General features: G+C 42.1%; 3 protein-coding genes and 2 pseudogenes across 11 annotated transcripts; 3 read left to right on the top strand and 2 right to left on the bottom strand.

The window, feature by feature from the left end:
• Positions 1-4,961: 4,961 nt before the first annotated feature.
• Positions 4,962-6,930, top strand: LOC147340602 (uncharacterized protein CXorf49 homolog pseudogene; annotated as a pseudogene).
• A 44,398-nt stretch (positions 6,931-51,328) lies between these two features.
• On the top strand, positions 51,329-54,131 carry CXCR3 (C-X-C motif chemokine receptor 3). Of its 2 annotated transcripts, none has more exons than XM_086390052.1 (2): positions 51,329-51,457; positions 52,642-54,131. In XM_086390052.1, the coding sequence occupies exons 1-2, from the start codon at positions 51,446-51,448 to the stop codon at positions 53,728-53,730; spliced, it is 1,101 nt and encodes a 366-aa protein (XP_086246178.1). In that variant the 5' UTR covers positions 51,329-51,445; the 3' UTR covers positions 53,731-54,131. The 2 variants fall into 2 exon arrangements, with proteins under 2 accessions (XP_086246178.1, XP_086246177.1); XM_086390051.1 differs by lacking the exon at positions 51,329-51,457 and adding an exon at positions 51,698-51,830.
• A 2,099-nt stretch (positions 54,132-56,230) lies between these two features.
• Positions 56,231-82,090, bottom strand: GCNA (germ cell nuclear acidic peptidase). Of its 4 annotated transcripts, XM_086390047.1 has the most exons (12): positions 81,697-82,090; positions 81,532-81,606; positions 79,962-80,016; positions 71,952-71,998; positions 71,506-71,542; positions 68,996-69,078; positions 66,225-66,575; positions 63,170-63,245; positions 59,818-59,962; positions 58,527-58,665; positions 57,344-57,548; positions 56,231-57,047 (listed from the first exon to the last, which is right to left on the bottom strand). In XM_086390047.1, the coding sequence occupies exons 3-12, from the start codon at positions 80,006-80,008 to the stop codon at positions 56,798-56,800; spliced, it is 1,380 nt and encodes a 459-aa protein (XP_086246173.1). In that variant the 5' UTR covers positions 80,009-80,016; positions 81,532-81,606; positions 81,697-82,090; the 3' UTR covers positions 56,231-56,797. The 4 variants fall into 4 exon arrangements, with proteins under 4 accessions (XP_086246173.1, XP_086246172.1, XP_086246175.1 ...); XM_086390046.1 differs by lacking the exon at positions 81,697-82,090 and having other exon boundaries at positions 81,532-81,657; XM_086390049.1 differs by lacking the exon at positions 81,697-82,090 and having other exon boundaries at positions 68,996-70,795; positions 81,532-81,577.
• A 1,547-nt stretch (positions 82,091-83,637) lies between these two features.
• OGT (O-linked N-acetylglucosamine (GlcNAc) transferase) lies at positions 83,638-126,022 on the bottom strand. Of its 5 annotated transcripts, none has more exons than XM_086390044.1 (23): positions 125,793-126,022; positions 122,227-122,407; positions 121,114-121,357; positions 120,460-120,538; positions 111,219-111,287; positions 107,828-107,944; positions 104,949-105,028; positions 104,280-104,475; positions 103,851-103,991; positions 103,188-103,288; positions 102,877-103,030; positions 102,672-102,773; positions 102,295-102,474; positions 101,279-101,437; positions 101,073-101,162; positions 99,036-99,161; positions 98,469-98,639; positions 98,240-98,356; positions 97,978-98,148; positions 96,453-96,605; positions 93,602-93,854; positions 93,234-93,357; positions 83,638-85,952 (listed from the first exon to the last, which is right to left on the bottom strand). In XM_086390044.1, exons 10-23 carry the CDS (start codon positions 103,208-103,210, stop codon positions 85,778-85,780), a joined length of 1,998 nt encoding a protein of 665 aa, XP_086246170.1. In that variant the 5' UTR covers positions 103,211-103,288; positions 103,851-103,991; positions 104,280-104,475; positions 104,949-105,028; positions 107,828-107,944; positions 111,219-111,287; positions 120,460-120,538; positions 121,114-121,357; positions 122,227-122,407; positions 125,793-126,022; the 3' UTR covers positions 83,638-85,777. The 5 variants fall into 5 exon arrangements, with proteins under 5 accessions (XP_086246170.1, XP_086246171.1, XP_086246169.1 ...); XM_086390045.1 differs by lacking the exon at positions 120,460-120,538 and adding an exon at positions 115,529-115,674; XM_086390043.1 differs by lacking the exon at positions 120,460-120,538 and having other exon boundaries at positions 107,828-109,521.
• LOC147340598 (suppressor of cytokine signaling 6-like) lies at positions 126,021-129,681 on the top strand (annotated as a pseudogene).
• The last annotated feature ends 14,498 nt before the right edge of the window (positions 129,682-144,179 follow it).

Genomic DNA, 144,179 nt, shown 5'->3' with positions numbered 1-144,179 from the left:
ATAGGTATTGACTCTTCCCTTAATGCCTGATAGAATTTGCCTGTGAAGACATCTGGCCCTGGACTTTTGTTTGCTTGCATGTTGTTGTTCAGTCACTCAGTCGTGTCTGACTCTTTGCAACCCCATGGACTGCAGCATCCCAGGCTTTCTTTTCCTTCACCAACTCCCAGAGCTTGGTCAAACTCATGTCCATCGAGTCGGTGATGCAATCCAACAACCTCATCCCCTGTCATTCCCTTCTCCTCCCACATTCAATCTTTCCCAGCGTCAGGGTCTTTTCTAATGAGTCGGCTCTTCACAATAGGTGACCAAGTATTGGAGCTTCAGCTTCAGCTTCCAATGAATATTCAGGACTGATTTTCTTTAGGATTGACTGGCTGGATCTCCTTGCAGTCCAAGGGAACCTCAAGAGGCTTCACCACAGTTCAAAAGCATCAATTCTTCGGCGATCAGCCTTCTTTATGGTCCAACTCTCACATCCATACGTGACTATTGAAAAAACCATAGCTTTGACTAGATGGACCTTTGTTGGCAAAGTAGTGTCTCCACTTTTTAATGTGCTGTCTAGGTGTCTCATAGCTTTTCTTCAAGGAGCAAGTGTCTTTTAATTTCATGGTTGCAGTCACCATCTGCAGTGATTTTTGGAGCCCAAGAAAATAAAGTCTGTCACTGTTTCCATTGTTTCCCCATCTATTTTTGACATGAAGTGATGGGGCTGGATGCCATGATCTTAGCTTTTTAATGTTGAGTTTTAACCCAGCTTTTTCACTCTCCTCTTTCCCCTTCATCAGGAGGCTCTTTAGTTACTCTTCACTTTCTGACATAAGTGTGGTATCATCTGCATATCTGAGGTTATTAATAAATATCCTGGCAATATTTATTCCAGGTTGTGCTTAATCCAGCCTGGCATTTCACATAATGTACTCTACATTTAAATTAAATAAGCAGGGTGACAATATACAGCCTTGATGTACTCCTTTCCCAATTTGATAACAGTCCATTGTTCCATGTCCAGTTCTAACTGTTGTTTCTTCATCTAAATTCACATTTCTCAGGAGGCAGGTAAGGTGGTAAGGTATTACCATCTCTTTGAGAATTTTCCAATTAAACAGAAGTAGGTGCTTTTCTGGAATTCTCTTGCTTTTTCTATGATCCAATGAACGTTGGCAATTTGATTTCTGGTTCCTCTGCCTTTTCTAAATTCAACTTGAACACCTGGAAGTTCTCATTTGTGTACCATTGGAGGCTCGCTCAACATTCAGAAAACTAAGATCACGGCATCCGGTCCCATCACTTCATGGGAAATAGATGGGGAAACAGTGGAAACAGTGTCAGACTTTATCTTTTTGGGCTCCAAAATCACTGCAGATGGTGACTGCAGCCATGGAATTAAAAGACACTTACTCCTTGGAAAGAAAGTTATGACCAACCTAGATAGCATATTCAAAAGGAGAGACATTACTTTGCCAACTAAGGTCCGTCTAGTCAAGGCTATGGTTTTTCCTGTGGTCACGTATGGATGTGAGAGTTGGATCGTGAAGAAGGCTGAGCGCCGAAGAACTGATGCTTTGAACTGTGGTATTGGAGAAGACTCTTGAGAGTCCCTTGGACTACAAGAAGATCCAACCAGTCCATTCTGAAGGAGATCAGCCCTGGAATTTCTTTGGAAGGAATGATGCTAAAGCTGAAACTCCAATACTTTGGCCACCTCATGTGAAGAGTTGACTCATTGGAAAAGACTCTGATGCTGGGAGGGATTGGGGGCAGGAGGAGAAGGGGACGACAGAGGATGAGATGGCTGGATGGCATCACTGACTCGATGGACGTGAGTCTGAGTGAACTCTGGGATGGTGATGGACAGGGAGGCCTGGTATGCTGCAATTCATGGGGTCGCAAAGAGCTGGACACGACTGAGTGACTGAACATGAACATGAAGCCTTGCTTTGATTATTTTGAGCATTTTGCTAATGTGTGAAATGAGTGCAATTGTGCAGTAGCTTAATCATTCTTTGGCATTGCCTTTCTTTGGGACTGGAATGAAAAGAAAACATACTTGTACATAGATTATATGATTCTCAAACATTTAGTGGGGCTGACTGGTGTGTGTGTGTGTGTACTTTAATTAATTTTATTTCATCAATTCTCCTTTTGATCATTAATCTTTCAATAGAAAGCATTAGGTGATCAAGTATTTCATCACTCAATTGGTTCTTCACTTGCCCTGGGTCCACTATGTCCCTCCCTGTTGGGTCCTAGACCCAGCTCTCTGTTTCCTTTTAGAGGGTGGTAATAGTAAAATGTCTGGCAAGGAATAAAAGTCAACTCCAAGTTGTCCAATAGGACTATCCCAATTTTAACATGCATGTGCATAATAAACGTGCACCACTTTAAAGAGAACTATAGAAATTAGTCATAAAAAATAAAAATAAAAAAATAAAGAGAACTATAGATGTGATCAGTAGTTTCAGGTTCTATAGATATCATTATTTTACTAGGAACAGGTGATACATGGTGCAAAATTCAAGACACTATCACTTTATAAGATACACAAACTATAATCAAAGTTGCCAATAAATAGGAGGATATCATTAGTAAAGATTTAAACCAGTACCCTCTTGAAACAAACCATTTTCCTAGCATTTCCCTTAAACTGAGAAGAGGATCATTCAGAGTGGAAATTTGACTTTTCATATACATCATAAAGGGGGTTGCATTAGAAGACTCATCAGGTGTAAAAATACAGCATTCACTATGTATTATAGTATAAGCTCCCCCTTGGGAAGCTGTTAGAATATTGAGGGCCATGCATTCTGCAGGACTGCTTTTCTCACCACGGCAATTCCTGAATTGAGCAAACTAATGGCTTGGTTACTATCATTAAAGGCTTCCTGGGTGAATTTTATTAAAGCTCCTATATGGAATATCTTCTATCCCAGCTGAAGGAATGAGTATTGTGGCCAATAATCATACCATTGGAGAACTGATTGAATCCAGCATGCCCTCATTGAAGGCAGACTGACAGCGGCTGCTTTCAGGGTACCTGTAGGCAACATTGAGCCTAAAAGAAACCTACTGTACACCTTCTTAACCAACCCGGGGAGATCCAAGGCCAAAACTTTGTTCCATACACCTACTGGATCCAGTTAGGAGCTATCCAATATATTTCCCAGCTGGTGAAAAACACACTTCAGAACCTGAAACATACGTACACCCAAAGACTATGAAACATTAGATAGGATTCATCAGGGGTTTTAATAAATTTACAAACGTGTATCCAACAGCATCATCCTGCAACTTGCAGTATGAAGTCAGGAGGATGCTTTTGAAATCGATGATAATGGCCTGATCCATTCTTTTGGACTGCCACACTTGTATCTACTGGATGCTACACCATGTTGCATTGATCCCTTTGCTTACTGATGAGAATTGGGAGTGTTCTCAGTTTTTCCCATCACCAATGCCACTGTGCATGTGTTTTTGTACACCACAAGTACCAGGGTGTCTCCGGAAGATGTACCTGGCAGCAGACTTCCTGGAACAGAGGAAAAATCGCTTTATCATTTTTTTTCAAGATTTGAGACCTTTGGCTCAAAGCAAGGACTCTGGAGTCATATTGCTTGGTTTCAATTCTGCCAGTGATCTGCACGGGCCAAATGCCCTTGGGCTAGTGGCTGAACCTCTCAGAACCTGTTTCCTCACCTGTAAGAGGCTTTTACTCATTGGTACTATAGTCCTAGGAGTGTCACAAGGAAGCATTACTATTTATGTACAGCACTTAGAAGAGTGCCAGGCCCAGGGTCCCTGCTGTATAAGTTGCTTTTCATAGATTTTGCCAAATTACCCCCCAAATAGATCTCTGTGCAAGACAGTGGTGCACAGTCACAGGGGTTTGCTTCTAACCTCTCCCACTCTCAGAATGGTTAAGCTCTTGGAAGCTTGCAGTCCTAGAGTGTGAAACCCGATTCATGGTTTTAGTTTACATCTGCAGGATCAGCGGTGGTGAGCATCTTTGTGGGTGTAACTGGACACTGAGACTCTCTATTCTTTGAATTGCCTCAGAGTGGGGAAAGAGCTGAGGGAGTGAGGTCAACCCCAGTTTGTCCCCCAAATCTGCCTGCCAAGAATGTTTGATGGAAGCAGATGAGGCAGATTGCTTGCAGAACAAAAATAGGATCCCTTTGCCCTCTGGCCACATATGGAGAAGTATGCCGACCACTGATCACTGACTGTGGGATTCCTCTGCCCATTCTCTCATTGGGCCGTAAGGCTTGTGGTGGAAGGGAGGCTGGCAAATGTTTCAGCACGTTCTAAGTGCTCAGCGTCTCCATTCTGACGTTTCATCCTCATCTCCCAGGAGACTAGGGCCCTCAGGATCCTCCTGCTTCCCGCTCCACCCACTTTGTACAGAGTCAGGGCTCAGAGCTGTAACTCTAATCAGAAAGGGAAGGCAGGACAGGAGAAGGTGGGACGAGAGGCTTGACAGAGGTGCTCATACCACCATCACCTTCACCCGCCAACTCATCAACTGCCCTGATGACCCTTGGGCTTGGCAGCAAACAGGAGGTTACTCTTTGAGGGGGCAGGCAAACAAGGCGCGCGCTGGTTGGTGGGAACCAGACCAATAAGGAGGCCATGGCGCCGGCGTCCCAGGCTTGCTGAAAGCCTGGCGCCGTTGGCCACAATCTTGTGCGTGCGGTGCTTGTGGTGCTTGACCGCTCGCTCCAGACACTGCTGGCCTCACCTTCCGTGACGGCCTCCACCACTGCCACCGCAACTCGGTTGATAAATCACCTCCAGCCCAGGTCCGGGGGCCACCCATATCGCTACCCGAGCTCCCCAGATGATGAGCTGTCAGTTTGGGGAGCGGGTTTCGGCCCAGAGGACAGGGAGTGGACCTGCGTCCCTCAGGCCGGCTCCACAGCCCCGCAGGGACCTGGACTGGGCTCCGAGGTGAGGACACCATGAGAGTGGAGATGGGTACCCAAACTCAGGGATTCAACTCAGAGCGGGAGGTGCTGGAAGCGGGGTGGGGGGGGGGGGGAGGGCAGTGCTGTGGGGCTGCGAAGACCAGCTTGGCTCCCTGGCCAACGACAAAGGGGATGCCCTGCAGCTGGCTGACGAGTCAGTGGAGGCCATCCTGCGGCAACTGAGCGACCTGGACGTACTGGGCTTCAGCAGATACCTGTCCCTGGAAAGCTATGCGATCACTGATGAGACCTCCTTGTGGGTCAACCTCAAGGCGGGTCCCAGCGGTTGAGGCATGGTCCCCTAGAGTTGTGGGGCAGCGGTGCTGGCTGTGGCTGGCCCTCTCCAGGTCGGTGGGGCCGAGGCGGGCCGGGCCTGGGGGAACCCTAAGAGAGGCACTAAGAGTACGTTGAACGTGGCTGCGGATCACCAGCGGCCGCCCTCGGAAGGCCCGTTTGGGCTGCTGTCTGACTCCAAGTCCTCTGATGAGTTCATTGAGAGAGAGCTGATGAGGGTGAGCATTTATCCCAAAGAAGGAGGCCAGGCCAAGCTCAACAGCCTCAAGGGTCCCAGGAACACGCCCAAACACTCGACTGTCTGAGGCAGGGAGAATCTCCTTCACTTGCCAGGGCCGTTCCTGTCCTCCGCTCTGCGAGGATTCACTTCGGTTGTGAAAAGGCAGGACAGGCAGGGCAATGCAGAGCTAAATGAACATCTCTCCACCTAAGAAAATGCAGAGCGAGCTCTGGGGGAAGGATGGCCGCCGGCACAGCTACCAGGGAGTACCAGTAGCGGCAGCTACTGCAGCTGCCACTACAGACAGCCTGCCGCGGGTCGCTCCTAGGAGGAAGGGAGACCGGGAGAAGAAATCCCTCTGAGGCGTCTCCAAACCTGCCCTGGGGAGAACCTTCCCTTCCTGGGAGCAGCGAATCGTGGCCACTTCCCTGGAACCGGCCACCTTGCCCCCAGTCTCTGGCATTCCGCTGCTTGGGAGGTCCAAGAGGCATACCTTGGTCCCTTTGGGAACCAAAGAGTCCAAGCACACGGGCACTGGGGCGAAAGCTGTGGCCAAGAGGGCATGGGAGGCCGTGTCAGTGGTGGCGGTGGTGGGAGAAAACAACGACCCAAATAGAGACCCAGTAACAAAGGGCCAAGTGAGTAGGCCAGGCCCCTCCTCTCTCCCCACTCTTCCCCCTCTCACCCTCCCCAGGACATAATTCTTCACCCGTGCTCCCTCTGTCCATCCCTCAGGGGTCGTCATTGGGTGCCCTTGGTCAGTGGGTCATTAGGATGCCATATTGGGATCCTTTTACTAGGGGCAAACGTTAAAGTAGCACTTGGGGTGTGCTGGGCTGGGTTCTCCACCCTCGGCCTGTTTCCAGTCTCTGTGAGTCTGGGACTAGAGAGGAAGGGAGGGCTGGTAGCTTAATTGTGTAAAGGGGACCCCTTAAAAGCTTCATAGAGCTTCAGTGTTTAGATGAATCACTTTCCTGAATCCTACTTCCTAGCTGTTCCCCAAACCTCCTTTCAGGGGCCCGGGCTTTCTCAGTGCTGCACTGTTGTCCCCAGCTCAGCTCTGCCTGCTGGCCTGGGGCTGACTGATGGAGAAAGTGCTAAAGAGATCAGCCTTTCAATTCTCTTCCCATTCCCCCGCCTCAGCCCAGTCCCAAATCACACCTGCTCACACATACACAGATATAGACATATAAATGCACTGGTACACACATACATACATATATATACACACACACATCATTAGTCCAGATTGGTGAAAAATCTTTCTTTTAGCTGCCCACTCACTGGGCATGGCCATCTTCTCCGTGGGCACATCATGGAGAACCCAGCAGTGATGACCTGCACATCAGAGACCCCCAGGACCCAGGAAACTCAGAGCCCTTGGCCCTGAACCTGGGAGAAGTCATGCCCAGAGGACCTGAACCCTCAGATGAGTGTCCTGGGTTTTGATATGGGTGGAGGGGACCAGGGGTGAGGGCAGAAACCTCTCTCTCTCTCTCTCTCTCTCTCTCTCTCTCTCCTGAGGGCTCAGCCTTGCTCCTAGGCAGCTTCTTCCATGGGAAACAGGATGTCAACAGGGCTGGCCCCATCATCCTCTGAGCCCCATCATCCTCTGTGTGGGATTTGTTTGGCAGAGGTGATCAGTGGCAGTGCCCCAACAGCTCCTCTGGCTGTAAACTTGCAGGCTAATAGCCTTTTCTGTGAAGTGCTGTTTACCCACATTGCTCTCCCAGGTGCTGGCTGTGGCTGCCGCTCTGAGAGGCTCGAACCCAGAACCACAGTCTTTGGGGACCACAGTGGTGAAAATGCTGCCCTTGGGGAACAGGGGAGGCAGGCCCATAGAGAAGGTTTGGGCTGCCAGGCAGAGCAGAGGAGGCCTGTTGCCAGCAGAGGGGGGTGCTGCCTCACCTTGCATTAGAGCCTGGTTGGCCCTTTCCACCTCACTGGGAGCCTGGGAAGCTGGATTGGGTGCCCTTTCCCTCTCAGGTGACCAGGAACCAACTGACCATTCCCCAAGACTGGAAAGGCAGCAGCAGCCACTGGGAATGTTGGACTGTCTTTGGGTAATGCTTCCTCTGGCTCCTGAAATGCACACCCAATCCTCATGGTGGAATCTGGATCCAAGTTCAACTGAAATGTGTGGGCCTCCCCGCCTTGTCCCCATCCCACACCGGTCAGAAGGAGCCCACCTCCTTTCCACTGATGAAAGTCTTTCCCTTGCCATTCTAGACATCTGGCTTTGGAATGCATGGCTCTGGGGAGAGGAGAAAAAGGAGGCGACAGGAGGGCAGTGTATACTAACCTTTTCTCTTCCTCCCATGTCTACTGGCCTAGTGTCTGGTGCTACAGAGAGAAATAGACGACCTTAAGGAGCAATACGGTATCAGGAACCAGGGACAGAGAGCAGCGGGTTCTTAGTGCAGAAGCGGGGTGGGCCCTTGGGGTGGGATGGGCTGCAGGTGCAGGGGACCTCGTAGGGATCAGCATTCCTGTGGGGAGGAGAACCTAGCAAGCGTGTCCCTGGAGTGTGCTGTGCATGATCAGCTGGGCGTGTGGACAAGGAGCAAAGTACTGTGTGGACTGCACGCACACTCTGCCAGCCATTCGAGTCCTAGAGAGCTCCTCCTGATAGGACTTGTAGAGATGCCATGTTGATTTTTCCCTTTAACTGCTGCTTGGTGTGGCCTCTAAGGTTCTTGTTAGATTGTTTGTTTGCGAGACAATTTTTGAACTTGAGAGCTGCTGGCACATTTTGGTTCATTTTAGGAAATAGCTCCACATTTAACTCAGGTGGTGGGTGGTGATCAGGCCCAGAGCTCTTTGCACTGGGGCTAGTGGGGTGGGTTTCAGGTTGTAGGGCTAGGTGGTTCCCCACAGGGACAAGGAGACAGGCTTCTATATCATTTTGTCTGTAGCACCTTCTTATGCCTCTCCCTGTTGCAGCCGCCATGCAGCACCTGGCTGACAAGTTCCAGGTCCTTTGAAGTGAGTGTTACACACACCATACTCCTTCCCACAGTCCTGGCTGTTGAGCAGGGCTGTGGGCTGGCCCTGGCTTGAGGCTCTTCCCTGACTCTGCTGTTTCACAGGTTGAGCCCAACATCTTTCTGCAAGAGGAGCAGATTTTACCTCCGGGGCTGGTAAGCTGTGGCCAAGCTTGTTGCCTCCTGTTCTGCCTCCACCAGGGCATCCTCTGCCCCTTGTTTTGCCCCCTCTCTGCCCCAGTCTCACAGCAGTTTTTGATTAAAGGACTTCTCATATTCTGTGTTCTGTCCTCTCTCTGGGGGGTAGGGGTTGGGGGATTGGGGCAAGGCCTGGTGGGGAGCCACTCCATATCAGAGCCTGTTCCAGCACAGTACCTCTGGCATCCTGTGGTGGGGACTCTGGGTCAGCCTCTGCTACCATCCAGGCCATCAGGGCAGCGGAGTGCCCCTGGTCTGGGTTCACTGAGGGCCTTGTCTGGCCACATTGGCACATCGTCCCATTCCCCTAAGGCCCTCTTCTAGTTCTCTAAACACCCTCCTCTGGGATTTGCCAGTTCCCATCCATCGCTGACATTCTGCCTCCCCGTGGGAAGGAACTCATGACCCCCTTACAGAGCTCCAACCCATCCTCCTTCCTGCACTGGATTCATTGTCCTACTTACCCTGACCACTCTCCTTTCCTGTTGGAGCACCCTCGATCCCTCCCTGACTTGCCATTGGTGACCTTGCCTGCACGTGTAGTTCAGCAGGTGGAAACAGGCACAGGTGCGCTCATCTCTCCCTTCCCAGGCTCTGCCCTCTCATTGGAGTCCCTACTGCCTGTACTGCCCTCCCCCCACCCCCACCCCAGTCCCACCTTGCACGCTGGAACCTGCACACAATCCTCCTCTCCTCTTTAGCCCTCACCCCTGAGACTCAGGCACCAGTAGTTTCACTTCTCCTTCTTTGGATTCAATAAAGGGCTTAGGATGAAGCCTGGACCCAGTGAGCTGGGGAGCAGGAGGGAAGATACAGGGAACACAGGAGACAGGCTAGTCTCTGGCCTGGAGGTCAGGAGACTCATCTGTTTGGTGCCAACCTGGGTCAGAGTGCACCATGGCAGCTAGAGATGGATGGTGCAGTCCTTTGTGTTTTCACATCCTTCCTGCCCTAGCCAGCTGACCACCCTCACCTCCAGCCTGAGCCTCTCTATACCCTTGAGTGCAAATGGGCCCATCATGCTCTATGGCAAGTGTGGTTAGTAGGTCTCGGTTCTTGCAGCGTCCCCATCAAATACTGTTCCATCAGATACAAGAAGGCCTTCTTCAATGCAGTGTATAAAACTAGAAGAAACAACACAAGAGGAAATACTAGAGATCTCTTCAGGAAAATTGGAGATATCAAGGGAATATTTTTCCCAAAGATGGGCACAATAAAGGACAGAAACGGAAGAGACCTAGTAGATGCTGAAAAGATCAAGAAGATATGGAAAGAATATACAGAATAACTGTCCAGAAAAGATCTTAATGTACTGGATTACTGCAATGGTGTGGTCACCACCCAGAGCCACCTATTCTGGAGAGTGAAATCAAGTGGGCCTTAGGAAGCACTGCTCTTAATAAAGCTAATGAATGCGACAGAATTCCAGTAGAATTTCTCAAAACCCTAAAGGATGATGCCATCAAAGTGTTGCATCCAATATGTTAGCAAACCTGGAAGACCTTCCAGTGGCCACAGGACTGGAAAAAGTCAATCCACATCCCAATTCCCAAAAAGAGTAGTACCAAAGAATGTGCTAACCATTGGACAATTGCACTCGTCTGCCATGCCTAGAGCCAGACATCCTGGAATGTGAAGTCAAGTGGGCCTTAGAAAGCATCACTACGAACAAAGCCAGTGGAGGTGATGGAATTCCAGTTGAGCTATTTCAAATCCTGAAATATGATGCTGTGAAAGTGCTGCACTTGATATGCCAGCAAATTTGGAAAACTCAGCAGTGGCCACAGGACTGGAAAAGGTCCATTTTCATTCCAATCCCAAAGAAAGGCAATGCCAAAGAATGCTCAAACTACCACACAATTGCACTCATCTCACATGCTAGTAAAGTAATGCTCAAAATTCTCCAAGACAGTCTTCAGCAATATGTGAACCGTGAACTTCCAGATGTTCAAGCTGGTTTTGGAAAAGGCAGAGGAACCAGAGATCAAATTGCCAACATCCGCTGGATCATGGAAAAAGCAAGAGAGTTCCATAAAAACATCTATTTATGCTTTATTGACTATGCCAAAGCCTTTGACTGTGTGGATCACAAAAAACTATGGAAAATTCTTCAAGAGATGGGAACATCAGACCACCTGACCTGCCTCTTGAGAAACCTGTATGCAGGTCAGGAAGCAACAGTTAGAATTGGACATGGAAAAACAGACTGGTTCCAAATAGCAAAAGGAGTACGTCAAGGCTGTATATTGTCATCCTGCTTATTTAACTTATATGCAGAGTACATCATGAGAAACACTGGGCTGGAAGAAGCACAAGCTGGAATCAAGATTGCCAGGAGAAATATCAATAACCTCAGATATGCAGATGACACCACCTTTATGGCAGAAAGTGAAGAGGAACTAAAAAGCCTCTTGATGAAAGCGAAAGAGGAGAGTGAAAAAGTTGGCTTAAAGCTCAACATTCAGAAAACAAAGATCATGGCATCTGGTCCCATCACTTCATGGCAATAGATGGGGAAACAGTGTCAGACTTTATTTTTGGGGGGCTCCAAAATCACTGTAGATGGTGATTGCAGCCATGAAATTAAAAGACGCTTACTCCTTGGAAGGAAAGTTATGACCAACCTACATAGCATATTGAAAAGCAGAGACATTACTTTGCCAACAAAGATCCGTCTAGTCAAGGCTATGGTTTTTCCAGTGGTCATGTATGGATGTGAGAGTTGGACTGTGAAGAAAGCTGAGCACCGAACAATTGATGCTTTTGAACTGTGGTGTTGGAGAAGACTCTTGAGAGTCCCTTGGACTGCAAGGAGATCCAACCAGTCCATTCTGAAGGAGATCAGCCCTGGGATTTCTTTGGAAGAAATGATGCTAAAGCTGAAACTCCAGTACTTTGGGCACCTCATGCAAAGAGTTGACTCATTGGAAAAGACTCTGATGCTGGGAGGGATTGGGGGCAGGAGGAGAAGGGGACAGCAGAGGATGAGATGGCTGGATGGCATCACTGACTCGATGGACATGAGTCTGGGTGAACTCCGGGAGTTGGTGATGGACAGGGAGGCCTGGCGTGCTGTGATTCATGGGGTCGCAAAGAGTCGGACATGACTGAGCAACTGAACTGAACTGAACTGCCATGCTAGTAAGGAAATGCTTAAAATCTTGCATGCTAGGCTTCAGCGTTATGTGAACCAAGAACATCCAGATGTCCAAGTTGGGTTTAGAAAAAGAAGAGCAACCAGAGATCAAATTGCCAACATTTGCTGGATCATAAGGAAACCAAGGGAATTTCAGGAAACCATCTACCTCTGTTTCATCAACTACACCAAAGCCTTTGTCTGTGTGGTCATAATAAGCTGTGGAAAGCTCTTAAAGAGATGGGACTACAAGACCATCTTACCTGTCTCCTGAGACACCTGTATGTGGGTCAAGAAGAAACACACACTGTATGCAACAACTGACTGGTTCAGGACTGAGAAAGGCGTACGACAGGGCTGTCTGCTGTCACCCTGTTTGTTTACTCTATATGCTGAGCACATCATGAGAAATGCCGGGCTGGATGATTTACAAGCTGGAATCAAGATAGGCAGGAGAAACCTCAACAACCTCAGATATGCAGATGATACAACTCTAATGGCAGAAAGGGAAGAGGAACTAAAGAGCCTCTTGATGAGGGTGAAGGAGGAGAGTGGGAAAAGCCGGCTTAAAACTAAATATTGAAAAAAAAAATGATCACGGTATCCCACCCCATTACTTCATGGCAAATAGAGGGGGGAAGGTGGAAATGGTGACAGATTTCCTCTTCTTGGGCTCTAAAATCACTGTGGATGGTCACTGAAGCCATGAAGTCAGAAGACGTTTGCTTCTTGGCAGGAAAGCTATGACAAACCTAGACGGTGTGTTGAAAATCAGAGACATTACTCTGCTGACAAAGATCCATATAGTCAAGGCTATGGTCTTCCCAGTGGGCATGTACGGTTGTGAGAGCTGGAGCGTAAAGAAGGCGGAGCACCAAAGAATTGATGCCTTTGAACTGTGGTGCTGGAGAAGACTCCTGAGAGTCCCTTGGACAGCAAGGAAATCAAACCAGTCAATCTTAAGGGGAATCAACTCTGAATCCTCATTGGGAAGGACTGATGCTGAGCTGAAAGTCCAGTATTTTGGTCATCTGATGCGAACAGCTGACTCATTGGAAAAGTCCCTGATGGTGGGAAAGACTGAGGACAGAAGGAGAAGAGGGCATCAGAGGGTGGGATGGCTGGATGGCATCACCCATGCAATGGACATGAACTTAGGCAAACTTCGGGAGATGGTGAGGGACACGGAGTCCTGGCAAGCTGCAGCCCATGGGGTCGCCAAGAGTCAGACACAACTGGGCAACTGAACAACAACAAACCCATATTATTAAACAATGGTAAAAAGTAGAAATCAACTGCAGCAAAAAAAAAAAAAAACTGTATGAAAAAAACAAACATGTGGAGGCTAAGTCACTGAAGAAATCAAAGAGTAAACCATAATATACCTATAGGGAAAAGAAAGGGAAAACACAAAGCCTGTGGGATGCAGCAAAAGCAGTTCTAAGAGAGAATTTTATAGCAATACAATCTTACCTCAGGAAACAAGAAAAACCTCAAATAAACAACCTAATCTTACACCTAAAGCAATGAGAGAAAAAAAAAACAAAACAAAACAAATAAAATGGAAAGTTAGCAGAAGGGAAGAAATCAAAGATCAGAGCAGAGATGTATGTAATAGAGATTAAGAAAGCAATAGATGAAGTCAATGAAACTACTTTGGCCACCTGATGTGAAGAATTGACTCATTGGAAAAGACCATGATGCTGGGAAAGATTGAAGGTGAGAGGAGAAGGGGATGGCAGAGGATGAGACGATTGGAGAACATCACTGATGCGACGGACGTGAGTTTGAGTAAGCTCCAGGAGTTGGTGATGGACAGGGAAAGCTGGCGTGCTGTAGTCCATGGGGTTGCAAATAGCCGGACACAACTGAGTGACTGAACTGAAGTGAATAAAACCAAAAGCTGGTTCTTTGAGAGGATAAGCAAAAGTGATAGACCTTTTGCCAGACCCATCAAGAATAAAAGGGAGAGGGTTAAATTCAATAAACTTAGACATGGAGAAGTAAGTTGCAACTGACATCACAGAAATACACTGGATTGTAAGAGAATACAGGAAGCAAGGATATGCCAGTGAAATGGACAACTTAGAAGAAATGGACCAATTATTAGAGTGGTACAATTTTCCAAGTATGAACCAGGAAGAAATAGAAAATACAAAGAAACACATCATATGTACTGAAATTGAAACTCTGACTTAAAGTTTTCCAGAAAACAGAAGGCCAGGACCACATGACTTCAGAGGCAAATTCCATCAGGCATTTAGTGAAGAGTCAATACCCATCCTTCTGAAACTATTCCAAAAACTTGCAGAGGAAAGAACACTCCCCAAACTCATCCTATGAGGCCACCGTCATCCTGATACCAAAAGCAGACAAATATACCACCAAAAGAGAAAGTTACAGGGCAATATGAATGATGAACATAGGCACAAAATTCTCAACAAAACAGGAGCAAACCAAATCCAGCAATACATTAGAAGGACCACACAACATGATCAAGTGGGATTCATCCAAGTGATGCAAGAATTTTTCAATATCCACAAACCCATAGATCTCAATAGATGCAGAGAAAGCTTTAGAGAAAAGTCCAACATCCATTTGTGATAAAACTCTCCAGAAAGTGGGCATAGAGGGACCCTATCTGAACATAAAAAAGGCCACATTTGACAAACCTACCGATAACATCATACTCGATGGTAAAAAGAAGAAAGTGTTTCTTCTAAGATCAGGAAGAAGAGAAGGATGGCCACTCTCGCCACTTTTATTCAATATAGTCACGGAAGTTCTAACCACAGCAATCAGAGAAGAAAAAGAAATAAAAGAATCCAAGTTGGAAAAGAAAGAAAGCTGTCACGGCTTGCAGTTTGCAGGATACTATGCATAGAAAATGCTAAAGATGCTGCCAGAAAACTATTAAGAGCTCATCAATGAATTCAGTAAAACTGCAGGATACAAAATGAATGCACAGAAAATTCTTGCATTTTCACATGCTAACAATGAAATTTCAGAAAGAGAGACTAAATAAACAATCCCATTTACCATCACATCAAAAAGAATAAAATGCCAAGGAATAAACCTAAGGAGACAAAAGAGCTGTACTCACAAATCTATAAGATGCATGCACCCCAATGTTGATTGCAGCACTATTTACAACTGCCAAGATATGGTAGCTACCTAAATATCCATCAACAGAGGGATGGATAAAGAATATGTGGTACATATATACAGTGGAATATTACTTAACCATAAAGAGAATGAAATAATGCCACTTGCAGCAACATCAATGGACATAGTGATTGCCATACTGAGTGAAGAAAGTCAGAAAGAGAAAGACAAATGTCCCTTACATGTGGAACCTAAAAAATTGTACAAACGAACTTATTAACAAAATGGAAACAGACTTTGAAAACTTATGATTACCAAAACGGAAAGGCAGAGGTAGGGAAGGGATAAAGATCCTAATCTATAACATCCTAACGAGAGCTTGAAGATGACGTAAACAGATGGAAAGAAATATCGTATTCTTGTGAGGCCAAGCATTAACAACTAGCCTCTGCTTTACATTTCCTAAGGAAGGAGGCTGGAGAAGCAATGGCACCCCACTCCAGTACTCTTGCCTGGAAAATCCCATGGACGGAGGAGCCTGGTAGGCTGCAGTCCACGGGGTCACTAAGAGTCGGGCACGACTGAGTGACTTCCCTTTCACTTTTCACTTTCATGCATTGGAGAAGGAAATGGCAACCCACTCCAGTATTCTTGCCTGGAGAATCCCAGGGACAGAGGAACCTGGTGGGCTGTTGTCTATGGGGTCGCACAGAGTCGGACACGACTGAAGCGACTTAGCAGCAGCAGCAAGGAAGGAGGCAAGTGGGCTTGAGTCCAGGTGTTTACAATCAGCCTCCGGCTTGCACTTTGAAATAGAATAAGAGTAACAGGGTAAATAGTCAGGCTTTGTCTCCTGAGGACACTTTAAGATAACAGCTCTGGCAGAGACAGAGGAGTTCTCTGTTTGAGTAAAAGATCAAGAGGTCACATATGTCCCATTCTCAGGGCAGGAGAGACATTGCACACGGGCAGAAAGGCTCCTTGGGTGTCAAAAACAAAGGGGCCCCACCCCATAATATGTGATGCAACGTCTCCCCTGTAGGTCTCTGGGCTGGCATGCATCTTGGAATAGAGTTGCTCATGCATGTTGTGGAGGGTCCTAGGGCAGGTCAGGTGTGAGAAAAGAAACAGGATAACTGGCCAAACGTAAACAAAGACCCAAAAGGACTGTCCTATATAAATGACTTAACTGCCTCTTACTGCACTCCTCCTCATTAGGACAGATGCCCACACCTTTTCTCTCCAAGTGTGTATCATTGCCTTCTCTGTCCTAACTAAGCAAACTGTTTCTCTGTGTGCTCTCCTACTTGTTGTGCTGTGTCTCTAACAATAAACTCTGTACCTCTTTTTTACAGATTTTGCCTCCTTGAGAAATGCTTTTTTCAAAGGGGCAAACTTAAAGCCACAGCTCACTGGCTGCCTCTCTGAGATCACTTGGATTGGGAGAATCAATATTGGCAGTATGACTATACAACCCAGCGCAACCTACTGATGCAATTGAATCCCTATCAAATTACCAATGGTATTTTTCACAGAACCAGAACAAAGATTGTATGGAGACACAAAAGACTGTGAATAGCCAGAGCAGGACTTCAGGCTATACTACAAAGGTACAGACATCAAAACAGTGTGGTACTGGCACGAAAACAGAAGTTCTGAACAACAAGGTTAGAAGATGGAACAGTATTTATAATGGGAAAAGTTATGTTATCTTTAGGCAGAGGGGTGGCCCCAGAAAATGACTCTTGTTTCATTTCATCAATCAATGAGCATTTAAAAAACAGGACATTCTTCCTATTGACCCTATCAATGCCACGAACCAGTGTGGAGCCTTCACTTGGGCCACAAGACTAGAAACAAAAGCAGGGGCACTCACTGCGGGGTGGAGGCTAACATTTCAGGAAAATTCTTTCAGCTTTGCTTCCTACAAAGAACAAGGGAAGGGCATGAAGGGCTGTGCACACCCACCTACTGCTTCTGTGCCAGTGGAAGGTGGGAGCACACCCAGTCTAGCACATCAATGGTCTCAGTTTCTGTCTGAGGACAAACAACAAACAGCCTTAAACGATACTGCCCTCAGCTGGTCAAATCGTTGTATTACAATGCAGGGACATAGCTCCAGATTTTTTGCCTTCGTTTCTTTTTCTCAGGTTCTTGGCGCTCCACCTCTGAGCACCAAAAAATTGATGCTTTTGAACTGTGGTTTTGAAGAAGACTTTTGCAAGTCCCTTGGACTGCAAGGAGATCCAACGAGTCCATCCTAAAGGAGATTAGGCCTGGGTGTTCATCGGAAGGACTGATGCTGAAGCTGAAACTCCAATACTTTGGCCACCTCATGCGAAGAGTTGACTCATTGGAAAAGATTCTGATGCTGGGAGGGATTGGGGGCAGGAGGAGAAGGGGACGACAGGGGATGAGATGGCTGGATGGCATCACCAACTCGATGCACATGAGTTTGGGTGGACTCCGGGAGTTGGTGATGGACAGGGAGGCCTAGCACGGTGCGATTCATGGGGTCGCAAAGAGTCGGACACGACTGAACTGAACTGAACATGTTTATACTCTATAAAATTTTGAGGAAAAGGGAAGAAAGGATGGTATATAAGGAAGAGTGTGCCTATTCTCCTTGAATAAGAAATAGGGCTAAGATAAGACAGGGAAACTTCAGGAGTCCTGGGGAAAGCCAACACTATCCTCTTCTGTGACTTGGGGGTATACACTTGATAATCAATTATTACACTCCACATATATATTGTGACTTCTTCTCTATGTTACATTTCAGTATAATTGAGGAAAAAGATAATGCTTAGGGAAATAACATCCCAGTATAAGCATATTGTAATTATGTTCTAACCAGAAGTAGAACCAAAGTTACTTTCTTTGTTTATAACATATCTAATTGAGCTTAGAAATCTTATTTCATCTACATTAATAGCTATATTTTGGAGAACTCATACCTTTGTAACGAAAAATAATAAAGTGATGCTTACATAATTATAATATCAATCTCAGTTTTTAATAAATATTCCATATTTGGGTAGTACATTATCATTCAGAATGTAATTGTGAACTTGTGCTGAAACCCACAGAAGTGATGTATTTGGATACGATTTCTCAGAGACTTCTCCCCTCCCCATCCACTTCCTCTCAGAGGTGGAGCACCAAGAACCTGAGAAAAAGAAATGAAGGCCAAAAATCCAAAGCAATGTGCCTGCGCTTTAATACACCGATCTGACCAGGCGAGGGCAGTATCGTCTAAGGCTGTTTGTTGGGAAGGGCCAGATGCCATGGCTTGGAGTTCCTCCTGATCTTTGTGATTAGTCTGTTAACCCCTGAGACTGAAGAGCTTATTTGTGCCAATATGGTGGTGATGGTGATGGTGCTGGTGGTTGGATGCGCTGCATCTCCCTTGCCCGTTTGACACTTCCATCTCAACACCAGCCTTCACCCCTCCTCCCCGCAGCAGCAGCTCTTTTCTTCCTCTTTCTCCTCAGACAGAAACTGAGACCATTGATGTGCTAGACTGGGTGTGCTCCCACCTTCCACTGGCACAGAAGCAGTAAGTGGGTGTGCACAGCCCTTCAAGCCCTTCCCTTGTTCTTTGTAGGGAGCAAAGCTGAAAGAATTTTCCTGAAATGTTAGCCTCCACCCTGCAGTGAGTGCCCCTGCTTTTGTTTCTAGTCTTGTGGCCCAAGTGAAGGCTCCACACTGGTTCGTGGCATTGATAGGGTCAATAGGAAGAATGTCCTGTTTTTTAAATGCTCATTGATTGATGAAATGAAACAAGAGTCATTTTCTGGGGCCACCCCTCTGCCTAAAGATAACATAACTTTTCCCATTATAAATACTGTTCCATCTTCTAACCTTGTTGTTCAGAATTCCAGCTATTATAATTCGCCTCCCTTTTTAAGGATGGACCCGAAACAGAAATTGAGGAAACATTTCTGTTGAGACTTTACCTTAAATGACTGAGAGTGTAAAGGGTATTCTCATGCTTATTCGGGATTTTTCATCTCTTTAAACTACATGTGCTTTATTGCTAATTCTTGGACACCATCAGAAGACATTTTGAAAAAAAATTGTTTTGCCCATGATTCTAGGACCATTCTAAAGGAGATCGGTCCTGGGTGTTCTTTGGAAGGACTGATGCTAAAGCTGAAACCTTAATACTTTGGCCACCTCATGCGAAGAGTTGACTCATTGGAAAAGACTGATGCTGGGAGGGATTGGGGGCAGGAGGAGAAGGGGACGACAGAGGATGAGATGGCTGGATGGCATCACCAACTCGATGCACATGAGTTTGGGTGGACTCCAGGAGTTGGTGATGGACAGGGAGGCCTGGCGCGGTGCAATTCATGGGGTCGCAAAGTGTCGGACATGACTGAGTGACTGAACTGAACTGAACTGAACATATCTAATTGAGATTACTAATCTTATTTAATTTATATTAATAGCTTTATTTTTAAGAATTCATAGCTTTTCACTAAAAATAATGAAATGATGCATACATAATTATAATATCAATCTCAGTTTTTAATAAATATTCCATATTTGGGTAGTACATTATCATTCAGAATTTAATTGTGAATTTGTGCTGAAACCCACAGAAGTGTTGTAATTGGTTACAATTTCTCAGAGACTTCTCCCCTCCGCATCCACTTCCTCTCAGAGGTGGAGCACCAAGAACCTGAGAAAATGAAGGCCAAAAATCCAAAGCAATGTGCCTGCGCTTTAATACACCGATCTGACCAGGCGAGGGCAGTATCGTTTAACGCTGTTTGTTGGGAAGGGCCAGATGCCATGCCTTTGGAGTTCCTCCTGTTCTTTGTGATTCGTCTATTAATCCCTGAGACTGAAGAGCTTATTTGTGCCAATATGGTGGTGATGGTGATGGTGCTGGTGGTTGGATGCGCTGCATCTCCCTTGCTCTTTTGACACTATCTCAACACCAGCCTTCACCCCTCCTCCTCGCATCAGCAGCTCTTTTCTTCCTCTTTCTCCTCAGACAGAAACTGAGACCATTGATGTGCTAGACTGGGTGTGCTCCCACCTTCCACTGGCACAGAAGCAGTAGGTGGGTGTGCACAGCCCTTCAAGCCCTTCCCTTGTTCTTTGTAGGGAGCAAAGCTGAAAGAATTTTCCTGAAATGTTAGCCTCCACCCCGCAGTGAGTGCCCCTGCTTTTGTTTCTAGTCTTGTGGCCCAAGTGAAGGCTCCACACTGGTTTGTGGCATTGATAGGGTCAATAGGAAGAATGTCCTGTTTTCTTAAATCTCATTGATTGATGAAATGAAACAAAAGTCATTCCCTGGGGCCACTCCTCTGCCTAAAGATAAAATAACATTTCCAACTATAAATACTGTCCCATCTTCTAACTTTGTTGCTTAGAATTCCAGCTATCATAATTCCTTTTTAAGGATAGGCCTGAAGCAAAAATTGAGGAAACATTATTGTTGAGACTTTACTTTAAATGACTGAGTGTGTTAAGGGCTTCTCAGGTTCTTGTGGATTTTTCATGTCTTTAAACTACATGTGCTTTATTGCTAATTCTTGGACACCATCAGAAGACATTTTGAAAAAAAATTGTTTTGCCCTTGATTCTAAGACCCAAATGCCTCAGCTGATTTTTCCCGCATGGTTCCTGCCCCAGAATCACAGATGTACAGAATATTAGAGCTAGATAATCTCATGTAGAAATCTAACGGGTCTACTCCTGAGGGGTGTACAAATGAGGAATCTGAGAGTAGAGGGACAGTGCCACATGTCCAGGCCAGCAGGCAGTTCAACTCTACCTGTTCAGTCCCCACTTGGCTGTTCATTAGGACAGAAGCACCTGCATCGCCTCACACTCAGAACTCTTGTGGATGTATGTTGAAGCTGGTGCAGCTTCTTCCCAACCTCCTGACTAATTTGAAACAATGAAATCGGTCCCATTTACTGTCAGTTATAGCTAGAGCCTTGTTCACTCACTTGAGCATCCCAGGTGAAGCACTCCCCCTCACTGCACGCACAGAATCTCTCATGTTTTGGGATCACCTTGGATTGCTGACCTAACAGGCCTAACACAAGGCAGAGTAAGGTGGGGCAAGCACTTGATGAGGAATCAGGAGACCTGTCTCTCTCCTAACCTGATGAAAAGCACTTCCCCTTTCTGAACCTCTTGTTTCTCCATCTGGGAAAAGAGGAAGGTGATCTAGAACAGTGGCTCTCAACCTGGGGTCCAATAACTTCCTGAAATTGTGTGCAGAGTTGTGGGAGGCAATGTCTTATCGGGAGGGTGTATGGAGCTTTCATTAGATTCTCAAATGAGTTCTTATCATTGACTGAATTGTGTTGCCCCCAAATTCCTATCTTACAGCCCTAACCCTCAATGTGACTGAATTAGAGAAGGAGCCTTTAGAGAGGTAATTAGGGTTAATTGAGGGAGCTGGTAAAGAATCTGCCTGCAATGCAGGAGACCTTGGTTTGATTCCTGGTTCAGGAATTTCCCCTGGATGAGGGATAGGCTACCCACTCTAGTATTCTTGGGCTTTCTTGGTGGCTAGATGGTAAATAAACCGCCTGCAAAGTAGGACACCTGGGTTTGATCCCTGTGTTGGGAAGATCCTTGGAGGAGGGCACTCCAGTATTCTTGCCTGGAAAATTTCCATGGACATGCAAGCCTCGTGGGCCACAGTTCACAGGGTTACCAAGAGTCGGACATGACTGAGAAACTAAGCACAGCACATATAGAGGTTATAAGAGGTTATAAGGGGCCCTAATCCCATAGGATCTGATATCCTTATAAGAGGAAAAGATACCAGAGATCTCTCTCTCTCTTTCTGCATATGCACACAGAGGAAGCATCATGTGAGGAAACATGGTGGCCAACTGCAATACAAGAGGAGTTCCTTCACCAGGAATTGAACTTGCTGGCACCTTGATCTTGGACAAGTTATCACATGTGCCTCATATATGAAATAGGGATAAGATTAGTATTTACCTTACATGGCTGTTGTCAGAATCAAATGACATAATGTATGTAGAGGGCTTGGCACACAGTAAAATTTCAACAGATATTAGTCGCTTTTGTGATGAAAATATACCTATCTATCAGGGTTTTTTGCCTGTATAAACAACACTGTTGTGAGTAAACTTCTTTACACTCAGAGAATATTTTTTCTTTTAAATTATTTCCTCAGGTTCAATTCCCAAGAGTGGTGCAATGAGTCAATCCCTTATCATTTAGATGTTCTTATGTTGTTCTTATTGAAACATATCATTTACATTTATTTAGGTGTAAATCTCATAGAAATACACAGAAAAGCAAAATAAATTTATAATATTTCCAGCAGTTCTTACTATTTAGTATAGAATTTTATTAGTCCCTTTTCAACTCAGAATTATCAGTGTTGCTAGTTTTGCACCCCATGCAATTCTTTGGTGGGACACCACTTATAAAGAGTGCTTCACTGTTGGGTCCAGGATTTCCTCCCAAAATTGAGACCCCCATCTGCACCCTGTCAAAGGAGATGCTTTCTAAGCAGGTTTCATGTACATAGAAGTAATGAAAACTACATCATAAAACTGGCAGATCACCAACAGCTGGCACTGTCAAAAGTATGCTCATTTTAGAAACATGAAAATGTAAAAAAAAAAAAAAAAGCCTGTCTTAGAATCAGTGAAATATGCTTACTCACCACTAGAAGATGAATCCTATCTTCTTCAGATAATTTTCTTAATCTACATTTTCCAACATCCCTTGCAAGCCTGTGATTTGGTTCTCCCCAGTAAGGTACTTCTGTGGAAGGCTTTGATTTGCACGTGACATTAGGAAACTGCTGGGCAGAGGTCATGGTTTCCCTGGCATGGATGGAAACCATAGAGGCAGTGTTTCTGAGGTTAGTAAGACAAATTAAGCAGCAGTGGTTCTGAGAGCTTTGCCTAGAGCTTCTTCTATAGCTCTTCTAACAATTCTGCAAGGGATAAATTCCTTTCTGTCCCAACTAGTTAGAATAGCCCCCATGAGATCTTTTCTTCCTTCTTGCATGTTAACAAACTCTAATTTTGTTGGGGGCAGCAATAGGTGCAGGCTACAAAGGTACATTTTCCAGTCCTCCTCAAAGAGGGATAAGCATATGACTAAATTCTGGCCAGTGAGACATAAGTAGAAGTCAGCCCATAGAGCTTTGGGGAGAATTCCTCAGGAAACAAGGTGACCTCAGCATGTCCCGTGGCTGGGACTGTATATATGTCATGCGTATGTCAGCTCCTTAAAGCTAGAGTAGTTTTTTTTAATTACTCTTGTTAAGTGTAAGCAGAGGACACAGATTCCTTTTCAAAAATAAAATCACACCCAGAAATGCATTTGAATTATAATAAGGAAACAAAAACATGAAATCCAGATCTCCTATTATATACTGATAACTCCCCCAGGGTGCAGAATCCTCTTCATCTCTGTCATTTTAGAGTTATTTTACCTGAGCCCCATTCAGCATGCATAGAGAGTCACTAGGTTCAAATTGGCCAGATGTGTCTGCAGATATGTTAGTGCAGGGAATAGCTGACAAGCCAGAACCAGAATCTATGGCTTTGGTTTTATTTCAGGTAAAATTTGTATTACATGACCAAATATTTGGATTTTATTTTGTATCTGCAAGGTTTCCCACTGAAGAATAATCTCTATCTTATGGAAAGCTCGTACTCTTAATTCAACAAGTGCTAGTTCTCTTCTTGCTCTACATTCCTTTTCTTACCATCAGAAGTTGATTTTACTTTTCATGATGGTCTCATTTCATAGTGTTTTAAATTGTAATGATCCTAGATCATGAAGCTTTAAATTATTGTTATAAATCTCTTTGCAGATTGAGTGCTCTTTGTTTAAAATCTGTTTTGATGTGCCACTGCCAACTCCACACTGGATATATCATTCTTTGACAGTATACTCTGCTGAAACTAGCAGTGAAACCAGAGTATCATCTTTCCTACCTAAAAGTACCTAAATGCTTAACAAATATATTTTATGGCAAAGAAACATGATGGGGAGCTGAATCAGTTGACCAATCTCCTTTTGTTCTTACCCTCTCTTCCTCTCTGCTGCCTTGAAGACAGATGTGAAAGATGAAGATCAGGCAGCCATTTTGTGAAGGCTAAATGACCATTCTAACATTGAGCAGAAATACAAAAGGAGTCTGAATTTCAGAAAGCATCATGAAGTACTATTTCAGCCCTTGATTGCCCATCTTCAGATTTTTCCTTAAACAGAAATAAAATTTTACTTAATTTGTTTAAGCTACTGTTTTTGGAGTCCCTGTTACTGGAGCTAAATTCAGATTCTAATTGATTTAGAATTTGGTACCTCAAAGTGCAAGCTGTAAGTTACAGAATAAAGTTTTAGAATTGGCTGAATAGGAAGGGTTGGACTTGGAGCCATAATGGTAAAGCTATAGCAGGTTTAAAAGTTGTTACTCTTAGGCATGTGGTGATGAAACATTTGGTCAAACTGTTGTATGTGGTACTTTAGAAAGTGGGTTCTGTACCAACCAAAACTCTATGTTAGGGCAATTAGGTTCTTTTTAAATTTGTGTAAATTTATATGTGCTTTTTAATCTTTCTACATAGGAAGTTTTATCATGCAAGAGAATACAAGGAAGAGAGGCAGAGACAGAGAGAGATGAAAGGAAGACACCCTCACCCACACAGCTGTCCACTCTTGCCCTTGCACAGCCATCTCAGATACTGGGCCCCACTTCCACAAGACTGGAAGACTTTCCCAGATGAACAACAGCTGATGGAGTTGTACACCACTAGACCTTCTCCACAAAATAGGCTAAAGGAAGTCCTTCAAATTGAAACAAAAGGATGGTAAACAGCAATACAAAGCCATGTCAAAACATAAGGTTCTCTGGTAAAGGCAAATACATGCACCAAACACAATGATAGTTTTGGTGAATAGAATTAAATAAGAAAAACATAAAAATAATTGTAAACTTATATTAATGGGTATACAATAAAGAAAGATGTATGTTTTTAATACTGTAAAAATGCAGTGATCTGGGAAAGAATTCAGTTTTTATATGTAACTGAAGCTTTTTTTAGCCATTTAAAAATAGTGTTATAATTTAAAGATGTTTTATATAACTGCAAAGGTAGCCACATGGAAAATATCTGTAGAATATATACAAAAGGAAATGAGAAGGGAATTAAAACATATCACTACAAAAAGCAAAATCAATGAAACAGGAGGAAAAGCAATAAGGGATGAAAGGAGGGACAAAATAGCTACAAGACATATGGAAAATAATTAACAAAATGGCAATAGTAAGTCCTTCCTATCAATAATTACTTTAAATGTAAATGGATTAAACTTCCCAAGATACATAGATTTGCTGAATGGATTAGAAAAAAACAGGGTCCATATACGCTGTCTACAAGAGATTTGCTTTAGGTCTAAGAACACACACAGGCTGAAAATGAAATAATGGAAACAGATTTTCCATGCAAAAAGAGAGTAGGAGTGGCTATACAAATATCAGATAAAGTGGATTATAAATCAAAAACAGTAACAAGCAACCAAGCATTATTTAATGCTAAAAGGGTCAATTCATCAACAAGATACAACAATTACACAAATTTAGGCACCAAACCGCAGAGCTCTTAAATATAGGAAGCAAATGTTGACATAATTGAAGGGAGAAATACATTGCAGCACAATAATAGTAGGAGACTTCGATATCCTACTTTCAGTAATGGATAAAGCAACCAGACAGTAATCAACAAGCAAATAGAAGACCTGGCAATGCTATGGACCAACTGAACTTAGCATATGCAGAACACTCTACTCGACAACAGTGAAATACACATCCCCCTGTATAAATGGAACATTCTCCATTAGAAACTACATGTTAAGCCACAAAACAAGCCTTAACAACTTCAGGAAAACTGAAATCACACACAGTGTCTTTTCCAATCACGGTAAATGAAACCAGAAAACAGCAACACAAGGAAGGTGGGAAAATTCACAGATATATGAATATTTAACAACACACTCTTAATCAATGGGTCAGAAAAGAAGTCACGGGGGAAATTAGAAAATACCTTGAGACAGAAAAAATGAAAACACAACATGCCAAAAGTTATGGGGTACTACATTACTTTGCCAACAAAGGTCCGTCTAGTCAAGGCTATGTTTTTTCCTGTGGTCATGTATGGATGTGAGAGTTGGACTGTGAAGAAGGCTGAGCGCTGAAGAATTGATGCCTTTGAACTGTGGTGTTGGAGAAGACTCTTGAGAGTCCCTTGGACTACAAGGAGATCCAATCAGTCCATTCTGAAGGAGATCAGCCCTGGGATTTCTTTGGAAGGAATGATGCTAAAGCTGAAACTCCAGTACTTTGGCCACTTCATGTGAAGAGTTGACTCATTGGAAAAGACTGTGATGCTGGGAGGGATTGGGGGCAGGAGGAGAAGGGGACGGCAGAGGATGAGATGGCTGGATGGCATCACTGACTCGATGGACGTGAGTCTGAGTGAACTCCGGGAGTTGGTGATGGACAGGGAGGCCTGGCGTGCTGCAATTCATGGGGTCTGAAAGAGTCGGACACGACTGAGCAACTGAACTGAACTGAACAATGAAAGCAATGCTGGGAGTTTGTAACTATAAATGCATACATTAAAAATGAAGAAAGATCGCCAATCAAATACATAATTTTACACCTCAAGGAGCTAGAAAAAGAACAAACTAAACCTAAACCTAGCAGAGGAAAGAAATAATAAAGATTAAAGCAGAGATAAAAGAAATAAAGAACAGGAAAGAGAACAGAAAAAGTCAACAGAACTAAGATTTAGTTTTTTTAAAGATCAACAAAACTGACAAATACTTAGCTAGATGAACTAAGAGGAAAAGACTAAAATAACTAAAATCAGAAATAAAAGAGGGAATATTACAACCAACGCCACAGAAACAAACAGGATTATATGAGAATATATAAACAATTGTGTGGCAAGAAATTGAACAACCTAGACAACTGGACATTTCACTTCTAGAAATGAATAAATTCCTAGAAACACACAATCTACCAGAACTGAATCAAGGAGAAATAGAAAACCTGATAGACCAATAATGAGATAGAATCAGTAATCACAAACCTCCCCACAAAAAAAAAACAATCTGGAAAAGATAGCTTCACTGGAAAACTCCACGAAACATTTAAAGAATTAATAGCAATCTTTCTCAAATGCTTCCAAAAAGGTTGAAGAAGAGAGAACAATTTCAAACTCATTTTATGAGGCCAGCAGTATTGTGATATCATAGGCACCAAAAGAAAAGAATACTACAGGCCTGTTTCCCAGATGAATGCAGATGCAAAAACCCTCAACAAAATACTAGCAAAATGAATTCAACAGCACATTAGAAGAACTATGTGCCACGGTCAAATGGAATTTATCCCTTGGATGCAAGGATAGTTTAACATACAAAAATTAATCAATGTAATAAAACACATTAACATGAATGAAGGACAAAAATCACATAAAAATTCAACACTCTTTCATGATAAAAACACTCAAAGAACTAGGAGTAGAAAGAAATTACCTCAACATGCTAAAGGCCATATAAGAAAAGTCCACAATGAACATCATACTCAGTGGTGAAAAACTGAAAGTTCTTCTTCTAAGATAAGGAACAAGGCAAGGAAGCCCACTCTCACCATTACTTTTCAACATACTGAAAGTCATAGCCAGAGCAGTTAGGAAAGCAAAAGAAATAAAAGGCATCCAAACCAGAAATAAGTAAAATTATCTCCATTTGCAGATAGCATGATTTTGTACATGGAAAACCCAAAAGATTACACACAAACACACTCACACACACAACTGGTAGAACTAATAAACAAATTCAACAAAGTTGTAGGACAGAAAATCAGCAAACAAAATTCAGTTGTATTTCCATACACTAACACAGAACAATTTGAAAAGGAAATTAAAAAAACAATTCCATTGATGATAGCATCAAAAAAGAATAAAATACTGAGGAATAAACTCAAGTAAGGAGTCAAAAGACTTCCATACTGAAAACTACAAAACATTGCTGAAAGAAACTAAAAAAGACGCAAATAAATGGAAAGGCATCTGTGTGCACAAACTGGAATACTAAATATTGTTAAGAAGTCCATACTATCTGTGATGGTTAATTTTATGTGTCAGCTTGACTGGTCCACAGAGTGCCTAGATATTATTATCTGGGTATTTCAGTAGAGTGCTTTTTCATGAAATTAATGTTTCAATCAGTCAACTGAATAAAGCAGACTGCCCCCCAATAATGTGGGTGTGTTTTACCTAATCTGTTGGTAGCCTGAATAAAACAAAATGACAAACTTTCCTCATATAAGAAGATTCCTTCTGTGTGAAAGCCTTTGGACTGGGTGACTGAGGATATCATGACACCATTAACAATAATAGTGAATTCAGGAAAAGCAAGCAATTTGGGGGAGATGGATTTTTTAAAAAAACACATTGAACTTGAGGTGTGTGGGGGATAGCAAAGTATAGATATTCTGTAGGCAATTGGAAACACAAGTCTGGAACTCTATAAGTTCCCTCCAGAGGGATGGGAGCTGGAGGTATCAATTGGGGAGTTTTCTGCTCAGAGATGGTGGTTGAAACCAAAGGTCAGTTATAGCCAACTGACCAAATCACACCCACAACCATCTTTTGTACAGCTTGTGAACTAAAAACAATTTTTGTATTTTAAATGTTTATGTAAGTGCCTACATAATCGCTTTGATTTTGCCTTTTGGCCCACAAAATTGAAAATGTTTACTCTCTGACCTTTAAGAAAAAGTCTGCCAACGCCCTGCTGAAATCATAAGAGTAAAGGTGTTCACTGAGTGAGTCGTGTCTAGGGAGTGCCTCATGGGTAATAAAGAGAATAGACAGAGGGAAAACCATAATAAAGCAGCAGCAAAGATCCACAAAGGAGAGTGCTTCAAAAAGACAGCTAGGCCAGAGTGTCAAGGGCTGTCAGAGAGTGACAATTTTCATTTGAGTTTGGCAGCTAGGAGATTGTTAGTGGTCATCAGGTTGGCAACAAAATAAAGTGGCAGAAGCAGATAACAAGTAAGTAGGTTATGATCAGGTGGGGAGCTCATGTAGACTAGTCTCTGAAAACATTTCATGTTGGGAGCGACTAGGGTAGGGTGGTCTCTGGAGTGGAGGGCGAGAAGATGGTTTCAGAATGGAAGAGATCTGAGTATATTATATGCTGGAGGGAAATGTAGAAAGAACAAACGCAGAGGTAAATGAATGATACAAAGGATCACTGTTGGAGCAAGGTCTTGAGGAGACGATACAGGGTAGGAGCCAGGGTACCCGTGAGAGGAGACTGTTGGCATGAAAGGAGACAATTCTTCCCCAGCCATAGCAAAAGAAGATCAAGGAGAAGCAGACAGACTTTTCAGTGATGAGTCCTCTACTCCCACAGCATAGGAGTAAAACACTCTCTCCTGCAAATTTGGACATTTGTAAACTAAAACAGTAAGCAGACAGTTATCCAGGCCCAGAAAGCATCCAGAGAAAGGAGTGTGGAAGCACAAGGAGGTGGTGAAAGCATGGTGACATGGCTAGACACAGGGTTCTGACTTGGCAGAGGGGTGGCTGAGACCAGGCTAAGGTGGCCTGGGAGAATGAGGATGGCTTGAGGGGCCAGAAGCCAAGCTGAAGACAGACTGACTGGCAGAAGAAAGAGAACTGAAAGAAACAGAGGCTATACTCAGAAAAGTGGATTTCTACATTTAAAATCTTGAAAATGAAACTCTGGTTGAATGAAGAAGACGTCCTAGGTGTGATTGAATGTGTGGGAGGCTGAATAAAAGTAGACTTGGAGATTACTGAAAATGAAAGGAACAAGTTACATGGTCTTATTTATTCCTTATCACATACTTAGGAAATAGAAGGCCAAGAAACTGGGGCACTGAGAGGTTAAGTAGCCAGCCCCAATTCATGCAGCTAGGAAATGGCAGAGTTGAAATTGGAGTCCGGATCTGTGGCTCCAATATCCAGTTGACCATGTCATGGGAGAGATGTGATAATTTTCTATCACTGGAGATAGAATAAAAAAGATAGCATGGGGACTTCCCTGCTGGTCCATACTCCCAATGTAGGGGGCACAGGTTCAATCCCTGATTGGGAACTAGGATCTCACATGCCACAGGGTGCAGCCAAAAAAAAAAAAAAAATCAAAATAAAAGATAGCATGGAGAGAGGAGGACAATTCCCACAGGTAAAGGCAGAATTAAGCATGTGCTTAGTTTGAACAGTGGGAATGGAATAAGAAGGGTTTCATCTGTATGAATCAGGTTCCTAAATTAGGGACGTAATTTTTTATATCTCCTTTTTTCTGTGCCACTTTGAGCTAAAGTGATCCTTTGGAAGTCATTAATACATGACTTCATCCCTCAGTACCTTCACAACAGTCTCTGGAGGTAGCCATTATTATTATGTCCGTTTTAGTGTGAAGAAACAGTCTGGAAAACTATGATTTGCCCATGATCACACAGAGTGACAGATATTGGGTTCTTTTGTTGAGCCATCTCAGTAGACTTTATTGCCCCCCACCATCTCACTGGTATTGGGGAAATCTCTAGCTCCAGTACCTCTAGCCCTCCCTCCAGCCTTAGGTGATTGAGACCAAAGAGAGGTGACTCTGGAGAATGAGGAACTGCGCAAGTTTGAAACCATATCCTCAGAGAGAACTATTGAGAACCTTACTAAATGGCAGGAATATAGAGATAACAAGCTTAGCCTGTACACTCAAAGAACTCATCCATGGAGGAGAAAGAAATGGTTTTAAAATGACGATCCAAAGTGCTAATGTACGTTCCTGATGCACACGGTACTATGGGAACCCAAGGGAGAAACACCTACAGAGACCATTCAAGACCAGCTTCTGAAAGGAAGAGCTTCTCAACGGGTAAGGAGGCAACTGAGTTAGAGCAGAGCAGATAAGAACAGCATGCACAGAGGCACAAAGGGCCTGTTGATAGGTTTGGTGAATGAACTTTGCAGCATGCTTGGAAAGTGGGGTCGCTGTTAACGAGCCAGGTTAATGGGGCCTTGTGTGGCAAGCTTAGAGCATTGGTCTGTGTACAGAAAGTAGTGGAGAGGACCATTATGGAGTTTCCAAACAGGGAAGTGTATGATTAGGTTTGTCTTCTGAGCAGCCTTTTCCATAGAGAGGCAGAACTGGGCACTGGGAAATCAGATAGGAGTCTGTTACAGTGGGCCAGCTGAAAGATGCCAGCTTGAGCCCCGGGAGGAAGGCTCGAGAGGAGGAAATCTATTTGAAAATATCCTCGTACATAGATTTTTGAGCACTTTTTTTGCTGGGGTTGCTGATTCAAAGAAGATGCATCTGTTTTCTGGATACTACCCAATTTCTCTCCAAAAAGGCTGGAAAATTTTATGTAGGTGGTATTCATTAAGGGTACCCCAACCATTTTCCATTCTCTCAGTCTTCCTATAATGCTATTTCATATAAAATGCTCCATAGAAGAGATTGTATTTTCTGATTGTGGATAAAGGAAACTAAAACCTTCATTTTAAGCATGTGATTTCCCAAGCAATTGCGTGGCTCCCTTTTGCTTTCACTCCCACTGCGCCCAAGCTCCTCAGCAGATTGAAAAGTGTGTTTCCTTCTTACAAGAAATAGTACTTCTCTTTATTGTTTTTCTAAATCAACTTAATTTCGATTCTTCACCCCATCTCAGTAAAGGGTTGGGAAACTCTACCTGAGTCATTCTTGCAGTTCCTGCCTTCCTGAGACCAAGACTAGATGTTGGAAATTTCCACAGTGCCAGACATCTGAGGGAGCCCCATCTGGTCATCAATCATCCATAGTACGTAAGTTGCTACCAAGCCACTAATTGTCCTCATTGTCCCCTGCCCATTGCTGCTCTTGTAGAAAGCTGAGGAAATCTTCCAGACAGCTGGGAGCCCTGGTATTTCTGGACGAACTGGGTGAAGGGGGGAGCACTCCACTCTGGAGAATTCCCAGCTCCTCAGAGCACTACTAGGAAGCAGGGTCTAGAGACCCACAGTTCTCTCTCTCCTCCCACTACCAGGCTATGTACCTCTCCTGAGACAGTTAAGTGCAGAGTCAACTTCATTTTGGTGGGTTGTGGGGAGAAAGAGGAAAATACAAGAAGGAAGAACACAGCCTTCAGCCTATGACACCTAAAAGGATGAACTAATTCACTGCTGAGTAGGTTTATTAAAACTGATCTAATATCAGAGTAAAGCAATCTTAGAGCTTATGGTTTAAAAATAATGTGAAAATGGCAATGTCCGATCTAATTTTAAAACACTTAAATGGGGCTATAGCCCACATATTCATGGGGCATCTCCCAGACGATGTTGACACTTTTGTTCCTAGGATGAAGACTCCTTTCTTCCTAGGCCTGTTGGGGGGGGGGTGGGTGCTGAATGATTCCCCTCCCCACCCCACCAAAGATGCTCACATCCTAATCCCAGAACTTGTGAATATGTTATATTAATATTATATGTCAAAGGGTAATTAAGGATTGCCGATGGAATTATGGTTGCTAATCAGCTGGCTTTGAGATGGGAAGATTCTCCTGCATTACCTGGGTGGGTCAACATAATCACAAGGGTCCTTGTAAGTGGAAGAGGGAGCCAGAGTGAAAGAACCAGAGAGATGGTAGCCTGAGGACTCAGCCTGACGCTGCCAGCTTTGAAGATGAGGAAAAGATTGTGAGCCAAGAAATGCAGCCAGTGTCTAGAAGCTGGCAAAGGCAAGGAAACCAATTCTTCCCTAGAGCTTCCAGAAAGAATGCAATCCTGCGGATACCTTGATTTTAGTCCAGTGAGACCCATTTCTTACAGTTCATCCAGAACTGTAAGAGAATAAATTTGTGTTATTTTAAGCCACTAAGTTAATAATAATTTGTTACAGCAGCAATAGGGAATAAATACAGCCTGACAGAGGAAAACAATGCTTTTTGAATGTCTTGACATTGTTTCCAGTTTAACTGTTTCCATCCCGAGGGGCTCTAAGATAGCACTGGGCAAGACTGGTATCATGTTCGCTTCTATACTTGGATGTTAGAGGGTGGGTAGAACAGATGGCCCACCTCTGGCCCTAGCCACGTGGACCCTGAGAAATCAATATCTTCCCCTTGCCCTCCAATCCATCTAAAAACCAAGCCTTGACTAGAGACGAGTGTTAAAGGCAGCTAGGTCTACAAATGGGTCCTCCTTCAGGCTCATGGCTGAACTGCACATCCTGTCCCCACTGAAATTAGATGTGGCTGTGTGACTTGCCTTGGCCAATGAAGTTTCAGGAGACAGTTTGCAGTTCATGTCGTTCTCATCCCATGACTGCAGTAACCATGAGAGCACGGGCTGAGATGGGACCACCATCAGCCTGGGTCCTTGAGTGGCTATGGTGAGCCAAGCCGTGGTCAACATGTGTTGCATGTCTAATGTGAGTGGGAAATAAAGTTCTGTTTGGTTAACCCTCTGAGGTTTGGATATTTTTGCTGTTATCACCGGATAGCCTAGTCTTGCCTGCCCTCACAGACCTAGGTCCTATCAGTAGCTCTCTTTCCTAGGCTACCTCTTAAGTGGCTACAAGAGGTGGAGCCTGAGCCTTCTTCACTTCAGGCACAAACTTGGGCAACATGGACTCTGGCCCCAGCCTCATGCCCTTTGCCTCACTTGATACAAACTGACCTCTGCTTTCCCATGGTCTACTCTGAGATACTGTGCAAGTGAGGAAGTTTTTGGCTGCAAGTAAAACAAGATAGGGACTTTTTCATCTCACTTCATAAACCCAGAGTAGTCTTGGGGATTATTCAGGAGCATAAAGACTTCATCAAGGACCCCAGACTTTTTCTATCCTTCCAATTTGCTAAGCATGTTGACATTTGTCCTTGGCTTTGTCATAACTGTAAGATGGCTGCTTCACACAACCATATCAAAAGACAAGAAGCTACAGGAGAAACAGACCTCACCAATTTCTCTCTTTAAGACAGGGAATCCTTTTACTAAAACCTTCTAGCTGATTTCCCCTTATGTACCATGGTTCAGAAATTAGTCATCATACATGACCATTCCTACCTGTAAAGGAGACTGGGAAACTGAGTACCTGGCATTTCCAACCTCTTTTGTGGGAGAAAGGCTCCCCTGTAGGAAAGAAGGGGAGGGACGTGGCTGTCAAACAGAAACCAACAGAGTCTACCATAACCACTGTCTGCCCAAGCTATAGCCTGCTTCTCTCCCACACCAGCTGTGACACTTGGATTCCCTGGATTGTGCGGTTTGCTTCTTCTGTTCCTTCCCACACTCCTGGTGAGATGACTGCCTGGGTTACAGCATAGCTGAAACACAAAACGGAGTGTGCCTTGTGGCTGCAATACCACTTGAAGGTTTAATGCCCGTCCTTAGGGAATTTTGATTCCTCTATCTTTTGTGCTTATTGGAGGGGCTGGCTTTCCTTAGAAGCAGGCAAGAAAGACAGGGTTACCTTCAGGGATTTTCCCACATGCTTAGATGCAGAGGCGTTTTCAGAAGTGTCATGCAAAGCTTTGATGAGGTATTTCCTTTCTAAATGTCGACAGCAGCTGGAGGATGAAAGAAGTGAAGGCCATACAGCTTGTAAGAGACTTGTTTCTCAGACCTAACCAAGACAGAAAACTCCAGGCAGGAACTTTCCAGTCTCTTCCTCCAGCTCTTCTGGGGGCTTAGTGGTGATGTTTGTTCAAGAATAAATGTGCCCTATAGGAGACCAGGGTGTCAGGGTGCCCTGGGAGGCAGGACACAGACTAGGAAAGGAGAGACCTCAACATCTTCCTTTTGGTAAGAAACAGGCACAAATGTCACCCAAGCAGAAAAGTCTTGCCACTTGGCCCCCGGGGTTTGTGAAAGATAAAGCCCCTCATTCTCCATGAGACTCTCATTCCCCATGAGACTCTTTGCTATGTGGGCCTGTTCCAAGCTTCCAGGGAGTGTGAATTGCCAGCTTGCAGGGTACTAAGTGCTGTTGGAGGTGGAAGGGTGAAGAGGGAGAGCAGGGCAACTGTTTCTTTGGAGGCTGTCTAGCTCAGACAAAAGCCGCTAGGGCTTCCCTGATGGCTCAGCTAGTAAAGAATCTGCCTGCAATGTGGGAGATCCAGGTTTGACCCCTGGGTTGGGAAGATCCCCTGGAGAAGGAAACAGCTACCTACTCCAGTATTCTGGCCTGGAGAATTCCATGGACCATACAGACCATGGGGACACAGAGTCAGACACAACTGAGCGACTTTCACTTTCACTAGACCAGACCATGGGTATGGATTTGGGCCAAGTCAGCATTTGCATCTTGGTCCTATCACTTATTTGCTATATCATCATTTCTGAACCTCGCTTTCTTTTCCTGCAAAATAATAATAATCCTTGTTCATAGCAACATTATTCACAATAGCCAAAAGATGGAAAAGACCAAAATGTCCATTGACGGATGAATGGATAAATAAAATATGATATATCCATACAATGGAATATTATTCAGCCTTAAAAAGGAAGTCCTGCCACATCTTATAACATGAAAGAACCTTGAAAATATTATGTTAAGTGGAATAAACGAGTCAAGAAAGGACAAATACTATATGGCTCCACTTACATGAGGTACATAGAGTAGTCAAATGCATAGAAATAGAAAGTAGAATGGTAGTTGCCAGGGGCTAGAGAGAGAGGGGACTGGGAGTTAGTGTTTCATGAGAACAATTTCAGTTGAGAAAGATGAAAAGAGCTCTGGACATAGTAGTGATGTTGTACAAAACTTCGAATATACTTAATGCCACTGAACTGTACCCAGAAATAATTAAGAGAGTAAACTTTATGTGTATTTTGCCACAGTTTTTAAAAGTTGCATGCCAGCTGCCAAAGTAAAAGCACTTAAAAAATGAAGTGAAGTCACTCAGTCATGTCCGACTCTTTATGACCCTGTGGACTGTAACCTACCAGGCTCCTCCGTTCATGGGATTTTCCGAGCAAGAGTACTGGAGTGGGTCGCCATTTCCTTCTCCAGGAGATCTTCCTGACCCAGGGATCGAATCCAGGTCTCCTGCATTGTAGGCAGATGCTTTACCATTTGAGCCACTAAAGAAGTCCATGTTAAAATAATATGTCTAAATTAAATGACTCAAAACAAAGAGTCTGAATCCACGTTGACATATAGTTCTTACTCCATCCCGTCACTGTGGGAGGAGAAGGCAGAGAGTCAGACATAAAATGCAGTAAATAGAGTATTCTTCCTGATATTTATGTGCTGTGCTTAGTCGCTCAGTCATGTCCGACTCTTTGCGACCCCATGGACTGTAGTCCTCCAAGCTCCTCTGTCCATGGGGACTCTCCAGGCAAGAATGCTGGAGTAGGTGGCCATGCCCTCCTCCAGCAGATCTTCCCACCCCAGGGATTAAACCCAGGTCTCCCTCATTGCAGGCAGATTCTTTACTGACTGAGCCACCAGGGAAGCCCCCTGATATTTATAATTATTCAAAATAATTTAGAACTTTGAAGTTTACAAAAGACAGCTTCAAAGCCACCATCTTATCCTTTCGGTAGACTGAAATAATTTGGGATTTTGAGGCTAAATGTGATATTCTATATGTGAAGAATCTATTACCTATCATAAAAATGTATCTATGATTCCTTGTCCCCAACAAAGGTTAAAATAGTAAGCTTTATATGATATATAGTTAGTTAATGTTAGTCGCTCAATCGTATCTGACTCTTTACAACCCCATGGACTATAGTCCACCAGGTTCCCCTGTCCATGAAATTCTCCAGGCAAGAATACTGGAATGGGTAGCCATTTCCTTCTCCAGGGGATCTTCCTGACTCAGGGGTCAAATCTGGGTCTCCTGCATTGCAGGCAGACTCTTTACTGTCTGAGCCACCAGGGAAGCCCCTTGTGATGTGTATTTTCCCACAATTTTTTAAACGAGGAAAAACTAGCAATAATGCCTGCCTGGCTTATTTCCTCAGGGAGCTAGAGGATTAAGGAAATAGTGGACAGAAAAGACCTGGATAAAACCCCATGGAGTGTTAATTCACTATATTCCAATATAAAAATTTTTTAATGTTTTTAAAAAGACCCCCATGAAAAAAGGAAGTATTCCTTTTTGGAAGCACCAACATCAAAAAGATTTAGTCCATCATTATAAAGCCTCATACCAGTTAGCTTAAACCTCAAACTTACATTTACTACTTTGCTACCAAAAACACTTGGCCCATTCTAAAGGCCAACTTCTCATTCAGAGGGTCAGCAGGGTTGCTGAAGACCCCGCAGCCTCAGCCTCAGCAGTTGTGGCAGAGTTGCCTCCTCCAGCTGGGCCAGAAGGGAATAAAGGTTGCTGACCAGTGGGCCCAGACCAAGGGCTTTCCCTTCTTTTATTAAATAAACACCACCTCCTCTTTCTTTCCCACAATCTTTGGCAGCTCTCTGCTGGGTCCCTTTGTCCTGCCAGCCCTAGTCCTGTGGACTCTGGCTGGGGCTGAGGTTCTCACACATCTGTAGCTCCAGAGACACTTTCTGCTTTGTCTCTGTCCCTCACACTTACTGAGCATCTCCCCACCCTCCCCGTACAGAGGCAGCCAATGTTCCTGGCACTTTCCTTATTATCTCCCTGAGAAGGTCAAGAGGGTTAATTATGGATGTCAACATTATGAACCTTGTTACTATTCTTATAGATAATATTCACTAACAGCTCTATTTTTACATTCTCATCATACGGACACTGTTGTCCAAGTGGTTTTCCACTTTTGCTACTCGTTACAATTACCTGGAGAGCTCTTGAAAACCACCCATACCCAGATGCCCTCCCTGGCCTAATTAAATAAGTACAGCGCAGTCATCACTCTCTATCTGGAGTAATTACCTCTCCATGTCTTTGTACACAGTGGGTCCTAGTCCTTGACACACAAAAAGAATCAGCAGGAGATCTTGGTCAATATTCAGCCTCATTCTTCCACCCTGAGGAGAGCCTGACAATTACAATATCCTTTTATGTTTTCAAGTTGTTTCTTCCTGTGCTCTACTCCCATATCCGCTTCTATTCTTTCTAAAAACCCATTTTTCTCAGCTCACCATTTCTCAAAATAGTAGAGGAGTTGTGGGAAATAGGGGAGACAGTGACTAGTTGGCTGATAATGGTTCCCAAAGATCTGTCCTTAGGCCCCAGAACCTGTTAAATGTCATCTTGTTTGGCAACAAGGTCTTGACAGATATAATTAAGTTAAAGATCTTGAGATGAGGAATCAATCCTGGATTATCTGGGTGGGCCCTAAATGCCATCACAATTGTCCTTATAAGAGAGAGATAGAGGGAGATTAGACACATAGATGAGGGAGAGGCCATATAAAGATGGAGGCAGATATTGGAGCCATGGTTACAAGACAAGGCATGTGGAAAAGTGAAAGAAAGTGTTAGTTACTCACTCATGCCCAAGTCATTGTGATCCCATGGACTGTAGCCCTCCAGGTTCCTCTGTCCACGGAATTCTCCAGGCAAGAATACTGGAGTGGGTAGCCATTCCCTTCTCCAGGCGATCCTCCTGACCCAGGGATCCAATCCAGGTCTCTCGCATTGCAGGCGGATTTTTTACCCCTTGAGCCACCACGGAAAGTGGGCTAACAGCTAAAAGAGCCAAGAACAGATTGTCCCCTAGAGCCTCTGAAGGGAGTGTGGCCTTGCCAGCACCTTGATTTTGGATGACTGGCCTATAGATACTGTGAAGGAATAGATTTCTGGGGTTTTAAACTACCCAGTTTGTGGTAATTTGTTACCGCAGCCTTAGTAAACTAATATGATAACCAAATGAGTTTGGGTACTCTTGTCTTTACAGCAGAAGCTCCCCAAACCTCTATGCTAATATGCATTATTTCCCAAGCACTGCTGCTGCTGCTGCTGCTGCTGCTGCTAAGTCACTTCAGTTGTGTCTGACTCTGTGCGACCCCATAGATGGCAGCCTACCAGGCTCTGCAGTCCCTGGGATTCTCCAGGCAAGAACTCTGGAGTGGGTTGCCATTTCCTTCTCCAATGCATGAAAGTGAAAAGTGAAAGTGAAGTCGCTCAGTCGTGTCCGACTCTTCACGACCCCATGGACTGCAGCTTACCAGGCTCCTCCGCCCATGGGATTCTCCAGGGAAGAATACTGGAGTGGGTTGCCATTGCCTTCTCCTTCCCAAACACAGGTCCTAGAAAAGTACTCCCCAGAATACAGCTTGTGCTAGGTCACATGCTTGACAGCAGCAATGCCAGGTCGTATGCTTGAGAGTTATAGCCATCTATATATAAATACATGCACTCACTCGATAAATATATATGAGCCCTTACTATGAGTCAGAAACTATTGAAGGCCCTAAGAATATAGTAATTAAAATAATAAAACTGTATCTCTTGTGAAAAGTATACTGTAATGGAGTGATCAATCAATAAACAAATAAGCAAATAAACAGCAGGTGATAATGAATATCAAATAAGCTAAAGGGACAGACTGGTTCCAAATAGGAAAAGGAATATGTCAAGGCTGTATATTGTCACCCTGCTTATTTAACTTATGTGTAGAGTACATCATGAAAAACGCTGGGCTGGAAGAAGCACAAGCTGGAATCAAGATTGCCAGGAAAAATATCAATAACCTCAGATATGTAGATGACACCACCCTTATGGCAGAAAACTAAGAAGAACTAAAGAGCCTCTTGCTGAAAGTGAAAGAGGAGAGTGAAAAAGTTGGCTTAAAGCTCAACATTCAGAAAACTAAGATCGTGGCATCTGATCCCGTCACTTCATGGCAAATACATGGGGAAACAGTGGCTGACTTTATTTTGGGGGCTCCAAAATCACTGTAGATGGTGATTGCAACCATGAAATTAAAAGACACTTACTCCTTGGAAGAAAAGTTATGACCAACCTAGACAGCATATTAAAAAGCAGAGAGATTACTTTGCCAACAAAGGTCCGTCTAGTCAAGGCTATGGTTTTTCCAGTGGTCATGTATGGATGTGAGAGTATGGACTATAAAGAAAGCTGAGCACCGAAGAATTGATGCTTTTGAACTGTGGTGTTGGAGAAGACTCTTGAGAGTCCCTTGGACTGCAAGGAGATCCAACCAGTCCATCCTAAAGGAAATCAGTCCTGGGTGTTCATTGGAAGGACTGATGTTGAAGTTGAAACTCCAGTACTTTGGCCACCTCATGTGAAGAGCTGACTCATTGGAAAAGACCCTGATGCTGGGAAAGATTGAGGGCAGGAGGAGAAGGGGATGACAGAGGATGAGATGGTTGGATGGTATCACCAACTCAATGGACATGAGTTTGGGTAAACTCTGGGAGTTGGTGATGGACAGGGAGGCCTGGCATGCTGTGGTTCATGGGGTCGAAAAGAGTCGGACACGACTGAGCAACTGAACTGAACTGAAAGGGACAGTAAGGGATGGGGTGGCTACTTTAGAGTGGTTGTCAAAGAAGGCCAGGTGTTTCACTGGGTGATTTTCCTAAATTTGTTTCATGTAATCCTTTATTTTTTTTTTCCTGGATGACATTTATTTTTATTAAAATTGAACAAATTTTAATAAAAATAAATGTTCAATTTCATGTAATCCTTTAAACAAACATTTTGTCCTTTTCATACGAGGTAGATATCATCTCCACTTTGCAGATGTGGAAACTGAGATCAGGGAAGCGAAGTGATTTACCCAAATCATATAGCTGTTGAGTGGCCAATACGAGATTGAAACCCAGGCCTGTCAGACACCAAACAAAGCCCATTTACTACCACCATGCTGCACAATTCTTATCCTCAGTAGGACTCCTGCTGAGGTCTTCCTGAGCCTGTCTTGGTCTTTCTATACTTGTTCAATGGTTCCCAGTGAAGTGAGTGGTTCCAAGGGGAAGAAGGCTGGAGGAGAGAGATCAGATGGCCAAGGACACTTCTAGTCAGAGACTTGCCCCACAGAAGAATTTCAACCCATTTCTATCTTTGGAAGGTAGGCAGAGGGTACTGAAACTTCCTACTTCTTGCCTTGGGTCTTCTCGCCTCTCCTTTCTGTCAGCCTTATCACCTAGGGCCCTCAGGGCAGAGCCATGGTGTCCAAATAAAGGGACTCTGTAATGCCTTCCTGTCTCTGAGCTGTACCTCTGAGTCCTAGACAGTGGGCAGGCCTCGGGTAGAGACGAACCAAGCATGAAAACTTGGGGTATGCTTGCAACAGTGTGGGGCTCAGTTTGGTTACCATATAGGATGCACAAAGCAGAGAGGAGAATCAGGCTGCACAGGAGGCTGAGATCACAGAAGGCTTTGAAAGCAGGCCAAGAGAACAGCCTCCGTTCTCTGTACTGGTATTTGCCAAAGTGCATCCTACAGATAACTCACGTTTGGGGATAACAATCGCAGGACGGGAAGAGGTATTATGTGAGAAAGTGAAGTTTCCTTGTCACTAATTTGGAGTTCAAAGAAGCTAAACAGACCCTTTTCATGCCAAACTTCCCAGACCTGACATGAGGGTAGGGGACCAGCTCAGGAGCCACAGTGGATGCCGTCCTCACAGCAAAGATGAATGGAAATCCAGGAGAGGCAGACTGGGCTAGCGGTGGCCAATCAGTGCTGTGGATTCCAGCTGTAAATCACCTTCTTTCTCCCCTCCCTGCCACCCCTGCTACTCACACTTCAGCGAACACTGCTACTGCTACTGCTAAGCCACTTCAGTCATGTCTGATTCTGTGTGACCCCATAGACGGCAGCCCACCAGGCTCCCCTGTCCCTAGGATTCTCCAGGCAAGAACACTGGAGTGGGTTGCCTTTTCTTTCCCCAATGCATGAAAGTGAACAAACACTATCCCTCCCTTTAACTTGTCTCCTTACACCTACCTGCCCCAAACTGTCTCCTCACACCCATTCTCCTCAACCATCTTATCCTACGCCTCTTCACATGCAAGCACTTCTCTAGCTACACGATACACCACTGTGCACGTGCATGTATGCTCAGCCGTGTCTGACTCTTTGCGACCCTATGGACTCTAACCCACCAGGCTCCTCTGTCCATGGGATTGGCCAGGCAGGACTACCAGAGTGGGTTGCCATTTCCTCCTCCAGAGGACCTTCTGGACCCAGGGATTGAACGTGCATCTCTTGTGTCTTCTGCATTGGTAGGCAGGTTCTTTACCAGCTGAGCCACTATAGTAGTTTATAAATCCTCTGGGTATTTATGTGAAAGACTGCAGTCACTAGCAAATATGCTAAAAATTCATCTGAATTTCACAGAGGGTTTGTTCTAAGCCCTTCTCTTAAAAAAAGTCTAGAATTTAAACAAATATATCAATTGTTTTTTTTTTGTTTTTTTTTTAAGACCCAGACAGGCTCATCTGAGCTTGGAGCTTTAGCACACTGTGGGTTTCCATGGTAACCACCTCGCAGTTCCAGACTCCTGTCCTTCACGGCCCTTCTGGCACTGGCTGTGAAATACGCCTGAGGAGCCTCTGTTGTCACAGGAGTGGCCCTGCCTTCGTTTCTGCAGCAGCCCCCGCACTGGCCTCGCCACTCTGGAACCTTGGTTGAGGTTTAGGATTTGCGTATTGAGCTGCACATTCATCCTGGGCCCAGCTGCAGCTCAGCTTCAGGAGCCTCTGCTTCTCTTAAAATCACGTAATAGCCTTTTCAAACTCAAGACAGTAGAGCAGGGTTGTTAAGAATGTGGATTTTGAAGCCAGACTTCTGGGTTTGAAAGCCTGGCTCTGTCACTGACCAGCTGTTTCACCTCATATGAGTTACTTCACCTATTTGAGTCTGTTCTCTCACCTTTAAAATAGGAATAAAAATAGAATCTCTCAAAGAGTTGTTAGGATATGTATGTGTAAAGGTGCTTCAAATGGCATGGTAAGTGCTATATAAGCATTACTGATTAGTATTATTGTTGTTGTCTGTCCCCTCATCAACAGACATTTTGGCCGAGTCGGCAATTAACATGGTATTCTGTGTGAGGAACTTGGGGGTATTGCAAGGGAAAGCATGTTTTCAATTTGGTGTCTCCTCAAGCTCCTTTTAAGTCCCTAGTCCAGAGCAAGGCTCACCTTCTACACCTAGTCCCCTCTGCATCTAGAAGGAAACTCAGCCCATCACCAGAAGACCTGGGCACTGGGATCAAACTGTCATTTGGGCCCACAAACAAAGACGTCAGTGCTCTGACCAATTCAGCAACTCAGGACCAAGGCTTAGGCTTTCCAGTTTGGGGTGTGCAGTACCTCAATGCAAATGAAGCTGCCCCCGGACATAAAAAACAAACTTACCATTACCAAAGTGGGAAATGAGGAGGGAGGGAGTTTGGTATTAGCAGATACAAACTCTATTTTTAAAATAGATAAACAAGGTTCCACTGTATAACACAGGGAACTATATTCAATATCTTGCAATAAACCATAATGGGAAAGATTAAGAAAAAGGATATATATGTCTAACTATTGCTGTACACTAGAAACTAACACAATGTAAAACAACTATACATCAACAAAAAAGCTAAATAAATACAAATTTTTTTTAAATGAAGCTGCCCCCAGGGTGTACCGAGTCCTGGGAGGACCTCAGCAGCCATAGTGAGGAGGGTAGCACTGACCGTGCAGCAGGCCTTGACTGGAGCACCTTGACATATGCAGCATACTAACTCTGTTCATCCACAGAGGGAAACCAAAGCACAGAGAAGTGAAGTAACCAGTGCAAGGTCACACAGCTAGCAAACAGCAGAGCCAGGAATCCAGTCCAGACAGCCTGGACAGCAGGCTGCTCCAGAGTCCATCTGCTCACCTGCTCTGCCACACTGCGTGGCACAGAGCCGGTTCATTTCTGGCCAGATGAACCCGAATGCCTGTACCTGTGCAGATGACTTAGCGCCTGCACGCATGCTAAGTCGTTCAGTCATGTCTGACTCTTTTCAACCCCATGGACAGTAGCCCACCAGGCTCCTCTATCCATGGGATTTCCCAGGCAAGAATACTGGAGTCGGTTGCCATGCACTCCTCCAGGGGAATCTTCCTGACCCAGGAATCAAACCCATGTCTCTTACATATTCTGCATTGGCTTATCACTAGCACCACCTGCGAAGCTCCCTAGTTGGAGAAATATGGGACCAACACAAATGAGCGGCAAGGCCAGAACATGTGGCAGCCTTCTCGGGACATGTGGACAAAAAGTCCCCCAGGCCACCATCACATGGGATTTTTGGAAATTAGTTTGGCTAGCTGAGGAATTTTCTAGAAGACCAGAGTCCAGGCAGGTAGAGTTCAGACCAGAGTCAGGCCCATCAGCAAGGGGCTTTCCTGGGAGGCCAACTTAATACACAACTGGGTTCCCTTCAAGACAAGGACCCAGGGAGAGATGCTACCATTCAGCAGCTCCTGCTCAGTGGAGTTCCTTAGTGGCAGGCACCACAGTTTCCGGGGTGTGCCTTTTCCTCTTCGTGCGAGCCCAATAGCAGCCAAACACCCCGCCCAGACCACTGGCTCCTCAGGGAGAGCAGCCTCCCAGGCAGGGTCCTCACCCAACATGGCAGGACCACTTCTTTCGGGAACAAGAACTCCAGGCTCTCAGCTGGTGACACCCTCTGAAGGACCCAAGCCCCAGTCCCTTCTCTTCAACCAGCCTGAGCCAAGAGTGGGGTCACCCTGACAGCCTCAGGCACAGGCTATATTCTCTGAGAGATCGTGAAGGGCTTGGAGGAGTACATGGGCTGCCAGTGCCCTCCACCCGAGAGCCAGTGCCACTGCTCAGAAGGCAGTGGGGAAATTTGGACCTCCAGGCCGAGAGGTTGGAGGCAGCCAGATGGTGGGAAAGGGGAAGGGAGAAGCCAGAAGCAAATGGAGGCTGGAGGAGAGGAGGGAAGGGGACTGAGCCACAGAAGGGAGTTCCCAGGGATGAGGCCAAAGGACCCAGCCAGTGAGTATTTGCTCCCAGGCCACTTCAGACCCACCTTCTTCTCACAAGGCCTCTAAACTTATCCTAGGAATAGCATCTGATACCAAACCCATCCTGCATGACAGAGATCCTTTCAGCAACTTTTATTTTGATATAGTTTCAAATGTACAGAAAAGTTTCAAGAATAGTACAAAGACCTCCTTTATACCCTTTCCCAGTATCACCAATTATTAGCACGCTGACCCAGTGCCTTTATACTTTGTGCATTTTCTCTCACTCTGCATATCTGTTTTCCAAGTTATATGAAAGAAAGTTGCAGATGTGATAGCCTTTTGCCCCTAAATTCCTCAGTCATAATTTATACAAAGATATTCATTTGCATTATCAAACTTTGCAAAATGGCATGGGTATAAGGTTTTTATCTTATCTCCAGAACATGTTCAAATTTCACCAATTGTCCCAGGTTTTTAGCTTAATTTTATTTTCCTTTTGGATTTCTTTTTTTAATCACGCAGCTAATAGTGAATCTGATCTCCTTATAAAATGTTACAAAGAAGGCCAAAGTTGTCCTCTTTGAACATCACTCTCCATCCCAGTCCCTCTCACCTTAAAAGGCATGATAGTGTAATGGGTGAGAGCAGGAGTTCTTTGCTGCTTGCTGGCTATGTGGCTTTGAGCATGTTGCTTAAACTGTGTTTCTGCTGTCTGTAAAACGGGGATGATAATAGTAGTAATGTCATAGTTACTACACAGTTATATTAAATGAGCTCATCCCAATAAAGCTCTCAGAATAGCACCTGGTGCATAACTAAGTAATCAGTAGATGTCAGCTTGTCTTATTATCCCATTTGATCTCACTCCATTGGGTGACCCAAGGAAGTTTAAGAAGCAAACGTTGGGCCTGCCAGTGACTTTGTTCCATGGGGTGGCACAGCCAAGCAGCGCAGGAGAATAGCCTCTACCTGCTCACTGTGGGAGTGATGGGGACTCAAGAATCCATCAAGGTTAGATGCACTCCAATGTTCACAGCAGCACTGTTTCCAATTGTCAAGACATGGAAGCAACCTAAATGTCCATCAGCAGATGAATGGATAAAGGTGAGGTGTATGTATACAATGGAATGTTGCTGCTGCTGCTGCTGCTAAGTCGCTTCAGTCATGACTGACTCTGTGTGACGCCATAGACGGAAGCCCACCAGGCTCCGTTACTCAGCCATAAAAATGAATGAAATAATGCCATTGGCAGCAACATGGATGAACCTAGAGATTATCATACTAAGTGAAGTAAGTCAGACAAAGACAAATACCATTTGATATCACTTATATGTGGAATCTAAAATATGATGAACTTTTTATGAAACAGACTCACAGACACAGAAGCAAACTTAGGTTACCAAAGGGGAAATGGGGTGGAGGAGGCATCAATTTAGGAATTTGGGATTAGCAAATACAAACTACTATAGATAAAATAGATAAACAACAAGGTCCTATTGGTATGGCATAGAGAACTATATTCAATATCTTGTAATAAACTATAATGGAAAAGAATATTTTAAAAAGAATATATGTATATTCTGGAGGGCATGGCAACCCACGCCAGTATTCTTGCCTGGAGAATCCCATGGACAGAGGAGCCTGGTGAGCTATGGTTCATAGCACTGCAAAGAGTTGGACGTGACTGAAGTGATTCAGCATGCATGCATTCATATATATCTGGATGACTTTGCTGTGCACCAGAAACTAACACAACATTATAAATCAACTAATACTTAGATTTAAAAAAAGAATTCATCAAAGTCAGCCTTCCATGATAGAAATTTTGTGTGTTCCCAATGTTGCTACTTGCACCTCTGGAGAGTCTGGACAGGCCCCAGAACAGAGCTGGCATCCCAAGAACAAGGCGGGATGGGAACAGATGCACATTGACTGCAGATGTGGGGAATTCTCCAAGTCGGGTCTTCAGGAACCTGCAGCGGAATGGAGACTTCCAGAAGTACCAGAGATCCTCCTTCAGGTATCACAAAAGGGGTCTGGCACTTGGCAGATTTTTGCTTGGTCCTCTGGGCTCCTCATCCTGGAGACTGGCATTTCCTCTCCCTAGTAAATGAGGAGAAGCAGGGAAGAAGAATGGAGATTTGGTGAGGTCCGCCAAAGCTCCCTCTAGGGCATGAGCCCCGACAGGTGAACACCTGCCCTTACACAAGATGCCTGGGTGAAGCTGCGTGGTGAATAAGGTGTGGCTCCTGAAAGATCCAATCCTTGGGCATGATTGTGAGTATTGGGAGAGCACATTAGAAAGTAGCCTGGATAGGAATGTTGTGACAAACCCTTCTAGCTGACTAGCTTGGGACAGGTTGCTTCATCTTTCTGAACCTTCACTTCATTCTACAAAATGAGTACAGCAAGCTCTGCCTCCCCAGGAGGCTGAAAGATTTAAAGGAGATCATGTATTACAAAGCCAAGAGCTTGCCAAGTAGAAGATAACTTGTATTTATCAGTTCCCAGGCACTGCTGGTATGTGGACAGGATAACAGGAAGGTCATTGTGCTTGTTCCCATAGCTTGGGTCCTGAACTATTCTCCAGCCCTCACCCTACTCTCACACATACCTTCTTTCCCAACCAGACTGCCTGCCCCTGGGCTGACAAGCTCTTCCTCACTTCCTGGCCTTGGCATCTCCTGTTCCCATGGCCTGACATGCCTTGTCTCCCTTTGCCACCTGACAAATGGCAGCAACATCCTCCTTCCTATAGCTTGGGGGCTTAGTCTCATGGGCCTGGACTGCTGAGGCTCCAGCCCACGGCCCCAGCCCTTAGGAAGGACTTGCCTCCATCAGGCTCAGAGCTACAGGGAAAAGGGCAAAGGAGGGGTGGTTCCCAATCCCTGGGCCTCCGTGTGACTTAAGCTCTCCTTCTCTGAAATCCAGAGCCGGCAGAAGGAAGCAGAGTCCCAGCACTGCCTGGGCCTCCTATACTCCTTCCTGGGATTAGCATTCTTCTTCATTCCGTGTAAGAAAGGCTCTGCCCCAGCCTAGCCCACTGCCTGAACCCCACGGAAAGCTTGGGCCTCACTGAGCCTGCTCCCCTGAGGGCTGGGGACAGGCAGCCAAAGGACTTTGGGAGCAGGGCTTCCAGCGGTACTTGGAGAAGCTGCGAGAGAGGCTGTGAAACAGCAGACACTGAGGGGGGAGGAGGAGGAAGTGGCCCCTTTCCCTGGCTGGCCTGACAGACAGCTGTGGAGGCCCTCCTTCCTGTGAGGGACCAGGCCCAGAGCTCAGATCTTTGAGCCTCCCAGCTCCCCAAACCACAGCCCAGAGGTGTGAAAGAGAGAAAAAAAAAACAGGGGGAGGGGTGGCAGAGAAGAGACAGGTGCACATTTCACACCTTGACCACAGGTGGGGCCCGGAGCAGCTTCACTCTGACTAACTTCCTTCTAAAGCTTCCCCCCTGGCGGCTCAGAAGGCCAGAAGCAGAAGGGCATAGCCACCAGAACTCAGGGTGCAGGCCCCTGGCTAGCTGGGTCTTCCCCAGGACTCGGTCTGCTTGGGACCTGGTCTGGGGGCTTCTTGGGACACAAGGGGCCAAATTCGAGGGCCAGGTGAGAACTTGGCTTGGCACAATGACCCAGGCAATTTCTCAGGCAGGTGAGCTGTGAGAGAGAGCAGCAGCCCACTGTAGACCTGACCTTCTGCAGCCTTGGGAGGGGCTGATCTGGAAAGTTACTAGAAGGGGAGGAAACTGCTGCTCACTGGGTACTTTACTCTGTGCCACATGTATTGTTTACAGTTCACAGAACAGCCCTGACACATGTTTACTATTTTTAATCCCTACTTTCCAAATGAGGGAACCAAGGTAGAGAGATAAAATGATTCTCCTAAGCTGACATATTGGCATAGCCAGAGGATTAGAGCAGGACTAGTCAAACCCTCCCAGCTAAGGCGAGGGGCAGCCTTTCAGAAGGATCCATCCTCCACCATGTCCCTGATGTGAAAGGGCTCCCAGTACCTCTGGGTTTGTGGCCAGTATCCCTCACACTCAACATTCTCAGCTCTGCTTCTATTAATGGCTGACCCTGTGCAGGGGCCTCACAGCCTTGGTCATCTCAGATCATCTTGTAACAACCCTGCCGAGACCAGCTCAAAACTGTTATGTCATTGGTCCAAGGTCACACACCTTGAGCAAGGCTGAGTCAGAGCTGGAGCCAAACAAATTCAGCATTTTTTCCATTCTTCCCACCTCATCACAGGCTTCTCAGGTGGTGGTAGTGGTAAAGAATCCACCTGCCAACGCAGGAGAAGCAGGTTCAATCCCTGGGTTGTGAAGATCCCCTGGGGAAGGGAATGGCTACCCAGTCCAGTATTCTTGCCTATAGATTTCCATGGACAGAGGAGCCTGGTGGGCTGCAGTCCGTGGTCACAAAAAAGTCGGACACGACTGAGCAAATGAGCCCACACACACATACTGCATCTTGGCCACACAGGGAGCAGCGGGAACAGCCTGCCCCATAGCCCAGGCTAGCCTCTCAGGATATAGCCCAACTCAGAAAAGAAAGCTCTCTGCCCCTTTCCAATGGTCTTATCTGAACTTCTCTTGTTTTTCCTTTCCAGCAACCCATGAAGGTGGGGATAGTGGTCCCCATGTGGCAAATGAGGAGACTAGGACACAGGAAGGAGGCCAGAGATTCAGAGACTTTGAAATGTCACATGGGCCTGTACGCTCCAACATGTGCCTGGAAGACCCACATCAGGTTGTCAACTTCTCCCAACACAAGATATTTCCAAAACCGTTAACTATTGTCACCATCAATTCATAAAGAAAAGATCTTTCTAATACCAAAAAGCAGGCGAAGGGTATGAATGCAGAATACAAGAACTCCCTTTCAGTTGAACAGATAGAGCTCCTTGTTTTCCTCCTTTCCATCATGTGTGGAAGCCCAGGGAATGGAAACTCTTCATGGGATGGCACTGCAAACCATGGTCCCAGCTCCCCCGCCCCACCCGCAGGCCATCACCTGCCAAGTCCTGTCTTTCCTAACTGCCAGGCTTCTGGAATCCTCCCATGCTCCCCTACTTGTGTTGCTCCTGACCTCCTCCAAGCCTTTAGTTCCCTCTGGCCTGGATCCTGCAAGTGACAAGCTGCTTAGAGAGAGAATAGTCACATCTTCTGACCACGGGAGGTGGGGAAGGGCCTTGCTGCCTCCCAAGTGTGCGTTTTGTCAGAAAGTTTGAGCTGAATTCCAGGCCTGAGCCTGGAGGCTCAGGTGACACATTCTGACTGAAAACTGGACCCCAAAGCCGTGGTCTCTGTCTCAATCTCTCTCTTCTCCCTCTCTCTCTCTGCTTTTCGTCTACGAGGAGAAAGGGAAACTGCTTGGTGAGGCAAAGGGCCACCTTTCCCCTCTGTTAATGAGAGCAGGGAGGGGAGAAGAGGGCAGAGGGGGCACCAGGCTAGGTGGGGGCGGAACTTTTGCAGTGCGCAGCTATCAAGAGACTTGTTTGCTCCACAAATGCTTTTACAGCTTTTCCTTAAAAAAAGAGATCCCCATGTACTCTTCCCCAACCCTTCTCCTCCCCTAGAAGCAACTGCTCTCATGGATTTGTGGTGTGTTCATTCCCTACTTTAACCTTCTAAAACAAACAGCTGTATCCAAAACAAGATGGTATTGTTTTGTGCGTGTGGTTTTTCAAATTTACATAAGTGGTATCAAACGATACACAGAATTCTATCACTTGCTTCTTCCACTGTTGGTCATTGGCTTTTCTAGATGCCTCCATGTTAAAATATCTAGCTTTTAGTTCATTTGTTTTTACCTGCATGAATACGTCACTGTTTATCCATCAAAAAACAGCTGAAGGCAGTGTGAGGCAGAGTAAAGGCAGAGTAAAAGGAGAGTCTGACAACTGTGAGTTCAATCCTAGCACCTAACCTTACTTGCTGTGTCTGACAAAGGCCTCTCCCCTTTCTGGGTTAGCCATGGGGATACTGCCTATGCAAGGGGTTTGTGTGGCTGAAATGAGGCAGTGTCAGAGAAAGTGCCTGAAGCAACACCCAGCACACAGCCAGTTCATTACTAGCAGTTCCCGTTCCTTGCTCCTGTTGATTAGCGGGGAGGGGCAATGGCGAAGGACTAGAATTTGTGTGTTGGACTGCTCTCAAATATCTTCAGTTTTTAAGAAGGTTAAGCTCCTTTATACAGTTAATACATTTAGCAAGCCGGTCTACAGTCATGTGAGATGAACTCCAGCCCAGGACTGATGAGCAGCGGATCTTACCCCTGGCAGCAGGGCTGCCCTGCCCCTGTCAGCTACCTGCTTCTCCCTCAGATCTCTCTCCTCAAAGCACCTGCCCATGCCCCGCTGCCCCAGCCTTTCTGGTCCCAGGCTTGTGGCCAACTCCCAGCGCGGCTACCTTGGGCCAGGGGCGTGGTGGAGTAGGGACCCCATGGCCTTAGGTCTAAGGAGGTCTGGTGTAGATAACCCCATGGAAGAGGCTGCTGCTGAGAACCGCGTGAAACCCTCACTTCCTCTGTATAGTGCAGGTTCCCGACCACAAGCACCAAAGCAGAGGGGCAGGCAGCACGCGGCCCAGCAGCCAGCGTACCAGCCCAGCTATGGTCCCTGAGGTAAGTGCCGCTGCCCAACCAGGCCAGACCATAGCTATGAGTGGAGAGTCTAGGACATGAGGGGACCGTCAGGACTGGCCCAGAAGTCAGGGCCACCAGAGGGTTGGGTGAACAGGTACAGAATGCAGGGACTGTATAGAAGCAGCACAGGACGGGGTATTCGGAAACCACCTTGGCCACTGACTTGCGAATGACCACAGGCAAGTCCCTCCCCTTTCTGGCTTTGGTGCCTCATCTGCAAAATGCATGAGGTTGAGGCTCACCCCTCACGGCCCCCAAGGCTCCCTTCAGCTCTGACTTGGAACTTAGATCTTCCGTGCTGGACTGAATTGGCACCTGGGAGACCCACAGCTCTGGGATGGTTTGCGGGGAGGTGGGAGAAGGGAAGAAGAAATATTTCTACTGGAGCTTGGTGGGGGGGCCACCCAACTTGGTGGGTGGCAAGCCTCAGTGTAGGGGAGGGGAAAGACAGGGGCAGAAACTTGTGTTGGGGGGCAGCAGTGATTTGTAGAGGGGCCCCATGGGGGACAGGAAGTTGGGGTCCCCAGGCAAGGGCTGAGGAGGGAACAGGAGGGCCAGTGACTGGGAGAGGGGACTGTGGGGAGGTGCCTGGGGAGGAAGGTGGTGGAACTAGGCGTGGCCAGGAACTGAGGACCATAAGCCATAAAGAAAGGGTGAGGAGAGAAGGGGCAGGGAGGGCTCGGGACAGAAGGGAAGCTCTCCCTCTGGTTCACAATCCCGTGCCAATGGGATGACCCAGAAGGGAGAGAGAGAAGCAGGCTTTGAGAAGGGAAGTTATCAGCCCAGCACCCAGGCCGGGCAGATGGAGCTCAGGGGGGCGGGTTTGGAAGGAAACGCAGGACAGTGGCAGCCTGAAGCCCAGCTGCTTTACAAAAGGTTCCTCAGACTAAATCTTCAAGGAGTGACTTGTTTAAGTGAAGTATAGTTGATTTACAAGGTTTCAGGTATACAGCAAAGTGATTCAGCTATGCAGACATAAATATGTATTCTTTTTCAGATTCTTTTCCATTATAGATAAGCTACAAGCTACTTAGTTCCCTGTGCTGTGGTAGGCCCTTGTTATATATGTTTTATATACAGTAGCCTGTATCTGTTCATCCCAAATTCCTACTCAAAAGAGTAACTTCCAAGGCCTTCACACGCTCTATGCCCTCCCTCCACAGATGAGTGAACGCCAAGAGTTCCAAGCCTCCGATTTTGCCTACCTCCTGGAAAACTCTTCCTATGACTACGGAGAAAATGAGACCTACTTCTGCTGTACTTCCCCACCCTGCCCACAGGACTTCAGCCTCAACTTCGACCGCACCTTCCTGCCCGTCCTCTACAGCCTCCTCTTTGTGCTGGGGCTTCTGGGTAATGGCATCGTGGCAGTCGTGCTGCTGAGCCAGAGGGCAGCCCTGAGCAGCACCGACACCTTTCTGCTGCACTTGGCTGTGGCCGATGCACTGCTGGTGCTGACACTCCCTCTCTGGGCAGTGGATGCAGCCATCCAGTGGGTCTTTGGCTCTGGCCTCTGCAAAGTGGCGGGTGCACTCTTCAACATCAACTTCTACGCAGGGGCCCTCCTGCTGGCCTGTATCAGCTTCGATCGGTACCTGAGCATTGTGCACGCCACCCAGCTCTACCGCCGGGGCCCCCCGACTCGCGTGGCCCTCACCTGTGTGGCAGTCTGGGGGCTCTGTCTGCTCTTTGCACTCCCAGACTTCATCTTCCTGTCCTCCCACCATGACAACCGCCTCAATGCCACCCACTGCCAGTATAACTTCCCACAGGAGGGCCACACGGCTCTGCGCATCCTGCAGCTGGTGGCAGGCTTCCTGCTGCCCCTGCTGGTCATGGCCTATTGCTATGCCCGCATCCTGGCTGTGCTGCTGGTCTCCAGGGGCCAGCGGCGGCTCAGAGCCATGCGGCTGGTGGTGGTGGTGGTGGTGGCCTTTGCCCTCTGCTGGACCCCCTACCACCTGGTGGTGCTGGTGGACACCCTCATGGACCTGGGGGCCTTAGCCCGTAACTGCGGCAGAGAAAGCAGTGTGGACATAGCCAAGTCGGTCACGTCGGGCATGGGCTACATGCACTGCTGCCTCAACCCACTGCTCTATGCCTTTGTGGGTGTCAAGTTCCGAGAGCGGATGTGGGTGCTACTCGTGCGTCTGGGCTGCCCTGACCAGAGGTGCCACCAGCGGCAGCCGTCAGCTTCCCGCCGGGAATCATCCTGGTCTGAGACCACAGAGGCCTCCTACTCAGGCCTGTGAGGCTGGGATAGGGATCCCTCTCCACCTGCCACATTCCAGGCTGTTCCCTCACTCACTTCCCCAACACACACTCCTGGGAGTCCCCTGTGGCCCTAGTCTCCCAAGGAGCTGCCCTCCTGGCTCTGAGGGTTCTGCCATCACTGCTCCTTAGCTGCCCAGCCCCATCCCACTGCTTGAGGGGTGGCTGCCTTCAGGCCCTTCTTACCTTGGCTGCACAGAACCCCACCACCCTCCCAACTCTGTCAACTAGGCCTCAGCCTTCCCCATATGCAGGGAGCATGAGGCAAACAGCCTAACGCTCTGCAGTGACTGGCAGTGGTTTCTGAGACTTCTGTATTTGCTCACTTTGACTTTTACATGTAAGACTGCTTCAAACTTTTCAATAAACAAGCTAAACAGGACCACACCGTGTTAGTGCATCATTACAGCCAGCCCTGCCCAACCTCTGGGGATGCTCTTCCTGCTTCTCCTTGTCTGGCCCTGGGTTTGTGCCAACCAGTGCTGCCTGTCTCCCCTCCTCTGACCTCCTGGGTATACCACTCACTCACAGGGTGAGTGGGTGCAGGGTAAGCAGTTAGTTGACCAGCTGGCTAGACACCATCTAGGCATAATTTTGGAGAAGGCAATGGCACCCCACTCCAGTACTCTTGCCTGGAAAATCCCGTGGACGGAGGAGCCTGGAAGGCTGCAGTCCATGGGGTCGCAGAGGGTCGGACACGACTGAGCGACTTCACTTTCACTTTTCACTTTCATGCACTGGAGAAGGAAATGGCAACCCACTCCAGTGTTCTTGCCTGGAGAATCCCAGGGATGGGGGAGCCTGGCAGGTTGCCGTCTATGGGGTCGCACAGTCGGACACGACTGAAGCGACTTAGGAGCAGTAGCAAGCATAATTTGGGGAAGGGGCTTTCAGACATAAGTAAGAGTCCCCACACTCCAGAAGCTTAGACTGACAAGGAAGATGTGTAGGTGACTACCAAGCAGTCTATGCCACGAGGCTAATGTGTGGCACATGTTCAGAGTACTGTAGCTGGAGCCCTTTGGGAAGACTTCTTGGAGACAGAGAAATGAGCAGAACTTAAAGGGCAAGTAGTATTTCCAGGGCAAAGAGAAGGAAAGATGGTATTTCCAGGCAGATGGGAGGGTAGTATACCAAAGGTGGGAAGGCTAAAAACAGTGCTGCTTATTGGAGGAATGGTAAGTGGTCCAAACTGGCTAGAATTAAGGGTTCAGATAGAGAAAGGATTGAAAAGACTGAAAGTTAGTTTGGGACCCAGGTGATGGCATCACAGGTTACAAGGCTGTAGTGGCTATTCATGTTAGAGATGACACAGGCTTTTACTAAGAAAAACAGCAGGGGGATTGGGGGGAAAAAAAAGGGCAATGACTTAACAACACATGTGTGGGCTGCATGGAGCACCTTCCTGTAGCTATAGCTGGGGTGGGAGTGGAGGAAACTATCAGGGCTCCCCAGGAAGGCAGATGACAGGGCTACTGAGTTAAGCAAAGGGTTGGACCCTTCTTTGGCAGGGGTAGAACCACTGTACTGTTAGTTCTCCCTGATGAAGTCACCAGTGTGCCATGATCTAGTTTCACATGCCAGCTGGGCCTTTGCTGAGACTGCCGATATAGCTGGAGGTGGGACTGGAGAAGGACCCAAGGATTTAGCTAGGGAAACTCGCACTACCCTGTGCATATACCCAATCCCATCTAGACTTGGGCTTAAGACTTCAGTTTGTGGCCACTGAAAGAACACCCTCAGCATCTGTAAAACGAAGGAAAGATGGAAAGATGACAGAATAACACATCCTGCCTATAAAAAGTATCAGTGATGCTAGACTAGGACAGATGTTTGGGCTAGGCCGAATAAGAAGTTCCCAAATGTCCACACTCTAATCCCTAGAACTTGTGAATGTGTTAGTATGTTACCTTATTTGGCAAAAGGAAATCGAGATTTTCCTGGATTATCTGGGTGAGCCCAATATTATCACAAGGGTCCTTAAAAGGGAAAGAGGGAGGCAGGAGAGAGAATCAGAGAAAGAGATGTTGCTGGCTTTCAAGACAGAGGAAGAGGGCCATAAACCAAGGAATGCAAGTAGCCCCTGGACGCAGGGAAGACAAGGAAACTGATTCCCCCAGGGCCTCTAGAGAGGAATGCAGCCCTGCCCACACCTTGAGGTCTGAGGTCTACACCAGGCTTCTGACTTGAGATGGAAGATAATACATTTGTGTTAAGTCACTAACCTCCTGGTAATGTTTTGGCAGAAATAACAAAAAAGTACAACATTGATTTCAGTCTATATTCCAGACACCTCCCCAAAGTGGGGAGGTTGTTTAAGTGCCTAGGGGCAGTCACAAAAATCCAAGAGAAACCCGAAGTGGAGGCTGTTCTTCCAGACACATCCTGGAAAGCTTATGAAATCAGGGGTCTTGGACAAAAGACCCAAGGGTTTGTTCCGCTCTGGACATGGGTTGTCAATGAACAGACTTTGCTAACAAGTAAACAGCAAAAAACATTTTTATTCCATGAACAATTACATTGCTTAGGTGGCTTCTTTATTTTACGAACAAATACATTGCTTCAGATGACTTCATACAATGTCAAGAACAACTCAACTCGTGAAGCACATTTCTCTTATTTCTATGTAGGTGTAACAGGTTCCATCAGACAGAAGCCTTGGTTTTGAAATACTGACTTTAAAACATGTTCTCTTTGCAGCATGTCTCTCCTTCTCTCAACCTGCCACTCTCAAAAACTTATTTCTCTTTTGCATTTCGTTCTACATGTTTTGCATTTCGTTCTACAAGTTTACATTTTGTTCTACATGTTAAGAATAGTATATAAGACCCAAGGTAGATCCAAAGGGCTCTTGAGTATCAGCACAAAATGGTTAGCAACAGAACCCTTGGTGAAGCACAATCATCATTAACAACAGGAAGCGTTTTTCAAACAATTTAAATTCTAATATTCATAGTTTCACAGCATCAAATATATCTTCTTAAAACTCCTTACTAATAGATGAAGCCAAAGATGACTCATCTTACACAAATACATTCTCAGATAACCTCAAATACCCTGACTTTGTTTTTTGGCAAAAAAATCCTTGCTGAGCTTTCTCATCACATCCCCATGAGTTATCCCTTCTGTCTCCCTCTTGACTTTTCTGTAATTCTCCTGTACAAATTTGGCAAATGGCCTCACGTGGGGCTTAATGGGGGTTCCATCTTTCCGAGTTAGTGGCAACATGACCAGAGAGCCCTTGCACCTGGCACAGATGAGGCGGGAGGTATCCAATGATTTGCTATAGCGCCCGACCCTAAGGAGAAAAGAGACACCACACAGCAAAGGAATCAGTTACTGTACCTCCACATCTTCTCAGAGCTGCTGGCCTTGGGTCCAAAGCCAGACGTTTTCTGTGGGATCTCAGAAAGTGGGACACCAGGAAGGGAATATGGTCAGGCCAGCTCAAAGCAGAAGAGAATGGAGAAAGAAGACACAGAAAGGTGTAGAGAAGTTTTACTCCTCAAGTCAGATAGCTATGTACTTCCTGAAGAGCCATGTGGAGGCCACAGTAAAAACATAATTGGAAAAGTCTAAGGAGAAGGGTCTTACCTGTATTTGCACTGAGTACACTCGTAATGAATCTTGTAGTTAATCTTGTAGTTATGGCAACGGGTGACCTTGGGCAACTCCGGGTGCACCATATTCGATTTTCGGGCATAATATCTCCACATGTCACCATGAGAATCACGGATGCCATCGAGCAGCCAGGAGGCTGCATGGCATAACTCATGGGTCAAAGTGTCTCGGAGTCGGTCTTAGGAGAGGAATGGAAAGAAATCCTGAGCCTTAAACCAATTACCCCTGGTCTGTTACCCAACCACCCCTAGACTCTCCACCCGACCAGACCCACAAGCATATGTGGGCAGGAAGAAGTGTTATCTCCCCAGGATTCTGAAAGTGAAATTTCAACCTACTTCAACCCAATTTTGTTAATGGCAGAGAGCCTCAGGTGAGCAAGTGCATTCAGAAAAGCTCCAGTGTGCTCTTTTTATGGGACACTGCTACAAATACATCCAGCTGAGACCCAGTCGCCACCCTCCAAGAACATCAGTAGGGTTTAGTCAGGAGAAGCTCCATGGAAAAGCTGGGCAATTAACAATTGGCTGGACTGGCAAAATTATCAAGGCCTTTCTAGATGTGGTGGGAAAAGTGAGCCAAGGTTGGGGTCAGGAAAGTGTGCAGTCTATTTTCAAAGCCAGCATGAAGAAAGTCTGGCTAAAGCACAGGTGGAATAGTGAGAGACAAGACTAGCCAATGGAGGAGGGCAAAGTACAAAGGCCTTGTAAGCCATACTCCAGGTATTGGCAAGCCTGAGGTTTCCTATCAGGAAATCGCACGGAGCAGGGAGAAAAATGAGGTGATAGGGGTCCATAGCTGGGCAAAGGCAAAGACAGAGAAGGAATGATAATAGGAGAGTCATTATGAACATCCAGTGATAGGCTAGATATAGGGACCCTTGAACTTGTTATTGGGAGAATGGAGATGCTGCCGCCTGCAATGGGGAGCTGCAGAAATTAAGTTAGGCCCGGCAGAAATATGGACAAACTAGACTCTCAGTGGTGGTGAGACATCCAATAATAATGTCCTCCAAGCAACACACAGTAGACCTGTCCACCCAGGAGTGATAGGGAAAGCTGTGATACGGGCAGCCAGAGAACACCAGCACCCAAGAGTAACCCTTCAGGTGTGGGAAGGAAGCACGGTGGAGGAGCTACCCTACTCCCACCGTCACCTGCAGAGTCACAGACTTTCAGAGAAATCTGAATCTTAGCAAAACGCTCTCTCTTAGGGTATCGAAGCTTGCCAGTGGTGCATAAGCCAGCAGTTCTCAGCATCTTATTATTCCAGACAATGTCGATTTTCTCCGGCAACTGAGAACAAAAAGCAAACAAGAACAAATCAAAAAGCAGTTCTAAGCAGACCAGAAAGTAACAACTCAAGAGTTTTGCAAATCTAACATTCTGGGGAGAATAAAATGTAAACTGAAGCCCAGGTAAAGACAAGATTGTTGCAAGAATATGAATGCAGAATCTCTGCTCCCTTGCATGGAGACAAAAGTCAGGGGCAGCCAAGGAAAGAAGGACACTTCTGCTGGGCTAGGAGACAGAGACCGTGCAACTCAGAACACTTAAGGTTCCACTCATCAGAGTCATCTGATGTAATATCAGTGTCATCAGGAAGGGCTCCAAAGGTTGGGGAACCTTTAGAAAGATCTAAGAACTTTCCATGCAGAAAGTTTTGTCACCAGAGACAATAAAGTCTGAAAAACCTAATGACCACAGGTCTCTCTGCCTCCAGACTCTCTCCTATCCAGTCCACACCCCCATGCTACTGACAAAACCATTTCTTTCAGCAGCCACTCCATGGTATATCATATTCCTGAGCAGTGGTGCCTACTGATTTCAATTTAAGTTCGTCCAACCTGATTCCCAAGACCCCCTATTAACCAGGCCTACACCAGCTAACATGTATTGCTCACCATATCATAGGCCTTGTTCTAGGTACTTCAGGGGGATTCACTTACCAGGCCTAACAGTAATTCTGTGCAGTAGGCAGGAGGTATACTACTACTGCCCCTGCTTTACAGATGAGCAAACAGAGGTTCAGTAACACCCAAGCTGCCATAGCTCTTTCCTAGTATCCTTAACACAAACCCTCTCTTCCAGATAGTCAAGCCTCAACACTTATCATCTCCCCAACCACTGCTGTTCTCTCCCCTTACCATCCTTCAAGACCCAAAACAAGTCTCAGTTCCTCCAGGCAATCCTATTTCCCAACTGCTCAGGCTCTCAGTGATTTCTCCCTCTGCTGATCGCCTGTGGTAGGAACAGTCTGGACCACATACTATAACCCACAAAACATTCCGTTTCTTTCACATATGCATGTCTCATCTCCCCTCCCCATCTAAACTCACACTTCTCAAGGGCAGGAAATATATAGTTAGTACATCTGCACATCTCCTAGCACCCAAGAGAGTTGGGCATACAGCAAGTGTTCAATAGGTGCTTATTCATTGACTCTACCTTTTGATCAAAGACAGATCTGTTAAGCAGAGCATAGATTTTCTGAATCAGTTCATCCTTATTGCGTTTGTAATTCCTTCCAGAATACTCCTTTAAGTTTTCAAGGCCATGAAAGAAACATCCAGGTATTTTGCACTGAGAATTCCTGCAAAAGTAAATTCAGCTGAGTTTTATTGAGCAAAAGAAATCAATAGAAGAAATGCATATATACAGGTCACATCAAGAGAGACTTAGAAGACTCGCTGGTCTCTCTTCCTTCCAGCTCCTGCTACGAGGGCATCTCCTATAAGGTTCCATTCATAGCCTTTTTGCCTTCACTCCCCGCACACTGTCAGAGATGTGAAGCCCATGGTTCCAACCCCAAAAGGAGCGATCCCATACCTGGACCTGCAGTCTCCACCTCTCTCCTAAGATCTAGTTTTGAATTTACAAGTGCCCAGTGCAAATTTCCAACCAACTAACCTGAGTATGTCTCCAGCTAAATGTGTTTAATTGTCCAACTTTTGTTACAATAGGCTGAAAACCCGAGACATTTTAAAATCCATTTTCTCCTTCACCCCATATTCAACTAGGCATAAAGACAGATCACTGTCTGCTTCACATCATCTTTTCCAGCCAGCCTCTCCTTTCTACCCTGTTGTTATCACCCTAGGTCAAGTTCCTGTCCTCTTCTCTATGCCTTGCTACTACAACATCCCACTGTGTTCCTTACCTACAGGCTCTTTTTCTTCTAATCCAACCACACACATATACCTTCAGATTAATTTTCCTAGGCCATGTTCCAGTGATGTCCCTCTCTGTGTGGCCTAACATTTAAGGCCCAGGTCAACCTGGTTCCAACCTCTATTTCCAGCTACCATTTCCACTCTGGCCAAAGCGAGCAACTTAAATGTTCCCAGGACATGGACTAACATTTCGCATAGTTCATTCATACCTTGGCAAAATGTATTTGTCCATGGCCTAGAATAGTCACACCCCCACTTCTCCAGAGACCCACCCTCTGTGGAGTGCTTCATCAATTGCCAAGAATTTCTTTTTTACATCATCATATTTAATCGTCACATCATCCTCTAAAGAAGCCACTACTATTCTTTCCATTTCCACTTAGCACATGACAAAACAAAAGTTCAGAAGTTAAATGACTTACCCAAAGTTCAGAGACACTGAATATACCGACCCAAATCTCGTGGTCTTTCCATTAGACCACTTTTGCTGTCCCATCTTTCAAGGCATAATTCAAATGCACAAAGAATAGTGCAAAAAAAAAAAAAAAAAGGAAGAAGAATAGTGCAGAGCCCATAAAAACACACACTTGTAATAGCTATTTATTTAAACTGAAGCATTTTAATCTTGGCTTGGACAATCCACAAATCCAAAAAGATCAGCCCACAGAGCTGAAAAGATAAACCACTAGCAAACATAGGGAAGTGTTTCTGACTTAACAGAACTCCTGAAACAGAGATTTTGCCAAGACACTTGTTACTCCTTAAGTCACAAAATAAAACCCTATGAGAGGTGCCCGGGTTACAGGTGGGGGAAAACTACCAGACAAGACAAAGGCAGCTAAAGTAAGAATCTCTCACCCCAAAACCTGATATGGGTGACTAACATTTCTGCCTCCAATTGTTTAGCTCTGAAAGCAAATTTGCATCAGAAAAGGTGGCAGATAAAAACCTAAACCCTCTACAGACCTCAGCAGAGAGCATGACCCCTGCATGTATCTGTGCTCATGTCAAGCAGCTTGTGGCTTAGCAAGCCTTCACTTCAGTGGTGATGCCGCTCTACTGCAGGCTGAGCATCTCCACATCAGAGGAACCAACAAGACCCCAGACGGGTACATCAGACACCATGACCAGCCAGCAGCCTCCATGGGAACAATGCTGAGAACAGGAAGCCTACAGACTAAAACAGGAAGCAGCAAGGCAACAGTGAAAAGTCCATACAGGCCAGCCTTCTTTGGATGAGGCAGAGGACAAAGACACAAAGGAGCAGCTTCTTCCTTCATTCATCTCATTCTCTAGCAAAGCAACCTGGGACCTACCCCAAGACACATGTCCCTAGAAGCAAAGCAGCTTAAATATGGATCTAAGAATCCAGACAAGAAGCTTTGCTAAAAGGGGGCCCATCTAAGAAAGGCTACACCAAACTGAAGAGAAACACAGAAACAGAGAGCCTCTCTACTCAAGTCCAGTTTCTCTGTTGCCCTCACGCCTGACATATCATTTTTCTTCTCCCCTTAAGATGCATTTATTGCCCTAAAATACAGGTAAAAAAAGAAACATACAGTCCTTCAAATATAATCCTTCTTTTGTAACATAATTCAGATGGAAGTATACATTATTCCTGAATGCAAGTTAAAAAAAAAAAGTATGTTCACTCTATCACATTTTTAAGAGAAAAAGTGAAGTTCTTGGAATCTAAGTGAGGAAATGCATTTTTTTTTGCTCCCTTTGAGCATTAATATGTCTTTGGTCTAAATGACTGTTTTCTAAAACTGCTGTTTTCACTATCAATATAATATATAACAATATAATACCAGTATCAATATATACGTAACATAGCTTAATAACGATAAGTGGACTGCAAGCAATCCCTTTCACCCTAACATTTAAGATATAAAAATTAGCAAGAATATATAGGTAGTAAGAATAAGGGTTCATATAAAATAAATAATCAACAAGGATCTACTATACAACTCAGGGGACTATACTCAATATTATGTAATAACATCTAAGGGGAAAGAATCTGAAAATACACACACACTGAATTGCTATGCTGTATACCTGAAACTGAGATGATATTGTAAATCAACTAAACTTCAATTTAAAAAAAAACTTTTTAAAGGGTTCATCTGAAACCCTGGAAGATAATCTTGACTGCCTCCCCCCAATTTCAATGGATGGGAACACATTCATTCTGCCTTCTCAGCATTCCTACTGCCTTTTAGTTCTGTGAAAACTGGTGGCCACAGGGCTGTATCTAGACTGAAAAAATTGATCTTGTTTGGCTACACATCATTTAAACAATCTGAGTTTAAAGACAGGAAATCTCAGAGGCCAGAGCTGCTGTGGGGGTAAAAGCTCCAGTCTGCCCAGAACTGCTGGGTTCTGTGTGGAGTGCCCACACCAGCTCTGCTAGGGACAGGGAAGAAGGGGGCACAGAGGTTCCTCCTCTCCCCACCTTCCTCCTGCTGCTGAGTCTATCCTCCCAATTCAGGGATGTAAAACTTGTCCCACACTGCCCACCAGACCTCTTCACCCCCTCAAAGACCCTCCCACGTGACCAGTGAATGGCTTCGCATGTGACAACTGTGCAGTCAATTCCTGAGCCACCGACTGTGAGCAGTACATACCCAGGCTCGAGTTTTTCAGATTTCACTGTCTTGGGTTTCTTCTTTGAAGGCTTACGCTTCTTCCGTTCTTTAACAGCTGAAAAGATAATAGTTCATCCATACCCTGAAAATTGGTACCAACTGGCAACTAACAGGAAGGTAAACCCAGGAGAGGCCCCCACAGACAAGCCCCGAGTAACATTTTACTGTTGATAAAAACTAAAAAGGATAAACTAAAAGCTTCTCTCTGAAGCATGCATCCTACTCTATTAGGTGGCATGAAAGGTTTTACCTACATGAGTCACAGAGCTGCAGGCAGAGTAAGTGGGGCAGGATTCTATCCTAGGCACCGAGGACTATTATGAAGCTACATGAATATACCATAGGGTAGATTGTGGGGACAACAGAGGCACAAGCAGTATAAGAAATGGTATGGCATACCAGTCAGAATGGCTGCGATCCAAAAGTCTACAAGCAATAAATGCTGGAGAGGGTGTGGAGAAAAGGGAACCCTCTTACACTGTTGGTGGGAATGCAAACTAGTACAGCCACTATGGAGAAGTGTGGAGATTCCTTAAAAAACTGGAAATAGAACTGCCTTATGATCCAGCAATCCCACTGCTGGGCATACACACTGAGGAAACCAGAAGGGAAAGAGACACGTGTACCCCAATGTTCATCGCAGCACTGTTTATAATAGCCAGGACATGGAAGCAACCTAGATGTCCATCAGATGAATGGATAAGAAAGCTGTGGTACATATACACAATGGAGTATTACTCAGCCATTAAAAAGAATACATTTGAATCAGTTCTAATGAGGTGGATGAAACTGGAGCCTATCATACAGAGTGAAATAAGCCAGAAAGAAAAACACCAATACAGTATACTAACACATATATATGGAATTTAGAAAGATGCTAACAATAACCCTGTGTACGAGATAGCAAGAGACACTGATGTATAGAACAGTCTTATGGACTCTGTTGCAGAGGGAGAGGGTGGGAAGATTTGGGAGAATGGCATTGAAACATGTATAACATCATGTATGAAATGAGTTGCCAGTCCAGGTTCGATGCACGATACTGGATGCTTGGGGCTAGTGCACTGGGACGACCCAGAGGGATGGTATGGGGAGGGAGGAGGGAGGAGGGTTCAGGATGGGGAACACATGTATACCTGTGGCGGATTCATTTTGATATTTGGCAAAACTAATACAATTTGTAAAGTTTAAAAAAAAAAAAAAAAAAGAAATGGCGTGGCATAGCTCACACACTTGCTTTGAGGAGGGTGGTTCCCATCCTAGGCAGCACCTTTATCCAGTATGCAAGCCAAATTTTCTTCCTTTGTCTAGCACCCATACTGCTAGTTGCTCCAGCTAGAAATTCATTTATCACTGGAAAATTCTGAAAGAGATGGGAATACCAGACAACCTGACCTGCCTTCTGAGACATCTGTATGCAGGTCAAGAAGCAACAGTTAGAACTGGACACGGAACAACAAACTGGTTCCAAATCAGGCAAGGAGTACGTGAAGGGTGTATATTGTCACCATGTTATTTAACTTATATGCAGAATACATCATGAGAAATGCTGGGCTGGACGAAGCACAAGCTGGAATCAAGATTGGCAGGAGAAACATCAATATCTCAGATATGCTGATGACACCACCCTTATGGCAGAAAATGAAGAACTAAAGAGCCTCTTGATAAAAGTGAAAGAGGAGAGTGAAAAAGTTGGCTTAAAACTAAACATTCAGAAAACTAAGATCATGGCATCTGGTCCTGTCACTTCATGGCAAATAGATGGGGAAACAGTGGCAGACTTTATTTTTTGGGGCTCCAAAATCACTGCAGATGGTGACTGCAGCCATGAAATTAAGACGCTTGCTCCTTGGAAGAAAAGCTATGACCAACTTAGACAGCATATTAAAAAGCAGAGACATTACTTTGCCAACAAAGGTCCATCTAGTCAAAGTTATGGTTTTTCCAGTAGTCATGTATGGATGTGAGAGTTGGACTATAAAGAAAGCTAAGCACCAAAGAATTGGTGCTTTTGAACTGTGGTGTTGGAGAAGACTCTTGAGAGTCCCATGGACTGCAAGGAGATCCAACCAGTCCATTCTGAAGGAGATCAGTCCTGAATATTCATTGGAAGGACTGATGCTGAAGCTCCAATACTTTGGCCACCTGATGCGAAGATCTGACCATTGCCAAAGACCCTGATGCTGGGAAAGATTGAAGGCAGGAGGAGAAGGGGACAACAGAGGATGAGATGGTTGGATGGCATCACCGACGTGATGGACATGAGTTTGGGGTAAGCTCCAGGAGTTGGTGATGGACAGGAAGCCTGGCGTGCTGCAGTCCATGGGGTCACAAAGAGTCAGACACGACTGAGCGACTACACTGAACTAGCTAGAAATTCATGTATTTAGGAGGTAGTGCCCTGCCCTTCATTGATTTATCTAAAAGTTATTAAACATCTCTTACATGCCAACTACCAGGCTAGACTTTGGGAGAGACTAAAAGATGAGTGAGAACCCTCTCACCAAGAGGCTCACTATCGGGACTTCTCTGATGGTCCAGTGGTTAAGACACTGTGCTTCCACTGCAGAGGGCATGGGTTTGATCCCTGGTCAGGTAACTAAGACCCTGGATGCTGTACGGTGCAGCTAAGAAAAAAGAAAGAAGGCTCACCATCGACTAGGGGGACAGATTCATAAAGATACTTAACACAGTTATGTAAGTGCCCTTACTACTGATGAAGTCTGGGAACTTTGGGAACCTGGGAGGGAGGAGAAGCTCAGACTTACAGCTTCCTACAGCAAAGTGGCAATTAGGCCTGGGAGCATGAGGACAACAAGGCCATCCCTCCCCCTCCTCAGAAAGAGCCTTTTCACTGTGATGGCTGCCACCCTTGGCCACTAGAGAGCTGCTGAAACATGGCAGAGGGTTAATAAGCAAGACAGACTCTACAAGACAGACGTATCTGGGGGAAAGGGAACAGCGAGCCTGGCTGGCACACTTGTTGCACTAGGCTTAGTCAGTGGGACAGACACACTTGGTTTGATTGGCTTACCAGGTGGCACAGTTATGTTTTTGGTTTTATTTTTCCTTTTCCTTGGTTGTTCCACCACAGGTACAGGATCTTCATTAGTTGACAACTTTCCGTCTAAAATCTCTGGTTTATCTTTAGGATCATCATTTTGCAGCTGGCAGAGATTTTTCTGAAGACTCTGATTACCAGCTGCAGAAGAGAACTTGTGCTGGAGGACAACAATCTCATCCTTTTCCTCAATTTTGACAATTTTGTCCCAATCATACGAATTATCTATCACCGCAGGTTTCTTCAAATCATCATCATCACTGATAACTATTGGAGGCTCCTTGATCAGCTGCTTCTTAGTATCAGACACTTTCTGACTCTTACCTGAAATTTGAAACACAATCATGTATAAACATACTCCCCCCACCCTCACACCCCCCTCAACTTCAGATTATTGAGCACAAATTAAACAAGCCAGGAACTGTGGTATAATGAATCATAGTTAAGAATCAGTTATTTTAGACTGTTTTCCCTCTGCTACTTTATTTTACTGAGAACAGTGACAGATAAAATAGCAATTCAAACCCAGAGGCAATTTTCAAATCACATTCTCTGAGTAGCACCATGGAGGTGCTCAGGGGTTCCCACAGGTCTGAAACTTGGTATATTTTCACTGGGCCAAAGCAAAAAAAAAAAAAAAAAAAAAAGAAATGAGAATAATAAAGTGGGTTCTCCCTGCAAATTAAGCCTGGTTTCTGTAACTTAAAGGACTGTACTTTATTTTGAGATTATGTCGTCATTAAACTTTTGGTGCTCTTTATTTTATGAAATTATGCTGACAGATGATAGTTGGAGTTTATTTCCATCATGAGACAAATTAAAAATTGGCAATCCTTTGTTATCCCCTAAAATTTCTTTCTTAAACTAGTCCATAAGTCCAAAGCTCTCAGAAACACTGATGTGAAAATGAGGAGAGAAGTTCTATGCCAGCACCAAAAGGCCCTGGGAACACTGGGATGGTCCCCAGCCTCACGGAGGACCCATCCATTCATCTAGAAACAAGGGGCAGTATGCCTAAGACACAAGCTGTCTGGGTTCTGCTCAAGAGTTCAGCATCTAGATTTCTATGATTCTGGATGTAAAAAATATAAATCACAGCACAGACAAGTTATAAAAATGTATTTATGGTGCAAAAACTCTTTATCCTAAAATTCCATATTTGGGATAATATATTTTGAGTTTCATCTATGATTTAAATTATCAAAGAACTTAAAAAAAAGAACTGCAGATATGCAGTAAGGAAGGAAAAAGCAGTGGGTATTCCTATCGGAAAAAAGTCATCCTTCCTAAAAGATTTAAAGATTTCCCACATGCAACTTAAAATCTAAAAAGTAGGGACAAAAATGAACAAATTTATAAAACAGAAACACTCACAGACCTAGAAAACAAACTTCTGGTTACAAAAGGGGAAAGAGGTAGGCGAGGGACGAAAGATAATTTAGGAGTTTGGCATTAACATATACACATTACAATGTGTAAAATGGATAACCAACAAAGACCTACTGTATAGCACAGGGAATTACATTCAATGTCTTGTAATAAACTAAAATGGAAAATAATAGAAAAAAGGAATATATGTGTGTGCGTAACCTAATCACTTTGCTATGTAACTAACACACCTGAAACTGACAAAATATTGTAAATCAACCCGATTTATGGATCTTCTGATTAAAGGAGTCAGCAACTGACTTTGGCTTTGTCATTCAGGCCCCTACGCTAAAGCTACGTCCCCTGGGGCTCTGTGTACATTGCAGAAGCTTGTCATATTACACCCCCTACTCTGCACCTGGACCTCCGCCCTATTCAGGCAATCCACTCAGAGCTAGAGAGGAGGGGAAAAAAGAAATCAGATGGGACAGGTGATGAAACAGTAGGAGATGAGGGTTCCAAGCCACCTATCCTTTCCCTGCTCTGATATCCCAGGTTAACTAGCAGAATCTGGCCAATGCTATCTCAGGGGGTAGTTACCAAAGTAGCAGCCAGAATTTTTAAGGGTGCCAGTACTTTAAGCAGGTGCCTGTGTCTCTTGCCCTATGTCAGGTCCTAAGCAAACGGAGATCAGTAAAATACTATCCCAAAGGTTTAAGAAGCTCCTAGTCTTCCTATGTCTCAAACCCACTGAACAGGTTCTGAATTGCAAGTAAAACTCCATACCTCCTGAAGGTGATGAGGGCCTCTGAATTCAGAGGCAAGGATCTGTTATGGCAAATACACACTAAGAAAAACAGGACTCTCTAGAAAATATAAAGAGGGTAGCAAAAGGCAAAGACAAACAGCTAGACAGAGAAAACAAGTGTACCCCTGAGAAATCACCGCCAGCTAGCCTGTAAGCTTCACACATCCTGATCTCCATCAGACTGGAAAGAATGCATCCCTTCCTCCTCCCTGTCATCCACACACAGAGATGAAGAGTGGAAGGCAGAAGAGCAGCGCAACATTCATGTTGCTCAGGGTGAGTTCCTAAATTCCTCTGCTCCTGCAACATAATGCTGAGTAGGTAAGAACCCTACAGAGGGTGATGCCTGGGTTCTATGGTAGCAGGAACAGCTGCTGCTCTGTTAGGAAATTAACCAGGGAGTGCAGGGGACCCAGCCATATCCACATCCAGCACATAGGAAGGAAAAACAGTGGCACTCACTACGGAATGATTCAAAACAGAATGTTTGCCAACTCTCATCCTGAGATGACTGTGTGTGGTGAGGCTGCACTGCACAGCTCTTTCTCTAAGTTAGTAGTATACTTGCCTTTGCGTCTCATTTCACGTATCTTAGGTTTCTTTCTCACAGGGATGTATTCATTATCAGAGTTTGAGTCAATCACCACGTAGCTGAGTGACCGGACAGAGAAAAACAAAAGCATGAAAGCAACATTCTTCTTTTCATTGCATTTTCTATTATACTTTTCTCCAGTGAGCAAAATCACTTTGAAATGATTTTGTTGGTTTCCCAAAGTAACTCTGTTCCCCTCCTCTGGAACTACTCAATCATTGTTCCTGATTTTCCATCTTTCCTACCTTCCTACCAAACCTTTCCATCTGTCTGAATCCTTTCAAAGGGAGGAATCTGTCTAGTATTGAGAGTTGAAGTGGGCTGTCAGAGGGTATGTGTTCAAATGGTTTTGGTGTGAGGGGAAAATGATTAAGGAAAAGTCTAGTTAATTGCCATTTCTCTATCCACGTTGAGATCCCCCTACCACAGATGCAGAGAGGCAGCCTCGGTGGGGAGGTTTCTCCCGGGTGCTACTCTTTGCAGCCCAAAGCCAGCACCACCTCTCTAAGTGAGCAGTATCCCTGTGACACCCAGGATGCGGGTGTTGTGGGCACACCTCTGGGACTGTCATTCTCAGCTGTCCCAGGTATTTGGGTCACATGTTCCAGAAGGCTGAAATTCACGACCTTTATTTCCTACACGGTGTATAAGTGTGATATACCTTTATGATGAGAGAGAAAACTACCTAAAATGCTGCTAGAGAACTTGTCTGCCCTCGTTACAGACACAAATCTATTCATCCATTTCCTTCATATTCACCACTTTTAAGCTGCCAAGTTTATAGACCTTTGTTCTCTTGTTCACCATTCATTCCATCCTTAAAATTCTTGACTCCTGGGACACTATTTGATTTTGGTTCTCTTCTCACCTGTTTGCCCACTCCTTCTCACTCATTTCCCTTCCTTGCTTGTCCCCAGGTTTTATCCATATCCCTTTCATGCCAAGCCAATCAATCCCTAAGGATTGGGTAAACATTATCTATCCACCAGCCCAACTTTGCTTCTGACTTCTGGCTCCATAGTGCCAATGTCCTACCTGGATGTCCTATGGGTAGGGTCAATTTTTAGTCAGTCTACACAGGTACAGCCTCACCAACTGTTTATTGGTGGTGTCTGTTTGAACCAGTCAGGCAGCCATCCTGACTAATCCCTGTCTGTATCTCTTGGTTGTTAAATGTTTTTAATATCAGCCCTGCCTGTAGGCCCCTCAATCTCAGCATACCCAAAACTGAACACATCACCTTCTTCCCCAAATCCACCCTTCCTACAGTATCCCACAAATAGAAGGCCCCAGAACTGGATCAAGATCTGTGGGCACTCCAGGAAGACACCTCGAAATGGATTTTCTTTACATATTTGTTCAACATCTATCTAGTGGAGACAGGAAGAAACCAATTGGATATTCTTAAATTTATTTTCAATCAAGGGCTCTATAGCATATAATACTGAAAATCAGGATATTTCTAAGGATCTATGACATACCATTCAAAATGTAAATGGCAATGATGGAAATTCTGCATCTTTGTGGTGATGGTTTACAGTACCTAGTCCATATACATACCATATACGTTTGTCAACTCATCAAACTGTATACCTAAAAAGAGTGAGTTTTTCTGTATGTAAATCATACCTCAACAGACCTAACTTCAAAAATATAAATAACAAAACCGATCATTTCCAATAGATAGCTTTATACAATGCATTATTCAGATCTAGAATTTCAGCTGATTGCAACTGCTGACTTCACACATTGGTGTCAGGCTTGGTGGCTTGCATGCTGCAAAAATAATCAACAGAGATAAATCAGAACTAGCCAGAAAAACATTTTCCCACTTGACAGCATTATTTTGTCTTCGTGTGGGAAACAGAAATGACCAATTCACATTCCTACAGGATTCAAGGAGCTGATATGGAAACAAGTTATTTCAGATTCATTCCAGTAAATTTAGCACTATAGTTTGGCACCTGGGCAACACCCTGTAGTGTAGCAGAGGACTCCTAAATAGGAAAAGTAGTAGATAATGCTGACAGGTTATGGCCAATTCACAGAGGACTTTAACTCCTAGGCTTACCTATTTGATTTCCCTTAGATAGACAATTTGAATAGAAAATTAATATGATCAAAGCAGTGTCTCACGAGATTAATCTGGAAGCGGAATACTGACTTGATCAGAGGAGGAATAAATCAGGGTGAGGAGCCCACTTAAGAAGCTCTTGCATGAATACAAGGGTAAAAACTGATAAAGGCCTTAGTAGTGGAGACTAGAAGTTAAGGGATGGTTCAAAGAGACATGAAGAAGAAACTGACCAATTAGATAATGGGCCAGTGATAAGGAGTCTAGTATTTTGAACCCAGTTGTGAGATCCAACACCCATTATAACCCTGAACATAGGATTCACAGAGAAAATGTGATTTTTATTCTGAAATCATCTTACCCAAACATTATTCCTTTAAAAAAGTCAACTTTCACCAATTCTCCTACCCACCTGATGTTGTTGTTCTTCATCTTCACTCCAGTTATATCTGAATCAGACAAAGAAAGAGGGCATTAGTAAGCATGTGAAGCATGGTCAAATCTGATTACTTATGTCTTTAACTCCCTAAAACCAAAGTCCATAAATTAGACTTGGTTAAAATTTATGGTGGACTCTTTAAGTCATCTCCCATGAGAGACAGAGAGGAGATAAAAGTACAGAGATCTATAATGGAAAAAAAGGACAGGAAGCAAATTGGAAAAGAAGCACAGAGGACATCCTCTGCTCCTCACAGTAGGGAAATAAACTTTGTTTCACCAATCTAGAGAGCCCTAGAAGAAACAAAGCTAGAACAGCTTATACCAAATGTCCAAAATCACATTTCAGTCATCTCTATGAAGACATGGCTAAATTACGCTTTAGATTGTTAATTACTGTTTTGAGGAGACTCTACTTACAGCAGTCAGGATCTTCATCACTGTTTGAGTCCACAGTAATAATGGGACTGCAAAATAAAATATGTTCTGTTTTAAAGGAAAGCTACTAACATACGTTCTGTTTTAAAGGAAAGCTACTAACATACATTCTGTTTTAAAGGAAAGCTACCAAAGGTCAAAAATCTCTGAAAAGAACCACCAATCTGAGTTTCTGAAATGTAAAAAGGCTTTTAAGGGCTTATGAAGTGAAGATCACAGTAGTAGAGGAGAAGAAAAATTAGAAGCCACGAGCTGCTCAAAGCTGCTTTGTGCTCTACTGCACAAAGTCAGGGAAAGAATGTTAGTTGAGTATGATTAGCTATCAGTGAGAAGCCTGTTTTCTGCCCAGTGGTATATTTCTATTTAAAGATATGAGGACTTCCCTGGTGGTCCAGTGGTTAAGACTCCACATTCTAATGCATGGGAAGCAAGTTCAAATCCTGGTTGGGGAACTAAGTCCACATGCTATGAGGTAGGGCCAAAAAGTAAAAAATAAAGTTAAAAATAAAAATAGAGATATGAAAGTGAATTCCAAGAAAGGGACCACAGGGAAAAGGACTTGAGGATGCAGAGATTACAGTTAAAAATCAAAAGGGCAAAAGAGCAAGGGGGACACCTTTTGGGGCTTTGCTGCTTGTAAATGCACAAATGCTGAAGTGCATTTCTTGGGGAGAAAACACAGGGTGATTTCAAACTTGCAACTGCTCCCTGTGGTGAACCATGACATTGGGTCCATTGCTTCCCTGCTTCACAATTTGCCAGAGGCCCTAGCACTCATTCTACCCCAGCTAGCAGCAGGCTGCTTGGCTGGTTGTTTGAGCTTCACATTACAGTCAGCCTCTGTATTGAAGGGTTCCATCTGCTGATTCAGTCAACCTCAGATGGAAAACACTCAAAAAAAATATGCCAGCAAGTTCCAAAAAGCAAAACTTGAATATGCTACATGATGGCAATTATTTATGTAGCATTTACATCATAGTAGGTATTATAAGTCATCTAGAGATGATTTAAAGTGTACAGGAGGATGTGCATACAACATATGCAATTATCACAGTTTTATGTAAGAGACTTAAGCATCCAAGGATTTTGGTATCCAAGAGGAGCCCTGGAAGCAATCCCCCCCCTACCCCAGATACTGAGGGACAACTGTACCATCTGAGGTGACACCAAAGCACATTCTAGCAGGGGGTTCTTTAGCTCACCAAATAGCAAGTGACTGGACAGCCCCTAAATCAGCCACTCATGATGATTTGGAGAGTCTCAAAATCCAGCTCAGAAAAGCCATACTTCCATGCTGGAGCCAGGTTCCAATTTTAGGACCTACTCATGGGTAATCTTATTATGAACTATTGTGACATACAGCTAACAGAGGAAAGTAAAGTGCTGAAGAAATTGGGCATCATAGCTCTAAGGTTTAACGTATATTTATATTCCTTTACATATTTATTAGGTTTTACAAAATATTTATAAGGTTTTACATATAAAAATCAGCCTTAACCACTTCTTGTAGACTTTTATTTTGGCCTTGAGATTGATTACTGGACTGATTATATACCTTTTAAACACACACGTTGGCTCACCCCCTTGATTAAGTTTTCTATTCATTTATTGGTCATTGTACACTGGACTTATTCAATAGTAGGCTTCAGGTCATTTTTGTTCAATCAAGAATGAAATCTCTTGATTTCCTAGGTATGGGTCAAAACGTGACTTTGGTTATATGAAATCTATTATCAATATACATCACTACATATAAACTAAAATGTGATTCATACATCATCTATCTTTTCACACACTTCTGTGTTACACACACACATGTGCATTTTCTTTAGAGGTCAAACAAAAGGAATCAGGGATCAGAAACAGGACACAAAAAGTTATACAACAGAGTTCCACTCTAATCCCCAAAGAGAAAACATCGAATTCTGGGTTGGCAGGTAACCAACAGGAAAAGTAAAAAGGTCTGAGGACAGCACTAAGGAAGAAATAGGTGGTCAAAAAAGCAGAATGTAGTACCCTTTTCAGTAAAATTTATGACCAGGAGTACAAGTCCCTAGAAAGTGTTTCAAGACTCATGTCACTAGGTGCATATTAGAAAATATATGCACCTAAGAAAAGCCATTTGGCTTACCCAGAACTCTACCATGGAAGGACTAAGAAATTATATTAGAAAGCTTTGAAGATACATCAAATAAAAGCCCTTGAAAACTTTTAAGTACCCAGAGATCTTCCCTTTAAAACTGAAGCCATAAACCACACAGATTATGCTTTTCTATAACTACAGAAAAAGATATAAAAGAATAAATATCAAGTTATTAGTAATTATTACTTCAAAAGAATGAGAGAGTGTGTACATGTGAGGTTGACTCTCACTTTTTACTTTAGATGTTTCTGTATTGTTTATTTTTAACATGGGCCTGTATTCTATTGGTAATTTCTGAACAAATATGGAATAATTAAAAAGGATGGGTACATCTATGGTTCATTCATTCATTGATTCAGCCATTTATTTAGCATCTATAATAGCCAGCCCACTAGGTGACCCATTTGCTTTTCTGATCCAATTATTTTTAAAGTGAGTCTAACAGGGCAATTTTTACAATATGGGATTTCTGCATGCTTATTGTGTGGTAGTCATTAACAAAACAAAGAATCTTGTGCTTAAAAACAAAAAAACAAAAACTACTCAGTGAGCACCAGAGAGTATGAATTAGGCTTTGATTGCTCAGTGAAAACCAGTCCCCTACTCTTTGTATTATGTATCTCAGTAGCATTTCTGCCGTCAGAGTGCCAAAACCTCAACAACCTTGTCCCATAAATCACTGGGAAAATAAGAGGTAATCACGCAGGAACACCCTCATCCTCCCACCAACAAATCTACTGACCTGTCTGTAACTATAACCGACTCTGCCTTAACAAGGACCACAGTGTCCCCTCCACTATCTAAGGCCATACCCTCCCTTATTCTTTGGATCTCTCCCCTGCAGCCTTCTCAAGGAATTGCTTCCTGCCATCTTCCATGCTGTGCTGCAGGACTGACCCCTCTCCTGGGTCATTCATTCTACTATCCCTAGACCCCATGTCCTCCAGTCTTATATTTCTAGCCTTGAACTCTCCACTGAACTCCACCTATCTATGTGATATCTTGGATATTTACTAAGTATTTAAAGTGTGACATGGCCAACACAGATTTTTTTTTTTTAATTCTGTCCTTCCATTCTGTTCCTTTACAGTTTTACTCATCTCAGGTAATGGCACTACCATTAAACCAGTAATACAAACCAAAAATTTAGGAGTCATCCTTGATTTTGCTCTCTTAGCTCTCATATCCAATCCATCAGCAAGACCTGTTGGCTCTACTTCTAGAGTGTATTTCATCTAATCTAATACATTATTATATGTACCTCTAAGAAAGGAAAAAACACTATCAAATGATGACATGCTATCAAATGTATGAAGCATCCCAGCCTCAGAAATGTTAAGATGTGGGGAAAGTCTCTGAACTGAACGATAATATATTCTATACTTATCCAAATCTCTCCAACTTCACCATCACCACCCTACCCTACTCTAAACCATCATTACCGCTCACCTAGATTTCTGTAAATCAAACCTGGGCCTCAGTTGTAAAAGAACCATTTATCTCAGAGGGCTACTATGAAAATTAAACAAGATCTTATAGGGTCATGTACTTCTCCCCCATTCACGGCATTTACACACTATACTATTTATTGCCTGTTTATATGCATCTATCTCCCATTTCAGACAGTAACCTGTACATGGATCTCGAAGTGTGTCTGTTTCATACTGTTAAGTACAAAGTCAGTACTCAATAAATATTTGCTGAATAAATGAATGAATCTCAAAAAGTGGTTCCAAAGATCCCTTTCATTATTTTCCATCCTCCCACCCACATCCCCATTGAACCTCATTTTTAAAGGATTTTTTGTCTATTAGATCTCATTAAGTAATATTTTTCCACTTAAAAATTTAATTACATATATGAAAACTCAACCCTTAGAATAGAAGAAAATAATAGCAAATGAAATAACAAAGGATTAATTTCCAAAATATACAAGAAGCTTATGCAACTCAATAACAGAAAAACAAACAACCCAATCAAAAAGTGGGGGAGGGGAGTGGGAAAAAGACCTAAACAGACATTTCTCCAAAGAAGACATACAGATGGCTAGTAAACACACAAAAAGATGCTCAACATCAAGAAACACAAATCAAAACTACAATGAGATATCACCTCACACCGGTCAGAATGGCCATCATCAAAAAATCTACAAACAATAAATGCTGGAGAGGGAATCCTCTTGCACTTTTGGTGGGAATGTAAATTGATACAGCCACTATGGAAAACAGTATGGAGATTCCATAAAAAAACTAGGAATAAAATCACCGTATGACCCAGCAATCCCACTACTAGGCATATACCCTGAGGAAACCAAAATTGAAAAGGACACATGTACTCCAGTTTTCATTGCAGCACTATTTACAATAGCTAGGACATGGAAGCAAACCTAGATGTCATCGACAGATGAATGGATTAAGAAGCTGTGATAAGTATATACAATGGAATATTACTCAGCCATAAAAAAGGATCACATTTCAGTCAGTGCTAATGAGGTGGATGAACCCAGAGCCTATTATATAGAGTGAAGTAAGTCAGAAAGAGAAAAACGAATTATCATATATTAACACATATATATGGAATCAAGAAAGACAGTATTGATGAACCTATTTGCAGGACAGCAATGGAGATGCAGACATAGAGAACAGACTTATGGACGGGGGGAGGGGTAGGAAGGAGAGGGTGGGACAAATGGGGAGAGTAGCATGGAAACATATACATTAACAAATATGAAATAGATAGCCAGTGGGAATTTGCTATGTGACTCAGGGGACTCAAACTGAGGCTCTGTGACAACCTAGAGGGGTGTGAGGCTCAAGAGGGAGGGGACATATGTATACCTATGGCTGATTCATGCTGATGTATTGCAAAAACCAACACAATATTATAACTATCCTTCAATTAAAAATAAATAAATTTTTAAACGGGGGGCCTTTTAAAATATCTACTCAATACTGTCTCAAGATTTATCAATAAAAAAATTTTTCCCAAATGAAAAAAATTAATTACATTATATACACCCATCTATGAGACAGTCTGAAGTACAGAGTCAGCCTAAAGCAAAAATAAACAAACAACTAACAATATCACCTGCATTAATGAAAATACAGTGCCCAGATACTGAGACATAATGGCCCTAACTTGCAGCGGGGGCAGGTGGACAGCCTGGCAGGTTGCTGTCCAGCCTCAAGAGCAATCTCCAAGCAGAAGTCCAGCATCTGGTCTTTGCATCTATAGCTTCAGGAATTCAGGTTTCTCAATTTTTCATCAAATGCTAGAGGAGTGATTCCTGTTAACCAAGTTTTCAAGGGGCTGATTTATAAAGCAGAATATACTTGCTTGCTTCTTAGGGGAGAACTAATGACAACCAAGTGCCCTGGGAATTCCCTATTTGGGGCATGTTACTGAGGGTCATGGAGAGAGCCGGGACTTTACCTTGTGCATTTTTGATCACACACACACATTACTTTGATTCTTTAGTTGAATGCTGCAACTAGCATCTTTGTGCATTTAATTACTTTCATAAATTGGATTTTTCTAGGATTGAGTTCCAGAAGTCAAATTACTCAGTCTAAAGTAGGACCAATTTTATAGCTCTAAGTACATTTCCTTATTTGTTTCCAAAGGGTCGTACTAGTTTACGGTGTCAGGAATATTACTATAATAAGACTAAATATGTAAAATTTGCTAATTTAAGCAGTAAATAATTTTAAATTAGCATTTCTTTCTATTAATTCTTAAGATATGTTTCCAAATGTTTGTTTGCTGCATTCTTTTATTAATCCTCCCCATTTTAAAGGCTATCAAGAAAAAGTGTTTACCAGACAGTTTTGTGACTGATAAATACACAGGAGTAGAGAAACACTTTGTCCCTGTTCTTCCAACAGTCCCACTTCCCAGAGATAAATCATGTTTCTTATTCTTTTAGAAAAGTTCTCAAGCATAAGCACATACCCCTACAAGTCAAGTGCACAAAACTTTTTTCTTATAAATAGTATTATGCTTTATGAATTATTCTGCAGCTTACAGTTTTTGTCTCAAGCATAAGCACATACCCCTACAAGTCAAGTGCACAAAACTTTTTTCTTATAAATAGTATTATGCTTTATGAATTATTCTGCAGCTTACAGTTTTTGACTTTATAGATCTTAGTACTTCTACTATCAGCATATATAGTTCTTATCACTTTTTTTTGGATGATCCATAATTTATTTCAAGTACACCCTTAGGATATATAAACTCCTTCCAAATTTGTGTTATTACAAACAATGCTGCAGTAAACATGCTTGTATGTATTTCTCAGTGCACTAGTAATTAATCATACGTCCTTCATCCACAGAACTGAACAAAGACCAAAACAGTCTGTGTATGTTTGTATGTGATCCAATGAGCATGAGTTACAGGGAGAAGGGACATGGGAGAAGTAGGGGGAAGGAGTCAAGAGAAAGTAAGAGTGAACTACAAAAAGAACATGTATGAAACAACCACTTGTTTTTAAAAAGAAAAAGTCCTTGTAGTTGAATTACTGGCTCAAAGGACATGGACATTTAAAATTTTCATATTGCCAGACTGCACTCCAAAAAGGTTGTACCAATTTACAGTCCCACCATGACCGCATGAAATTTCCCTATGGATTTGCCAACACTGGGTATTATCAAAATTTTTTAAATCTTTGTTAATCTGATATATGAAAAATGGTAACTTGTTTAAAATTTCTTTAAATAATAAAATTAAAATTCGAATAAATTTTAATGACTATAGGCCATTTGTATTTTTTCCCAGATAACTACCTTCTAAAACTTTTGCCCATTTTCTCTTTGTTCACCTTTTAATTGTTGCTTTTATTTATTTATTTTTTGGCCATGCCACATGGCTTGTGAGATCTCAGTTCCCCAGTCAGGGAATGAACCCAGGCCACCAGTGAAAGCCTAGAATCCTAACCACTAGGCCACCAGGGAACTCCCTAATTGTTAACTTTTTTCTTTGTAGACTAAGGAAGATAGACTTTTATCATAAGTAATACAAATATTTTGTCAGTTCGTTCATTTTTATGTTTTTGTTAAGATATTAAATTTACAAAGACATTCCTCACTTCAAAATTATTGGAAATAAAATCCAGCTATATTTTCTAGCATTTTTAATGGTTTCACTTCTAATTTTGAAGTATTTTATCCGTGTGTAATTTATTTTGCTATAAGGAGTGATGAGGTAAGAATCCAATTCTTGCTGTTTTCCAAATGGTCAACCAATTATCTTCAAATTATTTGTCAGTGAATCTATCTTTTCCCCACTGATTTGAAATGTCTTTTTTTCCCCATCATGAATTAAATTTTCATATGCATTTGGGTCAATTTCTAGACTCTCTAGTCTATGGTTTCTACTTTCTTCCACACCATACACTTATCTGTATGTTTATCTTACCTAGAAAGAAGAAAAAGAGAGCAACCTTTCAGGAAAATGAAGACTTAAGAGATGAGACAACTATTTTAAAATACCTATCACGGAGAAGAAAAATACTTCATCTGTGCACTTCTAGAGGGGAGTACTGAGAACAATGGGGTGCGAATAACAAAAGGACAGACTTGATGGTCATCAGAATGACAAGCTTTCTAGAAATTATGTTCAACAACGCATTAAGTTGCTTCATGGAGTTGTATACTCCTGGCCGCTAAAAGAGCTCTTATATAGAGGGTTTATGCATTGGATAGGAGGCTGGACTCCCATGATTCTAAAATCTCTTTTCACAATTCTCATTTTATGACTAACCGAATTATACATTATGTAGACTCTAAATGACATAAATGTATACTTTTTAAGAAAATCGGTTTGAAAACAATTTTTTCAAATCTCACCATTTATCATCCTTGGTCTTCAAACCGTCAACCCCTTCTTTGGACATGTCCACATCTGTTAAGAAACCAAAACTAATTAGATGTTTCTACACTCTGCATTTGCCTTTAAGCAGCTTCTTCACTGTAACTTAAAACCAAAACTTCACTCCATGAAATAAGAAGTATTTAAATTTGTTTATTGTCGACCTTTCTCCCACCTTGCCCCACCAAGGTCAGTCAGAACGTCCAAAGCACATGGGGGCTCCTGATGTTATGTCACATCAACCGCCACCTATTACAGAAATAGGCGAGAGCACTCATTCATCAGCCTCCAGATCAATTTTCTCTCTGTTATATGGCTTTAGCATGCGCTATTTGGTCCCTGGCCCAATGCTCTTTCACCCTTAAATGTATTCCTAACCCACACACACATCACCACCCTCTCCCCTCTTCCCACATCTTTGTTTCACCTACTTCTACCTCACACCCCAAGAAAGTCTTCCATCAGGCTTTCACACCCCACCTTTACCACCTCCCTACTTCTGCTCAGAGCTAGACTTACACAGACCAGGCCACACATGCCCACACACCTCAATCCAACTCACAAATTCCCCAACCCCCTCCTCCCAGAGGATCAGGTCACCCTCCCCCCACACCTCCATCTTCCTACTGTCACCTTCTCCCTCAGCCAGTCTTGCACTCATCAGGCCTCGAACCCCTCTGTTCACCATCATACTCAACATAGTGCCTCCTCTCCCCGTCCTTTGCCTCCCCCTCCCGCCACCTTTGCACCAATCAAGCCTACACTCCTCCTCCCTCCAGTCTTGAACCAGTAAGACCTCGACACCTCCACCACCCCTCACGCACACTTCCACTCACCTTGTTTCTGCCTCTTCTCCTCAGGAGATCCTTCACAAACAGGTCTAGACCTTTCTCCTGCTGCTGCCTGGAGCCAGCCTTGCACCAATCAGGCCTCGACTCCCACCTCCTCTTCCCCAGGGACCTAGACCCCTCCCCCATCTCACCTCCCAGTGCCCGCACTAAGTCTTGCACCAGTTGGGCCTCGATTCCTCCATTACCCCCTCCCACACTTGCCTCTCACCCCTAGCTGATCAGGCATCGACGCCCCTGCCTCCCTCCCAAACCTCACCCCACACCTCCCCCACCCCACCCCACCCCTCCCCCACCCCACCCCACCCCTCCCCCACCCTCCCCCCAGGAACGCACATGCACCCCTACCCAGCCTCCACCCGCCCCTACCTCCATACTCCAACCTCCATCCAGTCAGCCTTCCACCCTGCTGCAGTTGCATGCCACCTCCCAGGCCTCTATTTCCTTATGCCCCAAACTGGTATATCTGCTTGCCCATCCCCCATCTTTAGCGGAGTTAATATTACTAATACATGCACAAAAATTCCTTCTTCCAAAAGCATTAGGTGCAAACAGGCAAAATATTTTGCCAAAATCTCAGTCTCAAGATTCACGGACAATCAGTGTCCAGGGCTTATGGTGGTCCTCACTTTAATGAAGTCTGCTCAACCGCAACAAGTTTCAAGATTTGCTCTCGCTTTGGTACCCTCGGTTCACCTACCTGCTTCTGCAGCCTCTGGCCTAGTCAATCGCTGCTCTCCTCAGACAAGTGGATGGCGTGCAAGGTCCCGAGCAACTGTAACAAACGCCAAGCGCAAGCCCTTTTATAGAGCCCGGGCTCAGCAATTGGTAGGAACTGACGTATTCCCGCCCTCCCTATACCCACCTATCAGTGTGTTCACCAGGCAGATTCAAATTTTTGCGGTTATGAATTTGGCGCCCTGGAACAGTGCTTCCGGAATCACGTGCATTACTTCTACAGTGAATGCGCCATTTCACACAGAGAACGTAGTTTAGCGATCCTTCATTTTGGGGGGCGACAGGGAAAAACCGAGCCAAATCCTCCGGAAGTTTCATCATTTGCAAGGATTTGAATAAGCGAGCCCTGTTTCTTGCTTGAATTGCCCATGCCTCTAGGTTCCTTTGCCTCCCTCAATCACGCATGAAGTTGAGGAATAGGGGCGTGGGGGTGGGGGCACAGGTGTGGGCACAGGGGCGCAGGCGTGGGCACAGGGGCACGGGCGTGGGAGTGCAGGGGCGGGGGGCGTGAGGTGTGGGGGGGGTGCGGGGGCGGGAGGCGCGGGTGGGGGGGGCGCGGGGGCGGGAGGCGCGGGGGCCCGTGGGGGCGGGAGGCACCGGAGGGGGGCCCGCGGGGGGGGGGGATGGGGGCGGGGGGCACGGGGGCCAAACCCCTAGATAAGAGTGACGCAGCAACCCAAAAGTGCCTGGCAACACTGAACTGTGATGCCCGCTTCCAGAACTCCCCGAATTCTGCAGATAAAGAGGAGTTAACTTGAAGCTTTTTGGCACTCACTCCTGACACCAAGAAAAACAAACGGGGGTAGATTAAAAAAAACACACACACACACACAGAGGTAAGCAAATGCCTTCTATATTGTGCCCGATTCTCTGGCAAAACCCCACACATCCCATAATTGAAGCATTTGGCCAACAGAATACAAACAAAATGTCCTTGACATTTAAAAATATTAATAACGAGTTTATCTCATGTTAGACACGGTTCCAAACGTTTTATTTGGATTTAATCCTTACAGACACTTTTAAAAAGCAATGTTAGTACTCTCATTTTACAGCAATCAGTGGCTAAAAAGTGGCAAGGAGCTAGAATTCAAATTCCAGTAGCACTAATTTAGTCTGAAGCACCAAACTGCCTATCTACATATATAAAGGTACTTTCTGAGTTGATAAGAAATTGGGTTAAAAAAGGTTTATCATTATAACCTTATCTCTTACAAGAAACTTTCAATTTACCTCTATAAGCTGCTTCCATAAAATGAGGCTTACATAACTGTGTGCCTCAGAGGTTTGGGGAAAGAATCTGAACATTAGCTGTAGTTAATATTAAAAGGCACGTGCTTCAAGTAAAGAGTGGATTTAGGACTGGAATCAAATGACAAGTTACACAAGTTTATTCAAGGTACATAAACTCCTTTAGACTGGAGGCAGAAGGAGCTGAAGCAGACTGAAAATAACTGATGCAGATTCCTGATAAATAGTCAAGAGGGTAGTGGTAGGTATTTATGACTAAGTTACTGGATACCTTTCTTGTTCCATCTTCCAAGAAACAAACACCAACCTATATTAGGGCTTTAAGGGTTACAGTCCACAGAACTTAGGAGGTAAAGCACCATATATTTTATTGGAAACAAATTCTTGTTTATATCTCTGTGAAAACAGGCACCTGAACAGCCTGTTCTGGTCCCTGATACATGGATATCCTCCTCCCTCATACCTGTGGTTGAGTTCAATCACCATACAAAGTGGGAAGGAACAGTCCACATAAAGAATGAGACTACAAGGGTAGATGAAGAAGCCAGAATGGTTATAAGCTAAACAGGAACAAGCACAAGTGAGTGCGCTGGGAGTCTCAGGCTTTCTCAATTCTTAATAGGTTATACACCAACCTCACCCATGCTCCACCACACATGGCTGAGAAAATGAAATAATTCTTACTATCATAGGTGCACTATAAAGAAATTTGGTCCTGTTGTTGCTGGGAACTGTTGAAATATAGATTTCATCATTGGAGGACCCTATTATTCCATCCAACGCTCAATTTAACAGAACACAAAATACATCAGCCATATTAAGGGCAAATCATTCATTTATTGTTTAAAGATTGCAAGACAACATCTGAATTTCTGTAGCACAATTTAAATGTTTTACTTCTTTGATAAAGCAGAGTATAATAGAAAAAAACAAGTAGTTTCCAGTAATATCTATATATCTATTCAGAAATAAGTCCTCCACAGACATGTTACCTGGAAACAAAAGCCTGTTACAATAAGCAAAACTTCAACCAGAGCGGCTACTTTTCGTGCCAGGAAAAGGTTCATCCCTATAGGAGGAATGATGTGCTATGTAAAATGGCTGTAAGGTCACAGCCTTGAGGGCACTGGAAGTATATTATCCTATTCCACATTAAGTAGCTTGGTGAATTTCAAACATCAATTTATCTGCAACCAAGCTGGCAACCTTTAACTGGTATCTTAATCAGATAAAAAATAAATTAAGAAATCCCTAAACTGATGTTCTTTCATTTACATTGTTAAAAGGTACACAAGTTCATTAACATGTAATTCTGGTTAGAATTACACTTGAGACTCTCTGCTCAGATTTTGGTTAATAGTATGAATCTTTCAGAAATTTCAGAAAGTTCTTATTAATCAATAATTTGTCAGCTAGGATACATTCAGGCATCAGCTGCAACTACAAAATAGGTGCACTGCCTCAGCACTTTGGAAAGACATTATAATCTAGAACACTACTAGCAGACAAAATATTACCTGTTACTGGATAGCATATGTGCAGTACAGCAAGACAAAAACATATATTCATATGTTGGCTTATTTAAGCCTCAAGCTCTCGATCCTTTGTTGAAATTCAATAATTTTATTCCTATGGTTTTTTAATACCAAAAAACTCAAGCTCCAGGAGAGCTAAAGTCTAATTTGTACTCCAAACCAAGTAGCAGTGCAGTTTGCTACTACTGAGGCTGAGTCCGAAAAGACTTCAGGATCAAGTCCAGAAGACAGTTATAACACATGATACCCTAGAAGGTCTGAAAAATAATTACTCATATACATTATCTGGTCCTTTTGAGCTTTTTTCCTATAACATGTTTTTGATGAAAGTTATTTAATGTATCAGAGATAACTGTGACTTACTGATCAAATATTTGAATACTTACCTGGGATTTCATTTCTGCTGAAAGAAATAGGAAGAACAGGACTCACTTTAAAAAAACAAACTTCAGAAATGAAGGTAAAAATATTATCACACATTATCACTTTTGGAAGCAGCAAAGAGGGACAGTCAAAGGTAAAACACTGGTGAAATAGGTCAAGACTCTAGGCCAAGAAAACCTATATTATTATCATCAATGACAGTACCACAACTGTGCCCTTCATAATTAATAATCACTCCTAAGAATTTTCATTTGGCACCAGATGATATGTTTAAGAGAAACACTCTGGGAGGTTCTGAATCAGACTTGGTTTTGTTAGCCAAGTTACAGGAAAAATTTTAAAGTCGGGGGAGGGGAAGAAGGAACTAGGAAACAGACCAGGAAAAATATTAAGTCATCATCATCGTCATTGTCATCATCATCTAAACCAACAAAGCACTGATAGCTCCAGACATTATGTCAGACACTAAAACGACTGATATAGGCTCAAGTGGTTTATAAAACCTATAAAAAGACTACACCAGCAAAGTTCCCATTAATCCGTAGAGTTCAGAAACTAAAACAAGGAAAATTTAGCTTAAAACCTTATCTCAAGAGAATCATATACACTTCACATGAATAAAAATACCTGAAACCAAACATTTTTAAAAGCTCCAATACCCAAAATATAAAGAAAAAAATTAATTCAGAAGACTCATCAATCCATGGAATCACAAAACGGCTGGACAATCTCTCTCTCCCCTCCACACTATCCATCCCATGGAAGACCAAGGGAGATCAGACCTTCGAGACCTATGCACCACCTGGTTGCTGCAAAATCCTATGGAGACTCCTTGTGGAATAGCAGTTTCCCATCTCCTGTGTCTCTCCCTATCATGCAGGAAGCAAGTCTGGCTGTGCTATTGTATTATCATTATTTGTCACCCATCTGCAACATGATACCATACAGATAAGTAAAAAGTACATATCTAGTTCCCTTTCACCAGAAGGTTGAGGCTCAGGTATAGGGGTAATTCTCCTGTGTACATGGTGTCTTTATTTAGGCAGACTCAGTGACTTCAACAGGCTTAATCATGTGATCAGGTTTGTTGCCAGCTGCATAATGCTCCCACATCTGTAGATACAGCCTCTCTAGTTCCATTGTGTATTGTTTGGTGTTGAACAGGGGGCTAGATATTCTCTGCTTCCAGACTTTGCCACGAATTTTCTTCAAGCTGGATAATAAAAAGGAGCCAAGTTTATAAATCACAACAGAAACTCAGAACTAGCTCCCATAAATACCTAAACACCTCTGTGGTAAATTACATGGCCAAACTTATTTTTATAAGATTTTCTCTTCTGACTGGCCCACCATTACCTCAATGCTAAAAAAGTGAAAGGTCGCGAATAACAAAATGTTAAACACCTATAATGGAGTTCACCCCCACATTCTGTGAAAAAATTTAATTCTTTCCTAAACAAGTATATCCAAGAGATACCATGCTTTCTCCATTCATCTTATTCCTACCTTTAAAATAAAAACAATTCTTGGCAAGGACACATATCTATTCCTATGTACTACTGGTTAGAATGTAAACTGCTTTACTCTTTCAATAAGCAATTTAGCAATGTGTCTGTTAGAACCATAAATGTTCATAACCATTATGACCTATCAATAACCTTTTAAATCTATTCAAAAGAAATCATCAGAGATGCAGACACATCTGGCCATGCAAAGATGTTCACTGAAGCACCATTCACAATAGCTAAGGCACAAACAGATGGAAGTATTCATTTTATGAATATTTTAATGAAATAGGAAAACACTCCAGGGGGAAAATGCAATGTCTACTGCTATAATTTTCCCCTTGTACATGAACTGAGTTGGTTATTTAGATACAAAAAAAAGTGTTCCCAATAATAGTGGGGGATTTAATACCCCACTCACTCCTGTGGGTAGATCAACCAAACAAAATTAGTACGGAAACACAAGCTTTAAACTATACAATGGACCAGTTAGACCTAATTGCTATTTACAGGGTATTTCACCCCAAAATATTGGATTTCACCTTTTTCTCAAGTGCACATGGAACATTCTCCAAGATAGATCACATTCTGGGCCAAAAATCTAGCCTTGGCAAATTTTAAAAAATTGAAATCATTTCAAGTTTCTTTTTCTGATCACAATGTACATACCAACTACAGGGGAAAAAAACTATAAAAAAACAAACATATGGAGACTACACAACATGCTTCTGAATAATCAACAGATCATGGAAGAAATAAAAAAGGAAATCAAAATATGCATAGAAACAAATGAAAATTAAATCAAGACAACCAAAAATGTATGGGATTCAGTAAAATCCGTGATAAGAGGGAGGTTCATAGCAATACAAGCCTACCTCAAGAAAGAAGAAAAACATCAAATAAACAACCTAACTTTACACCTAAAGCAACTAGAAAAAGAAAAGAACAACCCCAAAGTTAGCAGAAGGAAAGAAATCATAAAAACCAGAGAAGAGGGCTTCCCTGGTGGCTCAGAGGTTAAAGCATCTGCCTCCAATGCGGGAGACCCGGGATCGATCCCTGGGTCGGGAAGATCTCCTGGAGAAGGAAATGATAACCCACTCCAGTATTCCTGCCTGGAGAATCCCATGGATGGAGAAGCCTGGTAGGCTACAGTCCATGGGGTCGCAAAGAGTTGGACACGACTGAGCAACTTAAAAAAAAAAAAAAAAAACAGAGAAGAAATAAGTGAAAAATTAATGAATGAGACTATAGCAAAGATCAACAAAACTAAAAGCTGGTTCTTTGAGAAGATAAATAAAATAGACAAACCGTTAGCCAGACTCATCAAGGAAAAAAGGGAGAAGAATCAAATCAACAAAATCAGAAATGAAAATGGAGAAATCACAACAGACAACACAGAAATACAAAGAATCAGAAGAGACTACTATCAGCAACTATATGCCAATAAAATGGACAACTTGGAAGAAATGGACAAATTCTTAGAAAAGCACAACTTTCCAGAACTGAACCAGGAAGAAATAGAAAATCTTAACAGACCCATCACAAGCATGGAAATCGAAACTGTAATCAGAAATCTTTCAGCAAACAAAAGCCCAGGACCAGACGGCTTCACAGCTGAATTCTACCAAAAATTTAGAGAAGAGCTAACACCTATCCTACTCGAACTCTTCCAGAAAATTGCAGAGGAAGGTAAACTCCCAAACTCATTCTATGAGGCTACCATCACCCTAATCTAACACAACCAGACAAAGATGCCACAAAAAAAACTACAAGCCAATATCACTGATGAACATAAATGCAAAAATACTCAACAAAATTCTAGCAAACAGAATCCAACAACATATTAAAAAGATCACACATCATGACTAAGTGGGCTTTATCCAGGGATGCAAGGATTCTTCAATATTTGCAAATCAATCAATATGATACACCATATTAACAAATTGAAAGATAAAAACCATATGATTATCTTAACAGATGCAGAGAAAGCCTTTGACAAAATTCAACACCCATTTATGATAAAAAACTCTCCAAAAACCAGGCACAGAAGGAACATACCTCAACATAATAAAAGCCATATACAACAAACCCACAGCAAACATTCTCAACAGCGAAAAATTGAAAAGCATTCCCTCTAAAATTAGGAACAAGACAAGGGTGCCCACTCTCACCACTACTATTCAATATAGTTTTGGAAGTCCTAGCCACAGCAACCAAACAAAAGAAATAAAAGGAATCCAGACTGGAAAAGAAGAAGTAAAACTCTGTTTGCAGATGACATGATACTCTACATAGAAAACCCTAAAGATACCACCAGAAAATTACTAGAATTAATTAATGAATTAAAGTTGCAGGATATAAAATTAATACAAAGAAATCCCTTGCATTCCTATACACTGCAATGTATATGAAAAAAGAGAGAAATTAAGGAAACAACCCCATTCTCCATTACAAAGAAAAGAGTAAAATACTTAAGAATAAATTTTACTAAATAAACAAAAGACCTATATATAGAAAACTATAAAACACTGATGAAAGAAATCAAAGATGACACAAATAGATGGAGAAATATACCACATTCATGGACTGGAAGAATCAATATAGTGAAAACGATTATACTACTCAAAGTAATCTATAAATTCAATGCAATCCCTATCAAGCTACCAATGGTATTTTTCATAGAACTAGAACAAATAATTTCAGTTTGTATGGAAACACAAAAAGTCTCGAATAGCCAAAGCAATCTTGGGAAAGAAGAATGGAACCGGAGGAATCAACCTTCCTGACTTCAGACTATACTACAAAACTACAATCATCAGGACAGTATGGTACTGGTATAAAGACGGAAATATAGATCAATGGAACAAAACAGAAAGCCCAGAGAGAAAACCATGTACCTATGGACACCTTATCTTTGACAAAGGAGGCAAAAATATACAGTGGAGAAAAGACAATCTCTTTATCAAGTGGTGCTGGGAAAACTGGTCAACCATATGTAAAAGAATGAAATTAGAACACTTTCTAACACCATACACAAAAACAAAATGAATTAAAGGTCTAAATGTAAGACCAGAAACTGTAAAATTCATAGAGTAAAACATAGGCAGAACACTCTGACATAAGTCACAGCAAGAGCCTCTATGACCCACTTCCCAGAGTAGTGGAAATAAAAACAAAAATAAACAGTATGGGACCTAATTAAACTTAAAAGCTTTTGCACAATAAAGGAAACTGTAAGCAAGGTGAAAAGGCATCTTCAGAATGAAGCAAAATGAAACAACTGCCAAAGAATTAATCTCCAAAATACACAAGTAGCTCATGAAGCTCAATACCAGAAAAATGAGCAACCCAATCAAAATGTGGGCCAAAGAACTAAACAGACATTTCTCCAATGAAGACATACAGATGGCTAATAATACATCAAAAGGTGCTCAACATCACTCATTACTAGAGAAATGCAAATCAAAACCACAGTGAAGTATCATCTCACGCCAGTCAGAATGGCTGCCATCAAAGTCTACAAACAATAAATGCTGGAGAGGGTGTGGAGAAAAGGGAACCCTCTTACACTGCTGGTGGGAAGGCAAACTGGTAACAGCCACTATGGAGAACAGTGTGGAGATTCCTTAAAAAACAGCAATTAGAACTGCCATCCGACCCAGAAATCCTACTGCTGGGCATACACACCAAGAAAACCACAACTGAAACACACATGTACCCCTATGTTCATTGCAGCACTGTTTACAATAGCTAGCACATGGAAGCAACCTAGATGTTCATCAGCAGGTGAATAGATTAGGAAGTTGTACATATACACAATGGAATATTACTCAGCTGTGAAAAAGAATGTATTTGAGTCTGTTCTAATAAGGTGGATGAAACTGGAGCCTATCATACAGAGTGAAGTCAGAAAGAGAAACTCCAATACAGTGTGTGTGTGTGTGTGTGTGTTTATATATATATATATATATATATATATATATATGGAATTTAGAAAGACAGTAATGACAATCCTATATTCAAGGACTTTTGCACTGTGTGGGAGAAGGTGAGTGTGGGATGATTTAAGAGAACAGCATTGAAATATGTATACTACTACATGTAAAATAGATGACCAATGCAAGTTTGATGCATGAAGCAGGGCACTCAAAGCTGGTGCTCTGGGACAACCCAGAGGGATGGCGTGGTAAGGGAGATGGGAGGGGGGTTCAGGATGGGAGGACACATGTGCACCCATGGCTGATTCATGTCAATGTATGGCAGAAATCACAATAGTGTAAAGTAATTATCCTCCAATTAAAATAAACTAATTTTTTAAAAAAGTGTTCCTAATATCACTTGTTCAGAAACAGGAAAAAAAATCAATTCTTCTGGGAACACAGGAAAGAATTCTCTCTCGATTCTTGTTCTGAATAAATCATTTGTCATGAAACTATTCTTATATAGAGACAATTATTACTTTAAAACCAGAAGGTGGAATACTCCTGAAGAGTTTTTTTTAATTAATTAAAATGTTATTTTATTGTTTGCTGTGCCAGAAACTAGTAAAATGGCTATGCATATCCATTGGCCTCAAACCAACCATAACCATATTAATGTTATCCTCCAAATAAAATTCTGAATCTCAGCAGAATGGTTAAACTGTGCTGCATCCATACACTGAAATATTACTCAGCAATAAAAGGGAATGAGTTACTGATATCAGCCAACAACATGGATGAATCTCAAAACATTATCCTGAGTGAGAAGCCTTCATAGTACATAATGCATGATTCCATTTGTATGAGGTTCTAATAAGACTAAGTAAATTATGTGCACGCATGTGTGCGTGGTAAGTTGCTTCAGTCATGTCTGACTCTGCGACCCCATGGACTGTAGGCTCCTCTGTCTATGGGATTCTCCGGGCAAGAATACTGCAGTAGGTTGTCATGCCCTCCTCCAGGGGATCTTCCCAAGCCAGGGATCAGACCTGCATCTCTTACATCTCCTGCATTGCAGGCAGGTCCTTCACCACTAGTGCCACCTGGTAAGCCCCAAATAAACTACAGTGGAAAAAAATTCAAAATACTGGTTATCTCAGAGCTGGTGAGGTGGACCAACTGAGAAGGGGTATGAAGCAACCTTCTGGAGTGATGGTAATATGCTATATCTTGTTGGAGGTTTGGCTTATAAAGGTATTTCTCAAAACTCACTTCAGATTTGTGTATTCCAGTTGGGATTAACAGATACTATAGACAGCATATACATACACACACATGTATATAGTATATATAAAATAAACAAGGTTCTACTTTATAGCACAAGGAACTATATTCAAAATCCCATAATAAACCATAATGGAAAAGAAAATGAAAAACGTGTGTGTGTGTATAACTGAATCAATTCTGCTATACACCGGAAATACAATATTGTAAATCAACTACACTTCAATTAACAAAATTAATTAAAAAAAGATTTGTGCATTCCACTGTATTTAAATTTTACCTCAAAAGAGAAGCAAATATTAAACTCTTAATGATGTCCATTCTGAGGTAAAAACACTGATGTCTATAATTTACTTCAAATAAGATGGATTACTAAATGGGTATAGAAATAAATAGATGAAATATAAATAGATGAAATAAATGTGGTAAAAGTATAGAAGAATATTAGTGGTGGAAGCTAGGTGGTAAGTATGTGTTTATTATAAAACTGAAATTTTTCACAACAAAATCTTGGGGAAAAGCATTATTTATATGAAGTCAGCTAAGTTCCAAAAATGTAAAAAAAAAAAAAAAAAAAATACACTCAATTATTTACTGTAGTTATCTCTGGGATGATGGACCTGAAGCTTCATATTTAATGCCCAGTCTCAAATTTTTCACTTATTTTTCTTAGCTGTATGTGATGTTCAATGGAGAAAATTTTGAAAATAAATAAATACTTAACATACATCTGTTGAATGCTTACTATGTACCAAGAACTGTTGTAAGTGCTTCACATGGAGGACCTTTTTAAAATCCTCACATCTCTGCAGGGTAGGTACTATCATTCATCCCCATTTTGCAGATGGAAAAACCAAGGCACATAAAGACTAACTTGTCCAAAGTCACAAAAATTATGAGAGCCTGGATTCAAACCCAGGAAATCTAACTCAAAGAGGGTGCTTCTTTAAGCTTCTACATAATATGCTACTTCTCAGAAAAACAAAAAGAAAAAAAAATCACCCATAATACCCAAAGAAAAATCTCATTTAAGTAATACACTATTTTATTGTATGGATAAAGCATCATTTATCTAAGCATTTAAGTTGTACCTGGATATTATTAGGGTCAAAGAGTCAGCTTTTTTTTTTTAAGCTTTAAAACGATCGCACCAATTTATTTCCCAATGTATGAAAAGGCCAGCACCTCAATGCTCCCTCATCATTTGTATCATATTAAGTCTTAGACTTCATAGTCAAATAATGGGTATACCTCAGTGTTATTTTATTTCTACTAGGGAATTCCCTTGTAGTTCAGTGGTTAGGCCTCTGCACTTACCCTGCCCAAGGGCATGGGTTCAGTTCCTGGCCAGGGAACTAAGATCCTGCAAGCAGCATGGCACAGCCAAGAAATAAATATATACATAAATATTTATTTGTACAACAGAGGCTGAAACTTTTTCCTATTAACTATTTGATTTTCTACTTTGGTCAGTTGTCATTTCCTTGTTTACTTTTCTATTAAGGGATTTAAAATGTAAATGTTCTTCAGTCTTTATATATTGGCAATCCAGTGGTTAAGACTCCACACTTCCAACTGCAGGGGGCAAGGCATTCCTCACAGCACAGCCAAAATAAATAAATTAAATAAAAAAGAAAAAGCTCTTATCTCATCCAGAGAGCATACAACTAATTCACGTATTTTATATTACCCTTATTTTATGATTTCACACCTAAATTCTCTCTAAATTTTCCTTATTTCCTTCACTATACCATATAATTTTTCATGGAAAAGTTTACTTACTATTCTAGATCAGTCCCCAGCTTCACAGCTATGTCTTCATATTCTTGTCTATTTTTAGCAATAAGCTCAAGACAACCTAAACAAGTGAGCTGGGAAGCCGCAACTCGAGAAGCAAGAGTCTCTCCTGCAGTAAAAAAAGATAATAATTGCACATCTGAGAACACAAATAGCACACAGTTATTAATGTTATTTATGTTTAAATATCCAAAAAAAAAAAAAATATCTACACAATGCAGATGAGGCATGTTCAGACCTCAACAAGTCTCATTTTCTATCATTTTGCCCTAAATATTGCTTCTAGTACATATGATTTCACCTGGAAGTGTTTCTTCCAAGGAGATTTTAAAAAGAATAAGGAAGCAACTCACCTGGCATAGTCACCATGGGTGTCCCTGCCCAGAGAACATCCATCCCTGTGGTGTGCCCATTACAAAGGGGAGTGTCTAGACAGACATCAGCCAGCTGGCCTCTCCGGACATGTTCCTCTTTAGGAGCAACAGGTGAAAAAATGATACGGTTCTGAGGAAGTCCCATATTCTGTGCATACTGTTGAATATTAGGTTCTCCTACTGCTGGAAAACGTAACAGCCACAGTACACTATTGGGAACACGCTTCAGAATCTAAAATAGGGAAAATAAGAATAAGTATTAATAGCTCTGCCCTTCTCAAGAAAGGCTCCCATAAATTTCTAGTAATTCTACCATATACCGTACTCTATGCTTTTCACCCAGAAAGCAGCCTACTGTGAACTTAAGTTTTTCTTTCACATAGATGAATTAGATCAACTGGGTTATAGTGTTCTGCTTAGCTGTCCCCAAACACAGTTCAAAGAAACAGGAGACTGATGCAAGAAGCACAAAACAAGTAACTAATTAGAATAATCTGAGGCAGCTATGTCCTGTGGGAACTGATACTAGGAGTGGTTTTTGTCCACAAGATAGGAATTTTTCATTTCAACTTTCAAATTCCCCAGCATGGTACAACAAACAAAGTTAGCTCACATTTGCCAAACTTTATTTGCACAATCTAGATCAGGGGTCGGCAGATTTTTTTCTGTAAAGGACCAGAGAGCAAATATTTTTGCTTTTGATGCCAGCATGGACTCTGTCATAACTATTCAATTCTGCCCTCGTCACTGGAAAGCAGCCACAGACAATATGTAAATTAGTAGGCACAGCTGTGTGTCAATAAAATTTTATTTACAAAAACAAGCAGTTGGGACTTTCCTGGCAGTCCAGTGGTTATTAAGACTGCTTCTACCATAGCGGGTGTGTGTTTGATCCCTGATTGGGGAACTAAAATCTGGCATGCCTCACATTGTGACCAAAAACAAACCAAAAAAACAAACAAACAAAACAAGAACAAGCAGAGGACTGGATCTGGCCCACAGGCCACAGTTTGTCAACCTGATTTAGATCTACATCTATTCAATTAAGTTCACCATCCCTTCACTGAAAGTCATGAGAACAGACAGATTTCAGAATTTAGAGTATTTCAGATTTTTAAAAAGTAGTACAGTAAGTATAGTGTGGAGATTCCTTAAGAAACTGGAAATAGAACTGCCTTATGATCCAGCAATCCCACTGCTGGGCATACACACTGAGGAAACCAGAAGGGAAAGAGACACGTGTACCCCAATGTTCACTGCAACACTGTTTATAATAGCCAGGACATGGAAGCAACCTAGATGTCCATCAGATGAATGGATAAGAAAGCTGTGGTACATATACACAATAGAGTATTACTCAGCCATTAAAAAGAATACATTTGAATCAGTTCTAATGAGGTGGATGAAACTGGAGCCTATTATACAGAGTGAAGTAAGCCAGAAAGAAAAACACCAATACAGTATACTAACACATATATATGGAATTTAGAAAGATGCTAACAATAACCCTGTGTACGAGATAGCAAAAGAGACACTGATATATAGAACAGTCTTATGGACTCTGTTGCAGAGGGAGAGGGTGGGAAGATTTGGGAGAATGGCATGGAAACATGTATAATATCATGTATGAAACAAATCGCCAGTCCAGGTTCGATGCATGATACTGGATGCTTGGGGCTGGTGCACTGGGATGACCCAGAGGGATGGTAATGGGGAGGGAGGAGGGTTCAGGATGGGGAACACATGTATACCTGTGGCAGATTCATTTTGATATTTGGCAAAACTAATACAATATTGTAAAGTTTAAAAATAAAATAAAATTTAAAAAAAAATTGTAAAAAAAAAAAAACTAAAAAAAAAAAAATTACATAATGTACTCAGCAGCAACTTCCTGTAAACAAACATTAATATCTTTCCATCAAGATGCAGGAATATTCATACTAAATGGAATAAAATAAAGAATCATAGCTTAACATCATTTCAGGCAGTTTTGCTACCAAATAAATTACCGCAAACTTATGAACATGTTTTTGGTTTTCAGGTTTTTTGAAATGGGGAAGTGAAGACTAAGGGATAGAAAACCTGAACTCATCTGCTTCCTCTTCTCCTCCACCCTCCCTCCTCCTTTAAAGAAAAACAAAACAGACCAAAAAACGCAAATATTGATCAGAAAAAAAGTCAACCAAGAATTATCTCCATTTTAGCTCTATGGAATAAAAGCCAGATATGGATAGCAAAGTTAAGAACCTTCAGAAGTCCTGCTTACACGAAATGGTACGATGAAATGACTGATAGGTAATGGCGTAAACCAATTCCTTCCTAGTTTTAATTCTACAATATTCCAAGAATGCTACTAAACACGGATGAATATACATTAATAGCTTTACTATCAGCTTAGACCATGAGTTGGCAAATATAGCCTATGAGCCAAATCGGACATATCTCACGTATTGCCCACTTTTGTAAATAAAAATTTATTGGAACATACCTACGCTCATTCATTTACATAAGTATGGTGTTTTCCTGTTACAATGGCAGAACTGAGTAGATATGACAGATAGTATGGACTGAGAAACCAAAAATATTTACCACTTGGCCTGAAGAAGTTTGCTTTTAAACACGTAAATTTTAAAAGTTCATAATGTGATATTTAGACACATGAAAGAAAATTAAAAACTGCTGAAATCTACAGCTCTTTTGAAAATTAGACATGAGAACAATAGTTCCTGAATGGGGGTGGGGGAGGGGCAGGCAGCCTCAGCAAGACGGCCTATATACAGAATCTTTTCTAGAATCTCTAGACATTAATAATGAATCTACACATACTCACATTTGCCCACATCTGCAAAGTGGAAGGGTCAATTTTATATAACTGATTAAAGTTACAGTACACAATGGCATCTTCCGGTAACCCATACTGAGAACGTGTGGTTACAATAATGGTACGAGGAACCTCTTCTCCAGTGGCAGCCTTATTGTTGATCTACAACAAGAAAAAGAATATGATGATTATACTTAAAGTCAACATACTCCAATATTTTTCAATCAATAAAGAATCCTTATGATGCAAAGTGGTATAACCATTAAAAGTCATATAACTAAACTACAATGGGAAAATATTTGTGACGCATTAAGTTAAAGGAAAAAAGTTAGGGCACTATCTTAATTTGGGGTGGACTGCACTATGAAACATCTCACTCTAGCCAAAGAGTTCTCTTCAAAATCCTATAAATCCAACAGCAAGCTTCTTCTCACTCTTTTCTTCATGAATGAAATGTCCTTTTCAAAGTCACATCCACCTTTCAGGACTAAACTTCAGTTACCAAACAATCTCTGTAAAAGCGCCTTGCCTCACCACTATTTCTGAGCATCTATATACATAATTATAGTCTTATCTTGCAATTCCCACATATCTGGGGACTACCTTACATTGTTATGTAACTATTCCAGGTGTGATGGATGTCTCATATAAATGGGCATTGTGTTCTACATTCAAAATTCTTTGTCTTTGTACACTTCAAGAATTACACTTTTTTTCCCTTAAGTCAAGCATGTCTACCCTATTGTTTCAAAGGACAGTTAACCAGAAAGGTGGGGGGGACACATCACTGTCTTTTCAGCCCAATGCACATTATGGGTGATTAATTCCCTAACCTGAATTCACTTCAAGCGCCCTCTTGTATAAATTGCTATACCACTAAAACTTTTAACTCCTAAGAGGTCAAAGATCCTTGCCTTATCATCTCTTGACAGAGCTACACATTCACTTATTCAAGTACACAAGCAATATATATTTACTGAGCACATACTACATTACAGAGGCTAAGACACAGGCTCTAAAGTAATTCAATTCAGTGGCAAATGCATTCAAACCCAGGACTTAGAATGTGTTGTGCTGGATGTAAAGATACATCCCAAATATTTCAGAAGCAGAGAATACAGGTACCAATGGAGCAGGGGAGGAGAGGTTACAGATACGGAGAGAAACAGATTGTCGGAGGAGCTGTCTGAACTGAAAGTCTTAAAGATGAGTAAGATTTAACTGGGGAAAGGATGAGTTATAGAAGCAAGAAACTGTATGATGTCTACAGATATTTCACCATTGATAAGAGTAAAGCCACAGAGGCAGGGAATAACAAGGTATTAACACAGAAGACTCTCATTAAGTAATCTGCTGGCTGAATACAAGTGACTTTTAAAATCAAACAAACCTATATAAGATGCCAGTTTTCCCCAAATTCATTTCCTCATCTATAAAACAGGAGTAACGATGTTTACCTCCTAGAGTTATGAGATTTGAAAAAGATAAATGTATACTTGGTGGTACACAGTACATTCTATTATTCTCTTCTTACCTGGGTAGTTGCCAGTCCATTGCTAATACTGAATCCATTAATTGTTATCTGAATTTGTCCTCTGTTAATCATTTCAATAACTGCTTCTGCAATAGTATTCATAGGAATGACAGGCATATTAAGAGCTGTATTACTGCTGTCCACATTGTCTCCTCCATCAGGACATTTCATCTTAAAATAATTACACAAAAATACATCATTAGGGGAAAGATCCCAAATGCAGATAACTTTATTTCAATTACAATATTGACCAGGTTCTGACCTTGACAATTTTCACATCTGGTAGACTATCAAGAAATGCTTTGAGGTCGATGCCATTCAGCACAATCCGATTGTCATAAATGTGTCCATTGGACTTAAAATCGATAACTGCTTTTTTCTAATAAAAAAAAAAGTTTCAAATGTATCTGTTAGAATGCACAGGAACAGTAGTAAGAAATAAATGACTACAGTTCTTTGCAATTCCCCTACAGCACTGTTTTTCTACCTACCTTCAGGTGAGGGAACATATTAGCATGATCACCAATAAAGAAAGTATGAGGCATATAAGCCAGCTTCTCAGAATATTGCTCAGCAACTTCAGCAGGTGAAGTTTCCTGATCAGTGATGATATAATCCATGAAAAGTGCGCCACTAGTCCCAGGATACCCCAGCCACATTGCCTAGAAGAAGGAAAAAAATCATATGAAAAACTAAGAACCTTCATCAAAAGGGTCTAAAATTAAATAAGTAAACAAACGAGGGTGGACTTCTTTAGCCAATCAAGTAATATTTCAAACTAAACTTCCAAGTGCTAATCGGTTTTTCCAATTTATAACATAGAACAACTGTTTACATCAACTACAAACTGCATGTCTCCATAAACATGTACCTGTGGGCATTGTATCCTTACCTTTAATTCTTTGTCCCTATGCATTTTCAAGAACTACACTTTTTTCATAACTTAGGCACATCTATCCTATTGTGTCAAAGGACAGTTAACCAGAGGGGGGAAAAACATATCACTGTCTTTTTAGCCCAATAAACATAATGAATGTTGTTATTATTACTTCCTTTACCTGAATAGGAGCTGGCCTGAGAGCAAAGAGTTCATTTCGAGCACCCTTGGTATAACCATTCATATTTACAAGGATGTGTATACCATCTTGATGGATGCGATCAGCTGCTTTTCCATTGCATGGAATCTACAGAATAAAAAAATAAAAATTTATTATATACAATCTCAGACTGATTCAATTAGCCTTAATGATATTAAACAGAATTCAAATTCCCAGACGCAAAAATACAAGAACCCAAATTAAGAATACATTAATGCAGAGTAAAAATATGGTTAAGTGCCATTAAAATGGGCCCACAGTATCACCAAAACAGGATACAGAGGAAGGAGAGTTTAATTCTACATTGAATGTATGAACAACTAGGCTTCATAGCAGAGATGGTATTTGAAATGGGTGTCCAAAGATGGATAGGAGTTTGAGGGAGTTGGAAGAATTATAATCTCACAGAGAACTATATGAATAAGGAACCAGAGTAAAGTGCACAGTAGGTTGAAAAAACTGGGTAGATCACTTCTGTTTGCTATAGGGTATAACTGAAGGCTAATGGGGGGGTGAAAAGCACTGGCAAACAAGGTTGCAGTCAAACTCAGAAAGGTTGTGAAGGCCATTCTGAAGAGTCTGGACTTCATATATGAAGTTTACATATATGAAGATTAAAAAAACCCTCCAGGTGTAAAACAAGCCACAGGGATATAACATATGCCATGAGGAATATGGTCATAATACTGTAGTAACTTTGTATGGAGACAGATGATTACCAGACTTTTCATGGTGATTTCATAATATGTGCAAATGTCAACTAACTATGTAGTACACCTGAAATTCTCCCAGGTGGCGCTAGTGGTAAAGAACCCGCCTGCCAATGTAGGAAATGCAAGAGACACAGGTTTGATCCCTGGGTTGCAAAGATCCCCTGGAGAAGGGAATGGCAACCCACTCCAGTATTCTTGTCTGGAGAATCCCATGGACAGAGGAGCCTGGGGGGCTACAGTCCATGGGGTTCAAAGAGTCGGACACAACTAAAGCAACTTAGTGAGTGCACACACACCTGAAACTAATATTGTATGTCAACTATGCTTCAATTAATATATATGTATAAAAGATATATATATTTTTAAAGAGTTTAGACTTCAGTCAATAAGCAGTGAATCCTGAAAGGTCTCAAGAGATGGAGGGTCGTATGCTGCTTGGTCACAGAAGAGTCCAACCCTACACCAAAAATGGTAAGGTGTACTTCCAAAGCAATAGCTATAATGCAAAAGATGTTGGGTACAAATTATTTATGAAATGACAAGAGTCTTGCAATTCTCCTACTAGGATTTCAATGATTCATCTATATGAATTACTAGATATACCACACATACCTCTGTTAGTCACCAAAGTGGCCAAAAGAGCCTGTAAGAAAAAACTCTAGTCCATACCTTCAGCAACATTCCCTCACAGGTTTCAATCTTAATTTATCATAAAACTTTAGCTCCTAGAGAAAATAGCAATGGAGCCAAGTATAAAAATAAAGATTTAAAGGCAAAGGTCCTTTAAATGACCTGTTTGTTCTTCTTCCAAGCCACCATCTTGTTCAACTTATTCAGGTAATATTAGATATCTACTGTCACAAGTGCTAGCTCAATCCCCAGAGAAGTTCTATGTCCAAGCAGAGATATATCATATTTCTATTTAATTTGCAACCTCAGCAAAATCCATGATGATTACAAATGTAATGTAATAAATGTAAACAATCAAGGAAATAAGATCAAAGCAATTGCCCACAGGCATGTAGTATGCATGTGCGTGCGTGCATGTGTGTTAGTCGCTCAGTCATTTCCGACTCTTTGCGACCCCATGGGCAAACCCACCAGGCTCCTCTGTCCATGGTATTCTCCAGGCAAGAATACTGGAGTGGGTTGCTATTTCCTTTTCCAGGAAAGGCATGAAACAGCTGATGTTAAATATTTGTCAGGAAAAATACAAGCTAGACGTCAACAGTTTTATTCACTATTTGCTCAAATTATAAAGCTGAAGTGTAAGAGTTACACCTACCTGAGAAAGATCAATGAAATGATTGGCTTCTGCCATCACCTTCACTCGGAAGTTTGTGCCGTCATCTGGGCTCAAGGCATAACAGAATACCTGAAAGGTAGCACATAATATGTATTTAATAACCTCGGCTCATATCTTTCCTAAAAAGACACTGGGCTTAACACCTAATGGTGACAATAGCGGCTCTAGGGAAACACTAGTCTTACCTCAAATTTATCAGGATTGTGCATGCCTGGAATAGACTGCATAAGATGAGAAGTAGGATGATTCCCAAAGTCAGAACTCACATATCCTACACGCAGTCGACCATCACTGAGCTTCAAGTCTTTTGGATGCTCATATGGTGGTTTATGAAGGACATTAATCTAACAATGGAATTCAAGGCTTGTTAGTAAAGTTGAGTCTATACATAAACTTTCACCTAGGAAAACTGACTAAAAACACAACTCACACCTATTGGGAATGGTTTTGTGCCCAGAATACTTCTTTAATTCATATAGCCAGTTCAATGCAACCTTAGCAACTTATATAATATGGTTCATACTGTGACCTGTTTCTGAGGCCAATGAATAGCCCAAGCAAGTCTAAAAGTTATAGGAAGGAAGCAAAGTGGACGGAGTATGACAAACCCTACATTTTAGAAGAAAATTCTGTAGGGGAACATTTTCAAAGAACAGAATTAGACCTAGCACTCCACTCTATTCTGCTAAGTAAATTCCCGCCTTTTATCAAGTAGTGCTCTAATTCTCAAAAGTAAGTATAAAACACATTACTAAAAACTATGATTTTAAAACTAAAGAAACATCAGTCCACTGCTAGTATTTCAGTTAAGGGTTCTGCCTTATAGAATGGAAGGGATTATGATCAAGATAGGACAGGGACTTCCTTGGTGGTCCAGTGCCTAAGACTCCATGCTCTCAATGCAAAGGCCTGGGTTTGATCCTTGGTCAGGGAACTAGATCCTGCGTACTGCAACTAAAGATTGCATATGCCACAATGAAGACTGAAGATTCTGCATGCCACAACTAAGACCTGGTACAGCTAAATATAAAAATAAAAGACAGGACACAATGGAAGGAGCTTCTGGGCTCACTCACAAAGCTTCATTTCTCAACTTGGGTGGTGTTCACCTTATGATAACTCACTAAGCCATAAATCTAATTCAGTTTTTTGTATCCATGTCTTACTTTACAACAAAAAGATTAAAACAAAAGACTTGCACCTTATCCAAGCAGAGGTTCCCATGCCTCTCAGCAATAGCTTTCCTGAAGCCATGAGAAAGAGGATATAGCATACTATGATGAGGATGCACAGAAGGCAACCTATTCTTCTCTAACTGGTCAGCCACAATGCTAACCAATTTCTTCATTCGTTCATCATAGTCTGTCCAGTCACAGACAATCTAGAGAAGGCAAAAAGAAGATATTATCCAGAAAATTGTATTCCAAGACTTAACATTTTATGTGTCTTTGGCCTAAAGTAATGTCAGATAACCCATTAGAGAACACTGTCTCCAACCAAGCCTGGGTTAATATGGCAGATAACAATTAAAAAGAGATTACAACCCTGAAAGCCAGTTACTGGCCCATTATTCTTTACCTGCAGGCAATGAGCCAAATTACAGTAAGCGTCAGGAAAATCAGGTTTAAGCTTCAGGGCAGTGCGATAAGAAGCAATTGCTTCTGGAATATTCCCTGAATCCTGGAAGTAAATAAAGTGGGATGGTTAAAATGTTCCCTAAAATTAAAAACATTACCTACGAAGATGCACATATTATAATAAAATACATATAAAAGAATAGTACCTTGTGAATGGAAGCCAGATTACTGTGGGCATCTGCAAATGCAGGGTTAATCTGAATGGCACGAGTGTAACACTGCAAGGCTCCCTGAACATCCTGCATCTCCTTTAGAGTGTTTCCCATATTAGAGTAAGCATCAGCAAAGGTAGGACTGATTCTAAAGGACAGGACAAAGATTTTATTTCTCTAGTACTAAAACCTTTAACCCCTGTAATGTTAATTTAGTCTGCTGTTACTAAAAGTGCCATATATCAAATGTGCCGAACACCAAGCATTTAAAACCTTGAAAAAAAATAAGGCTGGGAGTCTCTTACCGAATTGCCTCCTTATAATGCATCAGAGCTTCCTGCAGTTTTCCCTGCTGCTGTAATACACTTGCTAAATTTGAATGAGCAGCAGCAAACTCTGGGAAGACCTATAAAGATTAAAAATGATAACTGAGGTTTAAAAAAATAACTTTAGCTAAAACAGCAGTAATAACTTATAACAAGAACTTGGCTCAAGCACCTTTATTCCCTATACTTCTCTCTACCTTCTCCAAGTCTATGCATTCTTCAAAGCCAAAGAGCTCAAATTCTACCTCTTTATTTTATACCTCTCCATGTTTCAAAACATAACATCTTAATTTATGCTGGTAACTCTAGCATCTCTCTCTTTGAAATTGCTACCACATCTAACCAACCAACATTATAGCCATCAGGCACTGAAATTATACACTTACTGATAACTCCTCTTAAACTGTCGCTTACTGTTTAAATTTTTATGCAGATCTTATCCACATATAAAATAACAACCTCAATGTTAAGGACTTTCTTGAATGTTACACAGGACCTCACTCACACTTTAGGTACTCAATTAATTGGTTCAATGAATGATTCAACCACTATTTATTTTTACAAAAGAGGTAGATGACATGGCAGACTTAATTGCCTTCCCTCTATCACAAGAAATACCCCGTCACACCACCCTCAACATACTTCTAATGCTTTACGATACAGGCGAACTGCCTCTTCAATGTTTCCCTGTTCCCGTTTGATATTGGCTAGGTTGTTCAGAGAGTCTGCATGGGTGGGACACAGTCGGAGAGCTGTGTTATAACAATCTTCTGCTTCAGCAACCTAAAAAACAAAACAAACTATTCAAACCCTATACAGAGGAATCAAAGAGCCACCAGTGATATTATTCTAACAATTGCTTAGTTAAGCCTAGTGGCTGGTAATATTCCAGAAACAGGTATTTTTTCTATTCTTCCTCTCAACCGAAACTCCGAAGTCAAACAAAGTATTGAAGTCAAACAAAATATTGAAGTCGGACACTTCAATATTTAATACAGGACAATAAATACAAAAATGACTTTTTAAAAAATCCCACCAGGTGACAAAGAAAAAGTGAATAAAAATCCTTACACTGCCCTTCTCTTTGAGAGCATTGGCTAGGTTGCAGTAAGCATCAGGGAAATGTGGTTGCAGTTCAATAGCTCGCCTGTAGGTGTCTATTGCTAGATCTATCAGTCCTTGCTCATAGTATACACAAGCCAGGTTGCCGTGTACCACTGCATGATTTGGACTCAAGCTTAGGGCACGAAGGTAAGCTGCCACAGCTCTGTAAATAAAACACACACACACAATATAGCTAACCTTTAGTGGATGCTTTATTACAATTCATGCCATACTATACTTAATCTCAAAAATCAATATTGCACCTTTATAAAATGTATTTTTACACTGAAAACTTTTCTATACCCACGTAAGAAACAGGCTTTCCTTTGAAAACAACACAAAGTTAAAATTCAGGATTTACTTTTTGAACCATTCAGAAGGAATAATTTTGTCTAAAAGATAACCATTTCAATAGTTTTACAATAAAGGAAATTTCAACTAAACCAGTGAGACAGACAGTGACTTTATGAAAAGCCAACAATGCAAAGTCAGGCAATAATAAAAGGTAACACAGCAGATCTGATGAGGGAAAGCAACACAGTAGAAAAGGAGTGCATTTCAACAAACCATTGTAATAATTTCAGTCCAAACTCTCAAGTGTTGATACAACAGACTCCAAATAGAACATTCTCTCACCTGTCAAAAATCCGTGCCTCTTTCAAGACATTTCCTAAATTGATATAAGCATCCAGAAAATTGGGGTCAAGGGTGACAGCCTAAAAATTGCAAGATAGTTACTCAGAGGAAGTTAGAATTTCAGACTCACTTCCCAATTACAATTCTTAATTCTGACATAATTTTAGATCTCCCATTACATTTTCTAGTATAATTCAATATTATTTCTTTCATTTTTAAAACCCAATTATTTCAGTACATTCATTATTCACAAACCTCAATATTATCAAAATAACTTCCTATGTAATATGAGTAAAATGTGTCCTGAAGGAAAAAATTTTAAACTGGGTCTGCTCTAATTTTATTGAGCTCAATACTTCTAATAGCTGGCCCTATTTTATTCTGAGTTAATGAAGCTTAGGTTTTCTAAAAAAAATAATGGCAGGAAGCAGCAGCAAACTCTGAGAAAGGAAATATATACTTCAATAACTACAACTGTATACTCAGACATTAGTAACATATGTAATTAGAGCCATATACTCAGTAAGATACATTACTACAATGGGATGCTAACCATTAAATGGTCTCATCCAAATAGTTCTGAAGCTATCTTAACATATAAGCAGATATATCCACAGAAGTAATTCTCAACCCTGGCAGTGTATCAGAATTTACCTCCTAAATGGTAGGACTTCCGTGGTGGCTCAGTTGGTAAAAAGTCTCCCTGCAATGTCGGAGACCAGGGTTTAATCCCTGGGCCAGGAAGATCCCCTAGAGAAGGAAATGGCAACCCACTCCAGTATTCTGGCCTGGAGAATTCCATGGACAGACAGCCCATGGGGTCACAAAGAGTCGGACACGACTGGAGTGACTAACACTTCCTAAATGGTGCCTGAGTTCTATCACAGGGCAATTAAATCAGATTCTCTGAAAACGGGGCTGAGGGACTTTCCACAGAGGTCTAGTGGTTAAGACTCTGCCTTCCAATGCAGGGAGTACAGTTCAATCCCTGATTAGGGAACTAAGATCCCACATGTCTTGGGGTGCAGCCAAAAAGTAAAATAAAAACTTAAAAAATGAAAATGGGGCCAGGACATCCATATCTTTTACAAGCTCCTCACATGCAACCAAAGAGAACCACTGAGTAAGAGTAGGTACTCTTTTTTTCTTTTTAACTTTATTTATCTTGCTGTACCAGGTCTTAGTTGCAGCAGTCAGGATCTCTGATCTCCTGCAGCATGCAGGATATTTAGTTGAGCCACATGGAATCTAGTTCCCTGACCAGGAATCAAACCTAGGTCCCTTGTACTGGGACCAGAGTCTTAGCCATTAGACCACCATGGAAGTCCCAGTAGGTACTCTTATAGTGTAAAAAGTAGAAACCTGAACTGAAACACTGAAAAGGTAAAGGTAATAAGAAACTGTGAATATATTTAAGATTCATTAAGAATACTTCCTCTTCATAGATGGCAACTTTGTTGCACTTAAGTTAGATTATCTATAGTGATAGATGTCCACCCACTAACTTTTTATTATGGAAAATTTCAAATATATACAAAAGCAGAGGACTATAATAAACCCCCAAGTCTCCATTACCCAGATTCAACAATTAAAAAATCATGTTCAATCATATTTAATCTATATTCCAGCCTAACTTGACCTCTTCCCAGATCATTTTGAAGCTAATTTTCAGTGCTCTCAAAAACATTTCAAAATCTATTTCAGGGACAATACAGGAATATTTTTTCCTAGCATAACCACAATACCAATATCATACCTAAAAAATGACAGCAATTCCTTAATATCAAGTATCCACTGAGTGGTCCAATTTCTGATTAGCTTTGATTCAGGATCCAAATAAGACCCATACAATTAACCATGTGAGTTTAATCTTTTAAATTAAAAGCTTCAATCTCCATTTTTATTCCTGCAATTTGTTGAAGAGATCAGATCATTGTTCTATACAGCTTCCCATAGTTTGAATTTGCTGACTGCACTCCTATGGTGTCTTTAACATGTTTATGCTTCCATCTCATGTTACTTCCTATAAATTGGTGGAACTACAAGCCTAATCAGATTTGGGTTCTTTTCTCTTTTTGAAAGGCTACTTCGCTAGTGGAAGTATCAATACTTCTATCACAAGGTACAAAATGTTTGGTTGGGAAAAAAAAAAATGTTTGGTTGGGTCTCTTTTTTGCCACTGATAAATGCCTAAATTTATTACTGGTGATACTCAGATTCTATCATTTAACCTACTTCATTTATTAACTGGAACACTTGTATAAAGAGAAACTTTCTCCTATCAACTCTTGGGTTACCCTGATGTCCAGTTCACAGGAGAGCACAATTTTTTAAACAGTTTTCATAATGAGTTGGTCCTTATCTTCTGAAGATGACCCATGAATTTCTTCTTAGAATAATTATGAACTCATGAATTTAAAGTATTTGATAAGTTTCAATAATATTTCAATTATTATTCCCACTGATTCTCAACGCCCATTTTTAGACAGTGGAAGTCTCTTCCAGTTTCCTCCTGAGTACTTTTGACATAAATATATCAAAACTTCCTTGCTTTCTGCTATGACAGACTCTGGCACGCCAGATTAATTTTGTACATTTCCTGCCCCAGATCTGCAATCAGTCTTTTCACCAAGAAACCCTGCTTCTTTATAACTCTGCTTCTTTTCAAGCTGCCAGTTTAAAAAAGCAATTTTTAATTACTAAAGTACATTTTCAATGCAAAACTGGAAACTGCCATATACCATCCAGCAAATGCTACAATACTGTCAAAGAAAGATATTACGTGTCTACTTAAGTAAAGGACTATTATTCAGTTCTAATAGAAACACCCTGCATACATAAGTATTTCATAAATACCAATTATTAATTTAATGACTAACCTTTTCAAAGTGATGGATTGCAAGCCAAATCTCCCCTTGTGCATTAAAAACACAGCCAAGATTACTCCAAGCTACTGCAAAGTTCGGTTGCGTCTCAATTGCTTTCAAATAACATGCCTTAGGAGGGGTTAATGAAAGAAGAAGATGGGAGGGGAAGGAGGTAAAGGGAAAGGGGAAAATTTGTAAAGGGGAAAAAAAAAAAAAGATTGGGGGAGGGGGAAGAAGGTGATATCATTATTCCTTCTCTGACCAGCCAAAAGTGACCCTGCAGCATAGGCTCGCTTGCGCCAAAACTAATGCGCTGCCACAGCTGGCTGCTCCTGCGCTTGCGCCACCAGAACCCAGGTGCAAACCACCATGTTCAGTTCTGCCAACCGATAACCAACCCTTACACTGGGACTTAACCAGAAAGTCAGCTGCCTTAAGACGCTATGCCAGACTTCTCTTATCTGAACACCCAAGGGCTCCTGCTACTGTTTTCAAATGGTATCTAGAAGGTACAACTTAAGGGTAAATTCTTCCCACCTATCTTCCCTACCCAAGTTTCCCAAAGTGTGTTCTACAAGGTGATAATAGTTATTACCAGGAACAAAAGATTTCATGATCAAATAAGAAAACGGAAAATAGGTTTCCTGACTATAGGACTTCCCTAAGCCTTTAACAGTATACAGAGGGTTCCCTAGACTTAGTTGATCATGGAATTCCTCTTTTATTGGACATTTCATGATAATACTTATAAAACACATTTTGGGAAATGCTGCTCTAAACAAACAATACTGTTCCTCACTAACATCAAACTATGCTGAGTAGGAAAATGTTTTTCTGCCAAGGCAGATATTAAGGCCAAGCTGTCAGTCACATCCTCACAATGCCCTTGTCTCCAAGGGGGACTGAAGCTGAAACCTCATATGACAGGATTGCACCTAGGTTGAGGTCCCTGTAATGCGAGCGCAAACATCGCTTGCGCAACCTAACAGCATCGCACTGCGCAATCGCTGCGAACTGCTGCGCTACATAGAACACCCCTAGACGCAGCAAACGGCCAACCAGATCCATTAATCTACTAGACAGGCCCATAGAGAATATTTTCTTAATGAGATTAGTTGGACTCAAGGTATGTTAAAACCCAATTTTATCCAAAAAGGCTACAGAATAGGACTGAGGGAGCCAGTCAATCAGATTACTCATCTAGTCAACCGTTCACAGGGGCTCATTTGCACGCATTGCGCATTAACGCTGCGCAGCCTTTGCGCTACTGCAGGGTCACAGCGCATCATCAGAAGAGCAGAATGCTGCAATCCAAACAAAGAAGAAAAAAGGAAAAAATGAACAACAAGAAGAGTTAGAAGCTTTTACTAGTAAATTATCTCTAATAATTTTTAATATCAATTAACTTTTACTTATCTTTGACAGAATTGTGGCTACAGTATAAAACATTTTCTTACATAACTTGCTTGTATTAAAATTATTTTAAGCTGTTTCTGAAGCCACAAGACAGAAGATTCAGGCATGGAGGCAAATTGTTTTGCTGTGGCAGTTACAAACCCGTTACCATATTTCTCATCATGTGACTTTTCGGTGCGTTCCTTGCTGGAAGAGGAGGAGGTGTGTGTCTGCCCTAGATCCAGGCCTCGAGCTCCCTTCAGCGAGGCACCTTACGCATGGAATAGGAGGTTTCACCCACCTGAAACCTTCTAAATACAATATCAATGGTGAAAAACCAAAAACAAGAGAGAAAATAAAAACAAGATCATTAGTAAAAGTTCAACAAAGCAATTGAAATTCTTTGGATGTCTATTACATATGGGAATGAGGACAGTCTCAAGTCTGTAATATGGGAAACATGCAGAAGGGAGAGGGTTAATCAGGGCTATTGCATACAGCAGGGATTTTGCTGGAAGAAAGGCTCTTTATTTTCTACAAAGACAACTGAATTTTGCTTCCATCTACTAGGAATATGCTGGCTTGAATTTTCAAATGCACTGATTACAAAAGAAATACATTGCATTTCACTCAAGAGTATTTTCTTGTTCACTAAATTCTCACAAAAAAACAGAGTAACATTTTTCAAACTAGGTGTCTCCAGAGCTCTGAAATAAAGAAGTCAGCAACCTAAGGCAGGCGCAATGTCTCAGCCTAAACCGATCTCTAAAGCTGCAGTGAAGTGCAATTCATGTTAGCTGTCCGCTTGGTGGGGTGACAATTAATAGAAGCTTATCAAATATTTGTTCTATAAATTACCAATTAGATTTATCAACTAAGACTGAAATCAATTACAATTCATTAGCTGGAAACCTACATAAGGTTAATCCAAAGTGTCGGCAGAATTTATGAGCTATGCACTTAAAACTAGTGCCTTTTAACATCAGATAGCGCTGAAAGCCTTGTCCCTCCCTGGGTGAAGCAAACAGACAGCTACGCTGCGCATACACTCCACGTATTAGCATGCGCGTGGGGCTCAGAGCAACAGGTGGGAGTTTCAGAAGCATTCTGGTTTCTCCCCACTCCTCACCCCTGCAGCGCGGTTGCGTAAGGTGGCTTGTAACAAGACAATTTCATTTACAAATTTAATTTAAAATTATACCAAAAGCTTTAATAACCCAACCTGGTGTTCAAATTCATTATTTGGAAACACAATGCTAAAAGCCACCTTTCCACTTTGGCAAGTTTTCTTTCGATCAGTCCATTTCTCAAACAAACCAGCTTTGTCCTTCTGACTTTTTTTTAAGGAGGTGGGGTGGGAAGAATAAAAGAAGGAAGTGAGGAAGAAAAGAAGGTAAACAACTAGGATTGGAAAAGAGGAAAAAGGAACTTGGGGGAGGGAGTGGGAACAAGAAGGGGGAGGATGTTCCAATTATTAATTTGTAATCATTTAACAGCCTTTCTTCCACTGTAAAAAGGGTGAGGAAGATGAAGGGAGGAAGGTTAAATAAGAACTTTAAATGCCAGTATTATAGGGTAACATTTGGATGAAATTCTTCTCCACTTACAAGCCACAAAGGACTTAGAAGAGCAGCATTTTCAATGGCACCTGCATCATATAGGAGTCTTGAGCCAAATCACAGGCGCTCTGCTTGTCACCAGCAGGCAAGCCTCAGATTTAATGGAATGTTATTTATTCCCACATAAGATCATGACGGAGCCCATTGTTATAAAGATGATCTAGTCAGCAGAAAGGCTCCAAAATATTCAGGTTCTTGCTTTACCCCCAGATTTAGAACAGAAATGCCAAAGCCTGGCCCTGCTCTAGTCTGAGGCGATTCATGCCGTCAGTTTTCCTCAGTTTCATAGGACTGTTTTGTGAAGATAGCTCAATGAAGAGTTGAAGACTTGGCAAAAAGTACAAGTTTCCATAACACTGATGTTTAAATGTGTTCTATCAAACACCTACCTTGGCTTCTTCCAAGCGACCCAGGGCTTTGAGCAGGTTCCCCAGGTCACTGCGAACACAGTACAAATCCTAGAAACCCAGAGATATTCTGGCATTAATTACACTCTGCTTCATCAACCAAAGATATCTTGAAATTACTTTTATTCATCTAGCTCTATTTTTTTCTGTCAATTAGAGATGCTGCTTGACAAATTTCAGTACAGAACCACAATCCCTCATCCTCAATTCCAAATTCCAAAAATTTAAAAAACTCATTTGATGATTAAATCTGACTTGAACTGGCATGAAATTATTTACAGAGTTTACTGGTCCCACTCAGTATGAATACTTATATCTTTTGCTGCAGAAATATGTGTTGTACTAGACGGTGCTGCTCCAGACTCACCTGGGGGTTATATATGGTATTATCATCTTTCTAAAGTCCTAAAAATTCTGAATTGTAAGATCCCAGCGGTTTCAGATAAGACTATGGGCCTTGCTACAGTTCTCCTCTCCCCAAATGGTAGTCATGTTTAAAAAAAGCATCAAGTGTTTGTTCAACTATTTTGTTCAAGGTTATTATGAACCACTACTATATCAAGGGTCAAAAATTTTCCATAGTGGAAAAAAATATTTATCTGTGATTAGTTATCAGCAAACCTGACCCTAAGGCTGTCAGACACATTTAGAAACTTATTTAGTGACTTCATTTCACTATTCTAGACAAAAGGATTACCATCCAACCAAAGCTTTAATACTGGCACCTGGCACTAGATTACTCATTAGTATTAAGTGCCATTAGAGTTGAGTGGGCAAATAATGAAAAGCAGTTGACTCCACTTTTTATTAGCAGCACAATTGTGTTACTAGTCATCTGATTCACCAGTCTGTTTATCAGTATGAAAGACACGTCAGGACAGTGAGCTTAAATTTTTATTTGTTCTTGTTTGCCTTGTCAGTCAACAAGCAATGGCAATGGCAATAGGGAGTAAGCTTATCATTCTAAATTGTTTCATGGGACTAAGAGCCTTACACTAAGGCCTAGAAAGTGAAATTCAGTCAACTGTGCCAAAGTATCATCATACATATTATTCTATATGCAACTATATCATGGTTTCCAGAATCAGGTGATTAATTTAACTGATAAACAGCTTTTGTGACTGTATATTATCCATCAGGTGAACCAAAAGTCAGCCAGCAAAGAATAGGCTGCCACAGAAAACCCTTATGGATGGCCATTCTGGGTCACTTCCATGAGCTACGTGGTCTGTCTGTCCATTGAACAATGATCGGTGTTTTGGGGGAGAAAAGTTGTCTCCTGTGACCTCAAGCACAAAAGGCTAACACTAATCCTCATAGGTATCATTAATCTTATTACAGACTTCTCCTCCTCTAATAAGACTAAGTACTTTTTAACCCTATTTACACTCTGAGAAGTAATGAATTATATAACCTTGCTATCTTCTCTGTACGACTTTTCCCCCTAAACTTTAAGGGTTACCCTTCTGTTTTGGCAGACCATTACTGAACAATCCAATCATTCATACAAACTCCTTCTACTACATCTGATTACTGTGGTTATACATCTTTGGACTTTTACCAATTCCTATGCCTTTTCTGAGACATAGTAATCAGAAGTCTTGCAATACTTCAACAATGACCCTAGTGGGCTATACATCTTGGCCAACTGTTGCATAATTTTACCTCCAGTTTCTATAAACTCTTGGATGGATGCCATCCAAGTACTGACAGTCATATTTAGTTACATCCCAGTGTATGTAAATATTCAGTTACATCATTTAGATCCATTACAACATGCTAATCAAGTTAACACAGTGCCCATAGTTTAAAATAGATTATCTTCATGATCACTATAAAATAATAAAGCAATTTTAGAAGGTAAAACATATTAAATATCATAGTGAAATCCAATTCTCCCATTGGAAATTCAAACATTCATGCATGAATAACTAATTTCTAGAAAATTCAAAATTCAAGGATAACACTGAAATCCAATTCTCCCATTGGAAATTCAAACGTTCATGCATGAATAACTATTTCTAGAAAATTCAAAATTCAAGGATACCACTGTTCTCCCCCAAAGTTCAAAACCTAAGACATCAATTCTGCTCCATTCGTTGTATCAAAAAAATATCTACTAGAAGAATCACATTTTTCAAACCTGGCCCATTGTATCCATTCCTAGGTTAATATTAGGTTGGTACAAAAGTAATTACAGTTTCAGACTATGAATTTTAAATCATTATAACTTGGCTCAAAAGCATCTTTATTAATAGGAACCATTACAATCAACACATTTTTGCCAATGAGAAATGTTTATTTATTCCTGTAGCATAAAAATCTGTGCTTCAGAATTTGATGAACTCTTGGAAAGCATTTTCTGCATCCTGCTGGTTGTGGAAGCATTTTCCCTGCAAAAAGTTATTGAGGTGCTTGAAGAAGTGGTAGGTGGTTGGCGAGAGGTCGGTGAATATAGCCAGTGAGGCAAAAGTAGCCGAATTCGCTCAACTTCTGAAGCATAGGTTGTGTGATGTGTGCTCAGGCACTGTGGCCTGGAAGAATTGGGCCCTTTCGGTTCACCAATGCTGGCTGCAGACACTGCAGTCTTCAGTGCATCTCATCGATTTGCTGAGCATACTTCTCAGATGTAATGGTTTTGCCAGGATTCAGAAGGCTGTAGTGGCTCAGATGGGCAGCAAACCACCGAACAGTGACCATGACCTTTTATGGTGCAAGTTTCACCTTGGGAAGTGCTTTGGAGCTGCTTCTCAGTCCAACCACTGAGCTGGTTGTTGCCGGTTGTCATAGAAATTCCACTTTTCAGCACACGTTGCAATCTGATTGAGAAATGGTTTGTTGTTGTTGCATAGAATAAGAGAAGACAACACTTCAAAATGATAATTTTTTTGATTTTCAGTCATCTTATGAGGGACTCACTTAACTGAGCTTTTTCACCTTTCCAATCTGCTTCAAATGCCAAATGACCATAGAATGATCGATGTTGAGTTCTTCAGCAACTTCTCGTGTAATTGTAAGACAATCAGCTTCGACAATGGTTCTCGATTGGTCATTGTCACCTTCCGATTGCTGACCACTGTGCTCCTCCTCTTCAAGGCTCTTGTCTCCTTTGCAAAACTTATTGAATCACCACTGCACTGGTATTTCTGGGCAAATGTCTTGTTGATGTTTTGAGTTGTCTCCACTGCTTTACAACCCATTTTGAACTCAAATAAGAAAATCACTCTAATTTGCTTTCTAACATCACTTCCATAATTATAAGCATATAATAAATATAAATATTAAATAAACAGTAAGTATTAGATTGGTGCAAAAGTAACTGTGGCTTTGCATTGTTGAACTTCGCTATTCAATATTGGAATACATTCTTAAATCTGGTTATGTTATACATCATTTTTTTTGTTACACATCATTTTAATGTGTTTCCTGATTTATGTTTTTTGCTAATAACTTATTACTTGCTGTGTATTTTTTATTTATTTTAGACTAAGGAAATGATGTTAGACAAAAAGCAAATTCAAGCAATTTTCTTACTCAACTACAAAATGGATCATAAAGAAGAGACAACTCACTACATCAACAATGCGTTTGGCCCAGGATCACCTAACGAATGTACAGAGCAGTAGTTGTTCAAGAAGTTTTGCAAAGGAGACAAGAGCCTTGAAGAGGAGGAGCACAGTGGTCGACAATTGGAAACTGACAATGACCAACTGAGAACCACCATCAAAACTGATCCTCTTATAACCACACGAGGAAGTTGCTGAAGAACTCAATGTCGACCATTCTACGGTTGTTTGGCATTTGAAGCAAATTGGAAAGGTGAAAAGGCTCAATTAAGTGGGTCCCTCATGAGTTGACTGAAAAAATCATCATTTTTTAGTGCTGTCTTCTCTTATTCTATGCAACTACAACAAACCATTTCTCAATCAGATTGCAACGTGTGCTGAAAAGTGGAATTTATATGACAACCGGAAATAACCAGATCAGTGGCTGGACCGAGAAGCAGCTCCAAAGCACTTCCCAAAGCGAAACTTGCACCAGAAAAGGTCATGGTCACTGTTTGGTGGTCTGCTGCCCATCTGAACCACTACAGCCTTCTGAATCCTGGCAAAACCATTACATCTGAGAAGTATGCTCAGCAAATCGATGAGATGTACTGAAAACTGCAATGCCTGCAGCCAGCACTGGTGAACAAAAAGGCCCCAATTCTTCTCCACAACCACGCTCAACCACAAATCGCACAACCAATGCTTCAAAAGTTGAACGAACTGGGCTACAAACTTTTGCCTCACCTGCTATATTCACCTGACCTCTCACCAACTGACTACCACTTCAAGCATCTTGACAACTTTTTGCAGGGAAGAATGCTTCCATGACCAGCAAAATGCAGAAAATGCTTTCCAAGAGTTCGCTGAAGCCCAAAGCATGGATTTTTATGCTACAGGAATAAACATATTTCTCGTTAGCAAAAATGTGTTGATTATAATTGTTCTTATTTTGATTAATAAAAATGTGTTTGAGCCTAGTTATGATTTAAAACCGTGGTCTGAAACCACAATTACTTTTTCACCAACCTAACAAGTCATTAGCAAAAAAAAATTAATGCAAGAAATGTGCATTAAAATGATGTATATAACATAACCACATTTATTTAGAATGTATTCCAATATCAAACAGCAAATTTCAACAATGGAAAAACCACACTTTTGCACCAACTTAATATCTTTTATGCAAACCTTTATTCAATTCAACAATATGCCTGAAACTGTGGGGAAATATATAGAATCCTTATCTTCAAAGGGCCTACAATCTATGTGGAAAGACAAACACATACATATTTTTTCCCATGTAAAACAATGCTTTTTTTTAATTTTATGTATTTTTGGCCGTGCTGGGTCTTCATTGCAGCACGGGTTTTTCTCTAGTTGCGAAGAACGGGCTACTCTCTAGTTGCGGCGCATGCGCTTCTCATTGCAGTGACTTCTCTTGTTGTGCAGCACAGGCTCTAAGGTGCACGGGCTTCAGCAGTTGCCTCACGTGGGCTCAGTAGTTGCAGCTGCCAGGCTCTAGAGCACAGGCTCAATAGGTGTGGTGCACGGGCTTTAGTTGCTCCTCAGCATGTGGGATCGTCCCAAATCAGGGACTGAACTCGTGTCTCCTGCATTAGCAGGCAGATTCTTGACCACTGAGCCACCAGGGAAGCCCTTGCTCTGAGTTTTACTTTTATTTCCCCAAGACAGTCTACCCTTCACTCTACTTGGATAAATTTTACAAGCTACTTTTCTGCTGCTTCTAGTTTTAAACTTTTAAAAGTATTTCTGATTACAGGGAATGCTGCAAAAATAGTCTAGTTCAACAAAGAGTTATGATCACAAAATAATTTTTATCTATTCTACAGTGTTTCAGAATTACCAACTGATTTTTAAACACAAAGTAGATACAAATGCTAATGATGGTTAATCTGGTATGTTTCTTAAAGTAAACTTTTGTTCATGCAACACTAAACCCATGCAACACTAAACCCATACATATTAACCAGCCACATAACTGTAAAGAATTTTAGAGTAGTAAATAAACTCAAAGGAGAAATTAAAAGCTGGGCCTTAAAGGAAGAATAGGGTTTTAACAGACAAAAGAGGAGGGCACTGTAGACAAGGGAAAATAGTATGAATAAAGGTAAGATGGAAATGAGTAAGAATTTCCCGTACAACAACCCTTCCTAAGATAGCATCTATTTCCCACCTATCCTCCTAGAGCCTCCCACCCCCAACACGCAACATCTATGTAGATGGGAAATAAAATCAGGTTGATAAAAGCTTACTGCTGCTGCTGCTAAGTCGCTTCAGTCATGTCCGACTCTGTGCGACCCCATAGACGGCAGCCTACCAGGCTCCCCTGTCCCTGGGATTCTCCAGGCAAGAACACTGGAGTGGCTTGCCATTTCCTTCTCCAGTGCATGAAAGTGAAAAGTCAAAGTGAAGTAGCTCAGTCGTGTCCAACTCTCTGCGACCCCATGGACTGCAGCCCACCAGGCTCCTCCATCCATGGGATTTTCCAGGCAAGAGTACTGGAGTGGGGTGCCATTGCCTTCTCCGGATAAAAGCCTACAGTAGTTCTCAATTGCCTCTCAAATTAAATTCAAACTCCTCAGCCTCTCTATTCTTTCTAAATCTTCCAATTGACTCTCCTTTACTACGCTTACTTCTTGTTACTACTTGACTCACCACTTCAGACAAGGAAGTCTACTTGCTATTTACCTTCCTACAGAATGCTTAGGTTATAAGCATCCACTCGAGGAAACTTCATGATTAATACTCTAATAATAATCATCTGAGGAGCTTACAACTTTTTTCCTTTATGGGTCAGGTCCTGCTCATGCTATAATCCACAACCCCCCTCAACACATCTCCCCAATTCCTAACAAAGTATTGTACATACAATAAGTACTCAAATATTTAAATGTGACATATGCACAGCAAACTTAAAAAAAGGCAAAGCAGAGAGAGACAGAAATACAATCAACCCTCCACATCTTCAGGTGAGGAAGCCATGGACATGAAGAGCCAACTATACTACACCACTTTATATAAGTGGTAAGGTATACACAAAGGGCTTGAGCACCCACAGATTCTGGAACCAATCCCTCATGGATACCAAGGGATGACTGCATAAGTTTTTCTACAGTTTAGCTGTATGAGTGAGGCTTGCAACAGTAACAAATAACAAAAGACAATAACACTTGATGGTCAGGATGCCAGCAGATCTCAGTGCTATGCATCCACAATCAAAACAGAAGTACAACCTACAGAATCAGAAACAGGGCTCCTTATAGCAACTCAGGGTTACAGCCATTTTACAAAGAACATTTTATACATAATTCATAAAAGGGACTGTCAAGTATGAGCAACTCTGTGAGTCATCATGTGAAGATTACCAGCTGCAATAGCACATTCAAATACGATGGACTAAAATTTTAGTGAAATTATTAAATCATCCAACATAATGGAAGCCAATTCAGAATGTAAAAATATGAAACAGCTCTATGTCTTAAAAGTAATTTCTATAACCAAGTCAGAAAATAACTTCCAAATTGACATACCATTCACCTAAAGAGACAAATGAAAAAGAAAAAACGCATTGCCAAGACCACCACCAAAACATTTTACTTTTTCACTACAGCAAAACCAAAATAACCTGAGTTTAACTATTTCTCATAGAAGGCCAACTACAACTCTGATTCAGGCCAGCAATGCACTGCCATAGAAGCACAATTTAGGAACAGACTCAAGTTTCTCTGTCAGTCCTGAATTGACAAAGACATTTGACAGTAAGCTTTAATCTAGTTAGGAGCTTCCCAGGTGGCACAGTGGTAAAGAATCTGCCTGCCAATGCAAGAGACACAGGAGATGCAGGGTTGATCCCTAGGTTGGGAAGATTCCCCTCGAGGAGGAAATGGTAACCCACTCCAGTATTCTTGCCTGGAAAATCCCATGGGCAGAGGAGCCTGAGTGGCCTCCAGGCTGTTCACAGTATCACAGAGTCGGACACAACTGAGCATGCCTAGAGTGCATTGGGAAGCTCTTAAACCTAGTTAAGACAAGATACCCTTAAATGAATTAAAGCATGATCACTTATATTTAGATGAAATCAAGGCAGTAGGCACAATCTCTTTCTCATTCTCATTGGTAAAGACAGAGAAATAAAGCAGCACCTTTCACTAGTAGAAACAAACCAGGGAATGCACAGCTGTTCAATACCTTCAAGGGTAGTCCCATGACTTATTTTCATATTATCTTACTTCTTTGGTAGGGCACAATGATAAGCTTTCTGTTAACAGGTTAGATACTGAAATGCATGGTTCCGTCTCCCACTTTAGTTTTCCTTTCTCATCATACTCCTGCAGTTTGGTATACTGTCAGCAGCAATGACTGCTCTGCCACACATGAAACCTGAGCAAAGGGGATCAGAGTTCAAGACGTTTGGGCCCACGGCTAGGTAAGAGGACACAAATGAATGTGTATGCAATCAACAAGTGAAGGATGGGACCAACCTAATTAATAAAGGGAAAGAACTTACTATCACAATTAGACGCACAAGTGAGCCCTGAACCTTCGCAAGAACAAGGTCCAAGCCCCAGCAGCAGCACATACAGGGGTACCTAAAACTTTCTATAACTAGCTAGATAGTACTGCAATAAAAATTACAAGAAGTCCTTTAAATTTACATATATATCCATTGAGTATCTCTGAAAGGATACCTAAGAAGCTAGTATCAGCTACCTCCAAGGATACATTGTATTCATACAAAAAACAATAAAGTTTAAAATTTTACACTCAAAAAAAAAAAACAAAAACTGTTAATAGATGTCCTGATAAAAAGTGATTTCAGATCTTTGCATAAACTACTAAATTAAGCTTCAGTCTCCTACCTGTAAAATAAGGATTAAGGGATAGCAGAATGGTTTTCAGAGAAGGCAATGGCACCCCACTCCAGTACTCTTGCCTGGAAAATCCTATGGACGGAGGAGCCTGGTAGGCTGCAGTCCACGGGGTCGCTAAGAGTTGGACATGACTGAGCGACTTCACTTTCAACTTTCACTTTCATGCATTGGAGAAGGAAATGGCAAGCCACTCCAGTGTTCTTGCCTGGAGAATCCCAGGGACGGGGGAGCCTGGTGGGCTGCCGTCTATGGGGTCGCATGAAGTTGGACACGACTGAAGCGACTTAGCAGCAGCAGCAGCAGCAGAATGGTTTTCACACTGTGCTCAAGGGCTATCTTGAGGAATGAGTGCCCTCTGAGCACCTCTTCCCCTTTTTATCTTGTCTGTCTTCTCTCTTCAATGTTTGTTTTCAAGATATTCAGACTCAGGTTTCAATATCCACTTCATCATTCTGTTTGCTCCCAAGTTACATAACCCCTCCATTACTTTTAAGTGATAAAATTGGAATACCATCTACTTTGAAAGATCATTGTGAGCATTAAGAAAGACCAATGTCTGACTGGCAGTCTGAGCATACAGTAGACTTTAAATAAATGGTAGCCATAATAGCTAACTATTTACCACTTCCTGGGTTGCTGCAAAGCTAAAAGTTGAGGACATAGCTTAGAAACATATTCCTAAATTTTTTTCTGGATTCCTATAATCTCTCTATCACTTTCCTCTTAAATTTATATCTATCTTATTTCCTTAACTACATCAAAAGTTCTAAGGGCAAGTCTTACTTTTTCTGTGTACCTTTCAGAGACCCTAACACACTGAACGTGTCCGCCAACTGGGCCTCACTTGCTTCCCAGAAAACATCTGCAATTTAGATAAAAAAAAATTTTAAGAACTAATCAAAAGCCTTGTGTGCATACTAGTACCTCTATTTTACCACTTCTGATTATGTTGAAAGAAGAGAGAATAGGATATTGAGGGAAAAAATTTGCAGCCTAGTTTTCATGTTATGGATCCATATATTGACATCTCATTTTAACTAGTCTATATTACAGATTAAGGCCCTGCTACCACTATTTCTTGAAAGTCAATTACCTGTTGAATACATTATAGCAGAAAGTATCCAAATTTAATCAAAAGAGCCTAAAGAAACAATATCATGTGTTCTGTACTTTTACAGGCATTCTAAAAATAGATGTAAGACTCTCTTGCAGTAAGGTAATTTTTACGCTAATAACTTGCTAGATAAAATGAATTTTTTAAAGACAACAACGCAGCTCTGAGTCAAAGCAATTTCATCATTTTAAGTAAACTAAACATTTCCAAACTCTTGACTTTATTCCACGCAAAAAAACCTATTTTAGTGTCTAAAGTATCAAACTATGTTTCTTTCTAGGTTTTTGTGAAAGGAAAATAATAACCATTAAAATTATACTTACAGGATTGTACTGAAGAGCAGAGACGTAAGCTTGTACTGCCCCTTCCATGTCGCCTGCTGCTACCAAAGCAGCTGCCAGGTTAATATAACCATCGATGAAATCTGGTTTGAGACGCAATGCATGCCGGTAATGCTCAATTGCTTCCTGCAACTGCCCTCTTTCCTTGTACACATTCCCCAAATTTGAATAGGCTTCTGCCAGAAGGGGGTTCTGTTTAATTGCCAGAGTACTAAAGTGGGCAGATCTGGAAAAGGGGAAAAGTGTTGATGCATGGGTATGCATGTTACAGAAAGAAGGTATGGCCCTTATGCAACAGTTTTTGAAGATCCTGTGTATTGCTCATTATATAATAATATATTATCTTTTAACTAGCTCATAGAAGGAAAAATTGTGGAAATCAAAGTTTTTCAGACGTGGAGGCATTTGGAGTTCAAATCGGAACACTTTTTTCTTAAGAGATAAAATTCTTAACTAGTCTCATTACCAAACTGCCTCATTATAAACAATGATCAATAAGATCAAGAATGAAAATGCTATGTGCATGAGTCTCATTTTCCATTTGCTGATAAGATTCAATGATGCATATCTTTAAATGTCTAAATAAGCCAGTGACAATTTATTAAAAGGCCAAGAACACAGATTCTTCCCTTTTGATTAATTCAACTGATTAGCTAAAAGTAGTACATCATAATGATTTAATGATGGCATTTGCAACTTGAACTACATATGCGCCTCCTACCACAACATATACACTATTATCTCTGAACACTTCTGTCCCTCAAGGTGACACATCTTACAAAGGTGAGACTGGATGCTCAGATGTAGACTAAGAATAATTTATTACCTGAAAAAGAGTTCTAAAAAAGCAGCCGACGTAGGTGGAAAAATCTAGAAAAGGTCCCTAGTTATACCAATAATACAACCACCACCACAAAAGAAGGGAGGAAAACTGGCAGCTGGGCCTATCACAAGTGGGCAAGAGAGCAGATGTGCGTTGGTGGCTCCAGGTGAAACCCAGAACTGGAAAAATTTCAAGTTCAGATATTTAAGTAACATTTTTCAAGCTCAGCACTCAGAGGCAGCAATCACCAGCATCACCCCCACATCTCCTACCTGTCCAGCCTTCGACACTGGAAGTGTATAGATGAAAGTAATAAAAGCACACCAGTATTGTCTGGCTCTTGTCTCCAGAGCTGCATGCAGTGTCTCTCAGCTGCCTCAAAATCTCCTGCCTGATATTCACGATGTGCCAACTCAGCTAACCCTTGGAAGGAAAGCATACGTTTCGTTGGTTCTGGAGAATCATCAAAACATTTGAGGGAAGGAGGGGGGAAAACAAAAAGTTAGAAATGCAAACAAAAAAATGTAAAAATATGGTATATTAAACTTAAAGATGAAAACGCTTGAAACTATGTAAAGCACTAGAATGTTCTGCACATTATCGATACCCCCAAGTTAACAGCAGGTGCAGAATTGGCATTTTTAGAATTCCCCACCTAGACAGAAATATTTATTTGCAAATGAGATTATATTTTATGACCAAAAATACTTGGTATTTTAAATTACAAATCAGATGTAGCATCTAAAGATTCACTACTAAACATTATTCCTTATACTTCAGTTAACATAGAGAAACGAAATATAAAACATGTGATTTGCGAGGTCACATAGATGTAATAATGTCAGAATAACCTCCTGGGAAACTTAATACTTTGTCCCATGTTTTAGGTTGGATTTGGTGGGGAGGGGGGGTACTGGTAACAATCTACCTCTTAAGCTGGGTGGGGACACCAGATGTGTGGTTAACTCTTTAAATTATATTCATGCTTTTGTATTATTTCACAGCTTAATTTTTAAATTATTTAAAGGGTGACACTAGAAACAGGCATAAGGAGAAAAAACTAAAAGTCAAGGTGCTATTTTTAAAACAGCTGATAAACAAGATGAATTCATCTGTCAAGAGCCAAAATATTTAAAGCGGTCAAACATTTTAAATCAAAACCCAAGATTGTATTATATTCTTCCTGTACCATTCCAAACTCACACTGAGACCAAATTAGCTAAATCCCACCCACGCTGGTTTAACACTAGCATTTTCCAAAGAGCTCTGATACTGACTAAAGGGACTAAAACATTGCGAACAACCCTGTATAAACTAAGCAATTACCTACAACTGCAATGAATTTTTTAAAGAATGGGGAAATGCTAAAATATAAAACCATCTGATAAAGTGCAACTAAATTAATAATAAATGAATGCACTTTGTTGTGTGTAACTTTGTTCAGATACAAAAAGATAAAGAATATACAGCTAAAGCCCAAAGATGGAAAACAACAAGCTGCCTAAGTCTCAAGTGTAAATACTTAAACAATGATACATTATTTGGGAATTTGACCACAGTACTTTCACGAGACAGAGTAAGAAACTTTCTACAAATTAAATACTTAAATTCTACCAAGGTCCAAGTGAGAAGCTCATATTGAGCCCAGACCCTCACTCATTAGACCTGGCAAATGAACTGTATACTCAGGAAAGCAAAGTAAATTTCCTAACAAGGCACAGCTAGCTGACCACTAACGTGAAGAGCAGAGAGACCTGCATCCACATTTGTGGACTGTTATACCTCTTATGGGCTTCCCTTGTGGCTCAGCTGGTAAAGAATCCGCCTGCAATGTGGGGAACCTGGGTTCGATCCCTGGGTTGGGAAGATCCCCTGGGGAAGGGAAAGGCTACCCACTCCAGTATTCTGGCCTGGAGAATTCCAGACTGCTATTGTTCCCCAGCTCACTCTGCTCCTGGTCAAATCGGTTCCATTTATTTTGGGGCTTCCCTGGTGGCTCAGACGGTAAAGCGTCTGCCTGCAATGAGGGACACCAGAGTTCGATTCCTGGGTCGGGAAGATCCCCTGGAGAAGGAAAAGGCAGTCCACTCCAGCACTCTTGCCTGGAAAATACCATGGACGGAGGCTACCTGATAGGCTACAGTCCATGGGGTCGCAAAGAGTCGGACACGACTGACTGAGCGACCTCACTATTCACTATACCTCTTACAGGAACTAGAAAATCACATTTTAAACAAGTCTCTAGAACTCCCTTCCTTGCTTTTTATTTTTAACCCATACTTTATCAACTTTTCAAAAGCCGCCTATCTGCTATTTTAACACTAGAAATGACAACTTTCTCAAATAAAGTAACAGGCAGAAAAGGGCAAGCAGGGACTTCATTGGTAGTCCAGCGGTTAAGACTCTGCGCTCCCAATGCAGGGAGCACAGGTTCCATGCCTGGTCCAGGGAACTAAGATCCCGCAAGCCGCATGGTGCGGCCAAAAAATAAAGAAAAGGGCAAGCTAGAACAAGAGAATCTAGGACAGACTCTTAAATCTTTAAAAAAAAAAAAATCCCTGAGCGAGAGGGGAACACTACCAATCTCACTACCTACAGTCAAAATATAAGATACAATTAAGATTCATCTCTTAGTGCACAATGTCCAAGAACAATAAAACCCTTGACATCTCAACTGAGAAACCAACAAAAAAATAACCTCGTGGGAAACCTTAGAACCGCAGCCCAATCCCCCCCTCCCTCCCGCCCCAAATAGCCTCAATACGGAAAGGCAGCTGAAGGACACTCCTATAATTTGGAGTTTTCTTATTTTTAGTACTAAATGCTCTCAGACTAATTGTCTAAAAGGGCAACCGCCTTGCACTTGTGCAGCTACACTCCAGTTGCTTTACAAACTCTTCAAGCAGGGATGAAAACTCAAAAAAATATACCCTCTATGAATAAAGAAATACCGGGCTAAAGAATGGGGATGGAAGACCCAGAGACGGCGGCGGAGGAATACAAGGACAAAGTAACACAAAGCGAGAATCTGGCGGGCAGGGTGGTCAACGCCGAAGCCCCTGCACTAGAGTGGTTTCTCCCCGAGGGTAGGAAACGGACCGCAGGGCTGGCAACCTCGAGAAGGAAAGGGTGTGGCTCCCCGCGGGAGCGGAGGGAGGAGGACAGGGTGGGAAATCCAGGCTGGGGGCAGCGAGTGGAATTGGGCGATGGCAAAAAGAACCCCTGGAAATTTCCAATCGAAACCGGGACCGCTCAACCCAAGGCACAGCACACAGGCGCTGCCAGGCGCGGTGCTGCTCAAAATCCCCCGTTGGAGAGGTGACTCGGAGCGCACCCAGGAGCTTGCGCTCGTCCTTGGGGGTGATGCAAAGTGAGGATACGATTACACTGGAACGGCACCTCCGCCCTCGATTGACAGAGGACCACCAAATCGGGCTAAGGGGAGCGGGGTGGAAGGGGAAGAGAAGGGAGCGGTGAGCTGAACTGGGGAGAAAACGACTGCGAAGGAGAATGAAAGGCAGCGAGAAGGGCAGGGATTCCAATGCAGTCCATTCTGAGACAGTCTAAGCGCGCAGGTGTAGAAGGGTCCCGAGAGACAGAAGGCTAGAAAATGTATAGGATTACAAAGCAAGAAAGGAAGCAAAAAGCAAGCAAGCGAAAGAAAATGTTTTAGGAACGGACGACAGCAGAAAACCCAGATCAGATGCCGCTAGACGCCGAAAAGCTTAGCGATGCCACTGATGCAATGGGGATGGCCAGAGGGGAGGGAGTGATGAGAGGCAAAGGACGGCGCGAGACCCCAAGGGGGCGTCTGCCAAAGTAGAACAGACACCGGTACCTGTGCTGTCGGCCACGTTGCCCACGGAAGACGCCATCTGGAGCTTCTAGAGCGAGTGCAAGAAGTGGGTGATTGAATCCTGCAGCCGCCACTACTGGCAATGTTTCTAGAGGTAGTAGCACGAAGGCAGCAGCCCTACCAGTGCTTTGGCAGGCTTAAGCAGCAGCAACAGTTACAGCCTTCGAACCCTAGAACTCTGGTTGGCCATCTACCTCTCACGGTCTTGAAATGGCGGCGACGGCTCCTCGGCCGAAACAACACGGACCGGAACTACTTTCTGTTACAATCAAGTACCAGCGCGGAAGTTGCGCGGTAACCAGTGCTACCAACAAAATGACTATAATCAAAGTCAATCGCTCCTATGTAACCTTCCGCGCAGGGCCCATTGCGACAAACACGATTATGTCGAGAGCGCATGCGAGCAGCCGTGTCAGCCCGACTGGCTGTTAGGGCACTGTCTGGGACAGGAGCGACCAAGTTTTTTTTTTTACTAGCGAAGCGGATGGTTTAAAAGAAACTGTACACTTGAATGATAATTTTGCCAGTGATATAGTCTGCTGCTGCTGCTGCTAACCGCTTCAGTCGTGTCCGACTCCGTGTGACCCCATAGACGGCAGCCCACCAGGCTCCCCCGTCCCTGGGATTCTCCAGGCAAGAACACTGGAGTGGCTTGCCATTTCCTTCTCCAATGCGTGAAAATGAAAAGTGAAAGTCAAGTAGCTCAGTCGTGTCCGACTCCCAGGGACCCCGTGGACTGCAGCCCACCAGGCTCCTCCGTCCATGGGATTTTCCAGGCAAGAGTACTGGAGTGGGTTGCTATTGCCTTCTCCGTGGTATAGTCTACTACCTAGCAAAGAGCATAATTTTAATAGGAATGCAAAAGGGGTATACAAGTTTCATCAACTTCATTCGTATAGTTGCAAGATGATGAATCAATTCTGAGCAAGTAAATTTAAATGGTTATATTTCAAAGGCTAGAATTCAAAACAGTGGAGAGTTCCAATTTGAACACGTCTTAGTTCTGATTCCAGCCATTGGTTTAAGCGCTTTGATTAAAAGGATTGAGTTTCTCAGGGCCAAATGAACCCAAGCATCTCAGATTTTGGCCATATAGCCCGAAAGTTCCAAATCCTCTTGCTATTCACGATAATTTTGCCCACAGTATTATGGCAAATGCTTCACAACTCAGGGACATGCTGACAGTTTGCACTGCAAAGGCAACAGCCATAAAAATGTTAAAGATTCATATTCTTCGAAATCCATGACCCTTCCGAGTTGACTTCATTTCCACCACATTGCTTTGCAAATTATTACAATCAGTAATACCATTTAACTTAAGGCAGCTCAACAATGATAAATTGATTCATTTGCCATCTACCTAAACCACACATCTAAATAGAGACTAAACTGCTCTGCTTCCTTGAACAAATCAGTTCTTTATGATCCTCCTGCAGTTTCAAGTCCACTGTTCAGACGTTTTGTCACATTGGTATTAATTTATATTGCATCCCTTGTTCCAGAAAGGATTAAAGTAGCTTGCCACATTAGCAAGAAATTACAAACCAATGAAGGCAAGATGCTGGGTCTCTCAGAGCCTTTTTATTTCCAAAAAAAATAGTCCTTGATCTAAGACAACAAATCCGTGAGTTTATTCAAAATGTTTCTACTACCTAGTCATCTGACCACACTTATTTTTTTAAAAAACTTAGGTCCTCAAATTTTGCTTTAATTTCTTTGAGACAGTTCACATACTGTTAATTATGGATATGAGTGCAGAAGAAATGTTAATATTGATAGTTTCTTCTATTATATCCATAATTAAAAGTCAGGTGCAGTGAAAAAGTTCACTACACAAACTCTCCTGGAAATTGGGTACCAGCTTCTTCTCTTAATTTGATTTAACTGGTAAAACCTTCCCCCGACTCCCGACTCCCCCCTGGTGCCCCAGCCCTCAGTACAAGTGTTTGATCTGTGGTGAATAAAATCAGCTTTTCAACTTTTATAACAGACTTCTCAAATTCCACTGGCAGATGTTTAGGCCTTCCTGATTAGAGGGTGCTTAGCTAATTAAGTAAAATTCTTCTTCAATGCCAGGTTATGTTGCCAGCTGGGCCAGCTATTTGGCCCATCCATACTTGTATCTAAGTTTCCTTCTCCTGAGAGAGGAGTCAAGGGATGCTTCTGGGGAAAGCTGGGTGGTGGGGCTCACTGTGAATCAATAAGGAAACACCGCCCGCCCCCACCCCCCCCCCCCGTTGGAATCTCAAGAACCCCCTCCAGGTGCTTTCCAGGAGTAGCACCTGGAGGGTTTAGTTTGAAGGACTTATCAGATAAAACCATCTTCTTTGGCCAATCAAGTAACATTTACTAGAGTCTGTGCAAGGCACTGTGGGAGATGGAAAAATCAACAAGAGAAGATCTTTGCCCTCAAGGAAATTGAAACCCAGTTAGTTAGACACAGACAGCCTCTAGAGCATAAAAAAGAAGAGCATTATAAAGGTGATAAAATACATCAGTGTCTGTAAATATCTGAGGAGGGAACAGTCACTTCAGGCTGGAGAAGGGTGACCAAGAAGGCCTGACCTAGGCGTTGAAGGGGGTGCTTTTGTGTGTTCTCTTTCACACCGATTTCTGTTTAGTGTTTTGTTATGTTTTCTCCCTTTTATGGGTAGCAATTCAAAATTCAGAATCATCTAAAACAAACCAGATGCTTCTTCCACCGCAATCCCAAACTTTGCCACCCTAATAACACCGCTAATGGTGTATTAGTTTTCTGTTACTGTCTTGCAAATTACCACCAATTTAGCGGCTTGAAACAAATACATATTTCGCAGCAGTTGCGCCAGCAATCAGTGAGGGAGCCTGAGACACGCTCTGGCCACCGCCACCAAACGGTTCAATGAAGCTGTAAGAATACACAGATGTACCACCGCAGGTTCATCAGATGTTTGTGGATACTGTTCCAGAGAGAGATTGGCCTCCACCTCCCGGATTAGCTAACCAGTCATAGCGAAGAAAATTTGTTTTAAAACTTTCCGGAAATCGTTGAACCTGAATAAAAGGATGAAACTGATTTCATGGTAGCACAGCAACCATCACTAGCCAGTGAGTTTGGAAAACATGATTCCTTATTTGGTAGCTGCTATGGTAAAGACATGGCCAGCTGGGATAGCAACAGGGAAGATGAAAAAGGTAGAACAAAATAGATCAAAGAGTGAAAGCCTAATGGGTACCTTAAAAAGGCGGCTTTCTGCAGAACAAAAGCAAAAAGGCAAGAGGATCACATCCTCTGGGAGCTCTGCCAGATGAGGATGCGGTTTCCTCTCCTCAGCACCAGTAGTTTTTAAAGATGTGACTTCTGAAAGATCAATAAGGTCCACTTCCCTTAGCAATCATCACTATAGTCCTACCCCTTAGCCTCTTGACCGGCAAACTCTGAGGAGGCCTGTATCAAAATGGAGGAAGTAAGATTCAAAGTCTTGGTTCATTCTTCCAATCCAGATCCAACACAGAATGATGTCTGAAAATATTTTCAGTCTTCAGACTGAAACTGTATGCTGAGAACAAAATAATCGAAGAGTTCAGAATCTCAGAATGGAGATTTGCATCTTCCCTCAATGAACACGAACCTGTAGTTATTGGACTTATGCCTCAAGGCTGCGCTTGGGACTTCCCTCCTGGTACAGGGGCTAGGAATTTGCCTGCCAGTGCAGGGGACACAGGTTTGATCCCTGACCTGGGAAGATTTCACTTGCCTCCGAACAACTGAGCGGATGCACCTAGAGCCCTGTGCTCCTCAACTAGAGAAGCAATGAGAACCTAGGGCACCACAATGGAGGGTAGTCCTTGAAGGAAAGTGACACGGCTCAAAATACCCTCCCGGCTTCCCCACCATTCTATGCAAAACAAAGAACTCTCTCACCTGAAGAAAAAAATGGACATTAAGGTTGATTAAGCTGCCCAGCTCCCAGCCCGTCCCAGCCTCTGGCGTATCTCCAAATTCCTTGCCCCAGCTGTTTAAGAGAGAACTAATCCGAACAACCTTGGAGAAGAACAGGCCCCCTTAAGACAGTAGATTTCCACATATATGCCTATACATACTTACTCTTTTCTTGGGTTAGTGCAGCAGCTCACTAATCTGACTACTGTCCCTTCTCGCCTCATTAAAAGTGATCTGTTCCTGTAAAGTGCCGCTCTTGTTCTTTTTCCGAACCTCACCTTCTCTGACTCCCTTACCCTGCAGTCCCTACTTGCCACGACTAGAGAAAGCCCTCTCGGCAGCAATGAAAACCCAGCACAACCAAAAATAAATAAACAAATTATTTAAAAAAATACTGCGTTTGATATTCTGTGCCTAGAAATGAGGTAATGTATGATTTGGAAGGATTGCCTAGCTATTGTCTGGATACTTCTCCCATGTAAGTTTCTGCAGTTCCTTCTCAACCCAGAGAGAACTCTTTCTCCCAAAATGAAAATCCGGAAGAGGAGGACCTAGTTGTTGCCCTAGAGAACTTTGTGGATCCGTCTGTGTATAGCTTGTTCATTGACACCACAGGTGTCATGTTGCAAAGCCCAAGAGTGAGTCATGATGATGTCCCTCCACACTCACCATTACAGAATAATCAAATCCAAATGAACATCGGTGGACTTACCAGCACAGATGTCCATGTGTCTGAAAGCATGTGTGCTATCATATGAATTTTGATCCTGACTCTGCTCCTGTGGTTGCAAGAGTTATGACTCAATGGAAAGTAGTGGTCTTATGGTTGTGACAAGCTTTACAAAGGAGTTGAAAAAACTTGCGAAATAAGGATAGTGCTGGGGACCAATCACATGCTGGGAGAAGGAAGGAAATCGAGCAAAAATGCCAGATGGTTCTTTTCTTGCTCCAGCTAGTTCTGATGACCGTTATCTTTTAAGCTCCAGCTTTCACTTCCATAGTAAAACACTTTACACTAGAATTGAGCGCTCAAATGTTAGGTTTTGCTTTTATGAACAACCAGATGTGGATGGACAATTTGCTGATCTAATTAAACATTCAGCCAGAGACTGGGAAAATAGAGCTTTTTGTTATTCAAGGTCTCCGTTACCTGGATATGCAGTTTACCCTGTCAGACTGACCAATCAGTATCAAGATTCCTGCAAGTGCATTCTTTGTGCTGTTTTGTTATATGTCAGCATATCAGAATAGATTTATTTTAAAAACTGCTTTTGCCAAACAAAATGAAGGATTATTGAAAGATTAGGAGAACCCTCCATCTTGCACTTTGGGTTCCAGAAATGAAACTGGACTATAGTTTATAAACTTACATTACTATCAAAATCTTTCTCTGCCATACCTGTTCAAGATTAAAGTGAAAAGAATAGCCAATTTGTTTAGGGGTGAGGAAGTATTGCCAACATGTCGAGTTTATTTTTGGTTCTTTAAAAAGAACCAAAAGGTTTGAGAAGTGTGAGTTGTCTTCTATCATATGCAAAACAATGACAATGTAAATTATCAGATTCTCTTTAATCTATGCCCCTCCAAGTCCTTTGCTGCTATTCATTGTGATTTTTATGCATTGAGAACACATTTCACCGGTGTGCAACCTGAAGTTAAGCTGAAAGAAATTTTTAGAATAAAAATTGTGGTCTATTTAAGTGGCCTGTTTTCAAAAGATAGCGTTGAAGAAACATACCCATGTGATAAAATGTAGAATTTACATATACACTAAAAAAGATCTTTAATCTTATACTGTAGAAAGATTTAGAATTGTGAATTGACATAGATTGGGTAATAAAATGAAGATCTGCAATTTATCTTTTATGACAATTTTTTTCTAGATTGTTTTTAAGGTTGTGCTAATTTTTTGGTTGTGAAAAGTTCAGTTTTTCTGTTGCCTTCATTTTCATCCAATAATTTCTATATTTTATAAAAATGGCCTTGCATTTAAAAATCTTGAAGAAATGTAGCCTGCCAATTTAGAAATTGTTGCCTTTTCTGTCTTTATAAACACTGATACAAATTGACATAACATATAAAGACCTATGGAACTAGAACTATTATTAAATAAATATTACATGAATTTAGATTCCTATGATAGCAATTTTTTACATCTGTACTTTCCTCTGGTGAACGCTTTATCTCAATTTCTTCAGTTTAGTCAACATTTTCTTGGTAGAACTTGATTGTACCACTAATTTGCATAAATGGATTGGCAGATTCTCTTGCAATATTGAAGTTTACATTAGGATTGGAATTGACTTAGATAAAAAGAAAACATTGTTTTGCAGTTGGATTTATATTTCTCCTTAATGTAGTCACTAGTAAAATGTGCTAGATTTGACCTCTGCTCCCACCAAAGACTCTAGTGGAAAAAAGTGTGGAAATTCTGAAGCACTGTGTCAGAAAAATATTAAACCATATGAGATATATGGAAGTCTTATTGCCTATCATATGTACTGCCATTTTTGAAAGTTTTTTACTTGTTTATTTTAAATTTAGCCAAGTCTTGAGTAATTTGGAATCATTAAACATTTTACCTCTGATTCAGTAGTCATGGGGGTGATTATCCCTAATATTTTTTTATTTTGAAATGCAGAGTGTTTATTCATTGCACAATGCTGTAACATAGTCTTTTGATATTGCCCTGTCTAGAATTGCCCTGTTTCCATTTGCACAAGAAAAATGTTTCTATCTAAGATGACACATGTAATTCAAGATGTTTCTTCCTTTGTCACTAAGTTTTCCCTAGCCTCATTTAACCACAAGGGTAAAAGTCTTAAGTCAAATTTATTTGCTTTGTCATTCAAACATATCTGTATCCCTACTTTTTTCTCTATTTGTTCTTTAAGGTCAGAATTGAGATATTACCAAGAAAAGGCACAAAGCCATAATATCATGGCACTATTTCTTTTGACTTGAGAGGAAAATACTGAGTTTTGGCAGATGCTGATTATACCTTGTTGTGGAAACTCATCTCTCATTTTCTGATATGTTTTCACCTAATAAGAAGATGGAGACTATTATAATAATACCACTTGTGTTCACTATAAGCTATTCATATTAAGAATTATTACACAGTTGTAAGCTTGTTATCAAATTAATGTAATACATTTAAACCATTCTTTTGGAAAGTTATTTATTTTTAAACAATTTAAAATGTATCTAGAGTGAGTTAAAAATCTTGTGCATCTATATTAGATGGCACGTGTTGTCAGAGAGCCAGTGTATATTAATAGTAACTGGTGGAATGACTTTTCCATGTTCTAGAAGCATTTACATGTGCTTTGTGTGAAACCATGGTGCACAGAAGTCTTTGGACTTCCCTGAAACACATTTTTATTTTACTTTACTATTTTTTTATTGAGGTATAGTTGATGTCGGAGAAGGCAATGGCACCCCACTCCAGTTCTCTTCTCTGGAAAATCCCATGGACGGAGGAGCCTGGTAGGCTGCAGTCCATGGGGTCGCTAGGAGTCGGACATGACTGAGCGACTTCACTTTCACTTTTCACTTTTCACTTTCATGCATTGGAGAAGGAAATGGCAACCCACTCCAGTGTTCTTGCCTGGAGAATCCCAGGGACAGGGGAGCCTGGTGGGCTGCTGTCTCTGGGGTCGCACCGAGTCGGGCACGACTGAAGCGACTTAGCAGCAGCAGCATAGTTGGTGTACAATATTATATAGGGTTTTAGGTGTACAATATAGTGACAATTTTTAAAGGTTTATATTCCATTTATAGTTATTATATAATATTGACTGTATTCCCTGTGCTGTACAATATATCCTTGTAGCTTATTTATCTTATGCATAGTAGTTTGTACCTTTTAATCCCCTACCTCTTGCCTCTTCCCTCCCCTCTCCCCACCAACAGTGTATGAGGGTTTCCTTTTCTCCACATCCTTGCCAACATTTATTTGTGTTCTTTTTGATGACAGCCACTATGACAGGTGTGAGGTGATATCTCACTGTAGTTTTAATTTGCATTTCCCTGATGATTAACAATGTTGAGCATCTTTTCATGTGCCTGTTCATATGTCTTCTTTGGAAAAATGTCTGTCCAGGTCACCTGCCCATTTTTTACATGGATTATTTGTTTAAATGTTTAAATTTTTTTAAATTTTGTGTTGTTTTAGAGGGAAAATGTCAATACTGTTCTATTCAGAAAGACAATTTTTATTGTGTCTTTGTGAAGCTGTATTATAAAATACTTTAAAGAAATAGGCCCTGTTATAATACAATCTGAAATTATTAGGTTCTAACACTATATAAGTGAAGTGGGCCTTAGAAAGCATCACTACGAGCAAAGCTAGTGGAGGTGATGGAATTCCAGTGGAGCAATTTCAAATCCTGAAAGATGATGCTGTGAAAGTGCTGCACTCAATATGCCAGCAAATTTGGAAAACTCGGCAGTGGCCACAGGACTGGAAAAGGTCAGTTTTCATTCCAATCTCAAAGAAAGGCAATGCCAAAGAATGCTCAAACTACCGCACAATTGCACTCATCTCACACGCTAGTAAAGTAATGCTCAAAATTCTCCAAGCCAGGCTTCAGCAATATGTGAACCATGAACTTCCTGATGTTCAAGCTGGATTTAGAAAAGGCAGAGGAACCAGAGATCAAATTGCCAACATCAGCTGGATCATGGAAAAAGCAAGAGAGTTCCAGAAAAATATCTATTTCTGCTTTATGGACTATGCCAAAGCCTTTGTGTGGATCACAATAAACTGTGGGAAATTCTGAAAGAGATGGGAATACCAGACCACCTGACCTGCCTCTTGAGAAATCTGTATGCAGGTCAGGAAGCAAAAGTTAGAACTGGACATGGAACAACAGACTGGTTCCAAATAGGAAAAGGAGTACGTCAAGGCTGCATATTGTCACCCTGCTTATTTAACTTCTATGCAGAGTACATCATGAGAAATGCTGGGCTGGAAGAAGCACAAGCTGGAATCAAGATTGCCGGGATAAATATCAATAACCTGAGATATGCAGATGACACCACCCTTATGGCAGAAAGTGAAGAGGAACTAAAAAGCCTCTTGATGAAAGTGAAAGTGGAGAGTGAAAAAGTTGGCTTAAAGCTCAACATTCAGAAAACGAAGATCATGGCATCTGGTCCCATCACTTCATGGGAAATAGATGGGGAAACAGTGGAAACAGTGTCAGACTTTATTTTTCTGGGCTCCAAAATCACTACAGATGGTGATTGCAGCCATGAAATTAAAAGACGCTTGCTCCTTGGAAGGAAAGTTATGTCCAACCTAGATAGCATATTCAAAAGCAAAGACATTACTTTGCCAACAAAGGTCCGTCTAATCAAGGCTATGGTTTTTCCTGTGGTCATGTATGGATGTGAGAGTTGGACCGTGAAGAAGGCTGAGCGCCGAAGAATTGATGCTTTTGAACTGTGGTGTTGGAGAAGACTCTTGAGAGTCCCTTGGACTGCAAGGAGATCCAACCAGTCCATTCTGAAGGAGATCAGCCCTGGGATTTCTTTGGAAGGAATGATGCTAAAGCTGAAACTCCAGTACTTTGATCACCTCATGCGAAGAGTTGACTCATTGGAAAAGACCCTGATGCTGGGAGGAATTGGGGGCAGGAGGAGAAGGGGACGACAGAGGATGAGATGGCTGGATGGCATCACTGACTCGATGGACGTGAGTCTGAGTGAACTCCAGTAGTTGGTGATGGACAGGCAGGCCTGGTGTGCTGCGATTCATGGGGTTGCAAAGAGTCGGACACGACTGAGGGACTGATCTGAACTGAAAACATAGGTAGTACAACAGAATGTAAAAGGTTAATTTTACATGATACTCAAAGAGTCTAGTTAAAAATGGAAGGGAAGGAATTTCATGGTGGTCCAATTTTAGTATATGTGCTGCTGAAGTGAGCACTCCCTGGTGATCCAGTGGTCTGCACTCTCACTGCCAAAGGCCCAGATTGAATCCCTGGTAAGGGAACTAAGATCCTGCAAGCTACGTGACCAAAACAAGTAAAAAAAAAAAAAGTATATATATATATATGTGTGTGTGTGTGTGTGTATGTATGTATATAATTTCTGGGCCAGTATTATTGAAACTGGATAAAAAGATATGTTACTAAAATCTTAATTAGATTATGTGCAATGTCTCTGCTAGAGGTAGAAGTTCAAACATTTTGTTTAAAATGCCTTCAGAGGACTTCCCTGGGAATCCACCTGCCAGTGCAGGGGACAAGGGTTCAATCCCTGATCCAGGAAGATCCCACATGCAGTGGAATAACTAAGCCCATGCACCATAATTACTGAGCCCTCACTCTAGAGCATGCATGGGGCAACTGCTGAAGCCTGCAGATGCTGAAGCCTGTGCTCTGCAACCAGAGAAGCCACCACAATGAGAAGTCTGTGCACTGCAACTAGAGAAAGTCAGCACAAAAGCAACAAAGACCTAAGGCAGCCAAAAATAATAAATTAATTAATTAAAACAATAATTTCCTCTATAAAATGGCTTCAGAGGGACTTCCCTGGTGGTCTAGTAGTTAAGAATCTGCCTTGCAATGCAGGGGACACGGGTTTGATTACTGGTTGGGGAAGTAAGATCCCCCACACCACAGAGCAACTGAGCCTGAGTACTCAGGGGCCTGAGCATGCCCCGGCTAGAGAATTAGGGTTCTATTCCACGTGAGGCAGCAAAGATCCTGTGTGCTGCAACTAAAATCCAATGCAGCCAAATAAATAAATATAAACTATATTGGTTTTAATTATTGTACATTTCATGTTGTGAGAGATATTGCTTTATGAATGATTCAATAATAGGTATTTATACATATATATTGTAATGTAGAGAAGGCAATGGCAACCCACTCCACTACTCTTGCCTGGAAAATCCCATGGGCGGAGGAGCCTGGTGGGCTGCAGTCCATGGGGTCACTAGGAGTCGGACACGACTGGGCGACTTCCCTTTCACTTCTCACTTTCATGCATTGGAGAAGGAAATGGCAACCCACTCCAGTGTTCTTGCCTGGAGAATCCCAGGGACGGGGGAGCCTGGTGGGCTGCTGTCTATGGGGTCGCACAGAGTCAGACACGACTGAAGCGACTTAGCAGCAGCAGCAGGATATTGTAATGGCTTTTCATCAACATTTTTTTTCTTTTTTGGTTGCACTGCTCCACTTGTGGGATCTCAGTTCTCTGACCACAGATTGAACCCAGGCTACGGCAGTGAAAGCTCAGACTCCTAACCATTAGGCCACCAGGGGACTCTGTGAATCCTCTTTTTTTTTAATTGAAATGTAGTTGATTTACAGTGTTGTGTTAGTTTCAGGTGTACAGCACAGTGATTCAGTTATACATACATACATATATATATATATATTCTTTTTCAGTTTTTTTTTCCATTGTAAGTTATTACAAGATATTGAATATAGTTTCCTGTGCTATACAGTAGGTCCTTGGTTTTCAAATGTGAACTCTTACTTTGAAAAATGAAATCATACTATCAGCAGTGACAGTTCTGTTGAATACTTCAATAAAGAACAATTGCCAGTTCCATAAATAACTTTGCATTTCTAAAATAAAGTGTTGATATGCTAGTAATCACAAATTTCGTTTCTTTTAGTACTTTTTTAATCTGGTAAAGAAAGTTTTTTTTTTATAATCACCCTTTATTAATCAATTATGACATGACAAAATGTTTAGTTGCTGTTTCTGAAAAGTGTTACAAACTCTACATCTAAACATGATGAAAAATCCTTATGGAATTTGTGATAAGTACACATGTTGGGTTAGAAACTTTATAATCATGGTGTGTCATGAGATTAATACTTGCAAACCAGACTGCTGTAGTTTATACTTTTTCTCTGTTTCAAATTAGGTGTGTAAAACCATTTGTATTTAGTACCTCACTTATCATCCCAAGTCCACTGACTGCAATATGTGGTTTGGTTTGTAAATAAATAATAGCAATTTCTTGCACACTTTTGGAAATAAATTGTACAAGAATTTATGTATCTACTTCTATATACAGTGTATAAATAAAATTTTCATTTAAAAACATATACCAAACACACACACAACACACACATTTATTTTTTCAGTTTCCATGGATCAGAAATCCAGGCACAGGGACTTACTTGGTTGTCCAGTGGCTAAGACTCCGTGCTCCCAATGCAGGAGGCCCGGGTTTGATTCCTGGTCAGGGAAATAGATCCCACATGCCACAACTAAGACCTGGTGCAGCCAAATAAATAAATACTTTTTTTTTAAAGAGAGAGAAAGAAAGAAATCCAGGCACAGGTTAACTGGGTCCTCTGCTTAGGGTCTCATCAGCTGAAATAAAGATGTCAGGCTGTAGGCTCATCTGAGACTTCAGATGTTCTTCCAAACTTATGTGGTTGTGGCAGAATTTTAGTTCCTCGTGGTCATAGGACCACAGTTTCCACATCTTTGATGGTAGTCATCTTGGAAGCTACTCTCAGCTGGTAGAGGCAACCCAGATTCCTTGCAACGTGGTCCCCTCCATCTTCAAAGTCAGCAATGGAGAATCTCCCTCAGGTCAAATTCCTCTTGCACTTTGAAACTCACCAGAAAGAGCCCCATCTCTCCCACTTTTTAAAAATTGTGATAAAAAATAACAAAATGTACCATCTTAACCATTTTAAATGTACAGTTCAGTAGTGCTAGCTAAGTATATTCACACTGTTGTGCAACAGATCTCTATAACTTTTTAATTTTCCAAAACTGAAACTCTAGTTTCATTAAACAACTCCCCATTTCCCCCTTCCCCAGCCCCTGGAAACCACCATTTTACTTTCTGTTTCTATGAATTTGACTACATTAATGTGAGTGAAATCATACAGTATTTGTCTTCTGTGACTAAAGAAAGACCAGTTAGTTAGGTTAGCACACTTAGGATAATCTAGAGTTTTTTTTTTTTTTTTTTTTAAGTTAGATGATTTGGGATCTGAATGACATCTGCATAATCCCCTCACAGAAGCACCTAGATTAGTTTTTGAGCAAAGATCTGGGAGAAAGTGTGTATTCACCAGGAGGGCAGGAGTCCTGGGGACCACATTAGAATCCTACCTGCCACAAATGGCAGAGTAGCCCTGGAAAAGGAGACAAAGTGCTAACTAGAGGCTGTCAGTTTCACATACTGAGTTCAACTCTCATATACCATACTAGCCCTTCGTATTCACCACATGTGAGCTCCAGGCAATAGAGCACAAAAGAGGGAAACAGCCCAATCCCATAATGTTCAAGATATCAAATTCTAGCCTCAGATTAACTGAAAGATTTGGTAGTGGGTGGGGAAAGCAAAGACAAGTAAATTCATTGAGACCAAAATCCTTTGATAAGTGCATACCCTGTCCTATACAGTGGACAAAATGGAGACATTACTGATAATATCAAAGCTTCTATGATGAAGAGCTGGACCATAAAATACATAAACTGAAAGGATAAACCTAGCAGGCTTCATACTGCATATGCCGAAAATAGGTGAAAGGGTGCAGAGCTGCAAAAACACAAATGTGATATGAAAATAGCTCTGAAATTCATCTTCCACCTCCTCTGTCAGTGCCACTTCCCTGGTACTGGCCCAGGCAATTACCAGAACCCTCTAACTGGTTTCTTTCTTTCTTTCAAATTTTTATTCGAATATAGTTGATTTACAATACTGTGTTAGTTTCTACTGTACAGCAAAGTGAAATAGTTATATGTATACATATATCCCTTCTTTTTCAGATTCTTTTCCCATATAGAAGTGACATGGCACATGGGTCTTCCCTGATGGCTTAGATGGTTAAGAATCTGCCTGCAATGTAGGAGACATGGGTTTGATCCCTGGGTCAGAGAAATTCCCTGGAGAAGGAATTGGGAACCCACTCCAGTATTCTTGCCTAGGAAATCAGCAAAGTGAAACAGCTATATGTATACGTACATCCCTTCTTTTTTAGATTCTTTTCCCATATAGGCAATTATAGTGAGTAGAGTTCCCTGTGCTATACAGTAGGTCTTTATTAGTCATCTATTTTATAAATAGCACAGTACTATATCTAACTGGTTTCTAACCCTACCTGACTCTAGTTTTCCACACTTCACCTTAGAAAATCTAAAACACAAATCAGAATGATGTCAATGCTCTGCTTAAGACCTCTCGGTGGCTGTGCCTCCAATGTCAGCCCCACTTGCTAATCCAGCCTCATCTGCTGCCACATTTCTGTGCTCACACTCATACTGGTTTCAGTTCCCTGAAAATATCAGGCTGTTTCACACCTCCAGCCATGCCTTTTCTTAATCTGTTCTATCTAGACTGGTCATCCTCTCCATCTCAGTCTGCTGAGAAAATTCTTAGGTATCCTTCACTCCTCCCTTCTTAAATAAGGAGACTGGTGCCTCGCCCATGACCTCCCACTCCTCCCTAATTCCTGGTACTCATACTAGGAAATCTCATTGTCCATGGAGACGACACAACCAGCAACCTCTGGGTCCCTTGGCCCTCTCAATTACCTTCCCCATTCCACTTCAGCCACCTGCACCCAAAGCACCACATCTTGAACTTTACTGTGGCCTAGAATTGCTCACCTCTAACATTGAACCCTTCACTTTTCCATTCTGAGACAATCTCTTCTCCACCTGATCCCTCAGGAGTAAGGGTCTCACAGGACACTTGTTCTTTTACCTCATATACCTCTTTTACCCCTTTAGTCCTTTGCACCCTCCATTTTTTCTCCCAATCTCCCAGCCCCTCCTGGCCTCCTTTCCTTCTCTTCCCAACCTTTCTTAATGTCATGCTTGATCACCTGAACTACTCTCTCACCAGCAGCCTCAGTTCCCTTTTCCTGTCTGCCAAACCAGCCCCACAAACTTCTCACTCTGTCAGTTCTACCAACCACCCTTCTCTCCTCCACCTAGTTATTAAATTCATTGTCTAATCTCTTCTACAGACAAACCCTACATTCTCAACCATCCTTGTCTCCATCCCACCTTCCTGTTCAAGATCCACTCACCCACTTGGGCCCTATGTGCCATCTTTTTCAACCTCCTTTAGCAATTTGCCCCATCAATTATCCCTTCTGTCTCTGATTTCTATCTATAATACCTTTTCTTATCCTTAAACCTGCTTGGGTCTCTCCGGTTAAAAAACAAAACAAAACAAAACAAAACAAAACTGTTTCCTGACCCGAAATCTTTATGAGGTGCCACTTACTCTCCTTACCTTCTCAGGTTAAGCCTCTCCAAATAGTAGTAGCCTATGTTTGCTGCCTCTACTTCCTCAAATTCATTCATGCCTCAAACTACTGAAAAATGTTTCTATTGAATTTTCTTTTGGCAAAAGTCACCAGTGACTTCCAAACTGCCAAAGCTTTTCAGTCTTGATGTTATCGAACCTCTCTATGCATTTGACAGTGCATATAATTGCCTCCCCCTCAAAACGTTCTTGTTCTTAGGTTTCCATCACATGGAATTCATTCAGTTGCCTGGTTATTGTATACTTCTCTGGGCATTCCTTATTTTTTTTTTGCCACACTGCATAGCATATGGGATCTTAATTCCCCAACCGGGGATCGAACCCATGCCTGCTGCAGTGGAAGCATGAAGTCTTAACCACTGGACTGCCAGGGAAGTCCCTTTCTGAGCATTCCTATTCGTTTTATTTTATGTTTTTGTAGGCAATTTTATTTTTTGTGGCACATGGGGTCTTCAGTCTTCATTGGGGCATCCAGAATCTTTAGTTGCAGCATGTGGGATCTACCTCCCTGACCAGGAATCAAACCCGGACCCCCTGCATGGGGAACATGGAGTCTTTGCCACTGGACCACCAGGGAAGTCCCTCTTTCTTTTTTAAAGTTTATTTTTATTTATTAATCAAAGTATAGTTGATTTACCATATTGTGTTAGTTTCAAGTATACAGCGCAGTGATTCAGTTATAAATACATATGTGTGTGTATGTATGTGTGTGTATGTATGTGTGTGTGTGTGTGTATATATATATATATATATATATATATATGTTCCTTTTCAGATTCTTTTCCTGTCTAGATTATCACAAAATACTGAGTATCGTTCCCTGTGCTATACAGTAGATCCTTGTTGGTTTTGTAGGTAATATTATTTTTATTTTCAGGCATTTCCTTTTATTTACTTTTTATTGAAGTGTAGTTGATTTACAATGTTGTGACAGTTGCAAGTGTCACATCTTTTTGCCTTTTCATACTGTTCTGGGGTTCTTGAGGCAAGAATACTGAAGTGGTTTGCCATTCCCTTCTCCAGTGGATCATGTTTTTCAGAACTGTCCACCATGACCTGTCCATCTTGGGTGGCCCTACACGGCATGGCTCATGGTCTCATTGAGGATAATGAGGTTGTTATCCTGCCAACAAAGGTCCACATAGTCAAAGCTATGGTTTTTCCAGTTGTCATGTATGGATGTGAGAATTGGACCATAAAGAAAGCTGAAAAGTGAAAGTGAAGCTCAGTTGTGTCTGACTATTTGCGACCCCATAGACTATACAGTCCATGGAATTCTCCAGGCCAGAATACTGGAGTGGGTAGTCTTTCCCTTCTCCAGGGACTCTTCCAAACCCAGGGACTGAACCCAGGTCTCCTGCATTGCAGGCAGATTCTTTACCAGCTGAGCCACCAGGGAAGCCCAAGAATACTTGAGTGGGTAGCCTATCCCTTCTCCAGGCGGATCTTCCTGACCCAGGAATCAAACCAGAGTCTCCTAAATTGCAGGCAGATTCTGTACCAACTGAGCTATGATGGAAGAAAGCTGAGCACTGAAGAACTGATGCTTTTGAACTGTGGTGTTGGAGAATACTCGAGAGTCCGTTGAACTACAAGGAGATCAAACCAGTCAATCCTAAAGGAAATCAGTCCTGAATATTCATTGGAAGGACTGATGCTGAAGCTGAAGCTCCAATACTTTGGCCACCTGATGCAAAGAACTGACTCATTGGAAAACCCTGATGCTGAGAAAGATTGAAGGCGGGAGGAGAAGGGGACGACAGAGCATGAGATGGTTGGATGGCCTCACTGACTCAATGGACATGAGTTTGAGCAAGCTCTGGGAGTTGGTGATGGACAGCAAAGCCTGGCATGCTGCAGTCCATGGGGTTGCAAAGTCGGACATGACTGAGCAGCTAAACTGAACTGATAGTTTCAGGTATATAGCAAAGTGATTCACACACACACATATATGTTCTTTTTCAGTTTCTTTTCCATTATAGGTTATTATAAGATATTGAATGTAGTTCCCTGTGCTACACAGTAGATTCTTGTTGTTTATTTTATATATAGTAGTGTGTATCTGTTCATTTCAAACTCCTAACTTATCCCCCCTCCTTTCCCCTTTGGTGATCATAAACTTTTTTCTTCTTTTTTTTGGTCCGTACAGCATCTGAGATCTTAGTTCCCCAACCAGGGATTGAACCCATGGCCCCTGAATGGGAAGCATGGAATCTTAACCACTGGACTGACAGGGAAGTCCCCAATAAATTTGTTTTCTATATCTGTGAATCCATTTTTGTTTTGTAAATAAGCATCTGTATCATTTTAAGGTCTTAAATATAAGTAATATCATATGCTATTTGTTCACTTAGTATAATTATCTCTAGGTCCATGCATTTTGCTGCAAATGGCATTATTTCATTTGTACTCTCTTTTTAAAATCTCTTCCTCCTTCCACCATTTAAATGCTTATGTTTCCCAATGTTTTGCCAAGAACTTTTGTCAAGGGGTCTGAGGTGTTAGCCCACTTGCACAGTTATGTACATTATATATATGTATGGATACTAAAGAAGCAGGATACACCTGGATCAGGGATAAGTTTTTTTTTTAATACTCACAACCAGGTCAACAGCCAGAGTAATATTACCATGTCAATCCACCACACCCAGATCCATAGGCAACAGGGTGAGAACTGATGGAAACTTTCTATGTGAATGGTGGATTCACCCCCAAGATAAGGGATAGAGAACAGTGGATTTTCTCCATTTATATATTGGAAAGAGACAGCCATCCTGCTCCCCTCCAAAAGGAAAGAGAAAACCCTTTGTTCCTGGGAGGGGAGCTGGAAAGAGTCCTCGTTCTTACACCAATCTTTTGTAAGGTTAGTATGTCCTTCCAAAAGCCAGATAAGTCCTGTGTCTCCAGCTTTTACAGCCTAGAGACATCTCCAAAGTCTGGGCTTTATCCCTTTTGAAGTGTTAATACTTAGGGAAATAGTGCTCAGTCTTCCTGGAATCTTGGGCACTTCACCTGGGGACCTGGTCCAGGCTGTCACTGCTTGGAGCTCTTGGAGAGATAAGAGAGGTTTTATCATCCCTTTGGATCACAGCAGTGAGCTAGACAAATGACTAGAAATATCCTCAAGGTATGTAAAAAGTGAAATGCAGGGGAAGTGAGAGCAAACATTGTCCGT

Source organism: Bos grunniens, chromosome X (assembly GCF_055505025.1).
Source record: "Bos grunniens cultivar Pamir isolate PY7600 chromosome X, Bosgru_T2T1.0, whole genome shotgun sequence".
In the NCBI taxonomy this organism is placed as follows: Eukaryota; Metazoa; Chordata; class Mammalia; order Artiodactyla; family Bovidae; genus Bos; species Bos grunniens.
This window is presented reverse-complemented; position numbering and strand designations above follow the sequence as displayed.

Bases quoted from the DNA above. Each gene is read 5' to 3' on its own strand.
- GCNA (XM_086390047.1), bottom strand. From the start codon at position 80,008: ATGTCCAAAGAAGGGGTTGACGGTTTGAAGACCAAGGATGATAAATG. The intron at 71,999-79,961 runs GTGAGATTTGAA...TTTATTTTGCAG, and splicing joins AAGACCAAGGATGATAAATG to TCCCATTATTACTGTGGACT. The intron at 69,079-71,505 runs GTGGGTAGGAGA...CCGGTCACTCAG, and splicing joins ATGAAGAACAACAACATCAG to CTACGTGGTGATTGACTCAA.
- OGT (XM_086390041.1), bottom strand. From the start codon at position 125,829: ATGGCGTCTTCCGTGGGCAACGTGGCCGACAGCACAG. The intron at 103,289-103,850 runs GTATGTTGAGGG...TAATCTTTATAG, and splicing joins TGTATCGTAAAGCATTAGAA to GTCTTCCCAGAGTTTGCTGC. The intron at 93,855-96,452 runs GTGAGTATGTGT...TCCCTATTTTAG, and splicing joins CTTTGCAGATGTGGGCAAAT to ATTCTGAAGCGTGTTCCCAA.